Source organism: Schistocerca americana, chromosome 1 (genome assembly GCF_021461395.2).
Source record: "Schistocerca americana isolate TAMUIC-IGC-003095 chromosome 1, iqSchAmer2.1, whole genome shotgun sequence".
Taxonomy (NCBI): domain Eukaryota; kingdom Metazoa; phylum Arthropoda; class Insecta; order Orthoptera; family Acrididae; genus Schistocerca; species Schistocerca americana.
In genome coordinates, this window is record NC_060119.1 from 87,854,081 (window position 1) to 87,986,792 (window position 132,712).

A 132,712-nucleotide genomic window follows, 5' to 3' on the forward strand; every position below is an offset into this window, starting at 1 on the left:
GCACTGCTTTGAAGGTGTGTTTGAAGCAGCTGCTGTAATACTGCACACACACAAAATCATAATTGCTTCTGTGTACTATACACCAACTTCTTATAAGGAATTTCATATAGATCAACTGAATGCGCTAATCAAAAGTTCACTAAACACCAAAAGTTATTGCAGGAAACTTCAGCACATTAGAAGAAGCATAAAAATGTAAATAACATGATTAACTGTGTAAAATCACTAAACTGCTACTGTGTGAATAAAAAAGCCTTAGAGGGTAATTCATAATGAAAATAGGGGTTAAGTAAAGTATGGCATGATAAAGCTGGAATTATCTGATCATTATGGGATATGGATCAGAATAGGCAGTATGAACGCTGAGATTACAGTTAGTCACATACAGAGTAATAAATGAGAGCAATACTGAGCAATTGAAACATGAACCGAAGGTAGTAGATTGGCCGAATATACTGTGTAATATAAAAAATTTTGGTTAATGTTTCTCTGTGTTTTGATCTATAATTAAGAATGCAGTAGATAGGCACTACCTGCTTCTCACAAAAAAATCCCCGCCCCCCCCCCTTCCATCTCACAGCAACAAACAGAAAACTTAGCACTCTAATAAGTAGCACACTCCAAAGCTTGAGCAAATAGGGATACTGCTGCTTATTCACAAAAATAAGAGTGGCAAAAGTGAGGAAGCCAAGCAGCACTAAATGTCCCTTAAGAGTTGTCAAGCAGCTTGGAAAATTATAAAAAGTGAGATCAATATAGGCAATGGGCAAACCACATACCCAGTAGATTGCAATATCCTTAATGAGAACTTTATAAACTGTGAGAGCTCCCATACTTCATTTAATACAAGCAGTCCTATTGATTGTTCAGTTGCTTAAGTGACAAATCCCAGCAACTAAAAAATTCTCTTAGTTAAAATCACCTCAAGTAATATCACCAAATCTGTAAACAAACTTAAAAACTCAAAAACAGAGGATTGCTAAGGGATTAGTAACAGTGTTATTAAATATACAGCTTCTTCCACCATGATACCACTAACATATCTTGCAAATTGTATTCTTGATAAGGTGTATTCCCCGGATGTCTCAAAATGACAGTTACACTCCCACTCTATAAGAAAGGTGAAAGACAGAAAAGTTCTGAACAATCATAGACCCATATCAATAGTTCCCATTATATCAAAAGTCATAGAAAACAGTGCATATACGCAAATTTATAATTTAGAAAGTAATAAATTACTGAGTAATAGACAGTTTCGCTTTCGATCTCAGCTATCAACAACAAAAGCAGTAGATTCTCTCCTTGGTAACATTTATGAAGGATTTGAGAACAAGAAACTCACTTGTGCCACACTTTTAGATTTAAGAAAATCCTTTGACTCTATTAGATATGAGATAACGATAAAAAAAGCTAGTGCTGCAACATACAAACAGGCTACTTAAGTAGAACCAGGACAAAGCTGCCAAAACGCTTTAAAGAACAAAAGATAATGACACTGTCTAGTATATATATCTACAAATGTTTAATTTATGCTAAAGGAAACAAACAATTTTAACTTGAGATCCCAAGATCATGTCCATAATACTATAAATATTAGGAACTTATATCTTCTGTACTCAAGACTGACATTAACACGTAAGAGCCATAAGTACCTAAGTTGGGCAATCTATATCAAACTCCCAAAGACAGTGAGCGATCTGTCAATGAATATTTGTACACATACGATACAAGTGTGCTTCAAATGTATGCCATACTACTCAACTGATGAGTTTCTAAATAGTGACACAAAAGAGATATGCAGTAAGCAGCCAATAACTACGTATGAAATATGCCTATATCTATGAGATTGTAATGTACAAGCACTTACACTTTTTTCTATATAGAACTATGGTACTTAAGGTAAAAAATAATTATTAATGACACTGTTGTATAACATGTGATTAATGTAACATATTATTACTATTATTGTTCCCATTATCATTATTATTATTATATTACCACTGTATAGTACCACTATGTGTATGAATATCTTATTATCACCATTATTTTAGCATATGTATCTACTTGTCTTGCATATTCATATTTATGTAATTATATTCGTTTTATGTATTGACTGAATTGATGAAGCCAATTGTATGGCAAACGTGCCAAAAGGCAAATACAGATTGTGTACTATTCCATTCTATTCTTTAGATTCTCCAGTTTTTGGGTTTTCGTTTTCTAGTTAAATGGTTTTTGTTTGGGACAAGAAGAGCATTTATGATACTAATTACGTAATTGGTGAAAATTTCATAAACAAGATGGGCACTGGAGACATGCCTTAGAAATAATGTGCCCCACCCTGCTATGCTGAGAAGATGCACTAGTTTCTTCAGGTTGTATTTTCTTAGTATTAAAATATTTTTAGATTTATTTACGTTTGTTCCTGTCTACTTTTATAAAATTTGTTAACTCTATTGTTAACATGGTGATCCGAGAAAATAAATTCTTTCACATTGGTGAAATATATACCATGAGGACAGTCAATAAAGACATTATCTAAGCATTGTTTTAGCTTAGTAGGTTTTGAATTAACATAATGAAAATTGTGCTTGCGTTAGGATATTCAGTAACTTTTTTTACATTAGATTTGTTACAAGCTGTGTCAAAGCATGAATTTATACAGGGTGAATCACTAACTATTGCCACTTAGAATAACTCAGAAAGTATGATGGTAGGTGAAAAGTTTATGCGACAAATATTGCATGGGACAATGGGGGCCATAATATGTTGTTACTAGGTAGGGTCGCTTCAGACATATGAACTCAACTTTGCTTTTTTTTAAAATGGGATGCTGTAATTTGGTACTTATTTTCTGATAGCTGCTATCGAGATGAATCCAATGGTAACAGTAAGGTCTTTGCAGATCAATGAAGGTAAAAAAAGGTGGCATGAACGTCCATTTACAGAAGGTGTTCGAAGTGATGACCATTGGTATCAATGCAGTGCTGCAATCTTCCTATCATGGATTGAGTGGTATTCCGTATCACTTCGGCACTTATCAAAACACATGCTCTGACAATTCTCTCTCACATATCTTAAGGAGTAGTTGGAATGTCTTTATAAACAATGTCTTTTACGAATCACCAGAGGCATAAAGTCTGGTGAACCAGCTGGCCACGACCATAGACTTACTAAATAAAAACGCCACGACACATCTCCGCTTCCAATCCAACAATTTGGGAATTGTCTCTGCAACTCATTTCTAGCCATCAGCGAAAAATGTGCCAGACACCCATTGTGTCGATACCACATTCTATTTAAGAGACCGCATATTGTCAATAACGCTTACAGAAATTATTAGCGTTGATGCAAGATAAAATACGGAACCAAAATACGTTAATGTGAAAGGCAATCGTATTTGACAAGATATTAGGAATAACTTTGAATTTCTGGTGACTGGAAGGTCATAGTAATGCTTGAAGTTTATTTCTGTAATATCATCTAGCACAATCAGTAAAATTCTGTAGATACCTGTGAAGCCGTTGTATCGACCTGGCAAGGATCTGTTCATGCAATTAATGTAAAATAGTTTTTTTACGCTTTGTGATAATTTGTAAAACTGACATGTATTTTTAGACCTCTCATTATTCATTACACATACATGACATATTTTTTTGAAATGGTAGCGTTGCTCCAAACTGCTATGTAATGGACCAATATATACTATATTTTCAAATTAATGAAGTAAGCAGTGTCGTAGGGAATCCTCTGCTAACCATCCTAAAGTGGTACAGCCTATACAATGATTCTTTCGTGTTAAAAGACTCCTTAAAAACTGATCCTGAGGTATGTTATACACACCTGCGTATTGAAAAATAAGCAGTGCACACTAACGCATTGTGGCTGGCTCCTGAAGCTCTGTCAACATTTGAATGGAGAATATTGTCCGACTGGCAATACTTGACATCAAACGTTCAGCAGCTATTGACAAACTGAGGTCCATCAATACTCCTTGTCATTATCCTTAGTATAGACGACACGTCAATAAGCGCCATCAGGCCGTCAATAATTGGCAATTTAACAATATTATTGAACATATGAGTGGCACCCTTAGGCCTACACGAAATTTAATTCCACAACACAGCAAAGAAGCTAATCTCAATTCTGCTCTGTGTTGGCACAAATCACGAACGTCGACAGTACAAATGAAAAATCAACAATGACACTACATTTGACAATGTCAACGATGAGACTTCCATAAAACCAAACAAAAAAATCAGTACATCTCAGAAATCCACACCTTGCAGGATTTCTCTCCTGTCCGTGATTTGATGAACTCGACACTTTTCCCCAGTGTTCACCATATTTTTATCTGGCTATAACTTTGAGACTAAACCTATAACATTTAGCTAACATGAAGCAACGGAAAGTATGTCTGATGAAGTACGTAATGACGCCAATAACTTAGTTTCGTCAAATTTGGTCTTAACCCGATCTTTCCATGTAGTCTTAAAATGCAGTTCATTGCAAATTGGTCAAGCTGTTGCTACAAATACATTCTCATATACTCATTTACGTAAAATCTATGGAGTTGCACATGTTTTCTCAAACCCACCAAAATTGTGAAATGCTTGATTGATGTGATAGTCTCTTTAACACAAATGCTTTGACTGCGCGGGAAGTCGTACAGTATTGTGAAAAAGAGTTGTTTATGTGTTGGCAGTATATATGTAAATATTTTCGCATACGAGTGTGAAAAGTAACAATGCCGGAGGTACAATTAGTGAAAGTGATCAGCTGTAATTTTCAGGTACTTACATGTATTATAATATTCCAAAACTGTTCATATTAATGTTTTCACTCCTACACAGCTGTTTAGTCAGTGCTATCACAGACTTATTTCCCGAAGGATTTGAACTTACTTTACATGACAAGATTCAGTTACTGTGAATGTGCCTTGGCAAAGTAGTTTTACACGTACGTAGTGCACATTTATTTTTATCCGATCTGCTATGTGTATATATTCAAGCTTGATGCCTCAAATTTCTTCGTTTAAATGTCATTCAGGAACTAGGAGTTTTTATACACCATTCATTGATGTTTGCCCCCCACCCCATCCTTTTCAGTTAATATTTTAATCAAATAATATTTACCTATTTGTGCATTTTACACGCTCTTGATGCAATGCAATAGATTATAGCTTACATGATAATTTATATATGTATGGAAATTTCAATTATTATTTACAAATTGATGGTGTGCCATTGTGAAAGCAACTTTTCCCTACCTAGACATTTCGTAATTTTTGGCATTTCCGTGAACACACATTACAGTTTGCCACTGGCTAACGCATTATGTTTTATAATTCCTTGTGTTTTATCTGCACTTTTCTCGTGAATAAAAGTTTTACGCCATTGTTCCAAATAGCAGGCATTATCTTGATTCTTTAACTCTCACCAAGTTCATTTCTTACTTTTGATGTTCTTACTATTGGTCTTATTATTCCTTAATGCGTGAATGGTTTTTTCGTCATATACACATATGTTGTTGATTTATCTACTCCTTCTGTCATTAATTCTTGAAGTGTCTATTTGATCTGAAGGTGGTTATTGTTTGGATTGGATTGGGTTGGACATGGTCCATAACGTCCGTTACATGGATGAACATTTCAGTGTTAAAGAAGTCTTGAAGTACCCGTACTTTGCCCTCTCCCCTTGCCAATCTGTGCAAAAAAGAAAATAACGTGATTTTCTGGAGACCTTGTGTTCACTTACAAAAGATACAATTTTACTTTGCATTTCCTTATGGCTTTGTTTGAAAATCATATTGTGATGACGGTAATAGGCTACAGAAATACAGCTGAAATTATGTATGTCATCACCAAGTATTTGTTATTCATGTAAACTTGATACAGTCAGATCAAAAAATCAGTAGGCTCTACAACTAAAGAGCATTTATTTTTAAAGTAGGCTAGTTGTGTTTCAGTAAGTTGACGTATTCATGTACGGTTAATTTTGACCATAAGTAGGATTTAGTTAATGTGAAAACATATGCTGGCTACCATTAATAATGATTGATTGGCTCTAATGAACAATATGATCCATCATTGTTTTCTTTAAAGTGGATGATTATGTGTTGTGTAATTGGCCTTGAAGATGTATTTGTATGGTTGTAGTTGTCATGTCGTTCGTATTATTTAACAATACGTTGACAATATTAAGTAAAGGATAGATTGCTACTCACTGTAAAGATGACTCGTTGAGCTGCAGACAGGTACAATGAAAAGACATTATAAGTTTTGGCCAAAGCCTTCTTCAACAAAGAAAACACACACATTCACACAAGCAAGCACACTTCATGCAGACATGATCACTACCACTGGTAGCTCTGACTGGAATGTGTCTATCACCTGAATAGCTATCTAGAGTGGTGCAGGGAAATGGGGAGGTATGCAGGGTATGGGTCGGGGGAGAGAAAATGGTGCTGTCTGGTGGGATGCCAGAGTCTAAATTGCGACCTGATGAGACTTCCAGGCGCAGCGTCAGGAGGTGGGGTGTGAGGGGAAAACAGGAACTGGAAAGGAGAGGAGCAGGGAAGGGGAAAGGACAGGTGGATGCATTGCCAGAGGATGACGCACAAGGGTGGGGGAACAACAGAGGGAGTGGAAACTGTTCAGTGGAGGGTGTGGGGACAGTAGGCTACTGTAGGTTGAGGCCAGGATAATTTTTGGAGTGGAGAACATGTTGTAAGGGTAATGCTCATCTGCACAATTCAGAAAAGCTGTTGAGGCACAGATCAGAAAAACTGGTGGCGGAGGGGAGGATCTAAGTGGACTGGACTGTGAAGCAGCTGTTGGTTTCAAGCATCCATCCTCTAGGTGGCCCATGGCATTAGATTGTGCCATGCAGATGCCGATTGCTTTATCCCAGATTTGTTTGTAGGTGATGCCTTCAAAGGAGAAGTAATTTGCTCCACTATCTCTCTGCAGTTCCTGTTCTTGTACCACACAGTGCCATGCTCGCACTATTGATGCTAACTTCCTTTACACTAACATCCCTAATGCTAATGGCCTTGCCACTATTGAACACTATATTTCTTAACGCCTGACTGATTACCAAACCTACAACCTGCTTCCTGCTCACTGGGGCCAACTCTATCCACACCCACAATACTTTTCCTTTGGAGGCATTGCATACAAACAAATCTGGAGTATGGCAGTGGGCACACACATGTAGTATTCTATGTCAACCTATTTGTAGGCCATCTGAAGGAATCCTTCTAACCATCCAGAAATCCCCTCACCTGGTTCAGGTTCGTTGATGACATCTTTGTGATCTGGATCGAGGGAATGTACCTCCTATCTACATTCCTCCTCAACATTTTCTCCCCCATTCACTTCACCTAGTCCTCCTCAATCTGACAAGCCACCTTGAAGATGTCTACATTTGTACCTCCATCCTTGTCAAACCAACTAACCACCAGCAATACCTCCACTTCGACTGCTACCACCCATTCCGTACCAAGAAGTTACTTCCAAACAGCCTAGCCACCTGTGGCCGTCGCATCTTCTGTGAGAAGCATTCCCTCTCAAAATATACCAAGTGCCTCGCTGAGGCCTTCACAGACCATAATTACCATCCCAAAATGGTACAGAAACAGATGTCACATGCCTTTTGTCTCCAGTCACCTCCCACAGTCCCACTTCACAGCCTGTGCTGTCTTGATCTTTCCCACCAACACCAGCTTTTCTGAACTGTGCAGGTAGGAACTCTCCCTGCAATATATCCTATTTCCAATAAACCTTCTTCACTCAACCTTTGTTAATCACCATCCTTCACCCACCTGTCACTTTCCCTGTTCCCATTGCAGCACTACGTAGCTTTCTATTCCACCGGTGTACCCACTGTCACTTCTCTTCCGCCCCGCTCTTGACCTAAACTTCCGACTGCACCTAGCTGCCATACCCTCTCCCTACCTCGTGTTTGTATGCTCCCACAATTAGCTGTTTACTGTCTCCTGTCCTACTATCCCTCTCCCTCCCCATCTCAGCCTTCTCTTTATCCCCACCATCCAGACTGCTCCTCCAATCGCGCATTGTTGCTTGCAGTATGGCCTTAGCAGCCAGAGACAGTGTGTGTGTGTGTGTGTGTGTGTGTGTGTGTGTGTGTGTGTGTGTGTGTGTGGTGTAACCCAGAAAAAGGCCTTTTGGCCGAGAGCTTACTTGGTTAGCAACCTTGTTGTTGTGTCTGTAAGCGACCAGCATCTCCAGTGTATGTTGAGTAGCTATCTATCCTTTTCACAATGTTGTAGTTAGTTTTATGTTCCATGATAAATTGTAATGTTGTGGAGTGAGTCATTTTACATTCATATAACAAATTAATTTGTAAATATGGCTACATGCTGACTTTTACAAGGTGGTGGTGTTCTTTCTTTCTCTCTGTTTTTCTTCTTGTTCTTGTAACTATACAGGAATGAGTTAGTAATTTCTACCCACTAACTTTCACACATTACAACAATAGAAATTCTTCTGTGGAATAGAAAGAGTTGTCAAGGAGAAACTTTTTCAGTTTATTTTCAGATTGTATGTTGCTGTCTGTCACACATTTTATGTCAGTGTGTAAGTGAGCAAAGATTTTATGTGCAACGTTATGCACCCCTTTCTCCCCTCAAGACAAAAATACTGCGGAATAATGAATGTCATTTTTCCTTCTGGCATTGTAATGCATCATTGTTCCATTTGAGATGTAGTGGATTATTTGCAACAAACTTCATAAGGGAATAAATATGCTGTGAAGCAGTAGTCAGAATGCCCAGCTCCGTGAACAGATGTCTACAAGATGATCATGGATGAGCACCACATATTATTCATGCAGCACATTTTTGAGCAATGAAGAATTTCTTTCTTAAGGATGAGTGGGAATACAGAAGTGTTGGATTCCAACTGCTTTGACCCATGACGTCACCAGAATGGTGGAAACGACCATTCTCAACGTCTCCAATATGGCGCCCATGATGTCATTACATAAACGACAGCAAACACGAAAATACATATAAAACCCACACACCCATCTTGGGATTACGGAAGTGTCCGATTCCACCTGTCTGCTTTGACCCATGATGTCATCAGTATGGCGGAAATGGATATTCTACGCGTCTCCAGTGTGGTGCCTATGATGTCACAACATACACACGGCAAAAAACATGAAAATACGTATAAATAAGACAATAACATCTCCCTCCAAAAATACAATCAAACTAATGGGACAACCACAGGAAACTGGGGGTTTTAGGGAGGGGATAAGCTAAACATAGCATCAGACACTTCCCTTGACCTATATAGGTCAAAAGCAGCTGACGATGCCAAAACCAACGCATACTGCAAAAACTACGGAAATTGGAATCGGACATTTCCCTTGACCACAGCTGACAATACCAAAACACCAATACCTACATACAAAACTTCAAAAATTGTAATCGGTCATTTCCCTTGACCTAATATAGGTCAACCATAACTATTGATACAAAACAACAAGCACCTACAACTACGAAAAACAGAACCAAAAGCACAACGCCTCAAAAATTCAGAAGTCAAACATCCCTACGTAAATGAAAACACATTCGATACACAAGAAGTACATGAAACATTACGACTCGAGAAAAAGAGAACCAAATAAACAATTACTGCCCACCAACAACTTTCAGCGCTGCAGAGTAGCTCGTCCATCACACACACACACACACACACACACACACACACACACACACACAGGGTGCCATCAAACACAAGATGACATGTACAAACACAACCAACTCAAACTCTTAAGCTCCGCACCGTAATGGCATCACACACCACAACACTCTTTCGTCATGGGTCAAAGCAGACGGGTGGAATCGGATGCTAGAACGTTATTCTGTATATTATTATTTAACGAAAATATGCAAAGTATGTCATCATACGGATTTGTCTTTCTCCAAGATTTGCAATGATTCTAAGTGGAAATGTAGCTGAGCTAAGTTGGCTTATGAGTTCCAAAATGTGCTTTTTCCAGTTTAAATGCTCTTCAATATGGACACCTAATAATTCACCTTCTCAAGAATGTTGGAAAATGATGTCAACAGTGTATCAGGTCAGCAGTTATTGGCATCTCTCCTATCATCTTTCTTAATTAGGGATTTGACAGTGATATATTTCAGTCATTCTGGAAAAATGCCTTGAGTTAGCGATGCAGTACGTATTTCAAATAAGACCAGCCAAATTGTATGGGAACAAATCTTTAGCACTCCATTGGAAACTCCATCAGTTAAGGCCTTTGTCAGCAGTACACACACACACACACACACACACACACACACACACACGTCTGCAGTCTCAGAGAGTTGAAACTACGCTGCAAGCAGCAGCACCAGTGCATGATGGAAGTGGCGACTGGGTGGGGGTAAGGAGGAGGCTGGGGCGGGGAGGGGGAGGGATAGTGTGGTGGGAGTGGCGGACAGTGAAGTGTTGCAGTTTAGACGGAGGGCAGGAGAGAAGGTGGGGAGGGAGTAAGTAGCAGAAAGGAGAGAAATTAAAAGACTGGGTGTGGCGGTGAAATGACGGCTCTGTAGTGCTTGAATGGGAACAGGGAGGGGGCTGGATGGGTGAGGACAGTGACTTACAAAGTTTGAGGCCAGGAGGGTTACGGCAACATAGGATGCATTGCAGGGAAAGTTCCACCTGCGCAATTCAGAATAGCTGGTGTTGGTGGGAAGGGTCCATATGCCACAGGCTGTGAAGCAGTTATTGAGATGAGGGATATCATGTTTGGCAGCGTGTTCAGCAACAGGGTGGTCCACTTGTTTTTTGGCCACAATTTTTCGGTGGCCGTTCATGCGGACAGACAGCTTGTTGGTTTTCGTGCCTACATAGAATGCAGCACAATGATTGCAGCTTAGCTTGTAAATCACATGACTGGTTTCACAGGTAGCCCTGCCTGTAATGGGATAGGTGATGTTAGTGACCGGACTGGAGTAGGTGGTGGTAGGAGGATGTATGGTACAGGTCTTGCATCTAGGTCTATTACAGGGGTATGAAGTAAGGGATTGGGAGCAGGGGTTGTGTAAGGATGGACGAGTATATTGTGTAGCTTCGGTGGATGGCGGAATACCACGATAGGAGGGATGGGAAGGATAGTGGTAGGACATTCCTCATTTCAGGGCACGGCAAGAGGTATTCGAAACCCTGGCGGAGAATGTAATTCAGTTGCTCCAGTCCCGGATGGTACTGAGTTACGAGGAGAATGCTCCTCTGTGGCCAGACTGTGGGACTTTGGGAGGTGGTGGGAGACTGGAAAGATAAGGCATGGGAGATATGTTTTAATACAAGGCTGGGAGGATAATTACGGTCAGTGAAGGCTTCAGTGAGACCCTCGGTATATTTTGAGAGGGAGTGCTCGTCACTGCAGATGCGACGGCCACGGGTGGCTTGGCTGTACGGAAGGGTCTTCTTGGAATGGAATGGGTGGCAGGTGTCGAAGTGGAGGTATTGCTGGTGGGGTTAGTTGGTTTGATATGGACGGAGGTACTGATGTAGCCATCTTTGAGGTGAAGGTCAACATCTAGGGAGGTGGCTTGTTGGGTTGAGTAAGACCAGGTGAAGCAAACAGGGGAAAAGTGAATAAGGTGTCCTCACCTTTAATCCAGATAGCAAAGATGTCATCAGTGAATCTGAACCAGGTGAGGGGTTTAGGATTCTGGGTTTTTAGGAAGGATTCCTCTAGATGCCCCATAAATCGGCTAGCATATGATGGTGCCATGTAGGTGCTCATAGCTGTACCGCGGATTTGTTTGTAGGTAATGCCTTCAAAGGAGAAGTAATTGTGGGTAAGGATGTAGTTGGTCATGGAGACTAGGAAGGAGGTTGTTGGTTTGGAATCCATAGGGCATCTGGAAAGGTAGTGTTCGATAGCAGTAAGGTCATGGGCATTAGGAATGTTAGTGTACAGGGAGGACAAAGTTGATGCAAGGAACGCACTACCACAACAGCTTCCGATTCCTCGGGTGTCGAATGCTTTCCTACATCCACCGTTGTTCCCCCCATTTAATGACGCTAAAGAAGACTGGGAAACATACTTACATCGACTGAAACAACATTTCACGCCTTTTCATGTCACGGATGACTTGTTTTTTGTCTTTCGTCTCCCCAGACACTTTCTTTCTTCTCCACAAATTGGCACCGTTGTCCGATCCTGTGACTCACTCTTTCCAGGATATATGCCTTTTGCTGACAAACTATTATTCACAATGCTACCATGTGGTTGCCTTTTGGCTGGAGTTCCTCCAGTACCATAAACAGCCTGATCAATCGTATCATTCCTGTGTCACGGACTTGGAGGGTCTCAGCCGTCGATGTGGTTTTATGTGCACCAGTCAGCAGTGTAAGGCTTCGTATGTGGACTCCCTGATCTGCGATGTGGTGGTTTAGCTAGCTCCCGATCCTGAGGTCTGCACTGCGGTGTTGAGACTTGATAACCCATCCTTGGAAGAGATTCTCGGCATTGCCCACTCATTTGAAATTGCTCAGGCGGCTAACAAGCATCTCATGGTGCGGCCGCAAGTGGCAGCGATCAATGCGTCTCGGTGGGTTCTGCCCTTGCGACGTCGACGTGGCCCAGCCATCAGAGGCCAGCCCGTCAGGACACCTCTTTGTCTGACGTCTCTATGGCATCGGCGCTTCTGCTCGCTGGTTGCGCGTCCCACTTCCATCTTGCCCACAGTGCTTTACCGTATATTCTCGAGTTGATTGTCCCCACCGCTGGAAAACGTGCACGCTCTTTGACAAGGAGGGCCACATGCGAATGGTTTGCCGTAGTCACTCGACACGCTCTAGTCCTTCCCCTCCTGCGCCTCAAGATACCGTACATGCTCTACAATCGGTCATCCCACTGGATGACCCATCAGTGCGGAAGCTTTTCTTCACACTCCGCCTTTTCACTGAGGATGTCAATTTCCAGGTCGACGCTGGGGCCACCGTCTCCCTGATTCGAGTATTTTTGGTCTGGATGCATTTCAACTGTTTGGCTTTTCAATTTCCAATGAAGTTAAGGTCGTTTCCATGGCTGTTCCTTTTCAGGACTTGGACGATCTGTGCTCAGCTTTAGTGTCATTGCTTGGAACGGATCTCGGATGTGCTTCAGATTTTCAGGCACACATCACACTTCAGCTGGATGCGCACCCTCGCTTTTTCCGGGCCTGACCCCTTCCGGTGGCCTTACGGCCAACAGTAAAGCAGGAACTTGATCAGCTCCAGGCTGCTGGCTTTCTGGAGCCTGTGACATACAGTGCCTGGGCGACACCATTGGTGGTCATACGGAAACCCAGTGGGTCCCTTCTGCTGTGTGGGGACTTCGGCGCTACTGTCAATGCTCAGTAGACACCTACCCCATTCCTCGACAGGAAGACCTTCTCGCCAAGCTTGCCGGGGGAGAGTACTTTTCAAAGATCAACCTGGCTGAGGCACAACACAAGCTACCCGTGGATGCCAATTCCCAGAATACCTTGGATATCAACACACCTTTCAGATTATACATGTACAAGCGCCTTGCATTTGGTGTCTCTTCAGCGCCAGCTATTTTCCAACAGTTCCTGGAGCAGCTTACACATCCTATCCTTGCCTGCGTGAATTATCTGGATGACATCTTGGTCACCGGGTGTTCCCGCCAGGAACATTAGCAAAACCTTAGCGCCTTATTTCACACTCTACAGTCTGCAGGTTTACACTGTCAGCTGGACAAGTGTTGATTTTTTCGACCGGAAGTGGAATACTTAGGCCACTGGCTTAGCAAAGATGGCATTCCCCCTTCGGGCTGTAATGTTGCGGCCATTGAGGCCCTTCCTCGTCCTGAGGACTTATCTGAACTCCAGGTATTTTTGGGCAAGGTTACTTATTACTTGTAGTTCTTACCCCAGGCTGCCTCTGTAGCCCAACCCCTCAATCACTTGCGTCGCAAAGGGGTACCTTTTGATTGGACTCCTGCCTTTGACCAGGCTTTTCTCCATTTAAAGGCGATGCTAAAGTCTGCCCCTTGCCTTACCCCCTTCTCTCCAGACCGCCCCTTGGTTGTGGCGTCTGATGCGTCAGCTCACTGCATTGGAGCCGTCCTCGCGCATCGGAATGCCGATGGCTCAGAACAGCCCATTACTTATGCATTTAAGACATTGACCCCAGCACTACAGAACTACTCCCAGATTGAAAAGGAAGCCCTGGCGATAGTGTTAGCCATCCAAAAATTTCATACCTATCTCTTTGGGGCAAAGTTCACCCTCCTGATGGACCATAAACCCTTAGTTATGCTTTTCGGACCCCACTCTCACCTTTCAGAGCGGATGGCTCAACATCTCCAGCACTGGGGGTTATTTTTACAGAATTACGCTTACACCATCCGGTATAAACCCACCACCCGCACTGCTAATGTGGACGTCTTATGGCTCCTCACATTTCCACGGCTACACGCCGAGACCCTATCTTGCCATAGGTTCTCTGCTACGTGGTCCATGGGTGGCCTTCCTATGTTACTCGTTGGATGCAGACCGACTTCAGCCCGTGGCATCACCTGTCCCACAGGCTCTCCATGGTCGATGATGTCTATCTGTTGGCCACAGAGTCAGATGCACATCGGGTGGTCATTCCTCCATATTTGCGGCATCAAGTGCTCAGTTTGTTACACCTTCCAGAGCGGACGGCTCAACGTCTCCAGTGCTGGGAGTTATTTTTACAGAATTACGCTTGCCGCTGGGATGTGCTGAATGGTCTGCCTCTTATGGCTTCTCACATTGCCACAACTACACGCCGACACCCTATCTTGCCACAGGTTCTCCACTACATCGTCCATGGGTGGCCTTGCTATATTACTCATTGGATGCGGACAGACTTCAGTCCGTGGTGCCACCTGTCCCACAGGCCCTCTGTGGTCGATGATGTCCTTCTGTTGGCCACAGAGTCGGATGCCCATCGGGTGGTCATTCCTCCGGATTTGCGGCATCAAGTGCTCAGTTTGTTACACCGTGGGCACTGAGGTATGTCCCGCATGAAAGTTTTGGCTGTCCGGCACTTGTATTGCCACAGCATTGATGGTGGTATTGACCGCCTGGTTCACAGGTGCACTGTGTGTGCACATCACCAGGCAAGCCCCCTCAGTCATTTGCATCCTGGCCTGTGCTTCGCCATCCCTGGGATCACATCCGTCTCGATTTTGCGGGCCCATTTTTTGGGTCCATGTGGTTACTTATCATTGATGCCTACTCCAAATACCCATATGGCGTCCGCCATGGAGGCCACATTCATGGCCCTGGCTCAGGTTCTCGCCATTGAGGGCCTGCCTCACACATTGGTCTCTGATAATGGCCCCCAATTCACGGCATCCTCCTTCTACAACTTCTTTCAGGCCAACGGTATCAAACATATCCATAGCCCGCCTTTCCATCCTTTCTCCAAAGGCGCGGCAGAGAGGCTTGCGCGCACATTTAAACAGCAGTTGATGAAGGTGGTTGAAACATCTCCAACCATGTTGGCCCACACCCTGTTCTTGAGCACCTATTGCACCATGCCAATTAACGGACGTAGTCTGGCGGATCTCCTCCATGGGCGACAGCTGCAGACCCTGCCCCATTTGCTGATGCTGTCCCCATCCCGCCCCCACTCCCGGCCCTCTCAGCGTTATGCCCCCAGTGCGGCCGTGTGGGCCTGCATGTCTGTGAGCAATGCATGTTGGACGCTTGCCATGGTTGTCGCAGCCCATGGGCGGCTTGTGACGTCAGTGCAGACGGTGAAAGGGTTGGAGCGCCACTATCATAACCTAACCAGATCTGCCCGCGTACACACACCCCCCCCCCCCCCCTCCCGACACTTCCGCTGATGCCTCTTCCTCTGCTACCTCCTTCGGGTACAGACGTGGTCCTCAAGTCGCCGTCACTGCCCCCAGTTGACGCCTCCCTGCTGGGTTGGCGGCTCCCTCTGCCGCCATGGCCTCTGTGTTGGTCGTCATGGACACCTCAGACGTCTCTTCCTCCCTGCTAATGGCGGTTGACGAGCCCGGGTCTTCTCCCATCTGCCAACCGCCGTGGCTTCGTCTGGGGCGTTTCCGCCCCTACATGCAAGTTTCAGGGGGGAGGGATCTGGTACCGGGTGCCACGGGTTTCGAATCCACGCCAGACTGCTTGGACCTCGATTACCACTAGAGTTCTCTGCAGCCATCATGCCGTAAGCCGTGGCTGCACACGCTCCTGGTCCACATATAATGTGAGGGTGCCACTGTGGAGAAAATGCTCCCAGCAGCCAATAGCGATGTACCCTATCATGTATTTAAGCGCCTGCCTCTCACTCAGCGAGGCAGTCTGATATTCGCGTGAGTCTCTCGATATCTTGCTTACAGACATCACGTTTACTTTGTTTATTATAATGGAAGGAAACATTCCACGTGGGAAAAATTATATATAAAAAACAAAGATGAGGTGACTTACCGAACAAAAGCGCTGGCAGGTCGATAGACACGCAAACAAACACAAACATACACACAAAATTCAAGCTTTCGCAACAAACTGTTGCCTCATCAGGAAAGAGGGAAGGAGAGGGGAAGACGAAAGGAAGTGGGTTTTAAGGGAGAGGGTAAGGAGTCATTCCAATCCCGGGAGCGGAAAGACTTACCTTAGGGGGAAAAAAGGACAGGTATACACTCGCACACACGCACATATCCATCCACACATAGACACAAGCAGACATATTTAAAGACAAAGAGTTTCAGGATTCAAATTAATCAATTAATGATATCAATATAATGGAAGGAAACATTCCACGTGGGAAAAATTATATATAAAAAACAAAGATGAGGTGACTTACCGAACAAAAGCGCTGGCAGGTCGATAGACACACAAACAAACACAAACATACACACAAAATTCAAGCTTTCGCAACAAACTGTTGCCTCATCAGGAAAGAGGGAAGGAGAGGGGAAGACGAAAGGAAGTGGGTTTTAAGGGAGAGGGTAAGGAGTCATTCCAATCCCGGGAGCGGAAAGACTTACCTTAGGGGGAAAAAAGGACAGGTATACACTCGCACACACGCACATATCCATCCACACATACAGACACAAGCAGACATATTTAAAGACAAAGAGTTTCTTTGTCTTTAAATATGTCTGCTTGTGTCTGTATGAGTGGATGGATATGTGCGTGTGTGCGAGTGTATACCTGTCCTTTTTTCCCCCTAAGGTAAGTCTTTCCGCTCCCGGGATTGGAATGACTCCTTACCCTCTCCCTTAAAACCCACTTCCTTTCATCTTCCCCTCTCCTTCCCTCTTTCCTGATGAGGCAACAGTTTGTTGCGAAAGCTTGAATTTTGTGTGTATGTTTGTGTTTGTTTGTGTGTCTATCGACCTGCCAGCGCTTTTGTTCGGTAAGTCACCATTACTTTGTTTATTTCCGTGTATGAGTGGACAGTGTTGATTTCGTGAGGTTTTCGCGTGTGATCTCATTGCTTCTTGGGTGTTGTTGTTCTTGGTGTCTTACTCGGTCATCTGTCGTTATGTGTGTTCATCCTTTCCCATTCGGTCGTTTTGTTTATTCGCGGGCCACTCCCGTTTGATCCCGCCATGCTTTTGTTCATAGCATGCCCGTGACTGTTCTGGTCGCGGTTACAACAATGTGGACTGTCAGTTCATTGAATTTTATTTTGCTACTTTTTGTTGTTTGTGATGTATTCTGTTGATTGTTACTTGAGGTGTGTGTCTCTGCTATGTTTATGATGCCATTGCTCTTTCAGCACAGTATCACATTATTTACAAATCCCAATTGTTTATATTGTTTATAGACCTGTTCGAAATAGCTGCTTCTCTCTGCTTCTTTTTGCATCTCAGTAATCTGAAAAATGATGTTAAACCCAGGTACTGTGCCAGCCAAACTTATAAAAGACGAATTGAAAATCTCGTTATTTTCATTTGTAACACCCATACAAACAGTGATTTTATAATTGTGAACGGTTTCATAAAACAGTTTGTAATGTATAGCATAATTAATTTTCTGTATTTGAGTTTTTATAAATTCTTCCATTACTAATATTTAAAATTCAATTGTTACGCTGCAATTGAAACCTTTTAATGCAATCAAAAGAATGTTTTGTTGTCCCTTTCTTTGGTGTTGTGCGGTGAGTAGTTGGTACTTTCTCTAGAGTGTCTTGCTTCTCTCCTTCCCATTTAGCATTTTTCATAGTGTCTTTGAAAGTTACTGAAATATGTTCATCATCACTTTTAGGATCCAAAGCATCAAGTAACAAATTTGCTCCGTGGGAATTTTGGAAAATGGCTGTGTCCTCTTCCAAGAAAAAATATGTCAATGGAGGCAGTGTTTATGATGGAAAGAGCTTGTGTTATAAGTGGAATAAACATAGGTAAGGTGTACAAAAGTTTTGTTGAATGTCTAAATGATAAGCATCAACAAAAGGTAAGTGAGACTTATGCTTCTGTACTAGCCATTCCTCGTGGCAAATATTATGAAAAGGGATGTGTGCGCATATTTTTGTAAGTGATTACTTCACAAATTAAAATATATGGTAATTCTTTTTTCATGATCTTGTAATTTATTTTTCCCGTAAGAAATTTATAGCGTTTTCGCAAAAAAATCAGTTGATAGTCAGTGTTGTCAATTTCATTTATGTTATTATTATTCCCATTCACTCAGAAAGAAAGTATTGAAAAGCAATACAGTGTTTAGATGACATTCTTGGTGCTACTGAGGTGTTTTCTCATTCTTAGAGTTCATGCGATGATTCAGAAACACAGCTAGATTAAATCATAAAACATTGCAGATTTCAGCATATCTGAGCAGTTAGTGGTTTCTATTTGTGGAGTGAGCTATCCCTGTTGAAGATTGTTGATGTATGCATATATAACAGAACTTTTTGTTATTTGATATATTTCAAAATTGTGGTAGAAGTCAAAGTGCAGTTATGGTGTTTTGCATGCTGCAGTTGTGGACTGCACAAAGAATGATGATGAGAAGTGAACACAATGAATGCTGGGTGCAGTTGTCACATTCCAACCTAACCTCGGCTTTGCTGTAGGTCAGCCTGTCCGCTCATCTAGTTTTCTTCCATTCACATTCGTTGGCTTTGCCAACTTGCAACCAAATTGTCACATTCCAACCCAACCTTGGCCTCGGGCTTCACCCTGGGGCAGTCTGTCATCAAAGCAGTTTTCATCTTGCTCCCCATATCGAAAACAAGTGCAGTCACTCACTCCCATCACCCAATTACCAATTGCAGCTTGAAACGGAAGAGACATGTACATCGTAACTGCATTTTAGCCATGCTGATGGCCTATCACGCGCGCACACACACACACACACACACACACACACGACTGCAGTCGTGTATGTTAGTTATGTTTGAGTGTGTGTGTGTGTGCGTGCGTGCGTGCGTGTAGGTGTGTGCACTCCCATGCCCACGTGCGTGTCTGTGTCTGGTGTCTATTTCTGACGAAGGCCTTACTGGCTGAAAGCTTTATTTGTGACAGTCTTTTTGTTGTGTCTATCTGTGACTCAGTGTCCCCACTATATGAACAACTTGTCTGTTGCATGGATTGATCACCATGGTCTCATTTCATCAACATGCTATCTGTGCCTCGTGAATAGCTGGCCACATGGTTGGATTTCCGTGATGGGCCAAAACCACAGGCAGTTTCTGAGGGTATCTGTAATGGATTGGGTTTGCCGATCTGAAGCCATTTGGTTCCCACTAATGTGAAGGCCCTGTCCGTCGAATCTAGTCTCACTGATCTGTCCGTAGGCCGGGTCTGTTTGTGTGTGGTATAATGCAGCGGATTTTCAAGATTTATCCATGGACTCAGGTCTGTGGTGCTCCTCAGCAGGCCATGGGTGATGGATCTCAGGAATTGAGACTGTCTTACTGCAAGAACATTGTACAGTGTGGCATTTTATAGACATTTTATTTGTTCTAATACATTTTGGCACTTTAAAAGTAGTGTATACATAAGTATGGACAATAAGGAGAAAAAGAATGTGTCAGTCACTGGTGATTTGCACACTATGTACTCATATGTTTCTTGAAAGAAAAATCACACAATATATATAAAATAATAGATATAACACAATGAGTAATAGCCGAAAATAATGAACATAGTAGAACCAACATTTTATAGGTGGTCACCTACAGTGTTGGTTTACACAATTCTTGCCGCCTTATACACTTCTTTCAGGAGGCCTACTTTTTTCTGAGTTTGTTTCTGAAATCAGTGAAGGTATTTTAAATCTGTTTTGTGACTCCAAGGCAATGAGTGTTTTTGTCACCAAATGTGTTTCGTTTTATTGAAATAAAATAACATCATTGGTCTTAATGAAACACGTATACCATTTGGTTTGCTTTCTCCATCTAAAAGCAGTTCAATACAAAAGACGTGTTGATGTTAGCACTTAATATGGTGTTTCCTCACATGAGGAAACACCATATGCTTGCAAGTTTTTTTTAGATATTTCTTTTTTTGCACTATTGTTTCTGGTGCTGTAGCTGCAAAGACAGCTTGTTAATTTACCCTTGAGATTTCAAAATTTGTCAGGGAAAAATGCTAAAACTTTCTAAAATCAGGGATTTTCACTTGGGGAAACGTGTTGCAACACTGTCAAATCTCCACCAATTCTCGTTGATCCATTTGGCTTTATGTACAGTCACAGTTGATGTGCCCATTGACTGGTCTTCACTCACTTCCAATTTCGTTCTTTGATCAGTCTCTAAATTTCATCTTGGACTTTATCTATCGTCGCAAATGATACTGGTCTGGGCTTGAAAAAATTGAGTGTGGCCCTTGCCTTCAATTGCAGGACTGCTTTGTAAGTTTTGCAAGTGCTTAAGCCAGGCTGGAAAAGAGCTTCATGATCATGGCAAATTTCTTCTTGGCTCCTTTAAAGCTATTTTTTGCTAATATTTAAACTGGAAACATTTAACCAATTCATGTGTAACAGATTGGCTGTCCTTTGTGATTTGACAATTGTTAATATAACTTTTTGGAGTTCCATAGTATTTGACCACTATCATCATTTTTGTCTATATATTAATCTGGCCTCCATTGAATGTTTTCAGTGTTGAATTTGAATTGAAGTATTCTGGAGATCCAAGAAATTCACAAGCATCCAGGTTTATTAGTGAGCATGTTGCATCAGTATCCAGCAGGAATTTCAGTGTGCAGCCTTTGCTTTACAGTGGTTTGTAGATTTTACGTGCATCTTCACTGCTACCGATTTCGCTATTGCAGGTTTCTTCAGCCAGTGCAACTTCATTTGCTTCATTGTGTGGGTTTTTGGTCCATGAGTTTGAATGCCTTCTTGGCAGTGAATCTCCACAGACAGATGGTGGATATGTGGCTGGTATTCTTGCAGATATTGCAAACTGCATTTCTGAATTTGCAAGACGCGATGTTTTACCAAAGCTCAAATTTAGTGTGGACTTCAATGCGAACGTTGTTTCGCAATCTGGCAGAATATCTAAAGAGATTCCGGTAGTATGGAAAGTACAGCAGTGGAAAGACACAAACAATACCTTCACTGTGTGATAGCAATGATAATGTTAGCAGTGATAGTGCCATTAAAGCAGAGTTACTGAACAGTGCCACAAAAGCGGAGTTACTAAACATGGTTTTGTGAAAGTCCTTCACCATAGAACACGAAGTAAATGTTCCAGAATTTGAATCAAGAACAGTGTCAAGACGAGTAACTTAGAAGTATACAGCCGCAGATAGCAAAGAAGTGTAAATCAGTTAATAAAGACAAGTACTCCAGTCTAGATTGTATACCATTTAGGTTCCTTTCAGAGTATGTTGATACAATAGCTCCTTACTTAGCAGTCATATGCAACTGCTCTACATAGGTGTTTCTCTTGTAGATTTATGCTTACCAATTAGTAATACTATGTCCAGTTGCCGTATCCACCTACAAAATCTTGACCGTTGTCCATGATATTGTAGTTGGATCTTCGTAATAACTCCGAAGTAACAGAGAGCAAGTCCTTCCTCTTACCAAGGAACAGGAAAAACATCTTATTTTACATTTGAAAATCAAAAATACATGATGGTAGGAACAGGCTCTATGCTTGGCTACTGCTTCACCTTTCCTCTTTGCCTTTGAAGAAAATGAAAACACCGAGCGAGGTGGCGGAGTGGTTAGCACACTGGACTCACATTCGGAAGGATGACGGTTCAATCCCACGTCTGGCCATCCTGATTTAGGTTTTCCCTGATTTCCCTAAATCGCTCCAGGCAAATGCCGGGATAGTTCCTTTGAAAGGGCACGGCCGATTTCCTTTCCCATCCTTCCCTAATCCGATGAGACCGAAGACCTCGCTGTTTGGTCTCTTCCCCCCAAACAACCAACCACCAAAATGAAAACATAAAAGCAAGAAATGCAGAAGGTACATCACTGTATGCTGTTGGAAATAAATCTCTTTATTTAGGGAGACAGTATACAGTAGCCTTATTTACATTGAGGCTCATAGTTCAGTCACTTGGTGCTAGTCAATCGAGTTTTAATACCCTTATGTTACTACAATTATATTAACAAAGCTTCATTTCTTTGTCCATTGGAAATTCATACACATAAATACGCTCATACGTGTACATAAAGTCCGGGAACACTTTCAATTATTTATTGCATAAGAACTAAACATTGTACAGATGTCATACATATTGCATTTTGAAGAGAAACTCGGAAAGTTTTTTTTACAAATATTCTATAGGCAAACCATGAGTGACCCAGCAGACATCAATATGGTAATTGAGTTCTTGGGATACCCGTCCCAGCATCGCATTGTCGACTGTGGCAGTCGCTTCCCATATTCTCTCCCGGAGCTCTGCTACATCATGTGGTGGAGGCAGTACGTACACCAGATCTTTAATGTGTCCCCACAGAAAAAGTCACATGGAGTGAGATCTGGTGATCGGGATAGGCCATTTCGTGAAACAGCTGTGCCCTTCCGTAGCACGGCCGATCCATCGATGCGGCAGCTCCATGTTCAGGTACCCACGAACTTCCCGATGAAAATGGGGTGAAGCCCCATCCTGCTGAAAGATGAACAGAGAGTCTGATTGCTTTTGAGGCATCAGCCATTGCTGCAACATGTCCAAGTAGGAACTCAAACTCAAGTCAAGGAAGTCAAACTCCAACATACAGAAAGGTCGCTCCACACCTGAACTCGCCACATTTGCGACTAGCGCTGACTGTCAGCAAATCACCAAACTACACTGTGGCAGTATACATAAAAAAAAGAAACTTTCAGGGTTTCTCTTCAAAATGTCATATATGTGATATCTGTACAATGTTTGGTTCTTGCACAATTAATAATTGAAAGTATTCCCAGACTTTATGTACACCCTGTATTTATATTACATAATTGCACATCCATACCATCTTAGTTTGTTATTTATCTTTACATTTGTTAAGCTGTATGGTGTGAACAGGGGGAAGATTTAAATTTCTTAAATTGCTCTTCCACCCTGTTTTAAAAATTGTTTTTTCTCATTTGCTTTGGGTTCATTGGCAATTCTGAGAAGGTGTCCTATTGGCACACGCTATCTCATTGTTTGCTGTATTATCGCCACCAGCAGCTCATTATTTAACGCGCCCGTCACAGTAACGCAAGTGCCACCTGAGTAGTAGCTCTGCCCGCAAATCCATTGTAATGTCGTTCCAGGCTTATGAAGTCGTTGTTTATGCCTTCCGGTCTGGAGACTGAATACAACGGATTCAGCTCCAGTGCTCAACTTGCAATACACCAGTACCTCCTCTCGCACCTGGACGAAGTTTTCTGCCAGTGAAATTGAAGGTAAGGGCCACACTGCAGGATTTGGCATTGTCTTCCGTTGTGCATTGTAGCTCTGTGGTACTCACACATCGGTTAGTGGTTATACGGATTTCCTTTGCTTTCTCCATCGCATACGCATTGCACTCACTGTATTCACTTTGCTACGCTGTGGCGTTTGCTCTTATCACGGCTCAGCCATTATTTTCACTATTAGCAGGACTTACTATTTTTATATCACTATACACATGTGAATGTTTTACTCACCCGTTGCGTTTCGCTTCACATACATACGTTAATGATTTCGCTTCAAGAAAAAAATTTCGCATAAAATTGACAGCAATACATACATTTTACATAGACATAGACAGTAATAAAGTTGACAAATAAATGTACAATTCACTTTCAAATTTCATATATGGACTTTATGGCAGGCACAATCTTATACACTAATATTTAAATTAGAAGGTATCTTTCATTTATTCTGAATATTTGCATTTTCTTTTCTCGTCTTGCAGAACCAACCTCCTGCTCATTTTTATCTTCACAACTACACATAGAAGCTAAGACTCGAAATAAGGCTTGCATATCTTCCCTTGTCACTTCTGGCCTATGCCTGTCAGCATCTGCATCTGTACTATGCATACTTACTTTCATTTAAAATATTCCTTTGCCTCGAGGTGTCATTAATTTCGTCTACTGTAATCAACGTATTACTTGTAATGAAATGTACTGTATTCACAGGCGTCCAATGCAACAATGGCACGTCATGCCCAGCATCCAAATAATCACCGCTTGATGGTTCCAAAACACTCCTTGTTACATTTTGCAAATTCAAGTCTACTACATTGGCATCTTGGTTTTGAAATGACATATCCTTATTGTTTTGTCCATCCATTATAGAAATCTTTACACCTCAGCAGTTTACTTCCGTGCTATTTCACGCACGACAGAATGCATATACAGCTATATGTAATTGTAATCTCAGTTGTTGTTCACTCAATATGCTTTTCGTACTGATAAAGAAATGTCATTCTCTCTACTTGATTGCAGTTGTGTTAACCTATGAAGCTTTAGGTTCTGGATTTTAGGAAATAGGGTCTTGGATTTTCTAATAGGTCAACTAGGAACACAGTTTCTACATGCATTGCACGGTCCTACCTTATTGTTGTTGTGTAACTGATACTTCCCTCTATTGTACTTTTAGTTGTCCACTCTTGGTATTGTTGTCTTCTTCCTTCTAATTTATTTATTATTTCTTTTCCTTTCAGTTAGTATTTTTCCAGTATTACATCATCGTCTCCATCATGTCATCAGAGTACATGGAACATAAAGAAATTATTAACATACATGTATATTCATTGTCTTAACAATACTAGTACCCACAGTTTTGCCCACTACATACCGTACCTGTCACTTGTCACCACTTTATAATATAATAAGTAATAATAATAATAATAATAATAATAAATGTTTAGATACATGGAAATAATGAGATTAATTTTTCGGCATTTCATACAAGCACAATAAGCTGGGCTATGCCTGTAAATGTGTAAAGAACCTTTTCATATTAGTTCTACTTAGGCGAAATAGTCTTGCCCTTGTTGTAGATTTATGCTTACTAGTTAATAATACTACGTCCAGTCATCGTGTACCCTACAAAATCTTGACCGTGTCCATGATATTGTAATCAGATCATCGTGATAACACCAAAGTACACAGGTGGGCTTCATGGATTTTTATATATTACAGTACTACTTGGGATAATGAGTCATGCAACTCCACTGGTGAAATAATGCTATATTATTTTAAAAAAATAAACTTTTCACTCATCCTCTCAACCAAAATGGCTACCGCCAATTACGCTCTAAAATAACGTGTGTCTGCCTTCATTCATTGACAGAGAGCAAGTCCTTCCTCTTACCGAGGAACAGGAAAAACTTCTTTTTTTTTAACATTTGAAAATAAAAAATACATGATGGTAGGCGCAGGCTCTACGCTGGGCTACTGCTTCACCTTTTCTCTTTGCCTTTGAGAAAAAAGAAAAAATAAAAGCAAGAAATGCAAAAGATACATCACAGCTTGCTTCTGAGAAGAAAGGTTCTCAAGATGTGGAGTAATAGCAGAAACAGCCACCCAAATTTCGTTGCTTTCAATCAGCTGTGAATGGTAGATTGATTTCATAACTGCTGAAACTGAAAAGCCAATCTTGCACAGGTACATTGTTGCATTTTGGTTCAGCATTAGGAATTCCTTGCTAATATATATCTGAAACTCCAACAAAGACACCTGATTAAATTTACTCTCCTGTGAAGTATCTCAAGTGAGATCAGTAAGTTGTTCTTGGCCCTCTGTGTTTTGACAGGATGGTCCAGGAGCATTTTTGAATGAATTTTTAATCCAGTTAAATTTATCAAAGTCATTGCAGAAATATTTTCCAAAGTGAACTTAAAATGTTGCAAGATGATGCAGGAGGCAGGTTTTTATCTCCATTCTTCCTCTCTGGTGCACACCTGATGGCCGGCCCAGGCGTTTGACACATAGCAGATGACTGGATAATGCATAATTCCCAGCACCAGGTTGACAGGGTTTGCACGTACCCCCTGATACAGGCCACGCCCTGGAAGGGGTGACTGCCTGAGCTGTTACATACCCAAATGCCAATTGGTCCCACTTTTCTGAGTTCGGGAGGTGCAGACGGGGCCCACATTTGGAAGGAGTGCGTATTCGGAGACACTTGAAATTGTGGGGGATTTTTTCACAATGAGCCAGTCATCATCTCAGTCTACCTCTACTAAACATAAATGGAATGTGGCTAAAGATTCAAAGACTCTCTGGTGCACCTCCGTTCCTTATGGTATCAGTTACCAAAGAAGGTCAGTTCTGTGCTACAGTTAATTTGTTTATTATTCAGAACGGTGTTGATGCGGTTGCATGCCCTGTTAAATCCTGCTCTTGCTTACATAATGGGAGTTAGCTTCTGGATACAAATTGTGATTTTAAAGCCCAACAACTGCTTACAACTTTGCTCTTCCATGGCTGTTCTGTTCGTGTCGAGGCCCATCATACGCTGAATTCTTCGTGTAGTGTTATATACATTTGGATGCCTGATGGTCTGACCGAGGGAGAAATCTGAAATTATTTCTCTGAACAGGGCATCACTGCAGTCCATTGGGTAATGAAAAAGGTTTATGCGAATTTAGTGTTTACACACACACTTTTTCTCACATTTGCGAAGATTAAGGCAGTCTGTGAACCCATCACTGTTTGACCATACATTTCAAACCCGATGCATTGCTACCGGTGTCAACATTATAACACACTCACGTGTCCTGTCGAAACACAGCCAGGTGTTTTACTTCTGGTAGAGATCCTCGTGAGGGTTGTATCAATTGCAATGGCATCCATGCCACCTCCTCCCGCGAGTGTCCTGTGTATCTTGATGATCAGGCCATTCAGGAGATCCGGGTGAAGGGAAAAGTACCCTATCCAGTCGCTTGCAAGTTTTAGGCTAGTTGGCGGCCCTCCATCTTGCCGTCCGGCACTTACAATAACGTTCTTGCTCCTCTATGAAGGACATGGCCATGCAGGCTTGCGACCTCCAATCCAGTATTGCAGTTTTGAAATCGCTCAGTATCACGGTAGCATCTCTATCTCTATCTCCTTCTCCCACAGCTGCACATCAAGACATCAAATCTTCACCCCCAGTGGTGAAATCATATGCTACACTACGGACAGGCTGGAAAGGACAAAAGAAATACCCCTGCAAAGGTATTTTAGATTCCTCCAGACAACAAAATTGTTGGTCTGTGTAAGCCAACTGTAAAGGCCCTAAGGAATCGAACAAAGATGATTGGTCTTCTCCTTACCCAAGTCAAATATCATCTTCAATGGTGCGCCACATGAAAACCTCACCTGGCCGACCGACTGAAAACCTCACCCAACCAACCGATGTCCATTTTGCTGGTGCACACCACCTACTTGTCTGCCCTTGAATCCATGGGCTGGCTCAGGGAGAATGCCGCTGCCTCTGTAGACTTCATGGAACAGGATCCTCCAGCCACTGCACCCTGTAGTAGTGAGTCTTTGAAGGGCGGCACTCAGCGCCCACTGAGGATCCTGGTTCCCTCCTCCACATTCTCCCTTATGACTCCGATGGAACATTTGTGGCATTACATACAACATGGAGGAATTACGGATGCTCTTGGAATCACAATGTCCAGTTGTTTTCTGCCTCCAAGAAACAAAATTGTGTTCTCTTGTGATCACTTTGATCTCTCGCATTCCCTTCCAATCTGTTTTGACCTTCCTCTGTAGGATGGCATTCTATCTCACTGGGGGGTAATGCGACTCATCCAGGATGAAGTCCATAGCTACATCATCATCATCAAAACCCGGCTTCGAGTTGTTCCAGTCTGCATTTTCCTTCCTCACATCGCCTTTTCACTTTGTAACATCTACATCCCTCCGTCGTTCGCTTTCACCCCTTTTTGCAGCCTTTTGGCCGACCTTTTCAGTCAACTCAATCTCATCTCTGTCAATGCTGGATCACCTGTGTTCCTTTCAGACTCCACACACACACACCTATTCCCATTTTGGACGTCTCATTGTGCACTGCCCAGCGTGCCTGCCATTTCAAGTGGTCCGTTCTCTCTGACACATACTCGAGCAACCATTTCCCATGCGCTGTCCATTTGCTGGCTCCTACCACACTTGCGTGTAAACCCAATTGGCAGCTAAGACTGACTGGCAACTTTTGACGAAAAACGTTTCCCCAGTTGTAATGACCAGGTAGGGTACCTTATGAATGTTGTCCTCACTGCTGCAGAATGTTCCATACGTCACACTTCTTGTTTACCATGCTGTGTCCTGTTCCCCTGGTGGACTGAAGCATGCTGCAGCGTGATTCAGGTGGGGAGACATACTCTCCACATTTTTAATCGTTATCCTACGATGGCGAACTGTATTCATTACAAACAGTTGCAAGCACGGTGTCATCGCATTCCTCAGGATAGCAAAAAAGCTAGCTGGATTTCATTTACTAGTTCTTTTAACTCTTTCCCTCCTTGTTCCGTCATGTGGGACAATCTCCGTCAGCTCTCTGGGACAAATGTCCATTCTCCGATTTCCAGCGTAACTGTAGCAGATGATGTCACAGTTGACCCTGTTCTTATCTCCAACATGTAGGACTGTTATTTTGTGGAGATTTCAAGCTCCACCCACCTTCCCTCCTCAGACACAAGTGGAGGAGGTTTGGGTGATGTCCTTCTCCTCTGAAAATCGTGAATGCTACAGTGCTGTTTTTACTGTGAGGAAGATAGACCATACCCTCACTTCATACCAAACCCAATCTTCCACAAACAACTGGACGATGTTCACATTCAGATATACCTTTCTCTTGTGGGCAAGTGTTTTCTAATTTGTACATACAATCGCATTTGGGGATCAGACCAACTTCCTCTGTTTATACTGATCCCTTGTCTGTTCGAAACTAGACTGTGGGTGTTTAGTTTATTCCTCTGCCCGTCCATCCATTTTATGCCGTCTTAACACAATCCACCATTGTGGAGAACATTTGATCACTGGCACCTTATACACTAGCGTGGTTGAGTGTCTCTGTGCAGAAGCTACTGAGCTACCACTTGTCATACCAGCATGATGTCCTCCTCAGCAGAAACTCATGCCGTGTGTCTGCCATGCCCAGCCACCCATCCTATGCCCTCTTTATATATGACTCCCATGACCGCCAGTTTGGAGTGCGCCCTTCTTCTCTGTCACCTCTTGGAGTTCACTTTCGGCTACTGCTCCAGCAGCTTAACTTCATGCTACCTGTCATATTCCCAGTGGGTGTGAACCTTTCACCAGTTTGGCTTCGTATGGCGGCCCGTGTTCATCTTGGACTTAATTCACTTCCCAAGGACACTACTCCAGATTTGATCTATTGCTGTAGGTTTTTTGACCTTCGCCCGCAACTGAGTGATGGCACCTTCATGATTGGCTATGGTGTCTGGTGTTCGCTCGTTATTGGCACCAACTATTTTTAGTACTGGCCTCTAGAACACTGCTCGATTTTTACAGCAAAACTCTTCACCCTCTATCAGGTCCCCCAGTACCTCTGATGACACATGCTTCTTAATTGTGTCATATGCTCTGATTCTCTCTGTGCTCTTCAGAGCCTCTGTGTGCTTTACACAGTAAATCCTGTAGTGCAATGGGTCCAGGAAAGCTTCCTCTTGCTCACTGCTGAGGGAGCCTGCGTGATGTTCATGTGACTTCCTCCTCACTTCGGTCTGACAGGAAATGAGGCTGCTGATGCTGCTGCCAGGGCTGTAGTCATCCTATCTCGGCCTACTTGTTCTCCCATTCTTTTGGTTGATCTCCGTGTTGCTGTCTGTTGGCGGATGGTGTCGCTTTGGCATCACCACTGGTCTTCTCTTCACAGGAACAAGCTCCAGGGAGTTAAACCTCTCACCCAACGGCATGGCCAACCTCCCTTGGCCCTCTCATAGCAAGGTTATAGTTTGGATATTGGCCACTATTAGCCTCGCCATTTGGCACATAGCTATCCCCCACCCCCTTCTGCTCATTGTTATCCACCTTTGATGGATTGCCATTTCCTGACCCAATATCCTTTTTTTTTAACTACTTACTTTCCAGTGTATGTTTGCCATCCGAGTTATTGGCCGTTTCAGCAAATGACGCATGAGCTGTTTATCCATCATAGCAGTATGGCGAAGGACATTTAATCTTTGGTTTGGGAACTCTGCTGCCTCTATGGTGTTTTTTGTGGACCTTTCTCTAAGGCTAAGCCTTTGTTTTTAGCTATCTTTCCTTCCATCGATTGGGCTTAACATATAGTTGCTTTTGACTTTTTTTTACTTCTTGATGTTCTAATGTTATGACATGGGCAGATATGACCTCAGTTGTCAAAATCTGTCTCGCACAGACTCTGGAGGCATAAAATTGGTGCATGATTGAAATACTGGATTTTCAGTCTGTCACACACTTTTCTTTAAAAAAGTGGGAAAATTAAAGTGAAATGAGAGTATTGGTGTATGCCTATAGTCCGATATTGTCATTTATTTCTTTGTCTATTGTTTCTTTTTCAGAAAAGTGTTTACACACACACACACACACTCACTCACACACACATATGTATATTTGTGGGAAGGAGCCACATGCAAACTGCGTACCAATCAGTCAGATGATGTATTTTGTAAATTATTCCAGGGCAATGCTATAATGTTGAGTCATTATCAGAACAGTTGGTGCTGACTTCTATGTCACATAAGCTGAATAACTGTCACCTTGACCTTAAGCAAAGAAATTTGTTATATTTCTTCATATAACATTTTTATGGTTATAAACGAATTTTTTAAAATTTTTATGTTGTAGGAAATTGTGGTTCAGCGTTTGTGACAGTTTCTGTATCACATTATGGATCATCAGAATTTGAAACACTTCTGCCATCATCAGTTTTAATGGATCGACAACAGACTAAAAGTGGGTCAGGAAAAACATCTGTGCTGATGTTTTCAAGAGGTTTGTGAATTGATAAACTTTAATTATCTAAATTCTCTGTTTGTCAAGAAAATATACTACTGTGAATTTGTAATAATAGCACCTTTAGGTTTGTGTGACAATATTTGTGTACATTTATACTTCAAAACAGCTGCAAGATGTATGACAGAATGTATACTATCACGTAGTACGATATTTGTCTATGTGCTCTCCAGATGATGAAGAGATTGAAACAGCATATTAGGAAATAAAATAAATTGTTCAGATTGTTAAGGGGGCAAAAACATAATTGTGGGTGGGGGCTTAAATTCATTTGTAGGAAAAGCAAGAGAAGGAAAAATAGTGGGAGAACATGGAGTGTGGGAAAGCAATGGAAGGGGAAACCACATGGTAGAATTTGGCACATAGCATAATTCAGTCCTTGCTGATACATAATTTAAAAATCGTGAAAGAAGGTTGAATATGTGGAAGATACCCAGAGACACGGGAATTTTAAGACAGGGATTTCAAAACTAGATTTTAATTTGCAAATCTTTTCCATGGGCAGAAAGGGACCATGACCATAGTTTATTTTTTATTAACTATAGATTAAAATTGAGTAATTGCAGGAAGGGAAGAAATTAAGGAGATGTGACCTCTATAAATTGAAAGAATCAGGTTAGGTAACGTCTGACTGAAACAGGCTTTTGAGAATGTTAACTAGATTACACTCTTTGAAATTCTTGAGGTAGCAGGGACAAAACACAGAATGCAAAATGTTATCAGTGGATTTGAAAGGGAAGCAGTAGTTGAGAAGGGAATGGGACAGGGTTGTAGCCTATCTGCAGTGTTGTCAGCATGTACATTGAGCAAGCAGTAAAACAAGTGAAAGAGAAATTTGGAATTGGAATTAAAATTCAGGGAGAAGCAATGGAGACTTTGAGGTTTGCCAATGACATTGTAATTCTCCCTGTGATGGGAAAGGACTTGGAAGATCAGTCGAATGAAATGAAAAACCTTTTGAAAAGTGGTTGTAACATGAATATTAACAAAATTGAAATATTGAAATGAGGGTAATGAAATTTTGTGAAATTAAATGAGATTATGCTGAGGGAGTTAGATTAAAAAATGAGATACTGAAAGTGGTAGATAAGTTATTTGGGCAGCACAGTGACTGATTGATGTTGCTCAAAGTAGAGATAATATAAAATGTGAGCTGACTATAGCAATAAAAATATTTCTGAAAGAGAGATATTTGTTGACATTGAATAAGTATTTATTTTCTGAAGGTACATGAATGGAGTATAGCATTGTATTGAAGCAAAGTGTGGATGACAATACATACCCACAAGAAGAGATTAGACGCTTTTGAAATGTAGCACTGCAGAAGAAAGCTGAAGCTTAGGTGGGTGGATTGAGTAGAAGATTAGATGGGTGGTACTGAATTGCTTTGAGGCGGAAACAAATCTATGGTACCACTTGACTAAAAGAAGAGGTTGGTTAACAGGAAACATCCTGAGGTGTCAAGTAATGGTCAGTTTATTAGTGGAAGGAAGCGATAGAGGGTGGAGGGAGATATTGTAGGAAGAGACTAAGGCTTCAACACAGTAAGCAGGTTCAAATGGATGTAGTTTGTGGTTATATAGAGATGAAGAAGCTTGCACAGCATAGACTAGCATAGAGAGCTGCATCAAACCAGTCTTTTGACAAAAGGCCCAACAGTGACATATAATAAATACTTGTTAACTATGTATACATATTTTTTTTAACATGATAACAACACGTGTCTTAATCTGGCTCACTTCAAAGTTTTTAATTTAATATTGTGTCTTAAAATCTGTTGTAAAGTCATTATATTCCACAGACAATCCATCAGGCCTTTTATTTAAATTATGTGGAGTACATAAATAATTTTTTTCTCTTTTCAAATTGGTTTAGGGTAAAGAAGTGATTATTTCCCATATAATTTGTTTGTTTGAAAACTTGAGTAAAAACTACAAATAATACTTGCTTTCAAATTAAGTTGTTTCTGTATCTAATTTTCTGCAATTTGATTATTGATTTCGCTTTAATGGGTCTCCTGTTTTTGGCTACCATTTTTGCTTAAGGCTGTTTACTCCAAACTTTTCATGTCTCTCTTCCTGATAAAGGAACATAAAATTCAAAATACAAATATTTTTGTGATCTTTTGTTGATGTGTAGACCTAAATTTGCAGCTTGATGATAAGTAGAAGTTTTTCTATGACTGCAACATACACATACAGATTCGTTGTCTTGCTACCAAACATTAAAGAAAAAAGTCAACACATTTTATGCCTGTTGGAAACCCTTTGGGTCACATCATTTAAAACTACCTTCTCTTAACCAATTTTCTAGGTTTACTATTTATGTGCCTGTTGATTGATCAATGCCTCAAAGATACAGTATTATTTATCTTTATTCCTTTGGTTATTGGTATTCGATCCAGAACTTTTCACTGTCAATTTAAAAAGGAAGAAAAGACATGCATAATGTTAGCAAGAAATCTTGATTTAGACAGAGAAATGGGCATGAGTTTCCACAAGTATTGAAAGTAAATTTCTCATCTTAGATCAACAGCAATGCATTTGGGATAGCTTTTTAGCCGGATGGAAGAAACAAATAAAACAACAAATTTACATTCATTATCTTTGATATACACAATCTTGTTTATAACTTAATTTGAAAAAGTCAGTTTGTAAAAGTCTGTTACGTCTTTTGAAGTTGATGTTAATCACAATGCAATACCTTGTATTCCCATTAGCAAGACAGTTTTATTTATTTAAAAATTTCATATAGTTTTAGCATCAGGGTATTCATTACTATCCAATGTGTGTTTTATTTTACAGATAAGTTCTGTGAAAATGTGAGAGAAAAGAAATGGGGTATCATAAAAATTACTTGTACACAACCATTTGATACTCATGTTCCATTTGGTTTGAGTTTTATCCACATAATAACATTTGAAAAAGATACTGTCTTTGCTGATACGAGTGGAAAAGAAAACAGGATTATGGCAAAAAGGAACATATACAATAAAGCAAGCATTTCCAGGTATTTTTTTTGTCATGTATATTATTTTAGTTTGCAAATTCAGTTGCTTCAAACTTTCTCAACTTGTCTGTTTAACACAAAAGGGATCTTTGTTTTATTGCACCTTTTCTTATTTGTTGCAGTTTAATGTGTGTTGTGGGGCAGTATAATTAAAATGACGTGTCTCGTTGACTTTTGTAATAGTTATTCATATTTTGCAATAAATGCTCTTTAATGTTTTGGTGTACTGCACTTGATAACTTGGAGTACAAATCAAGTCACTTGCATTGATTGCCAGTGAATTTTATCGTACTGTTTATCTTTCTCTGAAGATTGCAACGGTCTATTTGGAATTCTCCTTTTGTTATGTTGGCTGATAATTATAACGTGGACTTGTATGTAATGTCAATGTGCAAAATATGTGTCAGGGTGGCTGTTCAGACGTTGAGGGGGGGGGGGGGGGGAGAGAAAGAAAAACGTCCCTGAGAATTCCAGGTATGGGGAGGAAGATGGTGTCAAGAAGCTCCTTATAAATTAATGGTGATGGTGGAGGGGATCCTCATCCATGAAGTGGAGGGGGGCGGGGGGGGGGGGGGGAGGCATACCATGGTAATGACTCTTTTTCCTCTCAATTGACCTACACACCAGCCGTAAGCAGTAGTTTAACCACAGTTTTTAAATATTGATAATTTGTTTGGATTAATATTCATATAATTAACACACTTTGAGACATTAAGGATTTTAAAATTTGTTACTTACAAAACTCAGTAAAATTCAGTTTCAATGTTTGCTTAAAAATGCAGAATTTTGTGAGATGTTATGAAATTCCTTGAGATTTCCCCAATTTTGTCAGGTAAAATGTTAGTCACTGAGAATTCTAGCTTTTGCCGAATAATCGTCGTCCTTTGTTAGTATTTATGTGATGAAAGTATCAACAAAAATAATTGATTTTTGAAAACACAGTGTAATTGGATAGTTTAAAAAAAATCTGCACACCGAGCAGCAGGGGGAGAACACAAGTATAAAAGACATTATTCTTATGCAAGCTTTCGGAGCTAGCGGCTCCTTCTTCTGGCAGAAAGGTTGAAGGGGAAAGAAGACAGGTGAAGGAAAAGGGCTGGTGAGGTTTAGAAAAAGGGGTAGAGCTCAGAGAAGTCACCCGGAACCTTGGGTTAGGGGAGACTTACCAGACACCAGCACTCTATTGGAGCACAAGTGTGTGTGTGTGTGTGTGTGTGTGTGTGTGTGTGTGTGTGAGTGAGAGAGAGAGAGAGAGAGAGAGAGAGAGAGAGAGAGAGAGAGAGATTGTACAATTCAACGAGTCATTTTCCATTATTTGTTGGTCTTTTTATGTGCTGATTTAGTGTCCTACAATATTCCTATACTTTGTTTTCCATCCAACTTGTACATTGTAATCATGCAGTAAGATCCCTATGTAGTATTTCAGGATTTCCACCATTCTGGTACCCACTATTTTCCAGAAATTGTCTGTCTTTTCAGAATTCTTGTCAATTTTTTTTTTTTTTTTTGTATGTGTCAGTGGAATAAGATGAGGGAGTGAGCAACCATATAGGTTATAACAGGAGGATTTGTTAGGTAAAACACTTGATATAATTCATGATACAGGATGGATGAGGTGCACCTAGGAAAGTTGACCAGGCCATTAATGGCTAGGAAGAGCCATCACATCAGGTTGGAAGCTGCAGGCAGAGAGTGAGTGCCTTCTGAACCAACTTCGTGCTCATACCCCCAGGAATTCACATGTCTGTCTTTCCATACTCCTCATTGGTTGCTATAGATGATACTTGTAGAGTGGTAGTTTCTAGCTTGTGTGAACTATTTTAGGCCTGCAATATTCATCAATTCCAAGTCGTGGGAATGGTCCTGCAAGCATAAGCAAACACCGATCTTGAGCGAAGGGAAAGTTAATAATTTAAATCTCACTAAAAGGCACTCGAACTCTCCAAATAAAGTGATCGCCTGTTTGGCATGTACATTAATAAAAGTATTAATTTTGTTTCCACAGCACACACAGTCTGTCATCTATTGGTTCGAAATTTGAGATTTTGATATTGGCAGCAGAGGATGTGTCAAGAAATGGAATGCTCTGCATTGCTCTCTTTTTTGATTTGTTCTGAAAGAAGCAATATCCATCTGATTCAGAAATGTCATTTGAAGCAGGTTTCTTGCAATGGTTTTACTAGAATTTTATATTCTTCTGAGCATTAATCAATTGTTTCATCTTGTCAGATTGTATTAATGAGTTTAAGAGTACAGTTCCTAAGAAAGTCCTTGAATTGGGTTTAAGTTTGTGAGACCTTTTGGGATTTCCAAGATGTTCTGACTCACCATTAACATGGTGTCACATCTTCCCCAGAATCCAAATTGAATGCTTGCTTGGATCTTTGGTGACAGTGGTGTCTTTGGAAGAGTTGCTACTTAGGTTATTAATTAGATTTCATTGTGTTATCATGCTTGTATAGCTTTAGTGTGTACTCCCATTACAACTAGGATTGTCAGTTCTGGTAGGCCTTAACTTTGGTCTTGATAATGGCAACCTTACTTTATCTGGGCTTTGGGATAGTGCGCACACACACACACACACACACACACACACACACACACACACAAGCAAATAATCCTAATAAACATCTGATATGACTTATTAGATTGAATACAAGAATACCTTATTACAGAGTTCCCAGGTATTCAGACTGCAGACATGCAACTGAGGTTATACACATTACAGTGTGCCACATGGCCACCATTCATATGAAGGCAGGCTTCAGCTCACCTGTGTCCATTTATGTTCAAAACTGCCAGATGTGTTCCAAATGCACAGAAAAACTGACAGTTTCAGGTTGGGGGATCTAGGTGGCTATGGTATTGGCGACCCCAGACTGATGCTCTTTTTGTCGAAGATTCATGCTACATTTTCCCAAACAGCAACATGAAAGTGTGCTGGTGCATCACATGCATGTACCACACATGCATTCTTTCATCCTAAGGAACATAATCCAAATAGTCTGTTAGCTTTTGCATAACTACACTTGTGCGGTCTCCAAAACTGTGTTTATTGGGATTATTTACTTGTTTCATTACACCTGTGACGGAGTGGCTGGGGAGAGGGAATGCACCGAGAACACATGCAAAAGAAATGTCAGTATATGAGCCTGGAGTCACTGCTTGCTAGTTAATACATTATGTTTAAAGACTAGCGGCTGAAACATTAAAAGCCTGATGCTTCTTTTGCTTATACTCTCATTAGTAAGGTGCAGCCCCACCATCATATGTTGTTGGAGTGTTGTTACCTTGTCAAATACATATTTTGGATTACAAAAAGCTCTGATATGAAATGACATCATTTATTATACACTGAGGTGACAAAAGTCATGGGATAGTGACATGCATATATACATCAGAGGATAGTGATATGCACATACACAGATTGTAGTAGTAACACGTACACAAGGTATAAAAGGACAGTGCATTTGCAGACTGTCATTCATACTCAGGGGATCCATTTGAAAAGGTGTGCGATATGATTATGGCTGCGCGATGGGAATTAACAGACTTTGAATGTGAAATGGTAGTTGGAGCTAGACACATAGGACATTCCATGTATCTTTCAAGACCTATAGTGTCAAGAATGTGCCAAGAATACCAAATTTCAGGCATTACCTCTCACCATGGGCAACACAATTTCCAACAGCCTTCACTTAACAACCAAGAGCAGCAGTGTTTGCATAGAGTTGTCAAAGTGCTAACAGACGTGCAATGCAGAAATCAGAGTGTGACATATGATGAACGTATCTGTTAGAACAGTGCGGCGCAATTTGGCGTTAATAGGTCATAGCAGCAGACAATCAACATGAGTGCAGAGGGCATTTTATTATGGCACCATCTATCTGCAAATCATTGCGCGTGCATGATTTCCACGCCTGTGCATTCTTCATGTGCGTGTTCTTTATACAGGCGTCAATGTGCGGATATCATTATTTACACCTAGACACTAGTAAGGTTGAAACACCTGAAGATGTTGGACAGTTGCTCAGAGGAAATGTTGTGTAAATTGCACGTCATCTGGTGGCAAGCCCGTGAAGACCATTTACAACGTATCTGCTGGGAAAGCTTGAAGAGTCACAAATAATGCGAATCATTTAAGATGAAATAAAAATGGTCTGGAATGGAATTGATCCTTTATTGCCAGTGTCATTGTTGGACCATTAGCTCCTTCAGGAGGTGAATCATTAAAAGCAATCCTGCTTACAACAGAGTGCCTGAAAAATATTAACAAGAGAACTATCGCACAGTTATTCACCTATTCATCACAGAAATTCAATATGGCAGTGTATTATCTTTCATCTCAGATGCTGTACTAAACATGAAAAAGCCTGAGCCAACTGTAAAAGTGCTTTGTCTAAATATGCTTGTTGTGTCTTGTTTAGCACATGGGTGTCACAGGGTGGCAGAAGAGATACGTAGCTTGTTTCAGAATGTCGACTAATTGATTTCCAGTATTAAGATCTTTGTGAAAACTCCATACAGGATTCAGATATTGAAAGACATTGCGCCAAATGTGTCTGTGTCCCCTGAACCTTTCATAACAAAATTGGGGACATGGATTTCAGCAGCAGTTTACTACCCTTTAAATTTTCAGAGTATAACTAAGTTGTTCATTGCTCTGTAGGATGAAGCGTCTTCAACTTTAGCAGTGAAGAAACTTCGCAAATGACTTGACTTCCATAGCAGCCAAATTTGGTTTCCTATCACAAATGAACTGTCAGCTTCAAGAAACATAACAGTCTTACGAAATCAGTGAAAATTGTGGATGATTGTGTGCAAGGATTGGAGAATGTGCCAAGGAAACGGGGTTTGTTAGTTATGGAAAAGTGAAAATATTTTTTTCGAAAAATTCTGATCTTGACAAACTTGGAAATATTTCAAAAGTTCTGCTAGGTGACAGTTCTTTGCAGTAGAAGTAAACCCGGCAATAGTTTAATGTTTTAGATTTGCTCCAGTTACCTCTGTATATGTGGAGAAGTCTTTTTCTCAAATGAAAAATGTATTATCTGACAGGAGACTCAACTTTACTCCAGAAAATTTTTCTGTATTGCCTTCTATTCTCTATTGTAACTATTTGTAATGCCTTTTTTCATGCATATTTTAATGGTTTATAATGCCTAAACTTCCAGACCCATGTTTTGAGGGGTTAGAAAAGGTGTAGTTTAAGGAGGGACCAGGATGACACAGATTGGATGGGTAGTGTAACACTTCTGAAAATGTTGTAAGTACACACGATGTAGCCATACGTGTGTGTGCTCGCGTCCTTTGTGTGTGTGTGTGTGTGTGTGTGTGTGTGTGTGTGTGTGTGTGTGTGTGCATGCCTTTACACAGTAGAAAAACAGTGCGCAAAAATTTTGCAATACTCTTAATCTACCGTAGATGCAACCACAACGGAGGGGTATCTGTTGAGAGGCCAGACAAACGTGTGGTTCCTGAAGAGGGGCAGCAGCCTTTTCAGTAGTTGCAGGGGCAACAGTCTGGATGATTGACTGATCTGGCCTTGTAACATTAACCAAAACGGCCTTGCTGTTGTGGTACTGCGAACGGCTGAAAGCAAGGGGAAACTACGGCCGTAATTTTTCCCGAGGGCATGCAGCTTTACTGTATGGTTAAATGATGATGGCGTCCTCTTGGATAAAATATTCCGGAGGTAAAATAGTCCCCCATTCGGATCTCCAGGCGGTGACTACTCAAGAGGGCGTCGTTATCCGGAGAAAGAAAACTGGCATTCTACAGATCTGAGCGTGGAATGTCAGATCCCTTAATCGGGCAGGTACGTTAGAAAATTTAAAAAGGGAAATGGATAGGTTAAAGTTAGATATAGTGGAAATTAGTGAAGTTCAGTGGCAGGAGGAACAAGATTTCTGGTCAGGTGAATACAGGGTTATAAATACAAAATCAAATAGGGGTAATGCAGGAGTAGGTTTAATAATGAATAAGAAAATAGGAGTGCGGGTAAGCTACTACAAACAGCTTAGTGAACGTATTATAGTGGCCAAGATAGACACGAAGCCCATGCCTACTACATTAGTACAAGTTTATATGCCAACTAGCTCTGCAGATGACGAAGAAATTGAAGAAATGTATGGTGAGATAAAAGAAATTATTCAGGCAGTGAAGGGAGATGAAAATTTAATAGTGATGGGTGACTGGAATTCGACAGTAGGAAAAGGGAGAGAAGGAAACATAGTAGGTGAATATGGATTGGGGCTAAGAAATGAAAGAGGAAGCTGTCCGTTAGAATTTTGCACAGAGCATAACTTAATCATAGCTAACACTTGGTTTAAGAATCATAAAAGAAGGTTGTATACATGGAAGAATCCCGGAGATACTAAAAGGTGTCAGATAGATTATATAATGGTAAGACAGAGATTTAGGAACCAGGTTTTAAATTGTAGGACATTTCCAGGGGCAGATGTGGACTCTGACCACAATCTATTGGTTATGAACTGTAGATTAAAACTGAAGAAATTGCAAAAAGGTGGGAATTTAAGGAGATGGGCCCTGGATAAACTGATGAAACCAGAGGTTGTACAGAGTTTAAAGGACAGCATAAGGGAACTATTGACAGGAATGGGGGAAAGAAATACAGTAGAAGACGAATGGGTAGCTCTGAGGGATGAAGTAGTGAAGGCAGCAGAGGATCAAGTAGGCAGAAAGACAAGGGCTAGTAGAAATCCTTGGGTAACAGAAGAAATATTGAATTAAATTGATGAAAGGAGAAAATACAAAAATGCAATAGATGAAGCAGGCAAGAAGGAATACAAACGTCTCAAAAATGAGATCAACAGGAAGTGCAAAATGGCTAAGCACGCATGGCTGGAGGACATATGTACGGATGTAGAGGCTTATCTCACTAGGGGTAAGATAGATATAGCCTAGAGGAGAATTAAAGAGACCTTTGGAGAAAAGAGAGCCACTTGTATGAATATCAAGAGCTCAGATGGAAACCCAGTTCTAAGCAAAGAGGGGAAAGCAGAAAGGTGGAAGGAGTATATAGAGGGTCTATACAAGGGCGATGTACTTGAGGACAATATTATAGAAATGGAAGAGGATGTAGATGAAGATGAAATGGGAGATGCGATACTGCGTAAAGAGTTTGACAGAGCACTGAAAGACCTGAGTCGAAACAAGGCCCCGGGAGTAGACAACATTCCATTAGAACTGCTGACGGCCTTGGGAGTGCCAGTCCTGACAAAACTTTACCATCTGGTGAGCAAGATGTATGAGACAGGTGAAATACTCTCAGACCTCAAGAAGAATATAATAATTCCAATCCTAAAGAAAGCAGGTGTTGACAGATGTGAAAATTACCAAACTATCAGTTTAATAAGTCACAGCTGCAAAATACTAACGCGAATTATTCACAGACGAATGGAAAAACTGGTAGAAGCCGACCTCGGGGAAGATCAGTTCGGATCCCGTAGAAATGTTGGAACACGTGAGGCAATACTGACCTTACGACTTATCTTAGAAGAAAGATTAAGGAAAGGCAAACCTACGTTTCTAGCATTTGTAGACTGAGAGAAAGCTTTTGACAATGTTGACTGGAATACTCTCTTTCAAATTCTAAAGGTGGCAGGGGTAAAATACAGGGAGCGAAAGGCTATTTACAATTTGTACAGAAACCAGATGGCAGTTATAAGAGTCGGGGGGCATGAAAGGGAAGCAGTGGTGAGGAAGGGAGTGAGACAGGGTTGTAGCCTATCCCCGATGTTATTCAATCTGTATATTGAGCAAGCGGTAAAGGAAACAAAAGAAAAATTTGGAGTAGGTATTAAAATCCAGGGCGAAGAAATAAAAACTTTGAGGTTCGCCGATGACATTGTAATTCTGTCAGAGACAGCAAAGGACTTGGAAGAGCAGTTGAACGGAATGGACAGTGTCTTGAAAGGAGGATATAAGATGAACATCAACAAAAGCAAAACGAGGATAATGGAATGTAGTCGAACTAAGTCGGGAGATGCTCAGGGTAATAGATTAGGAAGTGAGACACTTAAAGTAATAAATGAGTTTTGCTATTTGGAGAGCAAAATAACTGATGATGGTCGAAGTAGAGAGGATATAAAATGTAGACTGGCAATGGCAAGGAAAGCGTTTCTGAAGAAGAGAAATTTGTTAACATCGAGTATAGATTTAAGTGTCAGGAAATCGTTTCTGAAAGTATTTGTGTGGAGCGTAGCCATGTATGGAAGTGAAACATGGACGATAACTAGTTTGGACAAGAAGCAAATAGAAGCTTTCGAAATGTGGTGCTACAGAAGAATGCTGAAGATTAGATGGGTAGATCATGTAACTAATGAGGAGGTATTGAATAGGATTGGGGAGAAGAGAAGTTTGTGGCACAACTTGACTAGAAGAAGGGATTGGTTGGTAGGACATGTCCTGAGGCATCAATGGATCACAAATTTAGCATTGGAGGGCAGCGTGGAGGGTAAAAATCGTAGAGAGAGGCCAAGAGATGAATACACTAAGCAGATTCAGAAGGATGTAGGTTGCAGTAGGTACTGGGAGATGAAGAAGCTTGCACAGGATAGAGTAGCGTGGAGAGCTGCATCAAACCAGTCTCAGGACTGAAGACCACGACGGCAACAACAACAACATTAAAAGTTGATCTGAAAGTATTAAATGTTGATCTGTACTTACATTTTTATAATATAAAAATCTTTTTCTTTGTGTTATTATGAATTGCCAGGTATGTAACAATTTCTCATGCACACATTAAACTCCATTAGACTCTCAATCACACAATGGGCAATGGATCTGGAGCTAGAGAACACATGCACAGTAATAAATATTTCTGATGTTGGTGAACATGCCAGAGGTAGTAGAAATAATTCATCAATTATTATATAAATCCACAACTGTTTCCATAGCAGTCTCTGGGTGAATTGTAGCAAAATGACTACATTTCTTTCTATCATCAAACAGTTCAACTTCCCAACAGAGTCCTTTCCATCATCAAACCGCTCGATTCTCCATCAGAGCCTCTCAGAATTTCACGTGATGTACCTGACTTTTTCAGTAAAATAAATTTTCTGAGAATTTATTATTTTTCCAGCTTTTCGAGACAAATCGCCACCTTGTTTACATTAGTTGACTTTTGTTGCTTGGCAATGTAGTCATTAAAACTTGTGCAATAGTACCCAGTACTGCTTAAAGTTTGCGTCAGCCGTTCTGGGCATCCCCCACCACTAACTGCTAGCAACCAATAAGATTCATTCTCTCTCTCTGAGCGGCTAGCTGCGAGTTACAAATTAGACTGCGAGAATCTCTCTCCTGCATGCTGTGCTGTTGTATTTTTCAGCAGTGCAGTTTCTGTCACAGAGTGACCAAATTATTCATTTTTTCCACTTACAGATTTGTGGCTGAACATGCAGCTGTAAGTGCTGTAAAATCAGAAGTGTCTAATAATAAAAGGATATTACAGCTGAAGTGGTTTTATTCCTCAACATCATTATATTTAATGTGCATATGGAAGAATGTTATGTTTATAACTCTGAGAGTTTAGGGATAATGTTAATTTCTCACAGAACTTTAAGATATGTTTGACATTGGTAGTGCTATCACCTAAAACAAGTCTAAATCATGCAACATCTTCAGCTCAGAGTACCAACCACAATCTGTCAAAATGTGGCAGCACAAGTATGGAACTCTAGTGGCTCTTCTTCTCCAAGGAGGAAGTTGTGGTACAAAGGGCAAACTGCATACAGGGCTGAGCTAGAATTACCTCATTTCGCCTGAGTGTCTGGAAAGGGGTACTTAACAGTCAAATGGTTGATTTGGCCAACAACAATGTAGAGTGTCAGAGACTATGGGGTCAACTTAAAAAAAAACCTCGATTAGTGATGAGGAGTTAGTGTTGAATTGATCCTACAGTGCAATCTTTTGTGCCTGGTAGTGGCACCCTTAATGAGTCTTTTATGCATTAGATCATGGTCCAAGGCATATTTTTGTGTTTAATGTTTCATCTCATAATACTGGAGACCTCATCAAGGCTATAAAGACTCAGATATAAGTTTCAAACTTAAAAAGGCTCAGCAAGCTGAACTGTTTGTACGTATTCACACAGTTGGGAGATTGTGACATCATCAGATCACAGCTTGAAATTACGGAGTTGGGCTGTCGTGTTGTGTTATGAAGTTTGTAGTGGAGCTTTATTTTTCATTAGCTTTATTTTGCACTAAGGCCTGCAACTTGTCCAACTTCAATCCATATTCTTTTATATTAAAGTTGTTTTTCTGCTTTTTGAATTTCTACGGCTTCTCTGTACACCCTAGCTTAATAATCATGAGATCTTGATAAGATCGTAGTATTGGAGAAACGAATTTGGTGGTTCCCTGGTCCCCTATGCACGATCTGCTACTACTGATCTATCTGTGTTTTCCAGATGACATTTGCTCTTGTGTTCCATGAGCTGGCTGTTAATGCTTTTCTTTTACACTAGATCTCATTTGCAAGGGTTTTTATGTATTTCAGCTGTGGCAGCCAGTGGGTGTGGATCTTTTGCTGTGTTCAAATATTCACGCACCTTTCTTGTTGGTTTAAGTACTGTGTTAATACTGTTCCTTCTTAGTACTCAGCTGATGTGATCTGTGACTGCTTCTAGAAATCAAAGCTAAAGTTTCCTAGTTGTTGGTTCTGTATCACCAGAAATTCTAGATCTTTTAGGATGTAGTTTCCTATTTATCTCCTTGTCAGAGTACTTTTTTTTCTGAAAGTAGTTTTTAAATGATTCAGCTATTCCTCAAAATATTGTCATTCACATATGCTTTTAGCCTGGTCCACCAATTGATTTGATCACTACTCTCTCCACTTGGGATGGTGATGTCACAGCCAGCCGCTGTGGCCGAGCGGTTCTAGGCACTTCAGTCTGGAACCGCGTGACTGCTATGATCACAGGTTCGAATTCTGCCTCGGGCATGGATGTGTGTTATGTCTTTAGGTTAGTTAGATTTAAGTAGTTCTAAGTTCTAGGGGACTAATGATCTCAGATGTTAAGTCCCATAGTGCTCAGAGCCATTTGAACCATTTGTGATGTCACAGTTGGAAGGTATTCTAGCAAATGATATGGTAAATCTTTTTGAACATTATCTGACATCAGTTTACTTTCAGTGGGACAGCAGATTGTATGATCAAGCTGATGACATGGCTATGTGGAGCCTAGTCAGTGCAGTCGTACAGAAAAATTTGGAGAAACAGTCCTTCAGATGGTCAGGAAGAAACCCTCTTGCTGGAGTCAGTGTATTGACGATTCTTTCATTATATGACCTCTTGGAGAAAAAGAACACTCTGAAATTCTAAATTTTCTGAGTGAAGTTAATTCCAGTGTAGAGTTTACTATGGAAAAAGAGAAGGGAAGTCATATTTACTTTTTATGTGTACAGGTACTTACAAAAACACATGGATCTGAAGGGCACAAAGTCTAAAGAAAGCTCACTGACTTTGACAGACATGTTCACAAAAATGCGTCACCATCCTAAACAGACAAAAGGAGTGACAAAAATGTTGATGGAATGGCTAAAAGAATTTTTGAATGACAGTGGTGGAGGAAGAGCTTAATTATTTAAGAACTAATGGGTACTCTGACAAAGATATAAATAGGGCACTACACCCTTTTAGGGTGCTTCTAGTGGAAAAGAATCAATTACAGTGAAAAAGGACATACACGTCCTTAGGCAGTATACAGTCCCTTGCTGTATTCATGTTTACATATAAGAACTAAAAAGCAGCATAAACACCCAGTTTAAGGAGCACAATAGCAGTTGTTATCTGGGAATCACAAACAAATTGACAGTAGTAGATTGTGCACTAGAACTAAGTTTCTTTGATACTGTGGTTTTATCAGGGTCCTAACGTTTGTATTCTAGGATGTTCAGAGAGGCCACAGAAGTTCAAAAGCACAGAAACAACACAAGAAACAATTTTCGTCTGGGAAACACAGATAAACCAGCAGTAGTAGATCTTGCTCATGTACCAGCGAGTCACAAATCAATCGACAGTAGCAAATTTGTTTTTCCGATACTATGTTTTTCTTAAGATACAGTGCTACTATGCTAAAATGTACAGAGAGGCCATATAAATTTGTAGCAGATCTTGCTCATGTACCAGCGACTCACAAATCAATCGACATTAGCAAATTTGTTTTTCCGATACGTTTTTCTCAAGATACAGTGCTACTATGCTAAAATGTACAGAGAGGCCATATAAATTTGAAAACACAGCTTTTAACAGAAAAGAAGAATTGAAATTAGACAAGTTAGGATCATATTGCTAAATAAAGCAAAAAGCACTAACTCTTCCGCGCTGACTATAACACGTCGGTGTGACTCAACAGGTCTTGTGCAGCCATCTGAATGATGTCACAACACGATGGTTGCCTGGACATGCACTAAAGATCTTGCTATCGTTTGCCTACACCACCATCATATCATTGATTGCATGCATTCGTATAACCAGTTTGTCATGTTGGGCTTGTTTGAGTTTATAACTGCTGTCTGTGTCTTAATAGCCTCTGAAGATGATAGCCGTTATCAGGAGAGAAAATGTTAGGTACAAAAATGAGCCTTAGATCACACCCTAATCTCCATAAAACAAAAATTGTAAAGGAACATTGTTGGATTGTTGAAGGGTGTGCACCAGCTTTTGCCCTGGCTTCAGGAGTAGGGCTTGTTCTGTAAGCATCAGTCGCAAATGTTACTGCATTGTGATGCAGGGCTTTCCAAATTTCCAACTAATGTACAGTTCAGGCTAATTCATACTACACTCATAATAAGTTGCAACCAAATTCTAGCTCCCTAGTTTCTCCTGTTGAGGTGCTTGAAAACGTTCATGACCATGATTGCTTTTAGACAAGGTATTTCAGGCGTGGCAGCCAGATGAACTTTGCATTGATTGTGATACCCAGAAACTGTACAGAGTTGTCAAAATGGAGAATAGACATTAAGGTCAACTGTGTTGTGCTGGTTATGCTAACAAAGAAGGTGACACTTAACATGATTCTTTGCGGGACACTGTTCTCTGGTTCAGATATATCTGAGGCAGTGTTCCAAACTCTAGTAACTGAAGGACTGCTCAGTAAAACAGCTCTGCCGTAAGGTGGTAGGCTGGCATAGAAATTCGCACTGTGAAGCTGATTCAGACTGTTTTACCATCACCTCGCCATACTAGTTTCACCTCACGCAAGATGTGTCATTGTGTGCTCATTGTACCAGCTTAAAATAGGCACTGTTTTAGCATAATGTATGTTTACAGAACTTTTACCAAGGTCAGCTATAATTAAGAAAGACTTAAGAAGTCTTTTCCTGAAAAACATATTTTTGCTTACATTTGTTTCTTCCTATCAGGCTATGCTTGTAGCAGTCAGCTACTGGTCAAAACGCAAAGTATGTCATATTGAACCATAATTCATTAGACAGCTCATTGCAAGTTTTTTTTTCAACCTGCTCTGTGGGTAAATTGTAACTTCCTGTTACCCTCTTTGCAATTCTTTTAACACCTTCCCATATGCTCCTGTCTTCCTCTCTCTTCTTATCTCTTAATGAAAGGTTACCTCTAATATAGTTACTCTTTCTTCTGATCTCAAAGTGAAGAGTCTCACTGTAAGTGTTTTAGTAGTGCTGTCAGTTTTGTTAGAACTTGTTTCTGGAAAGTGCAGTTGTTCATCCACAATTATTAGTTGATATTTAATTTTTAACTTCGCCCCCCCCCCCCCCCCCCCCTTCAGCAGTTTTTATATGAGCTTTATTTTCAAGTATTTTTGTCTTTGAACTTACATTGTAGTCTGTCACTCAAAAGCCTCATTACATGTGCTTATTGTAGCACCTGAATTTTTAAAAGTTTTTAAGTTAATTTCTCTCCTTTCAGGCCACAGTCAGATGTTATTCAAAAAGTAGCTGCAGCTTCACCACGTTCGCTGGAGCTCATGAAAGCTTGTATGAACCTTCATAATTCCGACAACAGAGAGAAGATATCAGAAACAGTCGATTGTGCTAAAGAAATGCCATTAAGAGAAAATGTTTCCAGAACTGAAAAGCTATCAAATGGTCTGTCTGGTACAGATTCAAGGCGCAGCAAATGCCCAATTTGTTGTGGTGAGTTATTTCCAATCATGTCTCGTTACTTAAGAATAATGGTATATAAGAATATTCTGCTGAAGCTGTTGAAATGATCAATAAATTTCGTTATACCGAGATTTTCTCCCCCACTTTTGATGTCTTCCTTCAATAAAGTCTCACATTATATTCTTGTGTTACTTTTTGAACCATATAAATCAGACAACTTGATGCTGTAAAGGGCACTTCTTATCTTAAAACAGAGTTTTGAATTTTGTCTTTATACTTGGTGCAAGGCCAATAAAATTCTCATTCACATATTGCTAGCTATTGATTTGCTATAGAGTAGTTATTTTGACATGGTTTGCTTTTATTTCTTTCAAGTATTACCCATAATGCATCTAGTTCACTTTGTTGAACACCGTCTTAGTGAACCACTTTCAAGAAGTAATAGATGATGATCTATTATGACTTATTTAGCAGAATTCGTGATCTTTGCACAAAGAAATAATTATTGCACTGTTTGCAAAATAAAAAGCTATGAAAACTATAGCTTATTATGCTCGAGAAACCATGAGAACAGGCTTGGAAAAAAGGATATGAAATGAAAGCTTATGTGATGTAATGAAAGTGAATGAAGTTATCATTCTGTTTATCTCAGCAGCTTGTAATTCAGTTAAATCTTGTTGTTTGTAGCTCTTCCATAATATAGGCTATAAAATGTATCCTTACTTTTGATATGTGTTCATTAATTTCTTTTGATTTGTAGGTTCATATGAGGTAACAGAAATTGAAGCCCATGCAGCACAGTGCACTGGTGTGTCAAACAGCAATTCAGCTATTGAAGAGAATGATGAAGTGGTAGGTTTTCATATGATTAATAATTTTATTAATCAAGTGATTGTAACATACAAATGAATGGTTCCTCTTTTAATCATAAAAGAAAAGATTCAAAGCATTAGGAAATGCAAATGAAGAAAATGTTGACTGTTATATAACAACGGGTAATGCATAGTATAAAGCTCAGTTTGTATGCTACCATGAACCATGGACCTTGGTGAAATGGGTGGCTTCCGTGTGTCAGTGAAACATGTAGTCATTGTGTAGGTACAATCCCACTGAAGGATTATCTGTGGAGAGGCCAGGCTAATATATGGTTCCTGAAGAGGGGCAGCAGTTGTTTCAGTAGTTACAGTTTAATAAGTTGTGGTAGCAGTACACTAATCTAAGTTATTTACAAACAAATGAGAATACTGGCAGAAGACAACTTGAGGGACGATCAGTTTAGATTCAGAAGTAATACTGACTTTACAGGTAGTCACAGGAGAAAAAAGCCAAACCTACATTTATAGCATTTGCAGATTAAGAAAAAGTTTCTGACAGTGTTGACTGAATACTCTTTTTCAAATTCTGAAGGCGGCAGGGGTAAAATACTGGGGGGGGGGGGGGGGGGGGTGCTATGTACCACACTTGACAGAAACCAGGCTGCAGTTGAAAAGCACAAAGGGGGGCAAGTAGTTAAAACAGGGTTTTATAGCCTGTCCCCATGTTATTCAGTCTACATTGTGCAAGCAGCAAAGGAAACAGTGAGGGAATCTGGTACACAGTTATTTGCCTGGACCATGCTGAAAAGGTTTTCCAGGGCCGCTAGTAAAACCTGCACAAGAAAACACAGTGGCGACATTTCATTCAGAAGATAATTCTGATTGTTAATTACTGCGATTGTTGCCATAACTACTACTGTTTCCCAGATACCTATTTTCTCAATTTGCAGACTGTGTAATAACACTCATGGTGTAGAGCATCACTGTTTTTGCATTCAACAGCTTTACCCTTTCTAGGTTTTTTTTTCCTGCAGGTCATCAGTTTAAACCATCAGAAAATTATGTCTGTAAAATATGCAATTGATGCAGGAGAATGTTGTTCTGCTGGATACTTAACTGCTGCTGAAACACAATGTATAGTAATTGCTCAACCAGGACACACTTTCATTTTATCGAAATGCCCTGGGCCTATAACATTTCCTCATAAGTTCCAAGCAATTTTCAATTTTTTTCATTGTCAAAATCTCACAGCTTAACAACAGGCTTAGTGAAGACAGTTCAAGATGGCAAATTACTGTCTACAGCGACTTGTGTGGGAAGAATATTGTACTCGGAAATTGTTAAGTGGTTTCTAACATTCTTCAGAATAACAGTTATATCAGGCATGAAATACAGTTACTTAATGCCATCCTTGTGATTATCTCAAATTTATCAGGTGTGAAATTGAGCTAATAAATTAAAATAGGGAAATAGCTATTAAAATGTAATATGATACAGAATTTAAAGCTTTTACGTAACTGTGTTACAAATCAAGTAAACTTAAGCAGTGATCAGGAACTTTCCTCTGAATGAGGATCAATCTTGTGAATGTTGCATTACATGTCCACCCCGCTACCTAATACACTACAAGCGACAAAGTGTTGACTTGAGATGTTCACTTACATCAAAATGATCCTTACAGAAGTAAACATATATACTGATCACTATCTCATTTAGATCTCTATGGGCAAGTTATGACGACATTTTACACATCTTCCCATTTTTTGAACTACTCATACACAATTTTTCAGGAGTTTTTATAGCTGTATTTGTACAGTGTGGTGCTACATTATTTGTAACTGTTTTCCAGAATGTAAATTCCAAAACAAGGTATCACTTTAAATGAGCTTTACAGCAGTAGGAGCAGCATACTAGTCAGTAATGTGACAGGCATCACAGGACTCAAACGGCAGTCTTAGCAGGCTTTCAGATTGTTTGAATATCGTCTTTTTATTTATATTTTTAATACTTAAATTAATGAGGGGGGAAAAGGATGTTATGAGCTTAAAATGACATAGTTAATTATTTAAGATGGTTTCCAGAATACAGTCAAATACCCTATTGAACAATCGGGATTTCAACATTATTGAAGCCGCTTGGATCAAGTTCTCTCTCATTGTCAACGCTCATAAAAGCAGGCTACTGATAACAGTTGAAAGCTTCAGCTGTGTTTATTGACCTTACAACAGCATATGACAGTTAGGAGACAGCATGATATTAAAACTCCTGACAGTGATTCTCTACAAAATTACCAGCAACATGGTAAATGCCATGCTTTCTAATAGATGCTTCCAAGTGATCTTGGATGATAGGTTGAGCACTCAAATGAAGCTGAAGAATGGCTGCCCACAGGGATCTGTTCTGGCTCCACTAGTATTCAGCCTTTATATGGTTGGTATGCCTGATAACCATTTCATGAAAATTTGGATATGCTGATGCTTGGGCTCTGGTAATAAGTTGTAAATATATCTTAATGTAGGACCCAAAAATTGTTGGGAACTGTCTTTGCCATTGGGGATTATAACCCAGTGTCACAAAGACCGAAGTCTCTACATTTCACCTCAACGGCAAGTTAGCCAACAGAGAACTCAGTATTTACTTTGAAAACAAACTACTGGCCCACAATTGACACCAAAAATATCTAGGTTTCATAATAGATCACTGAAGCTTCAAGACTCATTTGTCAAACACAGCTGCCAAAATTAGAACTCGGAACAGTCCCTTGCAGAAACTTGCCATAACTTCATGGGCGTCTTCAAGTGACACATTACGGACTTTAGCCTTAGGTCTAATCTATATGGTAGCAGAATTTTGTGCACCAGTGTGGCTCAACAGTACTTGCACTACTCACATCAGTGTTCAACTCAGTCAGACTGTGCACCTTACTTATAACAGGCAGAATAAAAGTATCCCCAAACTCTTGACTACCTGCACTAAGCATTGTAACTCCTCCTCCTCATCAGTGGCTATAGAAATTACTCATAAGAGAACTCCAAAAACTTAAGTTAAAGAAAGACGTAAAAAAACCTCTAAAAAGTAAAAACAAAGTATTTCTCCTTGAAGTTTAATATAAGTATTAATATTTTGATCCAAGTGTTGTCAAGTTGGGTGACCGCTAAGTAAATAAAAATAAATAAATAAATAAGAAGTTAACAGCAGTTGTCCTTTCTAGCATATTTTCATAATTGCTGGGTATAAGCCTCTTCTTTTAGGCATCATCTCTTCCAGTCCTGCGCTTCCCGCATCCGCACCTCAAAATAGCTAGTGAAGTTATAATTACTTATTGTATAAAATATAAAAACCAATCTGTCATTAATTAGCCTAACATTGAGAGTTACCTTTTTATTTTACATCATATTTTTACATAACTATGTACGAGCTTAGTTTAATGCATTAATCTATCTTATGAGGCCGATGTCCTGCAATGGTTTGATGACGGTGTGCTATCTCATGCTTCATTAAACCACAAGCACGAGTTGCGCAATACATGCTATGTGGTGCACAGTGCATGATCAAGTGTGGAAACCTGAATGGGCAGTCGTGTGAGGACAAGTGTCTTCCAACGGTTGTGTGTATTTTGGTGTAAGTTGATAAGACATAGACTCAACAATTTGATATTATTGTTTTGATATTTGCCTGTGTTGACTACGTAGCTTACCTGTATTTAAATTTCGTACTTCATTATCTTTAGATGTATTCTGTATTTTATTTGTTGATTTATTTAGCAGTCCCATCTTTTTCGCTAAAGCAGTTGAGGTGTTTCTTCTTTTTAATTCACACATCTATTCGTTGATTACATTTTAGTATATATTCAGCCAATTTAGTTAACATAAGCAATAAGCAGTGGCAGTAATTCTACTTCAAATCAGAAGAAAGTGGGCTGCCATTGCGTTCTCGTGCCTTAGGCTCCATAAACTATCAGGCCAAAATCAAAGTTGAATCACACTCACCCTTTTTCTGCTTCGTAGATGCTGAAATGGGTGACTCCAAAAGACAAAAATCTTCATTGTTGGTTAACCACAAAAGATAAACATATGTTCTCATGGGATTTTATTTACATCATTTTGAGCTCTACAATTTGGTAATATGCAGGAACATAGCTAAGAACTGACCCGATTAAACCAGCTTCCAAATTAAAACAACTGCATTAAAATTGGATCTTTCATTTGGAAGCCACAATGCCACAGACAGATACACATGTTAAACTTACAATTCTCCTCTGTTTGCATCAGGGTTTCAAAAGATTGAGAACAACCCTCTTCTACAAATCTATCAAGACAATCTCAATAGTAGAGAACAAGACCACACTCTAAACATTCACCATCAAAGAGTCCAATAATTTGGATGAAAATAGACTCAGCCTAGTTGATCACCAAAAGAGGACTGGACTGGACCGGACCAAACAGCCACCCACCTGCCTCTCATTATATAAGCCTTACCACACCACCTGGATTTGACAAGCCTTGCAATATCTGGTCTACCCTAAATGGAATACAGACAGACTGTGGTATAGGTGCTGACTTGTTGTACAGAGGGGGAAAATAGCTTCTCCCAAGTTTGATTATGGAGCTGCATTACGTGCATTAAAACATATAGTTGAAGATTGTTCATTGATAGCCTTCACTGGTGACTGCTCTGAATTCTGCATGCTACCAAAAAGGCAGTGAAATCAACAACATGGATGTCTGGCTGTCATCACATTCCCATATATTTTGTGGTTTTGTTGTTTTATATTTGTATTTGATGTATGTATTGTAGACTGTTTACGAAGTAGGTTCCAAAAGTTTCCGGACTGAATGCTTTTAAAGTTGCAAAAATAAAACAATGATGCTATTTTTTAACATAATCACCCTTTATTTCAATACACTTTTCTCATCTGTGAATTAACAACCCTGTGCCTTTCAAAAAGGAATCTGATTGTTTATCATTGAAATGTCCCATTACATCAGCTTTAATTTCATCATCAGCATCAAAGTTTCTTCCTCAGAGATCTTTCTTCGGCTTGGAGAGATACTAGTCACTTGGGGCTAGACCTGGACTATAGGGTGGGTGGTCAATCTCTTGGAAGCCACATTCCTTTACTGCAGCCTTTGCAATTGCCACCACGTGCACTGGCGCATTGCCGTGGAAATAAACACCATGCGACAACCTTTCTCACCTCTTTAGTTTGATGGCGTCACGTAATTTGTGCAGAAGCGAAGCATAGTATTGTGCGTTCACAATGGTATTCCTTTATTTGAAATTAATTAAGACATTTCCTCTGAAATCCAGAAGATTGTTACCTTGACCTCCTTTGTGGTTTGACTGACCTCCGCCTTTCTTGGTGGAGCTTCGCTGGTTCACACCATTCGAGAGATTCTTTTTTGGACAGAGTACTATAATAAAAGCCATAATTTCATCCCCTGTAACAATCGATCCCAATACTTCTGACTGGTTGCTGCGGCAGAGTTCCGAAAGCCCGGAGCAAGAAGTCAGACACTACTTCTTCTGCCCTGCGGAGTGAAGTCGTGCACCCATCTTGCACTGATCTTTTTCATGTGCAAATGATCATGCATGATCCGGAAAACATTTGTTTTAGATAACCCTAACATTGCTGCAATTTCCTGAGTTTCAACTGCCTGTCACTTAGAATTTCACTTTCAGCTATAGCAGTGGTTTCCTCAGTCACCGCCTCTACAGGTCGACCAACTTGTGGATCTTCAGCAATGCTTTATGTGCCTAACCGAAACCTTTTAGACCATTCCTTCACTGTGGAGTCTGAAGTGGAAGCATAATCATAATCATAAATGCCTTACAAGCGAACATTGATTTCAGCTGGTGCAATTCCTTCTTTTGTCAAGGACTTTTATCACTACACTGTGTAGACTTTATTGATTGCAGCACGCAATGCCTTACTCAGACGAATGTCATCATTTGACTGAGGCTAGCAGCGAGCCGCAGTTTATGTGCACATCTACTGACAGGTGTAACTACATCCCTTCCAAATCATTTTAGACTTCACACTTGTATTCAAGGTCAGGCCAGAAACTTATGGGATATACCTGGTATATGTAATTCTTGTGTGATGCTACACCATATGCTAACTAAATAAATTACAAAGAGCTAAATTATTGTCTGAGCTCTGCTTGCCACCTAACACATTCAAGTTCTGGAATTTAGAGAAAGAAGTGGCTGCAGAAATTGACTTGCAGGGAGAGATAAGAAAGATTTTGTGCATATAAAAATAAAATGGGATTATAGCTGTCAAGGGAGTTGTGCAACCCATTTACAAATCTTGTTCAGGAAGCTTGCCCAAAGACATAAAAAATAACTTTTTTTCCTTAAATCGGTCAGAAATTTTAATTAGTATGAGAGCAATAAAGTTGAACTATAAAATTACAGAATGAATATCTCAATGAGAACAGTAATAATGAAGATATATTTTTATAAATATTAACAATGAACAAGGCACAGATATGGTTTTGTTCAGAGCCTATTAATAGCTACCACATTGACATGCCGGAGACATCAGTGTAATAATAAAGATGTCATATTATTTTGTGAAATAAATTGAATTCAAAGTTTATGAGGTGTCTCAAGATGTCAGTGAGCTATTTTCTGTATCATGTCAATAATACTTACGATTGCCAAGTTAGGATCCTTCACTCACATTTTGTTGAACTTGTAAAAAAATAATAGTAAAAAGATAAGTTTATTTAAATTACTCTCTGTAATTTTCACTTTCAGATGTGTCCAGTATGCAAGTGTAAATTTAGTTCGGAATATATTGCATCACATGCTGATGCTTGTGCAGAGAAGCGACTTGACAGGTAGGTCGAGTGATCATATCTTAGTGTCCCCTAATGTGTAGTGATTGACAGTTTCCATTGATCAACAAATGTACTCATTTTTCACAAACCTTAAGAACAAACTTGTATCAGAGTGGTTGGTTCATCTTTTACTAGTTGTAGATCAGCCAGCCACAGCCATCTGATGTCTGTTGTTCTCATCGTCCATTGATTTGTACATTGTGATTTGTAAATCCCATCATGCATGATAGCTCTCAGGGATCTGGAATGAGTCAAGTTATACTTTAACAAGCAGAAACAGCCACTGAGGAGTAGTTCTGTGAAGTATACTAACAAATGACTCTGACTAGTGCTAAGCTTCTCACACTGTTAATTATGGAAATCATTTTTAATTTACTTTATATTTTAAAAAAATAATTTTTTGAGTACATAATGTAATTGAGAGAAAAAAACTGCTCAGAAGCAGTGACTGGAGAACACACGTATAAAAGGTATTACATATGAAGCTTTTGGAGTCAGTGGCTCCTTTTTCTGGGAGAAAGGTTGAAGGGGAAGGAAAAAGACTGGTGAGCTGAAGGAAAAGGGGTAGAACTTGGAAAAATCACCCATAGGCCCAGGTCAGGTGAGATTTACCCAACTGGATGAGAAGGAAAGACTTTACATTTACATATATGTACAGTTATATTAAGAGAAAAACATCTACTTGGAAAGAAAGCACTGCCCCACCCCCTTACACTCCGCAGCTGCTATTTCTTTTATCCAGTTTTTCAAACAAAGCATTTATGGAACCTTACACAGACAGCTATCAGGTGTCTATGTACTAACAAAAAAATTTGTGTGATATAAACACTACAAATACCATTAGGGGAGTATGCATTGGCCCATGTCCATGAAAAGGCTTTTTGCAAGATATTTCATTATCAACTTTACGTACTATTCTTTCTGCAACCTTGTGTAGAATAAATACTTTTTTAATCATAGCTGCAGTGTCCCTACAGATACTGCAATAGTATTGATTGCACACTTTTGTTTGGCCTCTTAGCAGATAATGATTTGAGTGGAAGCTTGCGATCGGCTCGTAGCTCATTGGTTGCTGGGACACACACCGCTTCCTCCCAGAGCTGTCAGCTTGTAGCTTATAAAAGGAACAAATGTATAATGGATTAATGTGTCGCAGAAGTGACATGAAAGTTGATGGCAAGTCGCTAGAAGGACAATCAACACCCTCTCAGCTCATCTTTATAAGTATCGTAATACTAACAATCACTCGGCACACCATCACTCGTGGATCGACACTATATTCACAACGGTTACTTATTGTTCCAGCACACAATACCGCTACATAGCTAATACTGGCAATGAGGGTAAACATTCTGGAGCAGCACAAAGTCACCTGAGTTACACCGATCACAGACGGCAGAATAAAGCATGCAAATAATAGTGCAGTACATTGTAAAAATATACCAGCAACTACTTGTGCTGGTCAAAATAATTTTAAATGTTGGACCTCTTCTCCTTTAATATAAGTTTTAACAAAATCCCAAGATTCTGTATAGGTCTACACTTTTTCAAGTTCTACATGTGGACTGGTATAAGTTTATATCTTAACTGATGTGAAAAAAATTACAGACAGTAACAAACAAGTTGCTGTGCACCCTAAACACAAAATCATGACCACAATTTATCTTAAACACACACACACACACACACACACACACACACCTACCTACCTCTGAACTGATCATAACATCCTTCTTCAGTCTAGGGCCACAGCTAGGAATACAGTACATTAAATGACTGGCACATTTTTCCACTTTGACTGTTATTTATTCAAACTTTTTCTTTGTTTCATACTAGGTTTGGCCTTTTTAGGTCATTAACCAGTGTTTACAGTATGTGAGAGCCTTTACCTGTGGCAGAATTTGTGTAGTGCTATCTAATTACAGGGTGTATATGACCCGGGAATTTTTTCATCTGGGAGGAAACCGGGAAAAACCTGAGAATTTTTCGGAATTTTGGGAATTTTTCATTGTTTTAGTTTTCAGTTAAATTTTTGTAATTTTTACTGGTAAGAATTGATTCTGTAGCAAAGAGTGCTACTGTATCCTGCTACTGGAGAATGATACTGCAGCAATGAAACATAAATGAGAGGACAAAAATCTTTAGTTGCGAAGGAAATGCGTCATTTACAACAAGAAAACACCGTGCACACACAAGCATCTGCAAACAGCAAAAATATGTCAAAGGCGTTAGGGTGAAGACTCTGCAATACTTTATAACAGTAAACTCCTTTCTATGAACGGGATGTCACAACTGCTTACGTTAGGTTCATTTGAGCAGTTGCCAGTGGCCTCATGTGCATGTGCAGTTGACTTGCATATGAGCAATACCTTGAAGTGTGGCTGTTAGCTGTATTGGCAGTAGCAGCAAGCAGCCAAATGCTAATAAGAAAAATTTTTCTCGCACTAATATCTGCCAGATTCGCGCAAGTGCCGATTAAAATACATTCACATAATTACAGAAGGCAAAAATATATTATTAGTTTCAGTTTTTGGGATTTTAATTCATTTACAAGTTTTTAGCAGTCAAGCATTGCAGAACAATGAAGTTATTGTTGTCAGTTTGCTAAAGAAAATTGGCTTTATTAATCTTTCTCGCCGAGACAATCAATTTATTTGAAATGAAGTTTTTTATTTCACAGCGCATGTTTTCATCTTCTGCCATGTATGGTATTATGCCATAATAAAGAACCAAACATGAGATAGTACAGTACTGCTACTCCAAGAAAATTTACATCCCAAAAACCACACTGAAAAGCATGTGTATATTAATTCATTGTGAATCTGGACAAACCAATATGCACTTCAGGCCGAATTCTGAATTTTAGTATAGTTTACAAAATTTCGATGCTCTTGGAGTATCCTCTGATGTCCTGTTTCTTTTATGGCGTAATGTAAGATCTCTTTATGCTTTGTACATACAAACATGCAGACTTCCTACATCACTACAGCTGCGTACGCGCAATAATGCCTGTTTTCTGGCGCTCTCTGGCAACTGCTAAATCGAACCTATTTTTAACAGTCTTGGGATAGTATTGTGAATGATGGTTTGAAAAGCATTACTTTCAAAGTAAATTACCTTTTACGCAAGATGAATTATATTATGTGTGAGAAAGTGGGATGAATTTCTTAAATCACACAGTGTTTGACTCATGTTTTATACTGAACACTTTGAGGACGAACCACATTGAAGAATTTCGAGCTCGGAAGACCAGACATTTGTGTGGTTATTTGAAATTTATTGGCACATTTTTGTGATGTACCTTAAAGTATAACACACACAAAAAAGATCAATATTACATATGAAAGCTTAGCAACCATTAACTTTTCGTCTTTGTGTATTCGCGCTACGTAAGTGATCTTGCTGCTGGCTTACCACAGCACGTGTCCTATACTCTGAATATCTGCTGTCATTGACTGGCAAGATCACGTGCCATGAGATATGATTGGCTTACAAAAGGGTATCGCAATCTCAGATTTAAAAGCTCTGGAAACTAACGTGCTGTGTTCGGTGCAATTCGAATTTACACTTTTGTAATGCGAAAATATGCAGCGTATATGTTGCTGATATCAAAGATCTTTCCAAATCTCTCCTTTTTTTCATCAAAGGCCGTTCCAAAACTTCTCTCCTCATTCCCTCGTTAAGCATTCATAACCTTACTAAAACTGTTTCTAGCTGGTTTTTGAAGAATACTTCCTATTTGTGACCTGTAGGTCATCATGCCTTATTCACTGTTGTGGCACAGCATTCAGGAAGCTGTTCAACACAACATCCGCTAATATGAACAGCCTTGCACTTAACAGCACTCTTTACATAAACAGGCACTTTCCCTTTAATCCTGCTGGTTCTACTATGGTATCATATTAGCTTATATCTAAGTTTTTTTAACCCACAATAATTTTGTTTGCTAAATTAACCAATGTTCATTATTTAAGTTGATAATTATTCATTGTTCTTGTTGTTACATACATAGGGATCAATTCTTTCACACAACAAAGGGCTTTCTGTTTTGGGAAAAACACACACACACACACACACACACACACACACACACACACACACATATGTTACCAGAATTTTTGGTTTGAACAAGGTTTTTTGGGAACAAGACCACTTTGGTGTGGAGGTATGAAGAATGTCAAAAATGCGAGTACTACTGATGCATTGTGGGCTAGATACGAACAGAAGTATGGATGGAGTGATCAGAAGAGTGAAGGTCAACATCCACAAAGGTGGCACACTGGGCTGAGGAAGACCACATGAAACAAATTGGAGAGACTTAGATATAAGCTAATATGATACCATTGTAGAACCACCTTGGGTAACGAGAGGGTACTTGTGTAAGCGTTATTCTTAACACTGCCTCTTCCAACATCTTTATGGCTCCAAACCCAATACCTCTTTCTTTATGTGTCCAACCTATTACAGTGATACCTTCCTGTGCCAGTCTGTTTATGAGCCATCTAGAGGAAGCCTTTCTAGCTTCCCAGACACTTTGTCTTGTTCAAGTTTATTGATGACGTCTTCATGATTTGGACCCAGGCCCAAGATACTGTATCCTCAATCCTCCACTGTCTCAACACCGTCTCTCCAATTTGTTTCATGTGGTCTTCCTCAGCCCAGTTTGCCACCTTTGTGGATGTTGACCTTCACTCTTCTGATCACTCCATCCATACTTCTGTTCATATCTAGCCCACAATTCATCAGTAGTACTCGCATTTTTGACATTCTTCATACTTCCACACCAAAAGATCACACCCATATAGTATGATCACTCATGGACAGCACACATTCAGTGGTGAGAATTCCCTTGCCCAGTATGCTAAAGGTCTCACTAAGATCTTCACAGATAGGCACTATCCCCCCAAGCTTAAGCAGCACACAGATTTTCTGGGCCATATCCTCACAAACCCCATGTCCCCCCACGACTCCCGAGAACCAGATGCAAAGGAGAACCTCCCAGTATCATCCAAGACTGGGACTACGGAACCTTGATCATTTACCAGGGCTGCAGTTATGTATTGTCACGCTCAGAAATGTGAAACACTACCGACAGTCCTTCACATCTCTCCTGAAGTGGGATTTTGCCACCCAACAAACCTATGCAATATCTAGGTCCATCCCTACGCCACAAGCACTCCCAACCCGATGTCACATGGGTCATATCCCTGTGTAATGATGTTTTTAATTCACCCACCCAGTTCCATCACAGACTTACCATATTCCTACCTGTGAAAGTAGCCTGTCATAAACCTGTTCTGCTGCTATTTTGGCACAGCATTAATTGTGGTAATGACAACTGTCCACATGAATGAATGACGACCGCCAGCTGTGGCCAACATCAGAGTTGACCACCCAGTGATGGAAAACAGTGCTGACCACATTCTCGATTTCAATGACAGATGCACATCCTGTGCCATTTGGATTCTTTTCCCCAACTACTGCATATAGACTGAAGATAACCTTGCAATGCATTATTCATTCCTGTGATCCTCCTCCACTCGAGTAACCATTGCCCTACATCAACCTTTACCCTGCCCCAGGGCTGTAACTTTGGTCATCCTGTACCCACACCCTCTTCCCAACAATCTCCCCTTCCACTGTTCTTCCCCCGCCCCCCCCCCCCCTCCAATCCCTAATCTCTGTCCTGCTTCATCATGTGCTGCATGAACTCACTAGTAGTAACCCATGTGTATCACATTCTTATTCAGTGCACCTGTTGCTTCTCCCTTCTGCATTTCTATCCCATGCATCTTCTGTCTCCGCCGAGCTGTCAGCCACCCTTCCCTAACCCTCCTTCTGCTTCCTCACTTCCTTTCTCTCCTCACTCACTCCACCCTATACAACCACTTAGCCCAGTCCACCTGTAGAACTACCATCCCAGCAATGCCGTCCCAGTGCGCGCTCGCATCTGTGAGCAGTTGTGTGTGAGTCGTTACATGCACATGGATAGGTGTGCATGCGTGCAGTCTGTAGCTCAGAAAAGAATTCATCCGAAAGCTAGAAAAGTTTACAGTCTTGTCTGTCAATGACTCGATGTTTCTGTTATCAGTAAGCTAGTACTTTTACTCCTGAATTATTTACATTCTTTCCACCTTTTCCTTTCACTCTGTCTCATCTGTAATTTTTTAACTTAAGCTTACAACTTTTCCTCAATCTTTGTTTGCCCCCCTTCCTGGCCGTAACACATGATACATCTTAGCCTTGGTTTTGAAGACAAAGGCTGTAGAGTAGGAAGTGTTTAATCCTCAAGTAGGCACAACTGTGAATAAAGTGCATCAACAACAAATAACATTGTATTGTACTGCTCGATTGTTTTCGTACAACTGCAAGCCGATACTATTCCTTCATTAATGCCTCATCTAATGTAATGATAAGTTTTGTTGTCATAAGTTCAAGTGAGCAGTAGTAATATAAAATAACAGTGAACCAGGTGAGAAAATATTTATGGACCATCAAGAAAATGACCCAGCGTCCGAGCTAGCGGCACAATCCCACAGTGAGGCAGTTGTCTACAAGATAGTTAGTAATCAATCATTGTTGAATTAAACTTAGATTAAATTGTGCTGTTGCTCATATATGTTTACCTTCGTAACACAAAGACAACTATTCTTTACATGTGTATACAGTACGCCATGCTCCCATTTCTTTTACAAAAATCGGCGCACCCACTCCAGGGTTACTATGAAATTGATGGCAACAGTCAAAGACATAAATATGTCTCTTTGTTGGTTGGCTTGATGTGTACTGAGGTGTGGAGCAAGCCTAATGCTGAACCTTCAAAATTCTCCCTGCTGTTGTACTTTGAGCCATAACCAATCCCACAAAACATCCTTTTGCAAGATTGTCAAGACTGACATCCGGTACTGCTTCACCATCGTTTCTCAGATCCCTTAAATGTAAACCCCACCTGAGACCACTACTTAATCATAGACTCTTGCGTCTCTGAAATCTGATGACTCCATAATTATCACCCTGCCCTCAGGGGCTCAGCACTCATTTGCTGAGCAGAGGCTTGGCGACCCCAGAGTTCCTGACTGGGGACTGATAAGTGCTGCCGATCCTGTGTTACATAAGCTCTGGGCATGCCTCGGGGACCACCATGCGGCATGGCTCTAGAACATTGTGCGTCACAAGGATCATAGATCTTGGCTTGCCTGGCCAGGTCATAAGAAGGGTAAAAAACTCAATCCTTAGGTGTGCTGCACCCCTTTGAGATGCATGGCTGTTGAGGTGGAACAGTAGTTAGGGGGGCAACCTATGGGGACTGTGCCGCATCTCAGTAGTAGTATAAGGCTTACCTGGGCATGTGGGGCTCTGTCTAGGTGGACTTCTGTTTCCCTAGTTGCTCATTGGACTGAGATGGAACCTTGAAATATCCTCTTCTTCCTCCCAGTGAAATGGGTGGGCCATTCGTAGGTAGCAACACCTGTGACGAACCAAGCTGGGATAATTTTAATACCCCTCTTGTTTTGCCATCTACTTACTTAAATTCGTGTTTTCATTTTTGAACTAATTATCATTAACGTACATCAGTATAATCTGTATTTTCATAAAAGAGAAAGGTTGGCCCTCAGTTTTAAAGAATATAACACCAGATCTAATTTTGTTCAAGTGGCTCTGAGCACTATGGGACTTAACTTCTTAGGTCATCAGTCCCCTAGAACTTAGAACTACTTAAACCTAACTAACCTAAGGACATCACACAAATCCATGCCCAAGGCAGGATTCGAACCTGCGACCGTAGCGGTTGCGCGGTTCCAGGCTGTAGCCCCTAGAACTGCATGGCCACTCCGGCTGGCGATCTAATTTTGTGCTTAGTTTTATGTATGTAATTAATTTGCTAATTTATTTCAACTATTCGTAGTTAGTATCTTTCATTATAGGGTGAAATCAGTAATTGTTTCTTAACTTAAATTCTATTGTTGACGTATAAACAAATATAAATTCTGTAGTAATTATAAACATTTGGAAGACAAAATACTAGTAATCTTAAAGTATCTGTTTGGCTCTATCCGAAAACATGTTAGCAGAGCCAGCCCTTAATTAATTCCAGAGCAATTAACAGTTTTGTCAAAATTATTGTTTGCATAATGATATTTGTTAATTTCATGATTTAAACAAATAATTTGGCCTAACTCTAGCAGTAGAAGAAACTGTTAAAAAGAACCAATGTTTCGATGTATTCAGTTACCATATTTACTCGAATCTAAACCGCACTTTTTTTCTGGTTTTTGTAATCCAAAAAACTGCCCACGGCTTAGAATCGAGTGCAAAGTAAGCAGAAGTTCTGAAAAATTTTGGTAGGTGCCGCCACAACTAACTTCTGCTGTCGAATATATGTAGTGCTACACAGACATGCTTTGCAGGCACAAAGATAAATACTGGCGCAAAAACCTCTGCGTCAGTAAATAAATTATAAAAAAGGTGGAAGACGAACTTTTTTCTCCACCCCGAGTTTCGACCACTGCATTTTCATACATTATCCAACGAAGCAAATACAAATTCCGTATTGTTCATCTTCGAATGTAGCAGCATTTCAATGTACTATGAAAATCCAACTGGCAAGACTGTTTGGGATGTTTGTCAATATGGCCAACTCTACGTTTTGAATTTTTTCCTATCTGTGAGAAGAGATGGTTGCTAATAGGAACTCTTATGAATTGTGAATCACTTGCAGTATTCTCTTCACTATAAGAATAATACAAATTTAAACATTTTGTCATGTATTCTTTCATATTTGCTGCTGTCTCATTTAAATCTTGTCTGCCTAATAAACTACGAAACTACAGTGAGACAACAGCAAACGCTGTATTATGTCATGTTTATATTCGTATTATTCTTATGCCTAATAGTGATACAGTCAGAAGTGAAGCATGGCAGTTGACTAGATTTTTAAATCTAAGATGACTAATTTATGTGCAGAATGTAATGTACTAAAGAGGCATCTGCAAAGATTTTCAAACGGAGAAAATTTTTCGCTAAACTGTCGTTCAGAACATCTTCTATCATACTCAGTCTATTATTTGGTTCTTGTTGATCATTATCAAAGAAAGCAACAGTGTAACAACAAATAGCAGTCTCTTGCCATTGTTTCACTGCGAGCGGCGACATGTTGTTAACACTCATTATCAGAATGCAACAAACAATGCATGACACAGTACAGTAATGCATTTTCAGCTTAGAGTGACGTAAACACCTACAACAAAGAGAACGGCACTTACCAGATCAAAGAAAAATAAGCAATCGATTCAAACTAGACGAAACACGTGAAAAAGGAAGGGTACCTGAATAAATACAGACGGAGTGCCTGACGCATAGCAGTGGCTACCTGGTAACGCTTAACTGCTAAGCTTATGACTCAAACCAAACTACTGTAGCTGTATCGTCATTCATTCGATCTAAATTGTGTCTCATATTACAATATACCAACTTTGTTTCGATATGATTTCGAGTCTCATTTTTCAGGTGCCGCTTAGATTCGAGTAAATACGGTAATTTAATGAGTTAAGTTTCAATTGTAATTTCTGTAAATTAAACTAAGAACAATGTGTAGTTTCAGCACGTATTTTTGTGAGGATATATAAGAGCACGATTTTTAGTCACGAGACAGTCAGTCCATGGCCGAGTTTCAGACTAGGAACCGGTTTTGCTTAGAATGACAACAATGCATCAACTTAACAGTGAAATAAGTGTTACACCAATAGGCCATGTGCTAAACCAGTGACAGTGACTGTTCAGTTTATTTGAAGGACTGTGAACTATGTGGTTTTTTTTACGCTCGCAGTATTCAACAGTAAACTATTGTAGCAGCATGTGGAGATTCACCTGCAAACTATTAATGAGGCATATGGAAAGTTCAAACAATAGTGCACTGGCAATACCTGTATAACTGTGTTTTTTTGGGGGGGGTGGGTGGGGGGGCGTGGGGAGGAGGTTGTGCAAAGTGAAACTAAACTACGTAGAAATACAAATATGTAGCTGTCTTCTACATTGTTTACAGTTGTCAGTGTCCAAAATACAAACCTCATTTTTCAGCCAGTGTAGCAACACAGTTCGTCGACACCAAGGACAACAAATGAATAAATAAAGCAGGTGGAACCGCTACACACCGTATCTAACAAGAGGGCTTGTGTGCCAGTCCTCCTGGCTCAGTGATTTTTTTAGTATATTGTAACAGAATGCATGCTGCTGGCCAGTATATGTTTTCAATTGTGAAAGGAAAATAGGACAGCTTTGAGAAGGTTTCACCTTTTTATATTCAAAAAGGTTTAGATGATATCACAGGTACACTGAAATTAGTCAAGCATCTGCATAACAGAATGTTGTTGGTTGAAACTGTTAGTTCCCAATAAGCAGCCAACATCTGGAAAGCTAAATGCTTTGGGGAATATGCCATAGAAACAGAGCTAGAAAACTCCTTGAACTATAGCAAAGGTGTTGTATCATGTAGATATCTGGTTGACATTCTTGAGGGGGAATTGAAAGATAGTGGGCTGAAGAAGGGATCATTGATGTACAAAATATATTAAAAAGAGTGGATGGGGACCTTGTAAAATCTGACTCCTTTATCATTATTTTCAATAGCACGAAACTCAGGGAACACATTAAGGCAGGTTTCCTTCGTCTAAGCATACTGCATATGTCTCCACCCCATTGCACTGTTTTAAATGCCAGCGCTTTGAGTATGCCACTGTACGATGTAAGGGTGAAGCCACTTGTGGCAAGGGCGCCCCTGACAAAGTTGGTTGCTCCTCCTCCAAAGTGTGTAAATTGCTGTGGGGATCACCCTGTCTGAAGTAGGGGCTGCTGCAGTGTCTTCCTTGAAAGGATGATACAGGAGATTAAAACATTGAAACACATCACATATGGTGAGGCCAAGAAGATCTGTAAGACCATGCTGCCTCCCACTTGCACTACATCATTTGCTTTGACCCTTAAAGTCATTTTGATGGACAACTTCTACACAAATGGAGGTTGCTAGTGTCAGCACTAGTACCTGCATTTTTAAGTGCATTTGCCAAGATGCACTTGTTTCAGAGCTCATAACTTCCAGAGAACATCAAATGAAGTCACACTCACCACCACTGCGGAGCTCCCGGTACTTTCAAATGCAGAGCCGGGGGGGGGGGGGGGGGGGGATGGGAATGCCTCCACCACTGCTTCTGCAGCTCCTACAAAACCCTCCCAAATCAAAAAAGCAAATGGGTAACTTCCACAGCAGATGAAAACAGGTGTTAGACCATCAGACCATGTCGATGTCATTCAACTTGCTGTTCTACTGCTCCTTCTTTGGCGCCCATGGACTGCGAAGTATGGCTGTGGTAACCATCTTGCCCCAAGGCTGAAACTCCACCTGTCCCGAGCTCCCCACCCTGGCAGAAAGACAAGGTGGAAGTGCAACCCATGTGATAAATGACTCCCATACTACAGGGTTCGGGACTTGTGGAGCAACTGATACTACTGGCACAGGCACACCCCCTGTTCTTGTGTCTACAGGAAATACACATCGATGCCCCTGCGCTATGGAGTTAGACCTTCCACCAAAAGGATGACCTGACAGGGCACAAAGAGCCAAGTTTGGGGCTGCTGTGCTTGTCAGTAATACACACCACTCCTCTACCCTCTCCTTGATTACTGACCTACAAGCAGTAGCTGTTGCAGTTCATGTGGGTCAGAAGATCACTGTCTGCTCCTGCAGGCCTCATTGCACAACTTCCCCACCTATTTCTCCTACCGGATTTCAGTGCCCATAATGTATTTTGGGGCTCAAACTGTACTTGCCCCAGTGGTCTAGTCTTGGAGAATCATGATAACTCAAGAGCTGTGCATCCTCATAACAGGTAGTTTCACCCATTTCCCGGCTGCTACTGGGCCGTCCGCAATCATTAACCTCACTTTCTGCTCTCCAGCCCTTGCAGACTCAGCACAGTGGGAAGCAACTGACGACCTTCATTCCAGTGACGATTTCCCACTGTGGATTTACTACTGGATGGAGGATTGCTTAAACAGAAGCCACCGAAATTAATGGTCCACAGGGCTAACTGGACGCTGTTCATCCAGCTGGTTGTGGATGAACACTGCGACAGTGTCCAAGAACTGGTGAATCCCATCACAGGAGTGATCTATCATGCCACTGGCTTATCCATTCCAAAGTCTTCAGGTCATCTTTGGAGGCAGCCTTTATCTTGATGGACTGATGAGTGCCATTCTGTGATCCAGGACAGGTGTGTGGCTCTACAATGGTTTAAATGCTGCAGACGACCTCACAGCTTTTCCTGTCACAAGCTCCGTGGCTCAACACATAATTAAGGAGAGCAAGAAAAGGTCGTGACACGTGTTTCTGGACGATTATCAACCGGCCACTTGTTCCACAAAAGTAAAGGAAGCCATCTGGAGGATTTCCAGTAAACACAGCCACTTACCAATAGCAGGAGTGCCATGCAAAGCCCAGAGACATCACTCAGGTGATGACAGAGCAATTTGCAGCAACTATTGCCAATGCAGGGTTGCCACAGGTCTGGAAATCAGGGAATGTCAAACACATCAGGAAAATTTGGAAAGGAAAAAAAAAGCTGGAAAAATCTCATTTTTGTCTGATCAAATGAAATGGTTTGTTTACCAAGGTGTCATGCATTGTCGCTGGCTGAATGTAGCTGAGTACGTATGCCACTTCCCTACTCCCTCATTCCTACTGCTTCTCCCCTTCCTACCAATCCCCCCAGCGTGCAGTCAGTGCTGCCACCACTTCTTGCTGCTGGCCTATCAGCTGCTGGTGAGAGGCAGGGAGGCATGACAAGTTGTTTGCTTATATCTGATTCTCAGATACTGTAGACACAGTGGCCAAAGACAGCGGTCATGTGTGCATGAGTTGTATCTGAATGATTGTGAGTGTGCGTGTGCTCTCATTTTGTGACAAAAGCTATGGCTGAAAATTTAGTTGTGAGATTGCCTTTTCTACATGCCTGTCTGTGGCTCAGCAATCATCTTAACAGTGAGTTGCTACCTATCCTCATTATTATTGATTCTCAGAGTATTTGAAAAAGTTATCTGTTGCATGGATTGATCACCGTGGTATCATTTCATCAGCATGCTGTCTGTGGTTCATGTATAGCTGGCCACACAAGTAGATTTCTGCGACGGGCCAAAACTGCAGGCCCTTTCTGTGTGTATCTGTAATGGATTGGGCCTGCCAATCTGAAGCCATTCGGTTTCCACTAATATGCAGTCTCTGGCTGTTGGATCTAATCTCACCACTCAACCTACAGGCCGGGTCTGTTTGTGTGTGGCATAATGCAGCGGATTTTCATGGTTTATCCATGGACCCAGGATTGCGGTGCTCCTCAGCAGGCCAGAGGCCATGAGCGATGAATTTCAGGAATTGCAACTGTTTCCCCACAAGCACATGTACAGTGTGATGTTTTATAGATGTTTTATTTGTTCTAGTAGATTTTGACACTTCAAAAGTAGTTTATATGTTAGGAAGTATGGATGATAAGAAGATAAGTATGCTATGTACTCATATATTTCTTGAAAGAAAAATCACACAATACTTGTCAAATAATAGATATAATACAGTTGGTAATAACTGACAATAACAAACATAGTAAACAAACATTTTATTGGCAGGCACCTACAGTGTTGGTTTACACAATTCTTCCCCCACTTAATACACTTCTTTCAAGCGGTCTACTTTTTTCTGAGGTTATTTCTGAAATCAGTGAAGGTATTTTAAATCGGTCTTGCGACTCCAAGGAAATGCATATTTTCATCACCAAATATGTTTCGTTTTATTGAAATAAAATAACATCAGCGGTCTTAATGAAACACACATACCATTTGACTTGCTTTCTCCATCTAAAAACAGTTCATTACAAAACATGTTAATGTTAGTACTTAAGAGTTTTGCCGACGTCAGGAAACGCCATCTGCTTGCAAGCTTTTTTAGATATTTCCTCATTTTCACTATTGTTTCTTGTACCATAGCTACAGAGACAGAGTATCAACTTACGTAGTAACTTACCCTTGAGATCTCAAAATTTGTCAGAGAAAAATGCTAAAACTTGTGTGGAAATCAGGGAATGTCAATTGGGGAAACTTGTGGCAACCCTGCAATGTCATCCAGGATCCGGCATTTCTCCATTACCATGTGGCTGTGGAGATAGACAAGTTGGACTTAAGATCTCACAATTCTGAGTCTTGCAGCTGGCATTTCTCTCTGTGGGAGCTGGTATTGGTACTGTCCGAAACTCGTGATGCTACACCCGGTCACGACCACATAAGAGTACTGCATGCTTCAACATTTGCCACCAATATCAAAGGAAGTGCTCCTCAAATGTTTTAATTTGGTATTGCAGACAGGTCACTTTCCCAACTTGTGGAGAGAGGCAATTTTGATACCTCTTCTCGAACCAGGAAAGGATCTCATATGTCCCAGTAGTTACTGGAGTGTCACCTTAACTAGCTGTGTAGGAAAGACATTGGAGCAAAATGTTAACTGTCATCTGGTCCGGTTGTTAGAGATGAGGCAACTTCTTAGCCGCTCTCATTATGCATTCTGGAGATTTCGGTCAACTTTCGGCAACCAAACCCTGCTGGAGGCTGCTATTCAACAGGCTTTCCTACATCAACAACACCTCTCAGTGTCTTCTTTGACATCAGTAAGGTGTAAGACACTACTCGACGACACAGTGTTATAGAGCAACTTAATCAGTGTTGCTAACATGGCCACCTCTCCATCTTTATATCGTCTTTGTAAGCAGTTTTCAGGTTGTGTGTCGGTGACTCGTTGTCAGATCATTTTGTGCAGGAAAATGGTGTTCCTCAGGACAGTGTTATAAGTGTTACCCTCTTTGCCATAGCTGTGAACTGTATCACATCTACTGAATGGAGTCCTGCACAGTGCTCCTTATTTGTGGACAATTTTGTTGTTTTCTATTCCTCCTCCCATGGTGCAACAGTGACCGGTGAATTGCAATTTTAGGGTTGAAGAGTGGGCTGCAAAGACAGGTTTTCAATTTTAAGTGTGATGGTATTCTAAATATTTAGTATTTAGTTTTTTCGGCCTCTTTTTTTTTTTTTTTTTTTTTTACTCCAAACTGTTGTGGTTACCATACTTGCAAGGCCTGAAAACCAGAACCCAGGTGGCATTATCATAACTAGACTGTGTTTTATTTTTGGACCTAAGGATAGTAGCAGATTTGCCGTCAGAACTGCCCTCTCTTTTAAGTGACACTAAAAATTTTTAAGGTGATCAGTCCACATTGTTTCTGGAAATTGTAGGGAGATGTTCTTAATGTGTTAACAATGTGACTGGCTCACCCATGTTTTATGTAAGTGGTCAGCTATTCTTATTTCCCTGTGCCATTGTTTTACATCTTCTTTTACATGTGTTTTCATCCCTTTTGTAGCACCTTTCAATGTATCTCCTTTATTTTGAGGCATGTTATGTGGAGCGATTGTGTGGATCAATATGAGTGAGGTAGGAGTGAGTGGATGAGTGAGTGATTGTGCCAACAATTTTAGCTCTTTTTTTTTTCCTTTTTCATTTTGTTTAATATTTGTATGGGCACTGATAACCTTGCTGTTGAGGGGCCATACAGCCCAAAACAAGAACAAGAACAACAATCTACTGACTGGTTTGATGTGGCCCACCACAAATTCCTTTCCTGTGCTAACCTCTTCATCTCGGAGTAGCACTTGCAACCTACGTCCTCAATTATTTGCTTGACGTATTCCAATCTCTGTATTTCTCTACAGTTTTTGCCCTCTACAGCTCCCTCTAGTACCATGGAAGTCATTCCCTCATGTCTTAGCAGATGTCCTATCATCCTGTCCCTTCTCCTTATCAGTGTTCTCCACATATTCCTTTCCTCTCCGATTCTGCGTAGAACCTCCTCATTCCTTACCTTATCAGTCCACCTAATTTTCAACATTTGTAGTACCTGATTAATAAAAGTATGTAAGGGTATGGCTGCTTCAGCTCTGTGGTACCTTTCTTGAAGAATCTACCATCAAGGTTCGATTCCCCTGGTTCAAACCATCCAATAATTGTACTTTAAAAATGCATGCTCTTCCCAAAGACTCACCTGAATGCAGGGATCTCCTTATTTTACTGAAACCACTCATACCATATTCTACCATCTTCTGAAAATCATAAACCAAACCACCCTGACCATCCCATAATTACTTTATTCATTGCACCCTCTTAATATGTATCTGGTGGATCAGCATCTGTGAACTGTTGTACAGAAAGATGTCTAATAGATTCAGACACAAACATCTTTCTAGTCATCATAAATTTTTGCTTGTCCCACTTCCACTGTACACAATCCTAGTAAGCATTAATGCCACTCCATCTCTTATCAGTATTTCCCACATACTTTGTGTACTTGGCACTAAACACTGCCTTGACCAGTAATGACTGGGTATCAGATTGATGACTTCTATTCTGTGTACCATAATAAATGTCATATATTCCATCGATTACCTCACCACCCAATATACAAAGAGATACCGTGGATACCTCTGGTACGTTAGTATCATTCAACACAAGTAAGGAGTGAACTAATCAATGTCTTCAACGTCACTATGGTTTTCCAAAATCCTCATCCTCCCCTCCTTTGCATTGCTATTCCAACACCATATACGTAGAATAGCTTTTATCACTTCTTTACTACAATATTTGCAACAATTTGGTCATACTGTACACTCATTCCACCCTTTTTCTTCCCATATGGTTAGGGACAATAAAATTATGGGCCAAAATATAATGGAAAAAGAAATGAAATTGATGGTTTCCATGAAATGTTGCAGTTTCTCTGATCACATATAAAAATATCATTAAACTGAGGACAGCAGATAATAACTGGTAGGTATTGTATGTTGAAACGATTTTGGCTTTTTTTTCCAAGGCATATAATCTTAAAATGACAATTCTTTTCCCTTGTAAAGCACCATGGCTCTGTGTGTGACATCGAACAAAAACACAGTACAGTACATTCAATGAACTTTATTTATGGTAACAGTTTCAGTTGCCAACATCACATTTCCAGATTATTTCATACATTAAATCCTACTGTAGTCGGTGCCTATTGGAGAGATCTTTAATGCGGTGCATCACATAAACTCCATATTTTTGTAATGCTCAAATATAAGTATGGAAACCACCAAATATGATACTCATCTGTTCCATTTGTTGCTATCAGCTGATCACAGCATAGAATATGTGACAACAGCCAAACATCAGTATCATCATATATGATAAAATAAACTAAATCACGTTCCATGAGGGGTATGATTACTTTTTATGTAATCATCTTGATTGGTTTCACCAACTTGTAACTAAATTATCTCTTGTTAACCTAATGTAAACCTCGGACTATGCAACAGATCAGGCTGTCACTGCAAACTTCGATCACAAAAAAATAAAAATAAAAAGAATAAACACTGAAACAAGCATTGTCAATGTTCTGTTTTACTACCAAAACACATTTGCGTAACACCATGTCCAGTGTGTGATTGGCTGATAGAATCAACCAAGCATATGTCATTTTGATTTGTATGCATTTGAAAGTGAAGTGTTGTATTTGGTAGTTTTCATTTTTGTACTTTGTATACCATGAAAACCAGCAGTTTAATTTATGCACCACATTAAACATCTCACCAAAATGCATTTTTCTTCTTTTCAAAAAATACTGGCAAATGTGATGACACCGGTTAAAACTTTGCTTCATTATTGTGGGAAAGGAATTTTTGGTGTTGAAATTACTAACACTTTTTAGAAATTTGTAGGCTCCAGTGAAGGACACACTGAAAAACATGGTTGTCCTCTCAAACTGGGCTAACAAGAACACAGAGCTCTGCAAGACTGTGTTTACAGCTGTAGGTTCTTGTTTCAACCTTAGGATGACAATGATGACATGGCAGAGTCTGTTAAGTATACCTGGAATGGCAGGTCTCAACTGTGTAGATATTCTGAAGGGATACAAACCCCTTCACAGTTTAGTGAAAAAACAATTTTTCGTGCCAGCAGAAAATGCGAACATTGTCAAATGTCTGGTGTTGTGCTGGAGTCAGTTAACCTTCCATGTCCAAATTTAGACTCCCAAGACAGTGTATGAACACTATAGTGAAGTATTGACAGATTTGCGACATAAGAGCACTTTGAAGTTAGGACAATACTGTCTTTTGAAAAACTTTCGAGTTTGGAGAGTTATTTTTTCTTTAATTGAGTAGATTTAATTGGTTTAATTGTATGTTTTCTTCTCTTTTCCCTTCTGCCAATGCCAGAAATAAACTTGATTTTGATGTCAAAAAGCATAATGTATTTGATAGGTATATTTTAATTTTCAATGTAACACTGTAAAATAATGGAATAAGGAAAAAATAAACAACTTGCTGTGCCTCAGAAATAAGCTGTGAGAAACCAGTACCAAAATTAGCAAAAAGTAAGACCGAAATAGGAAAAACTGAAATTGGCCATAGAATTTTTTCTCCCCTACATGAGGCTCTTATCCTATTCTTGTCCATCTTTTTTTTTTAATATATCCTTCCTTTTTCACTTCTTTTGTACTTATGTTTTTATGCTGCTCCTCCAACATTTTTCCTGCAGTTAAGGACCTCTTTTTGTCTTGTGTGAAATATTTCCAGTGATCTCTGACTCACCTGCTACCCTATCCACCAATTCCAAGTTCTCAGGTTTCCAGACCTAGCCTGGAATAGTAAGATATTTTCTCCCTCACATTGTCATTTCAACAAGTCATCCTTGTCCCAAGATCTTGGCTGACTTTACTTACATGGTTGACTTTACTTATATCTCTAAGCCTTACCACATGGTTTCAGAAGGTGTCAGTTTTGCATCTTTCTACATGTTTTTTGCATGCACTTGATAAGTATATTGTTTCTTTATGTGCGATAAAATAATATTTTACTTGACTATACCATAGTTGCTTTTATTTGCACACTATTCCAGAAATCAATTTTCATCTTAATGGTGTGTTTGTTTTATCTTCATGTGTATACCTTTTATTTTATGTAATTGAATATACCTGTAAAAATGTGCTCTTTTTCATTTTAGTACCACAAAAAGTGCAATCTCAAGCCCTCAGGCAGGACGACACAAATCACTGAAATTTGTAAATGCATATGAAGAGCAAGGCCAGAAAACACCTCCGAATAAGGAAGAAAAAGACTGTGATATTAAATTTAGACATCGAGTTACAGCTTTCCTTGACACTGAGAATGTGTTGGCAAAGTACATGAAACATATAACAATTGGTGGTAAGTTATTCAGTTTTTGATATACCAAATTTACTCAGCAGCAACATGTTCTCTGGAGTGCTTTCTGTTATATCTTAAAATTAGTTCAGATATAGTGATGTGAAACACTCCATGCAAAATATTTACTTTACTTAGCTATAGCCAAAAGGTGAATACAAGTAGTTTCCATGTAACAACTAATAAATACTCTATGTGATCAAAAGTATCCAGACACCTGGCTGAAAATCACTTACAAGTTCGTGACGCCCTACACCGGTAATGCTGGAATTAAATATGGTGTTGGCCCACCCTCAGCCTCGACGACAGCTCCCACTCTCACAGGCATACGCTCAGTCAAGTGCTGGAAGGTTTCTTGGGGAATGGCAGCCCATTCTTCACGGAACGCTGCACTGAGGAGAGGTATCAATGTCGGTTGGTGAGGCCTGGCATGAAGTCGGCATTCCAAAACATCCCAAAGGGGTTCTATAGGATTCAGGTCAGGGCTCTGTGCAGGCCAGTCCATTACAGGGATGTTATTATCGTGTAACCACTCCAACACAGGCTGTGCATTATGTACAGGTGCTCAATCATGTTGAAAGATGTGATCGCCATCCCCAAATTGCTCTTCAACAATGGGAAGCAAGAAGATGCTTAAAACATCAATGTAAGCCTTTGCTGTGATAGTGCCATGCAAAACAATAAGGGGTGCAAGCACCCTCCATGAAAAACCTGACCACACCATAACACCACCACCTCCAAATTTACTGTTGGCACTACACATGCTGACAGATGACGTTTACTAGGCATTTGTCATACCCACACCCTGCCATTGGATCGACACATTGTGTACCATGATTCGTCACTCCACACAACTTTTTTCCACTGTTCAATCATGCAATGTCCACACTCCTTACACCAAGCGAGGCGTCGTCTGGCATTTACCGGTGCAATGTGTAGCTTATGAGCAGCCGCTCATCCATGAAATCCAAGTTTTCTCACCTCCCGTCTAACTGTCATTGTACTTGCAGTGAATCCTGATGCAGTTTGGAATTCCTGTGAGATGGTCTGGGATGATGTCTGCCTATTACACATTACAACCCTCTTCAACTGTTGGCGGTCTGTTAGTCATCAGGTGAGGTCAGCCTGTACGCTTTTGTGCTGTACATGTCCCTTCATGTTTCCTCTTCCGTATCACATCATAAATAACAGACCTAAGGATGTTTAGGAGTGTGGAAATCTCACGTACAGACATATGACACAAATGACATCCAATCACCTGACCACGTTTGAAGTCTGTGAGTTTTGCAGAGCGCCCCATCCTGCTCTCTCATGATGTCTAATAACTACTGAGGTTGCTGATATGGAGTACCTGGCAGTGGGTGGCAGCACAATGCATCTAATATGAAAAACGTATATTTTTTGGTTGTCTGGATTCTTTTGATCACATAGTGTAAATAATGTGAAATCAGTACAGATTAGCTGTTGTTTTCCTTTGGGACTAACTGAAAATTGTAAATATTAGTGGACTCTCAACCGGGGAGTCTCGCTTTTAAAATAAACCTTTTAGTCTTGCATCCATGTAGTAAGCATAAAACAGGCATTATCACTAATATCTGATTTCTTGAAGACAGTAATGGCAATTGTCGACATGGGCAATTTGACTGTTATTTACTTGGTCATAAATAGTTAACAGAATGTGTTGATTAGGAATTGTGGGCACTTTGGCTTTCATATGAAACAGCTACTGAGAGAAAGATGTGATTTCCACACAGTGGTATAAAAAAGAATAGGGTTATTTAACAGTTCTATTGTATAAGTACATTCTTCAAATTTTTCTCCAACTCTCTGATGTAAAGTGATCAGTCATCATATTTGCTTGTATAGTGATTCATTTACATTACATTATTTCCAGTATTTTATCTCTTTTCATAGTGTGTAATCATTTTTTCAACCCCATGCCTTCTCATTTACAGATGTTATCATGTCTCATTCCCATTCTGTTACAAACATAATCATGTACAGTATGGCAGTTATTGAACTATACAAAATGAAATCATCGTAACTTCTGAATGGTTTGCGTTATAACATTCAAACTGTATGGTTGGCAGCGGGGCATGATGGGAATTAGTGTGCGCAGTATGGTTTGGTTTAGTGATGAAGCTCACTTTGACTTGGATGGGTTCTTCAGTAAGCAAAATTGGCGCATTTTGTGGGACTGAGAATCCGCATTTCGCAATCAAGAAGTCACCCTCAACTGGTGACAGTGTGGTGTGCAATGTCCAGTCACGGAATAATCAGTGCAATATTCCTTGATGGCACGGTGACTACCGAACGGTATGTGAAGTTTTTGGAAGATGATTTCATCCCCCTTATCCAAAGTGGCCCTGATTTCGACAAGATGTGGTTCATGCAAGATGGAGCTCAACCCCACTCATTGATGTAGGAGAGTGTTTGATGTCCTGGAGGTGCTCCAGGGACCGCAATCTAGCTCTTGGAACCAAGAGGCCACTGGCTTGGGCCTCGATTGGCTGCCATATTCTCTGGATCTGAACACATAAGACTCCTTTTTGTGGGGCTATATTAAAGACAAGGTGTACAGCAATAACCCCAAAACCATTACTGACTAGAAAACAGCCATTCAGGTAATTCAGTATCGATGTTCCGACACTTCAACAGGTCATGCAGAAATTCAGTATTTGTCTGCGGCACATCATCGCCAAGGATGGCAGGCATATCAAACATGTCATAACCTACCTCTGAATATCTGTAGTAACGTTTACATGTTGAGTAAAGTGTGTGCACACTGTAGTTTGTAACAAATTTACGTTCAGTAATTGTCACTCTGTATTTTTCTTCTATCTTGTGGCAGCATAAAAACAGGCTTCCTGCAGAACAGTGTTAAATGTTGGTAGACAGATGAAGAAAGTCCTCCTTGCTTTAATCAATTCTGGCATTATAAAAGAGAATTAATGTACAGAATAACAAACTAAGCAATGGAAAAAACTATGCATTATGAAAAGATAGATTGCTATGCACCATATAGTGGAGATGATGAGTCGCAGGCAGGCACATCAAAAAGACCATTCAAAAAGTAAGTTTTTGGCCAAAAAACCTTCTTCTGAAATAGTTAAAACACAAACACATGAAGCGCGCGCTCCCACACACACACACACACACACACATGTTTTGTCTATTTCAGAAGAAGGCATGTAGGCCAAAAGTTACTTGTTTAGTAGACTTTTTGTGTCTGTCTGCAACTTAACATCTTCATTATGTGGTAAATAACAAACCAATATTGCTGATGTTTTTCTGATATAGCTTCTTAGAGAATACTCTTAACACAAACATTAGGCTGTAACTAGAAGAAAAGAAGCATCTCTCAAAGTATCAGCATAGACTTCAGAAGAACCCTCAAGTGAAATATAAATTGCTTTATTCATACATGATGTCTTGCAGACAGTAGATGTAGGTGAAAAGGTACAATCAGTCTTCGTAGACTTCCAAAGACTTTACAGACTATATCACATTGTCAACAGATACCCAAGATACAACATACACTATGTGATCAAAAGTATCAGGACACCCCCCAAAGACATATGTTTCTCATATTACATGCATTGTGCTCCCACTTAGTGCCAGGTACTCCATATTAGCAACCTCAGTAGTCATTAGACATCGTGAGAGAGCAGAATGGGGCACTCCGCAAAACTCACGGACTTCAAACGTGGTCAGGTGATTGGGTGTCATTTGTGTCATATGTCTGTACGTGAGATTTCCACACTCCTGAACATCTCTAGGTCCACTGTTTCTGATGTGATAGTGAAGTGGAAACGTGAAGGGAAGTGTACAGCACAAAAGCATACAGACTGACCTCATCTGTTTACTGACAGAGACCGCCAACAGTTGAAGAGGGTCGTAATGTGTAATAGGCAGACATCATTCCAGACCATCACACAGGAATTCCAAACTGCGTCAGGATCAACTGCAAGTACAATGACAGTTTGACAGGAGGTGAGAAAACTTAGATTTCATGATTGAGCAGCTGCTCATAAGCCACAACATCATGCCAGTAAATGCCAGATGACGCCTCGCTTGGTGTATGGAGTGTAAACATTGCATGATTGAACGGTGGAAAAGCGTTGTGTGGAGTGACAAATCATGGTACACAATGTGTCAATCCAACGGCAGGGTGTGGCTATGGCGAATGCCTGGTAAACATGATCTGCCAGCGTGTGTAGTGCCAAAAGTAAAATTCGAAGGTGGTGGTGTTATGGTGTGGTCATGTTTTTCATGGAGGGGCTTTGCAGCCCTTGTTGTTTTGCATGGCACTATCACAGCACAGGCCTACATTGACGTTTTAAGCACCTTCTTGCTTCCCACTGTTGAAGCGCAATTGGGGATGGCAATCACATCTTTCAACATGATCGAGCACCTGTTCATAATGCACGGCCTGTGGTGGAGTGGTTACACGACAATAACATCCCTGTAATGGAATGGCCTGCACAGAGTCCTGACCTGAATCTTATGGAACACCTTTGGAATGTTTTGGAACGCTGACTTCATGCCAGGCCTCACCGACCGACATCAATGCCTCTCCTCAGTGCCACACTCCATGAAGAACGGGGTTGCCATTCCCCAAGAAACTTTCCGCACCTGATTGAACATATGCCTGCGAGAGTGGAAGCTGTCATCGAGGCTAAGGGTGGGTCAACACCATATTGAATTCCAGCATTACCAATGGAGGGTGCCATGAACTTGTAAATGATTTTCAGCCATGTGTCCAGATACTTTTGATCACAAAGTGTGCAAAGTACCAAGTGTGCTCCAAGGAAGCATTATATTTTAGCCCATATCAAAGTGTAACAGAATTGTCTGGTAATGCAAAATGAGAATTTTTATAAGAAAAACAGTGATGTTTGCAAAACCCTGCTTGGTAAATTCAGAGAACCTGCATTCAAAAAACTCTGTGTGACCATTCTGCTGCCTGAGGTGACAAAAGTCATGGGATAGTGATATTCACATGTACAGAGGATGGTAGTACTGCATACACAAGGTGTAAAAGGAAAGTGAATTGGCAGATCTGTCATTTGTAAATGATTCATGTGAAGGAAGTTTTTTGACATGCTTATGGTCTCACGACCGGAGAACCCATCATTGACCAGAAATGGTTATGTTCATCTATCTGGAGACTATTTGCAGCCATATTGATAGACTCTGAAAGTGGAATTGGAACTAGAGACATGGGACATTCCATTTTGGAAATCATTAGGAAATTTAATATTCTGAGACTGATAGTGTCAAGAGTGCCCTGAGAAAACCAAATTTCAGGCATTACCTCTCACCCTCACGCCGTCAACAACACGGTGATAGACGATCTTCATTTAACTACTGAGAGCAGTGATGTTTGCATAGAGTTGTCAGTGCTAACAGACAAGCAACATGGAGTGAAATAGCTGCAGAAATCAATGTGGGATGTACGACAGTTCAGCGAAATTTGGCATTTATGGGCTGTGACAGCAGATGACCGACAGGAGTGCCTTTGTTAGCTGCACGACATCGCCTGCAATGCCTCTCCTGGGCTCGCGACCATATTGATTGGAGCCTAGATGGCTGGAGAACTGTGGCCCACTTAGATGAGTCCCGATTTCAGTTGGTAAGAGCTGATGGTAGGATTTAAGTGTGGTGCAGACCCCACAAAACCATGGACTCAAGTTGTCAACATGGCACTGTGCAATCTGGTAGTGGCTTCATAATAGTGTGGGCTGTGTTGACATGGAATGGACTGGGTTCTCTGGTCCAAGTGAACTAATCATTGACCAGAAATGATTATGTTCGTCTACCTGGAAACCATTTGCAGCCATTCATGGACTTTGCATTCCCAAACCGCAATGTCATATCACCGGGCCACAGTTGCTCATGATGTGTCTGAAGAATATTATGGACAGTTTGAGTGGATGAATTGGCCATCCAGATCACCCAGTGTTAATCACTTTGAACATTTATAGGACATAATGGAGAGGTCAGTTCATGCTCGTCATAATGCACCACCAACACTTTCAGAATTATTGACAGATATTGAGGTAGTATGGCTCAGTGTTTCTACAAGGAGCTTCCAGTGACTTGTTGAATCCATGCCATGTCGAGTTCCTCCATTACGCCAGGCAAAAGGAAGTCTGCACAATATTAGGAGGTATCCCGTGACTTTCGTCACCTTAATGTATTTAATCCGATTTACTCTCTTAGTCTTTTGTAATACCACATTTCAAAATTTTCTATTCTATTCTTGTCCAAACTCAGATAACACTTACTTGCACCTTCATTTACATTCGATGTTATGAAATATGTTTCCATCAGAAACACTTTTTTGCTATTGACAGTCTGCATTTTATATCTCGTCACTTATTTTGCTACCCAAATAGAGAAACTGTTCTCCTACATTCAGTGTCTCATTTCATAATCTAATTCCCTTAGCTTGCCTGATTTAATTTGACTACATTCCATCACTCTTGTTTTACTTTTGTTGATATTCATGTTATAACCTATTTTGAAGGCTCTGTCCATTTTATTCAACTGATATTCCAACTCATTTGCTGTCTCTGACAGACTTACAGTGTCATTGGCAAAACTAGAAGTTTTATTTCTTTCCCCCTGAACTTTAATTTTCTTTCCAAATTTCACCTTGGTTTCTGTTTTCTCGATGAACAAATTTAATCTATACTAATATTATAAATGCAGAAGTAAATGTCTATTACGTTTTCATGACCACACTGCTAAACTGATTCTGACGAAATTTTTTGTGGCCATAGGAAGTGGTTGTACTATCTTTTTGAGTATTACTACTATTTTTTAATATAGTATACATGATTGGGATGCAGACAATACTTGGATGGATGATGGCGTATTGTAATGTTCATAATGTATTCCTTAACCACACAAATCCTATGTTTGTTTGTGTGCATGGTTTCTGAAATTAAATTTTAAAAAGAATTGCTATAACACCTGTTGAAGCTGGACAGTTTTTATGGCGAAATATTGTGGAAATACAATAATAAACTTCAATTGTAAGTCCAAGAACCATATTTAAAATTATTACACCAGAAAAACCTTATTACATATATTATTATATACAATATATATTACATATATTATTTATTTTACAGTATACCTCATAAACATAAGTATGACTTAGTGCATAGTTCTAAGAGAGCTTGAGCTGTGAAAGTTACTAAAACCCAACATCCCTCAGGGCAGTTTCATTTAGATGCAGAATGCCACACAGTCTTAACAGCTGGAGAGACATTAGAACAGCCACGAGCTTGTCACATTTTAGATGTTGCTCATCACACGTCTCTTAGAGCTTCTGAGGTAGTTGAATACTCAAAACGATAGCATCATTTAAATGGTGTATGACAAACACAGGCTGGTTGTGCCTTTGCTTATAGAACATGGGAGGCTTTGAGTGAGGCTGCATTTGATTATGATCCATTATTTGACTATGTTAATCATCAGCTAGCCATCTTAACCTGTTAAGTGGGTAGTTTACACGCGTGCGCGTGCACCTCTTCCACAGTGGATAATATACGCCAGCGCACCTGTTCGCGGTGGTGCTGCACACTGTTCTGACGTTTCCATTGTTGAATTTAAATTGATATTGGGTGGAAATGAATAAAATATATTGCAGAAGTTAACAAAACTGTATTTTCACAATATTACATATCGTTTTCAGTGTGAAACATTTTAAAACAAGGTGCTGCCCACAAGGAAACTTCACATTCTGCGCACCAGTATGAAGTCTCTTTGCGAAGGCCTTTTCTCGTACACACCACACACCTCCTTGTTGGTCTTTTCTTCGTTGTGGGTGGCAGAAGGTCTGGAAAATGCCTGGCTGTGAGGGGTGTTGCTTTTGGTGTTCGAGGTGGGCGTCCTACTGATGTCCCTTGATGTGATGAAGATATGGTCAGCTGTTCACCAAGACTAATCAGGAAGCTCATTCTACTTTCTTCACCACCATGCTTCTTGTACAGAATGTATGCATTGTAGCATGCAATGTCCAACAAGTGGCGGAAAAGCTTCTGATAGTATTTTTTCAGCCTGCTTCTGGCCATCTGGTAGCTTTGTAACTGAGAATCGCACCTATCCACGCCCCCCCATATTCTTGTTGTAGTCAGCGACAACTTGTGGCTTTTGAACGACTCCCTTCTTCGATTTTACATTTACAGATGTATCGTCATGGAAGGTGCTGACCATAACAACGTCTCTTTTGTCTTTCCATTTCATTACCATCTGCTTGCCTTTGTACCCTGTTATGTACTCCCCTTTCTTCAGTTTTTCGTTTTTTACAAAGTCAGGGAACCCCTTCCTGTCTTGCTGCATTGTGCTGACAACATCGGTGTTATTGCTGGTTAATTTGTCCACCAAATCTGTACTGGTGTACCAGTTGTCAAGATAAATACAGTGGCCTTTCCCAAGTAGATCGTGTGTAAGCTCCAAAACAATTTGAGAGGTTATTTTTTCGTCTGGATAGTGGCTACCATAATTATTGTTCTTTCGAGTGTAAACAATAAAGTCCGATACATACCCGGAACTGCTTTCAGAGAGTTCGTACAATTTGATGCCAAATCTGCTACGCTTTGATGGAATATATTGCTTCCATCCAAGCCATCCTTTCCAGAGCAACAACGATTCATCAACGGTGATGTTCCTTTCTGGCATGTACACTGATCTGAATTTACGACACAGATGCTCCATAATGGGGTGAATTTTGAATAGTTTTCTGCTGATAGTGCCTAGTGGATCATATGAGGTATTGTCAGCAAAGTGGAGGAATTTCAATAGAAGATGAAACCACTTTTTACTCATCACTTTCCTGAAGAAAGGTGTGTCAACTGATTCCCTCTTTGAAAAGTACATTTTGTGGTCTGGTTTGTGAAGAATTCCTTGAAGTACAAGCATTCCAATAAGTGTTTTTACCTCGTCGCGTGTAGTATTCTGCCAACTGTGAACCCTGGAGCATGCTGCTAAATTGGGATGAGAAGCTATGAACTGTTCTGCATATAAGTTCGTCTGTTCAGCTATCATTGTGCACAAAGCATCATCCACAAAACACATAAAACAACTCATCACATCGTTTTGTTTTAGAGGCACAACTGTACCACTATTACCACTGAACAAATATTGAATACGATTTGAACTAGCACACACAAATTCACTAGGTACCGTCTGCTGCAGTAGTGTCTCGTAGTCAGATATTTCCGAATCGAAGTCACTTTCACTAGCCTCAACATCTGTATCTTGAAAACTTTCAGAACTGTCACTGAAATTATCGTCACTTTCTAAAAGCAGCTTCTCAATCTCCGAATCTGATAAACGACTTCTTTTCGCCATTGCAAAAGATCACTCACTAACGCTGCAGTAAACACAGACGACAAGGCGCGCTTTTGCGGCTGCTTCACAGGACGCATTTTCTCTACGCGTGCTCGGGTGGACAATGTCATAACTAGCCTAGAACATGCTGTGTTGCGTGACAAGAGCTGCCATCTAGAGGACGAAGCTCAACTAATACCACAATGTAAACGGCAGGCCGATAACTCGTCATTCCCACTAGCTACTAGCCACAGAACGCAGTGGACGGATATATCCGTCGAACCCACTGTGTAATAGCAGAGCATGGACGGATATATCCGTCATGCCCACTTAAAAGGTTAACCAGAATGGATCAAAATGTAGGCATTGAAATGTGTTGGAATGGAAGGAAGAAATGGTTGGCTGTAGTTGTCTGGTGGAAAAATCTCATTTCCATTACTAGTTGAGCCAGGGGAACCCCTAAAAATACTACTTCTGTACAAATTTAATGAATCAAGAGTTAGAAGAAAATATAATGCATGCTTTCAAGTGAATCATCATCATCATCTTTCATCGTAACAAAACTACTGATATGGGAGTGCAGCTGTGGATAACAGCTAGTAAATAATATGAAGATAGGCTACAGCCCTCTCTCACTCTCAACTCTATTGCTGCCTCGCTTTCATGTCCTTCAATTTATGCAACTGCAGTTTAGTTTTGGTCCAAATTGTAAATAATATTTCACTCTGTATTTTTATCCATGTGACCTTCAGAATTTCAAAGAGAGTATTCCAGTGAATGTTGCCAAAAACTTCCTGTAAATCTGCAGTTGCTGTAAATGTGTGTATCCCTTTCTTCAGTCCATATTCTGAGACAAGTCGTAAGGTCAGTTTTGTCTACATTTCCCCATTACCTAAGTTGATTTTTCCCAAGTTTTCCAGTTTTTCTGTGTATAATTTGTGTCAATATTTTGCAACTATGGCTTACTAAGCTAACAGTTCTGTAATAATCACAACTGCCTTGTTCTTAATTGGTTAATTATGGTGCGATTTCAGTACAGCAGCTGTGGCGATGAAAGTCGTGCACCTGCAGACACAGGATTGGAAAATGTTGCACTCAGTTAAATTAAAGGAGAGCTTTTGGACAAGTGCATGGCTATTGCCTTGCAGCTTGAAGTCTGAGAGTGTTTTGTCAGTTTCGTATACATGTATGCCAGGTGGAATAGTTTTGTGATGCTATGTTCTCTCAAGGATATCAATTATTCTGAGGGGCTGTCAGAGACATATAAAGTTATCTTCCCTCATTCAGTGCACGAATGGATTAGAATATAAGTTGCTGCTTTTGATAAAAAGTACCTTGTGCGAGGCACTGCACATTGGCTTGTGGCATATGTACAGAGTTAGTCATAAGTACCTCCAGGAGTTCAGAAGCAACTGTTCAGAAACTAGAAGACATTCAGAAAATAGATACATCTCAGTGAATGGAGTATCTCTCTAATTTCTTAACTCACATTACAGATGCTCAGTATTGGCACCATTTGTGATATGGCAAACATCAATACAATAATCAATCTCGGATGTGTGATTTGAATGAATTTTTCATTCTGCAGCAGTGTGTGCAATGTTTTGAAATTTCCCGGCGGATTAGAACACTGTGCTGGACCAAGGACTCACACCCAGAACCTCGCCTTTTGGTGGGAATGCTCACAACAACCAAGCTATCCATGCATAACTTGTGATCCACCCTTAGAGTGTGTGAATGCTGCCACATCACTGCTCACTGTCATGGCACGGTTATAATGAATCAGACCCACTGCATCTTACTGGTCCATTTAACCAGTGCCATCACTGCTTACTATGAACTTTTCCCAGTAGTGATATCGAGCTGATTTGTGTTTCACACTGCAACCATCGCCATGTCCTGAAATGTGAGGTGTGATTGGTTACTTTGTGGTCACTCCAGCAGTGCCACCTTTGATGCTGCTTGCACTGCACTTGATATGTGAACATCTGCAGGTAATTACTCCTGGCGGACAATGAACAGTGAGGCTGCTGTCTAAATGAACAAGGCACCCAATGAGCAGCAACATGTCATGTGCCAACAGCACCTGTCAGTGAACTTCCCATAATCCTCATAGCCTCACCTGGACTTGCATTTTGGGCAGAATGCATGTCATGAAGAAATGGGTTAGGCACCAACATAGAAAATTGTTTCCAGAATGAATCAGCCATTTTGATTATAAATCAGACATTCCCTTTAATTCCAGAAACAACATACTAGGATGTGGCTAAGCTGTATCTTTGTGGCATCCTTTCTTCCAGGAGGGCTAGTGCCACTAGCAATCTAACAGTGGTTCTGTGAAGTGTGGAATATACTCAAGTAGTACTGGCAGAATTGAGTGCGGATTATGAGGCACACATTGTCCACAGTGACAAGCTATCGGGTTTGAGTCCCAGTCTGGCACACACTGATGCAGAGTGTAAATTATTCTGTAAGGTATTTTCAAGGCTCTACATAAGTCCTCTGTGGTATCATTTCCTCCAGAAGTGCGAGTGCAGCAAGATATGCAGAAGAGGGTGTGTGAAGTTTGGAAAGGAGGAAAATGGTAGTAGTGGCATATATGAAGCTGTGAGGATGGGCTATAAGTTGTGTCTGCCCACTAAAGACAAGACCTTCTGTTAATGTTCTAATGTTATACATAAAATTTTATAGTTAGGAATGTTATCTTTGGTGACTTTTATATCTTCATCAGTACTGTGTGTGTCACCATACAGTGTTGGGCGGAGGGTACTCTTCATACCCCTATTATTTTCCACCTTCTGTATTCCATCCATGTGGACAGTGCATGGGGAAAAACTTCAGAAAACTCTTGTATAAGGCTGAATTTCTCTAATTTTGGTGTCGTGATCATTGTGCAGATGTATGTTCAGTTAAATGGTAACAGGCTTCTCGACTCATTTTGGTGCGTCAGTTCCTGGAACTTTGTGAATAAGGCTCTGTGCATGTCGCAACACCTTTCTTGCAGTGTCTGCTGCTGTAGTTCATTGAACATTTCTGTGGCACTCTTACACCGACCTACCAGTTATTGCAACTCTTCTTTGAATCTTATCTTTTTCACTGATCGAACTCGGTTAGGATCCCAGGCTGATGAATAGTACTCCAAAATTGGACAGACAGGAGTTTTGCCAGTGAGCTCTTTCATTCATGACTTACACTTATTTTCAAGGATTCTTCCAATAAATGAAAGTCTGCTACATACCTTTCGCACAGTTAAATTTTATGTGAACATTTCGCCTTAAACCACTCCACGCAGAAACTCCTAGGTTGTGTCTGATTCCTGTGATTGATTGTCACTTGTGTAGTTGAATGATATTGAATTCTTTTTTTCTGTTTACACTTATTACATACATTTTTTATCTTGAAAACCAGCATCCATTCTTTGCATCACATACTGATTACCTACAAGTTTCTGCATTTTGTAATAAGTTTATAAGGTATTACTTAACTATACCACATCTGTGTTGTCTGCAAACAGCCTCACAGGACTGTAGACTTTGTCCACCATATCATTTATTCATTATACATATGTCATGAATGGTTGTGGCCCTGTCACACTATGTTAAGGTATGTTGGATGCTACCTTCAGTTCTGACAAGACCTCCCCATTAAGAATGATACGCTGAGTTCTGGTGGCAAGGTAGTCTGAATTCGAGTTCCATATCTATTTGGAATTTCTGTATGCACGTATTTTGTTTACTTTGTGACTGGGGAACTGTATCGAAAGATATCTGGAAATCGGGCAATGTGGCATCATCCAGAATGAGGCCATCTTGAACCTTCTGGGTCCCAAGAATGAAATGAGCAAGCTGAGTTTCTCGTGATCAGTCCTTTCTGCAAACCATACTGATTTCGTATGTAGAAGGTGTCTGGTCTCCAGGAATTACATTATACAAGCACACAGTATATGTTCTATAATTCTGCAAGAAATTGATGCCAGACTTGAAATTTTTATAAATGTGCCTGTATTCTTTGTAGCTATTTACATTTTATGTGTTTCTGTTGTTATTCCATTCTTTTTAGCAGTATAGTTTCATTTTAATTAATCTTCTGTGGTTATAAGCTAGTTTTCTCAGGTGGAGTGGATACTTTTGACACAAAAAAGTTATGAAAGACAACTTCTCAATATGTATAAGGGAAGCATTGTACAGTGTACTGGAATATAAACAAAGTGCTTATGATTGTAGCTCATATTTGAATTTTTCTTCTAACATCTTTCATATGAGAACATGCAGACACTCAGCTACACATTGTCCTGATCTGCACTTTATTGAGATCTGTGATAGAACATGCGTAACAGATTATTTGGCACTAGAGGAATAGTACAGTCAACCTTTTAATTTTTGCACACACATTACACTCATGTCTACATTAATTTGTTACATAGTCCAATCTGTAATTAGTGCCTTTTTTGCCTTGTACTGCTGCTTCAATTCTTCGCTGATAATTAATTCTAATACTGTTATTGTCGAAGGAAACTTCCTTTGCTTGCACTACTCTGCTCCTTAATTTTGTCTTTTCTTTGGTGTGTTATGCAACCATGCTATTATTAGCAAACTTCTTATTCTTCAGCTGTGTCTTTCCCAATTTCAGTGTTTAACAAATATATATATCACTCATCACTTTCAGCTGCAAAGAAAGTACAAAGAAACTGGCGCATTACATTTAACGCTTGTCTTAAGTATTCGTTACTGCCAGATTTGCTATGTAATCTCTGTTCTCCTTTAACTTTTTTTAATTGTGCAGGTTTCTTTGATTCTATGATACATACATTAAAGTTGAGTGGCGATAGGCTGATCCCAAGCCCTAAATCATTTTTAGTGTCAGCTTTTGTTAGTTTAACTTTTACTGTTTTTTTATTTATTTGTTTTCATCTTTGAGCATTTTGCATGCTACTGATGTCAGTAGTTTATACAAACTGAATAATATATAATGGGACATGTAATAATAAAGAAAGCAGTTGAATCATGTAGATTTGCAATCAAACATATGATTAGTATAAGTTAAAATTTTGCTCTTTCTTGGCACAATTAGAAAATTCCTCTGTGCCGTAGAAAGTCTTCTTCGTAAGCCAGTTTTGTAGAATATTTCTACAGGTATTTAATGAGGTAGTATGTACTTCTGGCGGCAGTGCATTGAACAGTTTTACTCCAATGTATGTATAGCAGTTGTGAGTCTTGCTTAGACTTGTAAAAGGTTGGTCAATCTTTTCTTTGTGAAGTGTGTTGTGACAATGGAATGATTGCCTCAATCTGTAGTGCTCTTGGTTTTCTTTTGTGTAGGCTAGACAACTAAGTATAAATAATGATGATGAGAACATGGAGATAAAAGTCTACAGTTCATGATTCACCCAGTGTGGTTCACATAAAATACAGATTTATTAAAGTAAAAATTAAACTTCCATGGCATCTTGCAGTCAAATGATGAAGTAGTGGCTCAAATAAGAGTATTTGTCTAATCTATAACTTGGCTGAAAGGCACAGAGAGTACTGACATTCCTTTACTGTGGGCTAACACTTGCTGGACGCACAAGGAGATAACCAACGTATCATGTGTAAACAAATGTCATTTTCAGAGTGAAATTTTCACTCTGCAGCAGTGTGTGCACTGATATGAAACTTTCTAGCAGGTTAAAACTGTGTACTGGACCGAGACTTGAACTCGGGACCTTTGCCTTTCGCAGACAAGTGCTGTACCAGCTGAGCTACCCATGTGTGACTCATGACTCATCCTCACAGCTTTACTTCTGCCAGTACTTTGTCTCCTACCTTCCGGTAGAGAACTTGCCTATGAAAGGCAAGGGCCCAAGTTCGAGTCTCGGTCCAGCTCAGAGTTTTAATCTGCCAGGAAGTTTCAAATGTCGTTTTGTAGTTGTTAGTGAATCTTCTCTTGTAATTTTTTTAAGTCAGTGTCTTGTATGAAAAACATTACTACATGGTTTAGCACGGCATCGTTTCTTTATTGCCTAACCATAGCTTTGTCTTCCTTTATTTCCAACTTGAATCTTTTGCTTTTTGTTGATTTCATGTCCATTGTTATTCTTCATATCAGTTGTAGTCAAGAGAAGTTCATATAACATCAATTAAATTGTAATTTTAAATTATGTGAAGGCGGGGGTGGAAGTTCGTCCATAGTGAATATGGATATCTCATCCCATATCATTAAAAAACTCAACTTTCCCTGCTTATTGAGTTATTCACAGTCATTCCTCTGTCTTCATTTACATTGTTATTTATATGTAATTTTGTTTGTAGTATTTTCATGCTCTCAGGTTTTTAAATTTTATTTAAAAATGTTGACAATGATACCTGCACACACCTCTTGTGTTTTATTAGACCTTCACCAAAGCAACTGTGGCTTTTTCTCAATTGCAGTTGTTGGCAAAGTTACTTAATTTCCCATCCACTCATCAGCATTCTGATCTCTTAATTTGACTCAGTACACATTACTGAGCTCTTTATCCAATGCTGTTGTATAATGTGTTGTTGCTGACTTGGAAAGTTGCTTGGGTTTTAAATTGTGGTTGTTTTTCTGTTCAGCTCCCTTTTTTTCCCACATCTGCTTGACAATATAGAGTTTGTCATTCTTAATGAGAGACAAAAAGTTATGACTTTTCTAAAACACAAATTGATTTATAGTGTACTATTAATGAAAAAAGAGAATTATACTAAAGTAAAGTTAGTTGATTAATAAAAATAAAATAAAATTAAAGAAAATATTCATGGTAGACAGCAAGGTCGTATTAAGCACCTAATAAGTTCCAGATGAACCTAAAATTGTTGCACATAATTCAAGTTATCTTGGCAGGCAGGAAGTCAAAAACTAATTCTCTAGGATGTATCACCTATTTCTCTGAATTCAGACTAGGAGGCAGGCAAGGTAACTGTTCCTTCTAACACTTCTTGACAGTTTTCTCAGAAAGATCACACATGCCTGAATATTTAAGTCAACTGAAGCATGCTATTGTCCACTGATCACTTAAAGGGCTCACTGTAGACTTTCTACCTTTTATCAACATCACCTTCTTGTCAAATGATGTAAGAAGTGCCAACATCCAAATCAGATCTACTAAAAGATCACCTAACAGGCTTGTCTACTAACATTAAAAGTACAGCAGCAAAACTCCAAGCAAAATATGGGGGCATCAGTAATGTGAAGGGAAAAAAGGCACTTTGGGAATGAAAACAAAAACGTCAAATAAATTACCAAATATAATGAGTTATCTATAATTAAAATACACATTATGTACAAAAGATAAATGGTAATGAACAATTTACAAAAGAAACACAAAATTTAAAACCACAACATTGGCAACAACTGCAAGCAGGACTTTTAAAGCAGCTGAAACTGTAGCACCGCAAACAAGAACACGTAAACACCCTTGGTGGACAGATGAGTGTGACCAACTGATAAATCTCAGACAACAGGCATGGCAATATTGGTTGTGCAACAAAAATCAAAAGACCCTGGAAGATCTCAAAGATACCAGGAAAACAGTCACAAAAGCAATACGAACAGTCCGTAAACAACACGAAGACAAAAAATTGCAAGACATAGAAAATGATTTCAAGAAAAACAATTCCCGAAATTTCTACAGAGTATTCAAACAAAAATGAACAAAGTACTCTCCTCCATCACTCCAATTCAAAAATGAACATGGGGAAATTGCCCATACCAACACCGAAAACTGTGAAATTCTTGCAAAATACTTTTCTAAATTACTGAATTGTGAAAAGCCTGCAGAAAAATTTGAGTTCCATCACACATAACGAAACGCAGACTCAAAGCCACCAAGTTTACAGGAGATTAAAGAGATAATTCAGTCACTGAAAAATAACAAAGCATCAGTAGAAGACCAAATCATCGCAGAATTATGGAAAAATGCAGGAGTAAATCTTATTGCAAAACTCAAGGAAATTATACATGAAATCTTGAAAACTGAAAAAATCCCCACAGATTGGAAGACAGCAATCATACATCCTCTGTACAAAAAAGGAAGTAAAACAGACCCCAACAACTATCGTGGAATCTCTTTATGGTCAATAACATACAAAATTCTGTCTAAAGCCCTACTAAACCAATCAGAACCTCAGCTGGATTCAGAAAAGGTTGATCATGCGAAGAGCAAACCCTTAACTTAAAAAACTCAATGAAATATTTGCGTAGTACTTCAAACAAAAGTTATATCATCACGTTTGTCGACTTTAAAAAAGCATATGACAGTATAGACTGAGAATCCCTTTTTGAAGTATTAGCAGAATTTGGACTAGATCAAAAGACAACAAACATCATAAAAGAAACACTCACAGAGACCAAATCCAAAGTAAAATTTATGGGAGAATTGAGCACAGAATTTGAAATAGACGCAGGAGTACGACAAGGGGATGTACTGTCCCCAGTGCTCTTCAGTTGTGCTCTTGAAAAAGTTGTTAGCGAATGGAGAAAAGCAGGTGCACCAGCACACACACTGGGACCAAGACATAAGGGCATAGAATTAGACTGTTTAGCATTTGCTGATGACATGGCACTGATCACACAAGACATTACTGATGCACAGAAACAGCTAGAATTATTACAAGAGCAGGCAGAAAAAATAGGATTACAAATTTCATTTGAAAAAACAAAATTTATGGCTGACATCAAAGATGCACCTTCTGATCGCAAAATTGGTAATAACTACATTTCTCGAGTTAAAGAATTTAAATATTTAGGTGAATGGATTGCAGAAAATTGTAATGAAAAGAAATTTGTCAGATCAAGAGTCCAGAAAATGGAGACGGCGTTTCAAGTAACAAAAAACATTTACAACAAAAAGAGTCTCTCGTGGAACTGCAAAATACGACACTACACAACAGTAATTAAACCCGAAGCTCTCTACGCATCTGAGACACTAAACCTTCAACACAGAACACTAAAAGAGGAATTAGAAGTGAAGGAATGTAAAATAATGAGTAAATTCCTAGGACCAAGAACTAAAGATGGTGTGCATTACTCGAAACCCAATGCACAAATGTATAAAAATATCTCCAAAATAACAGACACAATGCGCATGAGAAGAATCCAATTCATGGGGAATTTAGAAAGAATGGACTCAAACATGTTAACGGACAAAATCCATACATTTTTAAAGAACAAAACTACAAGACCGAACTGGTACAAACAGACGGAAAAAGACCTGAGAGAATTAGGGTCTTCAAATCTACATGATAGAAATGAAATCAGAAAAATCACGAACACACGGGGTTTTGAGGAAGAAGAGAGAAAAACGAACTGACATACATGGTCTACGCAACAAAAGCTAGTCCATTCGTTGTTTATGAAGGAATACTGGGTGAAAAGGAAGGCCAACAAATGTTGATGCCAACAAATGTTGATTATGTGTGGTCCTAAGTGATCCATCTGCGAAGAAGAAAGAAGAAGAAAATACATGTCCCAAAACAGTGTCCAGTGGCTGCATATGTAATTTAAAACCTGATGATCCAAGGTGGCCTGATAAATAGGATTTCTTTAGGCAGTTGAGGAAAACTGTTGCAAATCAGTACACTTACGTTAAAATCTGGTTACAAGAATATGTTGCCAAGACATAAATCCACAGAAACACAGAGGAAACAACGGAACCGAGCTGCAAAAAAAGGCAGAACGTTTTGATCACTTCAAACAAATTGATGGCAGAAGCTGTGGATGATATTTTTTTTCCCAATGTAAAGCACAAAACCATAATGACTTAGCATATAAACATGAAACAAGACCTCTAAACAGTTTTTTCCCAATGTAAAGCACAAAACCATAATGACTTAGCATATAAACATGAAACAAGACCTCTAAACAGTAGAAATCAAACCTGAAGAAGTTGACTTCAGCAGAGATTTCTTGGTAGGATGATAGTAGCCAATGGAATGAAGGATTACAAACAGCCAACAAGAAGGCCTAGCTGGCTGTACAGCCTTTTGTAAATAAGAGATGAGTGTAGCCTGCTAAGGGAATTTCTACTGCATAATTACAGTCTTTTCGCAGCAGTTTATTTTAGAAAAGGTCTAAAAATCATGAAAAGCTACAAATGTATGGGATTGTTGAACAGCCATAAAAAAGTTATGCTCTATTTTTAGAGTCAAAACTTAAGTCAGAAATACTTTCTCCGTTTTTAAGGTATTAAAAAAAAAAGCTATACTACAGTATCAAAAGACACACATGTTCCACAGAGTTTTATCCCTGATTAATAAGTTTAACATTGTAGCTGAGCTTTCAAACTTTGTTTTTCTGTTTGAAGTTACTCCTAGTATCACATGAGTGAAGTAGTCATCAGCAATAATGTTATTTGACTGTTTTTCATGTAGTCATGTTCAAGATGTACTTGTTTTCACCCATCGTAAGAAGAGGCTTACCCATTCAAAACTAACAGGTTAACATGGAATCCAAACCATCACACAGTGATATTTGTGTACATAATATATTGGTCAAAGCAAAAAACTTAGCAAAAAATTTTCTTGGTAGTCTCTACTTTTCTAACTTTATTTATTTGTTCTTAAGTGAATTTTTACTGTCAAGTGAGTGTCTAGTGACTAAAATGCAATTTTAATTCCACTTATTTCATTCTTTTGCAGAACTACGAAGATTGTATGAACAAACAACAAAAGAGTCCCTTCAGAGTCACGAAATCAAAAAGTTTGCTGCAGTTGTAAGAAGTTATCTTAGAGCGTACACGGATTCAGAGGGAAAAAGCAGCAGCAGTAAGGTTTCAGATAATCAGGATGTTATAGGAAGGCATCCTGTATGTAGGAGAAATCTTCTAAGTTTAGAAGATTCCGCAAATGCACAAAACAGGGATGATTGTCAAGAAGATGATTTCATCAGCAGAAATGTTATAATCCATGCATCACCCACAACACCGACCAAAAGAATTGACTCTCTTCACACACCTAAAAGAAAGAATTTGGAGAGTGGACCTTTTAGGAGGAAACGATTGGCTAATGGTATGCACAGTTCAGATGCCACTTACGATGGTAGTAACTCTGAACCTAATACAGTGCACACTATATTGGAGGACGTCGCACACATGGTCCAGTGCCATCTGTGTGAAGGTAAAACAATTTTATTGCATTATCACAGTAGTAGTTACAATGTTGACATGTCTTTGGTTTTTCTTTTGCTTACTGAAGAAAGTTACAAAGCTGGGGAAAGAAAATTTCTTCAAGGGTTCGCAGACGTTGATCTTCCATAGTCCTCACGTACTCAGGACAGCTCTGGTACCTTCCCAAAAAAATATATTAATTTGTCAATCTTCAAGTGAAAGAAATAATTGAATTTAAAAGAAACTGATAAGGCAAGAAGGTCACAGTGATAAATTAATGGATCGAATGAAACTTGAACACACTTCGTTGGATTTGTAAATGGTTTATTTAGTCATGGCGTAGTGGTTCAACGAGTTTAGTGTATGTGAAGCATTGGGATTGAAATAGTGCTCATCTTGCAAGAGATTAGTGTCTTAATTTCATAATTCTGTTGCTGAAGTCATAATTTTCGCATTAGACAGTCAGAAGAAGATAATGGAATTAAGGATGCATATAAAGATGTGTCTCATTTTTCTTAGGCTATGTGCAAATAGGACCGATTATGACAGAACTTGGCTGCTTGTTTTATTTAAATGTTTTGCATAGTTGTGTCTACTTCACAGTGGATACAGTAGCTGCTCTTTTGTTAAAAATATGTGTAATTGAATGTTAATGTCTCTCATCAGTCATTTCATGCTGTGAACATCAATATCATTAGTGACATCACCACAACTTATGGCATAACAGAAATCATTGCCCTGTCATTATTGGTACCAATTGCTGCACTCCAGACTGAAAAGGGGGAGGGGGGAGTACATTCTGATTCTGGAGCCCCAGTTTACTGTAGCACTTACATTGTGGTAAATATTGCATATCAAAAAATTAATGCCCCAGAAGTGTACAGTACATTGGGATATCAGTCTTAATAGTAATCTGAAACACCATGTATATGCATAAAGAAAGTGGTGTTGAGTACAGCTTAAATTTAAATATACTGAAAATGCAATTTTTTGAGTTTGTATTTCTCAGTCGTAAACAATAAACAGTTATTCGTATTTATTATTTTCATCTCATATTTATGAATTTTGTCTGACAGCCTAATAGTGCAGTGGAACAGATATGCTGCTTGTTACTTCAAATGAGATTACTGTTGGTTTCATTGATCGTGTAGGGGCCCTTCCATATATAGAAGGTATCTTTGTGAAGAGTCATCAGATGCATTGTCTCTGGTATTTTAACAGCTATTTGCAATTTTGTTTTTGCACTGTGAAGCTGGAGTCAGCCCAAACAAATTTTGACCATTAAGTAGTCGTGAAGCCCATTGTTGACAGAAAGCATCAGTTTGTTTCCCGTTACAAACAAAATTATTTTTACATCAGAATTTTACATGCCCATTCAATTGAGCTGTCCCACATTAGTCTAGCGTGATATTTGGTTTAGTGTTACGTATTAACTGAGACAGTAAAACATGAAGAATACCCGCCATGATACCACAAGGCAGTAGCAGTCAGTGTAGGCGAGGACAGTGCTGTTGCTGGTGGAGTACCTTCTTGATATCCATGTGTTGTAAAATCTTAGGACATGTTCTGAGTGCAAACCTGATCAAGTATATTGAACAGAATTATGTCCACCATTCCAACCGGCATGGATTCTGAAAACATCTACATCTACATCTATACTCTGCAAATTACTTCAAAGTGCATGGCTGTACCAATAATTAGGGTTTTTCCTGTACCATTCAGTTATGGAATGTGAGAGGAATGATTGTTTGAATGCCTCCATGCATGCTGTAATAAATCTAATCTTATCCTCACTATCCCTCAATTGCCTCAGCATCTCTGTGGCTCTCTCCCACATATCAAACAAACCTGTTTCCATTCATGCTGCCCTTCTCCATATACATTCAGTATGACCTGTTAGTATTATTTGGTGTGGGTCCCACATATTTGGGCAATATTGTGGGATGTGTTGCACAAGTGATTTGTAAGTAATCACTTTTGTAGAACAGTTGCATTTCCCCAGTATTCTATCAATAAATCAAAAAGTCTGTCACCTTCTTTACCCACGACTCAGCCTGTGCGACCATTGCTTTTCATATCGCTGCAAAATGTTGTGGACTGGTATTTGTATGAGCTGACAAATTAAGACCGTGACTCACTAATACTATAGGCATAGGATCCTGCACTTTTTTGTTTTGTAAGGTGCACAATTTTATGTTTCTTTACATTTAAAGCAACTCACCAATCTTTGCACCACTTTGAAATCTTATCAAGATCTGACTGAATAGCTTCTTTCAGGCAAGCATTTCATTATAGATAACTGCATCATCAGCAAAAAGTCGGCAGTTGCTGGTAATATTGTCCATAAGGTTATTAATATTTAACATGAACAGCATGGGTCCCAATACATTTTAATGGGGCACACCTAAAGTTACTTCCACATCTGTCAATGACTCTCCATCCAAGAAATTCTCAATCTGGTCACAAATTTCCCTTGATACCCCACATAATTCTGCTTTGATAATAAGCATAGATGTGGTACTGAATCAAATGCTTTTCAGAAATCAAGAAATACTGCATCTACCAGATTGTCTTGATCCAAAGCCTTGGGATGTTTTGCGAGAAAAGTGTGAATTGGGTTTCACATGATCAATGTGGAGGAGCTCATTTTGGTCGAGATATCTCATTATGTTTGAGCTAGAATATATTCCAAGATTCGACGACAAATCGATGCCAAAGATACCAGAAAATAGTTTTGTGGATAACTCCTACTACCCTTGTTGTAGACAGGTGTTCCCTGTGCTTTCTTACAATTAGTGGGCACAGTTTGTTGGTCAAGACATCTACAATAGATTATAGCTTAGAAAGGTGCTAACTTGGCCGCAAATTCAATATAGAGTCCGATATGGATTGCATCGGGGCCTGATGCTTTATAAATTTTAACCAGTTCAGCTGTTTCTCAATGCCACTAATACTTATTTCATTCATCTTTTCAGCAGTGTAAGGACTGAATTAGGGCAGTTCTCCCGGGGTTTTCCTTTGGGAAGGAGCGTTTCAAAACAGAGTTAAGCATTTCAGCTTTTGCTTTGCTGTACCCAATTGCATTTCCATCTCGTCCACCAGTGTCTGGACACAAACCATAGTGTAACTAACAGCCTCTACATGCGACCAGAATGTCTTCTGATTTTGTGAAAGATCATGTGACACAATTCTGCTACGTTAGTCATTGAAGACTTCATGCATTACTCTCTTGATGGCCAAAAGCATTTCATTCCGCATCTCTGTAGCTCCTGTCTTGTATATTTTAATTAAAGTTCAGTCTTGATCCCAACGCTTATGTCTCAATAACATAGGTGACCGGTTTCGGTTATATTTATATAACCATCTTCAGACCCATGGCTTCCTTGGAGGATGGTAGAGGGAGGTCTCCTCAGCTACTACGAAGTCAACTGATCAGTTGATCCATGACAGGCAATCCAGAGTCCAGGGCGGGGGAGGGAGGCACGGATCCACCCAGAGGCAGAGAGGGCCGGCAGCAGGCCCTCGGGGAGACGGCAATTGGGGGCAGGGATGGTGACTCGAGGACCACGTCCTTACCTGAAGGAGGTAGGGACAGAGGCGGCGGCACGAGTCCTGTGGCGGCACGCAGGAGGAGCTGATTATGATGGCGGCGCTCCAAGCCTTTCGATGTCTGCACCGACGTCACATGCCGCCCATGGGCCATGACGACCGTGGCAGGTGTCCAACCTGCCTTGGGTATTTGGAGTAGGCATCAACAATGAGTAACCACATGGACCCCAAAAAATGGTCCGCAAAATCGATATGGATGCGATCCCAGGGCTGGCGAGGCACAGGCCAGGGTGCAAATGACTGAGGGGGACTCGCCTGGTGATGCGCACAGACAGTGCACCCATGGACTAGGTGCTCAATATCGCCATCGATGCCGGGCCAATACACATGCCGCGAGCCAAAACCTTAATACAGGACATACCCCAGTGCCCACGGTGTAACAAACTGAGCACCCGAAGCCGCAATGCCAGAGGGTTGACCACCCCATGGGCATCTGACTTCGTGGCCAACAGAAGGACATCATCGACCATGGAGAGCCTGTGGGACAGGTGGCACCAGGGGCTGAAATCAAACTGCATCCGACGAGTGATGTAGGACGGCCACCCGTGGACCACATAGTTGAGAACCTGCCGCAAGACAGGACTGCGGCGGGTAGCCACAGCAATGTAAGCAGCCATAAGAGGCAGACCATCCAGCACATCCCGGTGGGCAGAATCAATGTGAAAGCAGAGGACCTCCTGTTAGTCAAAGGCAGGGCCCGCTGGGACAAAGCGTCCGTGTTAGCATATTGGGCAGTGGGCTTATACCGGATGGTGTAAGCTTAATTACGTAAAAACAATGCCCAGCACTGGAGACGTTGAGCCATCCACTCTGGAAGGTGAGAGTGGGGTCCGAAAAGTGTAACCAAGCGTTTATGGTCCGTCAGGAGGGGAACTTTGCCCCAAAGAGATAGGTGTGAAATTTTTGGACAGCGAACACGAGATCGCCAGAGCCTCCTTTTCAATCTGGGAGGAGTTGCGTTGTGCTGGGATCAACGTCTTAGAGGCATAAGCGATGGGCTGTGGAGCCATCGGCATCCCGGTGCACAAGGACGGCCCCAATGCCGTATGCCGACGCATCTGCCGCCACAACCAAGGGGCGGTCCAGAGAAAAGGGAGTAAGACAAGGGGCAGACTAGAGCATTGCCTTTAAGTGGAGAAAATCGTGGTCACAGGCAGGGGTCCAATCAAAAGGTACCCCATTGTGACGCAAGTGATTGAAGGGTTGAGCAACGGAGGCAGCATGGGGCAAGAACTTTAAGTAATAAGTAACCTTGCCCAAAAACACCTGGAGTTCAGATAAGTCTTTGGGACGAGGAAGGGCCTCAATGGCCACGACATTACGACCCAAAGGGTGAATGCCATCTTTGCTAAGCCAGTCGCCTAAGTATTCCAATTCCAGTTGGAAAACAACACTTGTCCAGCCAACAGCGTAAACCAGCAGGCTGCAGAGCGTGAAATAAGGTGTTGAGGTTTTGCAAATGTTCCTGGCGGGAATACCCGGTTACCAAGATGTCATCCAGATAATTCACACAGGCAGGGATAGGTTGTGTAAGCTGCTCCAGGAATCGCTGGAAAATGGCGGGCACCGAAGACACACCAAAGGGAAGGCGCTTGTACTTATAAAATCCGAAAGGCGTGTTGCTAACCATGAGGTTCTGAGATTCGGCAACTGGTGGTATGCCTCAGCCAGGTCGATCTTGGAAAAATACTCTCCTCCGGCAAGCTGGACAAGAAGGTCTTCCTGTCGGGGAATGGGGTGTCAACGAGGGACTGAGCATTGACTGTAGTGCCGAAGTCCCACACAGCTGAAGGGACCCATTGGGTTTCCGTATGACCACCAGTGGTGTCGCCCATGCACTGTAAGTGACAGGCTCCAGCACGCCAGTGGCCTGGAGCCGATCAAATTCCTGCTTGACCGCTGGCCATAAGGCCACCGGAAGGGGCTGGGCCTGGAAAAAGCGAGGCTGTGCATCCGGCCGTAGGGTGATGTGCGCCTGAAAGCCGGAAGCATATCCGAGATCCGGTGAAAACGACGACGCAAAAGCGGAGCACAGATCGTCCAAGTCCTGAAAGGGAACAGCCTTGGAAACGACCTTAACTTCATTGATAATTGAAAAGCCAAACAGTTGAAACGCATCCAGGCCAAATATATTTGAAGCCGACAGATGGTCGGCGACAAGGAGCCGGGGAACATGCTTGTATGTCGCCTGGACAACAAACTGCCCACGAAGGGGAGTAGAACCGTCTCCGTAGGCGACCAAATGGCGAGAGGGAGGCGACAACGCAGGAGAGCCCAGCCGGGTATATGTTGCCATATTAATCAGGGAGACTGGCCCCAGTGTCGACCTGAAAACTGACATCCTCAGTGAAAACGGAGTGTGAGGAAAAGCTCCCGTGCTGACGGGTCGTCCTGTGGGACAACCGATTGCAGAGCATGGACTGTATCTTGAGGCCCAGGAGGGGCAGGACTGGAGCGAGTCGAGCGACTACGACAAACCAATCGTATGTGGCCCTCCTTGTTACACAGCGTGCACGTTTTCCAGCGGTGGGGACAATCAGCCCGCGAATGCGCAGTAAAGCACTGTGGGCAAGATGGAAGTGGGCCGTGCGACCAGCAACGAGGGGCAACCGAAGGCGCCGATGCCATAGAGACGTCGGACAACGAGGAATCCCGATGGCGCTGGCCTCTGTCGGCCGGGCCACATCAACATCGCGAGAGTGGAACCTGCTGTGATGCCGCGTTCGCCGCCACCTGCGGTCACGCCATAAGACACTTGTTAGCCGTTTGAGCAATTTCAAAGGAGTGGGCAATGCGGAGAATCTCTTCCAAGGAGGGGTTGTCGAGTTTCAACGCCACAGTACGGACCTCAGGATCGGGAGCCAGCTGAATCACCACATCTCAGTTCAGTGAGTCTGCATAGAAAGCCTTACACTGCTGATTGGTGCACGTAAAATCGCATCAATGGCTGAGACTCTGCAAGTCTGTGACTCAGGAACGATACGATTGACCAGGCTGTTTATGGTACTAGTGGAACTCCAGCCGAGAGGTGACCACATGGTAGCGTTGGGAATAATAGTTTGTCAGCAAAAGGCAGATCTCCTGGAAAGAGAGAGCCACAGGATCGGACAACGGTACCAACTTGTGAAAAAGAAAGAACGTGTGCGGGGAGGCCCTAGACAAAAACAACGACTGCTGCAAGATGTCGTCCGTGACTTGAAAAGCCGTGAAATGTTGTTTCAGCCGATGTAAGTAGGTTTCATAGTCACGTTAGTGTCATTAAAGGTTGGAAACGACAGCAGATGTGGGAAAGCATAGGACACCCGAGGACTCTGAAGCTGTTGTGGTAACGTGTCCCGGGCATCGACTTCGTCTGTTAGCAACTGCAGCGACTTTTGCAAGATGTCTAACTGGAGCTGCTGCTGCTGCTGCATGAGCTGCTGCTGCTGCTGCATGAGCTGCTGCTGTTGCTCCAGCAGACAGACCAACTTCGCCTCCATACCAACAGTGACCACCGTTTACTTTGTCGCCAAAATGTTGTAACTGCGGCCGGGATGCTCGCGAGGTAGCAATGACAGAAAGCGCGGCAGGACCCGCGGAGAGGCCCGCGAACAACAACACAACAGGAGAGGACGGACACGACCAACGAAGGACAGAACAAACAACAACTAGATCGAACAACGGAGTCACAAGGAAACCTAACAAACATGTCCACTCACACAGAACAAGAAAGTAAGCTGTCGTAACGCGAGGTGAGGTGTCAACAGACGTACGCAAGATTAGACTGGCAGGCTGAGTGACAGGCAGGCGCTTAAGTACTCTATCGGGGACGCCGATATTGGCCGCTGCAACCACGTGTTCCACTTTTTTTAATAAGAGGTGGAGCCCCTCCACGCTCACACCGGCATGATGGCCAACACAGAAGGTGTACTGCCATCTCTGCATAAGGGTTAGTATTCACTAAAGTGAGGTGTCGCAGGATGTGGGTACTGTGATGTTTGTGTACGTCTGGTTAGGATTAACCATTAATACGCGCTCATCTGGAGATAGATTGGTCGAAATCTGACGAAGGGTAGCGGTTTGAAGGGCAGAGGAAAAAAAGTGCCAAAGCAAGAGCCAAGGGAAAAAAACCTCTGCGAAAGTTAGGTCGGGCAGCAAGAGCAGTAGCGGTTGTCTTGCTGCCTGCGATAGGTTGTGCAAGGATAGGCTTTGTTAGTAGTGGGTATCATGCATGTCGATACCTTGACGTTGTGCGTTTGTGCTGCTCGGCGGCTGGCGCTGGGTGCTGGGTGCTGGTACAGAGTCCTCATTCAGCGTCCTGCAACCTGCAACAGTTAGGTTTGTTATCGGTCTTGTGTCCGATAGGTCATATACCGGAGGCACAGTGTGAGGGAGTGTTGGCAGATTGTTCGTGCGTCTGTGGGTGAGCTTGTCGGTGTCCCTGCTGTGGCCTGTTGGTCGGCTCTAATAGCAGCTGGTAGTTGCCAGTCAGTGTTGCTGATATGCAGGGGCTTACCGACGTTTGTCGCTGTTTGCGTATGTTAGTTTACCATAGGTGGTTATGCCCTAGCTAACGTGTTCCACTGTGGCGCCCTCACTCTAAATGCGGGCCAGGAGGCGCGCACCGCCACAGCTTACGGCGCGATGGTGCAGAGACCTCTATGGGTCTTCGACGTCCATGATGTCTGGCAGGGATTCAAATTCCGCGGCTCGCGGTACCAGAACCTTCATCGTTACTATTGAGTCACTTGCAAACACTGCTGCCATACATTTTTTACAGGTCTAATGATGTCATTGTTGTTGCAGTTGTCCTCAGTACCATAAAACCATTATATCACACAATCCTCCCAATCTTTATTCTCACTAGGAACATGCCATTGTCAAAAACCTCTGAAAGGATTTCAGATTTGTCCATTTTTCTGAACAGGACCATCTCTGAAAGCAAGAGGAACTTCCAGACAAAAAGATAACTATTTGAAATATCAGAATACAGTCAGAATGCTAAATAAGCAAAAAGTACATGAAAGCGATCAAGTTTGATACATTGACCACTCGTGTATGCACCTAAATACACTGCTGGCCACCAAATATGCAACACCCTGAAGGGAGCATCTAAATCAGGTGAAATTTGCAGCATGCATTTGTGGCGATGAGAGGTGCACATGAATAGCACTCCAGTGCAGGCGCACGTCACGGAAGCCACTAGCGCCACCTGCAAACGCTGTACGCTTCATAGAAGAGAGTGAGCATCTTTTGAGCATGTTTCGGTATGCGACCGAGAAAGAACAGTTGCCTATAGGGATTGCAGATTATCCTTCAGAGAAATCAGTGATCGAAGGGACCGATTGCGCCCACCTCATAGCACCGCTACATGTGATGACAAGACATATTCTGCGTGTGGCAGTGATGGATCACGCTGCCACATCACAACAAATTTGGTCTCTTGCCGCAACAAGCATTGTCTGTACATACCATTCGCCATTGTTTGCAGCAGAATGGACTGTCTGCAAGGTGTCCATTACTGTGTTTACCACTGAGTCAATGCCACAGGCATTTTGCACCAGCAATGGTGCGATGAACGATGGGCATGGACAACCGAACGGTACCAACAGATCCCAATTCTGCCTGCACTACCACAATGGTTGAGTTAGCGTATGGAGACGTCATGGTGAGAGACTTCTGAACTGCTGCCTTATGCACCACCATACCGGTCCTGCACCCAATATTATGGTTTGGGTGGTATTGGATACCACTTTGGGATCCCCTTAGTACGCACTGCCTGTACACTAAACTGAAGTGTTGGAGCCTGTCGTCATCCTGTACCTTCAGAGCTTTCTGATGGCCCCACATTGGAACAAGATAGATCTGGTCAATGATTGCATTACGACTGGCCCAGGATACACCAGATCAACTTTGGCAATATGTGGAAACAGACTGCTATATCCCAACGACACATCCAGAGCCTCTTTGATTCAATGCCAAGGTGGGTAGCAGCAGTTATAGCCAGCAAATACTGACTACATCATCTTCCTCACTTCACGTGGTGCTATATTTTCAGTCATATGTGATCTTTGCTCGGGTCCTTCTTGGTGTTACATTTTGAATGGCCACCAGTGTAGTAGAAGTAGTTAAAATACATCACAGCAGATGACATCCACAGACAGATTGTAGAAAATGATTTATCTTGAGATCCGTCCGTAACAGATGGCATGCGAAACATGAGTAAACTCGGGGAGCCATCTGCAGTGTGTTAATTAATTCCATATGGTTCTTTGTAGTTTTTGTTTCCAGCATCACACGTTATTGTTAACATGAGTGTAACTCTATACAAAGCATATATTTTTATATTGTATTTGTGAAAAATATTAGTGAGTGACGTATGACACATGTTTAGATAACAGCAATTATAATCGTGTTATATTCTCAGCATTGGATTCGGGGAAGTATGGTCAGAAAAATGAATGTATGTAATTATTCTTTCATTTATGCTTCCTGTTTAAAGCACTGACAAGTTGTAGTATTAAAGAACATGCATTTCTGCTTTTTCACAGAGTTCTTCAGTATAGCAGACATAGGAAATCATTCTTCAACCTGCATTGTTCCTGCTGATATTCATCAGCTGAATTCAGAAAGAGAGGTAAGACATCAGCCAATTGTTGATAACAACAAATTACAGAAACTCAAGCATCCATTTATTTTACTAGTAGGTAAAAAGCGAGTACACGCGACAATTGAACTAAATACAGAAATGCTGTTACCTCCAACAAGTATCACATGAATTAATGGAATAGTTTAGTAAGATGTTTAACTGTGATGCACTCATACATTGTACCAGCCCTCTGACTCATAGACACACACTGGATGAGCAGTGCACAAGGTTTCATTGCATTTGATCAGAGTATATCTTCAAAAAGACGTAGAAGCACAATACTTTTACAGATCACCGAGGAAAGGTCTATTAAGAAGTGTTGATTTGTTTTCACTGCCCCAGGCTTAATTGGTGTGGTTATCTACACATGTTTGACATGGCTGTCAGAGTGCAGTAGCAGATAGGCCACAGTACAGTAGTCCACTTAGCAGTCTAATGCTACAAGTGCCATGCAGAACCTGGTCCTCCTATGGAGTAAAGATGCCACATTGAGAAACTCTGCTAACTGAATGTTGCAGGTCATGGAAATTAATAGTGCAGACACACCACTGTTGGTTGCCTAAAGCATGGAAAAATTCAGTTTGTCAGATTATTCATGGCAGAATATTGTATGTAAAGGCTGTTAGTGGCTTCAAAGTTAGTGCTCAGGCACTCATGGACAAGACAAACTAAAATTCAGGGTAGCAAAACAAAAGCAGAAGTGCTGAGCTTCATTCAAATTATCCTTTGCAAAGGTAAATCCCATTCAAGTCTCATGCCACTGGAAAGGTGAGTAATATAGATAACACCAGTGACGTTGAGAAACTGCTAAAATTAAAAAGGCTCAGTGGCCTGACGGAGACACTATCATTCTCTACAGAATGTGCAATTGCATCAACCCCTCTGTTAACCATAATCTATCATAGGTCCCTTGAAAAGAGAACTGTGCCCAATAATGGAAGAAAGTACAGGTCATGGCTGACTACATGAAGGGGAGCACAAGTGATCCTCAATATCCTTGACATACATTTGTTCTAGAATCCTAGAACATGTTCTGAGCTCAGATGTAATGTTAGAGTTGGACAAAATTCATTCAGATGACGGATAACCAGTGTAGGTAAAATTATTATTCATTTACACCAATAAAAATATTTGTTTTTTGTGAATAAAAGGATGCACAAATAAAATATAACAACATCAAATCCAGAAACATTTATTGCTCCATTTCTTTGTCACTTATTGGACAGATGTGCTTTTTATTGAATTTAGATTACTTTTTGGAACCTGTTTTCTTCTACCATTTCACCAGACAGTTTATTGGAATTTGGAAGATTTCCCATTGTGGCATTGAAAACAATCAATTAAAAATATCCACAGATGCCGAAGAGAATCTTTTGAAAATTGCCTTTATTTCAGAACACACACACACACACACACACACACACACACACACACAAAGAACTACCTACTGGTTACCTTCCAAGAATTTATTACCTCCAACTTGACTTAATTATGTTTCCACAGGTCCGTTCCCAATAAACCTGTCAGTAGAAGAAAGAACGGCCATCCACAACCTCAAGACAGATCCTGGTATAATCATCTTCCCTGCACAGAAACCCTTCCCCATTGTCACGATGAATTACAGTGATTACGTGACAGAAGATATCCACCATCTGACTCCCCCACTTACTAACCCCCCTCCCCCCTCCTCCCAAACAAACTGTGATTCCATCCAAGAAATCTAGCATAACCCCTAGTCAAATCCTTTGGCTAATCCTAGAATCTCTCCCTCCCCCAAAATCAATCTCCCTCCTCCTGCTAATGGTAACCTCCCAAAACTGGTAAACCTAACAATCATGAACACCCAATTGTAGCTAGTTGCAGTGATCCCACTGAAAGAATTACTGCCCTTTTCGACCAATACCTCCATCCAATTTGGAGTAGCCTAACGTCTCATATTAGAAATACAAACATTTTCGTCATTGACTTTCAAACCATGCCCACCCTAGTACCACCTAGGCCCCTACTCATCATTGTTGATGCTACATTCCTGTGCAACATCTCCCTCCTCCAAATTCCAAAACTACCACTTCATTCCGTATACATCCAGCTAATTACATACTCATATAATAGAGGGAAACATTCCACGTGGGAAAAATATATCTAAAAACACAGATGATGTGACTTACCGAACGAAAGTGCTGGCAGGTCGATAGACACACAAACAAACACATACACACACATGAAATTCAAGCTTTCGCAACAAACTGTTGCCTCATCAGGAAAGAGGGAAGGAGAGGGAAAGACGAAAGGATGTGGGTTTTAAGGGAGAGGGTAAGGAGTCATTCCAATCCCGGGAGCGGAAAGACTTACCTCAGGGGGAAAAAAGGGGTATACACTCGCGCGCACACACACACACATCCATCCGCACGTACACAGACACAAGCAGACATTTGTAAAGGCAAAGAGTTTGGGCAGAGATGTCAGTCGAGGCGGAAGTACAGAGGCAAAGATGTTGTTGAAAGACAGGTGAGGTATGAGCGGCAGCAAATTGAAATTAGCGGAGATTGAGGCCTGGCGGGTAACGAGAAGAGAGGATATACTGAAGGGCAAGTTCCCATCTCCGGAGTTCTGACAGGTTGGTGTTAGTGGGAAGTATCCAGATAACCCGGACGGTGTAACACTGTGCCAAGATGTGCTGGCCATGCACCAAGGCATGTTTAGCCACAGGGTGATCCTCATTACCAACAAACACTGTCTGCCTGTGTCCATTCATGCGAATGGACAGTTTGTTGCTGGTCATTCCCACATAGAAAGCTTCACAGTGTAGGCAGGTCAGTTGGTAAATCACGTGGGTGCTTTCACACGTGGCTCTGCCTTTGATCGTGTACACCTTCCGGGTTACAGGACTGGAGTAGGTGGTGGTGGGAGGGTACATGGGACAGGTTTTACACCGGGGGCGGTTAGAACTCCAGAATTTCCTCTCCAACCTCAGCTCCTTTGGTTCCATCAGATTCAACTGGTCCTACTCCAAATCCCAGGCCACTTTCCTTGACATTGACCTCCACTTGTCCAATGGCCAGCTTCACACGTCCGTCCACATCAAACCCACCAACAAGCAACAGTACCTCCATTATGACAGCTGCCACCCATTCCACATCAAACGGTCCCTTCCCTACAGCCTAGGTCTTTGTGGCAAACGAATCTGCTCCAGTCCGGAATCCCTGAACCATTACACCAACAACCTGAAAACAGCTTTCGCATCCCGCAACTACCCTCCCGACCTGGTACAGAAGCAAATAACCAGAGCCACTTCCTCATCTCCTCAAACCCAGAACCTCCCACAGAACCACCCCAAAAGTGCCCCACGTGTGACAGGATACTTTCCGGGACTGGATCAGACTCTGAATGTGGCTCTCCAGCAGGGATACGACTTCCTCAAATCCTGCCCTGAAATGAGATCCATCCTTCATGAAATCCTCCCCACTCCACCAAGAGTGTCTTTCCGCCGTCCACCTAACCTTCGTAACCTCTTAGTTCATCCCTATGAAATCCCCAAACCACCTTCCCTACCCTCTGGCTCCTACCCTTGTAACCGCCCCCGGTGTAAAACCTGTCCCATACACCCTCCCACCACCACCTACTCCAGTCCTGTAACCCGGAAGGTGTACACGATCAAAGGCGGAGCTACGTGTGAAAGCACCCACTTGATTTACCAACTGACCTGCCTACACTGTGAAGCTTTCTATGTGGGAATGACCAGCAACAAACAGTCCATTTGCATGAATGGACACAGGCAGACAGTGTTTGTTGGTAATGAGGATCACCCTGTGGCTAAACATGCCTTGGTGCACGGCCAGCACATCTTGGCACAGTGTTACACCGTCCGGGTTATCTGGATACTTCCCACTAACACCAACCTGTTAGAACTCCGGATATGGGAACTTGTCCTTCAGTATATCCTCTCTTCTCATTACCCGCCAGGCCTCAATCTCCGCTAATTTCAATTTGCCGCCGCTCATATCTCACCTGTCTTTCAACAACATCTTTGCCTCTGTACTTCCGCCTCGACTGTCATCTCTGCCCAAACTCTTTGCCTTTACAAATGTCTGCTTGTGTCTGTGTATGTGCGGATGGATGTGTGTGTGTGTGTGTGTGTGTGTGTGTGTGTGTGTGCGTGCGCCCGCGCGCGAGTGTATACCCCTTTTTTACCCCTGAGATAAGTCTTTCCGCTCTCAGGATTGGAATGACTCCTTACCCTCTCCCTTAAAACCCACATCCCTTCGTCTTTCCCTCTCCTTCCCTCTTTCCTGATGAGGCAACAGTTTGTTGCGAAAGCTTGAATTTCATGTGTATGTTTGTGTGTCTATCGACCTGCCAGCACTTTCGTTCGGTAAGTCACATCATCTGTGTTTTTAGATATAATTACATACTCACAAATAACTACTTTTCTTTTGAGGGGAAAATATACATAAAAACCCGCAACACAGCCATGGGCACCTGCATGGCTCCCTCGTATGCACTATCTTCTTAGGATCTAAAAACCCCAAACACCAAGTTTGTTTCACTTTCACTGAAGATACTTCCCTGATATGGACCCCAGTGCAATCACACAATGTCCTCATTCCTCCACAACTTTAACACCTTCTCTCTCATTTCATCAGCCCAGTGTGCCATCTTCCTTGATGTTGATCTCCAGCTCATGATGGCACCATCCATACTTCTATCTATATCAGGTCCACTAAACATTAACAGTACCTGCATTTTGGCAGCTGTCATCCCTTCCAGACCAAAAAATCAATCCCATATAGTCTGGAAACTGGTGGCTAGGACTTCTTCAGTGATGATATTTCCTTTGCCCAGTATGCTGCAGGTCTCACTATGGCCTTCACAAACAGGCACTATCCACCAAATCTAAGTTGCATAGTTCTCCCACCCTATCCTCATATATCCCCCCCCCCCTTTTTTCATTCTTCCACCATCAAGAACCTGGTGAAACGAGGCGACCCCTCCTCCATCACCTAGTATCATTCCGGAGTGGAACAACTTAATCATGTCCTTCACCAGGACTTTTACTATCTATCATTGTGCCCAGAAATGAGAAATTTCTCACTCACAATTCTCTTCTAAAGTGTTCTGCCGCCCGCCCAACCTACACAATATTCCGTCCCATTCCTATGCCGCACTCATCCCCAACATCTTGCCACACGCATCATATCCCTGTGGAAGAACAACCTGAGTGCAAGATATGTCTGATTTACCCACCCATCACATCCTGCTTCAATCCTGTCACAGGCTTACCCTATCCCTTCAGAGGCAGGCCCGCATGTGAATGCAGCCATGTCACATACTAGCTCTGCTGCAATTTCTGCTCAGTAATTTATGTAGGTGTGGTCGTCAACCAACTGTTAGCCTGAATCAATGGCCACAGCCAACTTGGCCAAGAGCAGAGTTGACCACCCATTGAGAGAATACGCTGCTGAGCACAATGTGCTTGATTAAAATGGCTGCTTTGCAGGCTGTGCCATAGAAATCCTTCTCCCCAGCACCAGATTTTCTGTACTACCTAGAGGGGAGCTGTCCCTGAAATGCATCCGTTGTTTCTGTAATCCATCTGACCTTAGTCTCCAATAAACAACTGTCTCAGAACCCCAACTTCACCCAGACTGCACCTCATCCTCCAGATCCACTCTTCCACCTCAGGTCACTGTTCATTGCTCAAACTGATCGATGGCTGTACCCGTGTGTTGCATTCCTATCCTTTGCATCTGTTGCGTCTCCCTCCCACATTTCTGTCCCATACACATGCTGTGTCTCCTTCCTGAATTTCTACATAGTGCATCTGCTGCTGCTCCACATGCATATCCTGTCCACCTGCTGTCCTCCCTCTCGTATTAATATTATTCTGTGTACTTGCTTCCTCTCCTTCTGAGCTGCCAATTACCCTCCCCCAAACTTCCCTCCTGCTGACCACCACCCTTCTCTCCTCACCCAGTCCACCTGGCACAACCCCTCTACCCCCAGTCTATATTCAGAACTGCAGTCCCAGCATTGTGTATTCACTTGGCTCAATATAGATGCGTGTGTGTGTGTGTGTGTGTGTGTGTGTGTGTATGTGTGTGTGTGTGTGGACTGTAGCTTGAAAGGGGATTTGTCTGATAGTGAATTTTCAATCTTTTTTGTGTACATGTTGATGACTCAGTGCCCCTACTATTCAGTGAGTTGTTGCATTTACTGCTAAATTTTTTAGCTTCAAATCATTATCTTCTTCGGCAAAAAATTGAGAAATCTTCAATTCTTCTCTAATGTTTGGTAAGTTCACTGCAGTTTCTTGTCAGTTCCACCTTCCAAATCTGATTCAGAATCAATAAGTGAATTTTCTCGTCCTATCACAACTTCATTTTCAGTCAGTTTCATTTTAAGTCGTTCTGGGTGGACACTTCCAGATGGTAGCCATTTCTTTGGCTACTATGTATCAGACATTTATTATGGATCATGGACGGCAATCCAAATGTACCATTTATTTTTAAATTGAAGATAAGCTACAGTAGCTGCTTGCTCTCCATTTGGTGCAGAAAAGTTAAAAACAGTCTTCAAGTTCTGTCACAGCCTTTATCCATAGGATGCTACCAGTGTTCTGCAATATTTGACGGGACTATCCTCCTGTTGTACAGTCCAAAATTCGTATACCAGTCAGGCAAAATCAGTGTGATTATTGAAGCAATCATCTCACCAACTCAACAAGCTGAAGATACCCATTTGGCAAAACATCATGTTCAGCTGCGCAAAGAAGTCTGTAACTTCCTGCTGAAAATCCTCATCCAACAAGAATCATCAACCCTTCAAGGCCTTTTTTAAGGGACAGAAGGCTTGATAACCACAAGGTCAGGACCATACAGCAGGTGCTACAGTATCTCCAACTTGACATTTTCCATATGGGGGGCTTGACTGGCAGATTGATTGACATCTCGTGTCAAATCATGACCAACATGGAGCTTGGCACACCATTCTACAGCACTGGTTTTCAGTAGACATTCTGCCCTCTACACATTCTTCATTCTTTGATGGGTGACTACCGGTGTTTGGTCTTCAGCAGACAAGAAAAGAATAACAGCACATTAGTCCTGTTTGGACACATTTGGTGATAATATTACTATAATTAACGTTTCCACATTCACCGCATGTACATCGGAAAGACACAAATGCCACTCAAATCCCTTGCCTACAAGTCGGTGTGTATATAACCACATTGGGGTCTTGGTATGTTGCATATATGCTGCAGCAGTGCCCTCAGATCGAAACTTTCCGATTGCCCCTTAAATATTAACAGCATTGCAGGTAATGTTTGAAGTACTGTTTGAAAAATGCTGCACAGGTATTCAGTCAGATACCAATAAGTTTTGAAAGTGGTGCAAAGATTGGCGGCTTGCTTCAAATGTACAGAAATGTAAAATTTTGCATTTTATAAAAGAAAAAAGTTTAGTACGGTGCAGCTACCAATCAGTGAGTTGCAGTTAGAACGATCAGCTTATACATATATCTTGGAGTAAAAATTTTTAGAGGTATGAAACTGAATAGTTACATAGACTCTGTCATGGATAAAGCAGGTGGCAGACTTCAGTTTATTAGGAGAATACTTGGAAAAAACAATAAGTCTATGAATTAGATTCCTTATGAATACCTGTGCAACCCAAGCTAGAATATTGCTCAAATGTTTGGGGCCTGTACCACATAAAACTAAAAGCAGATAAAGAATGGCACTTGAATAGTCACTGATTCTTTTGACTCTTGGGAGAGCATCATGGAGATGTAAAAACTTCGTTGGTAGGCACAAACTATCTTGTAAAAGCCTATTTACAATGTTTCAAGAATTGACTGTAGGTGATTATTAATACACTAAAACCTGCTACATATTGCACCCATAGAGCTCATGAAGATAAAATTAGACTAACCACTGTGTACACAAGTGCACGTAAGTGATCATTCCCCTAGTATGTGGTACAATGGGAAGTACCCTATGAAATACACTTGACAATGGTTTTTAGAGTATGGGTGTAAGTGTAGGAGGTACATGCCAGTTGGAGGGCAAAGTTCAGACTGTCGGTGCTCTCATATTCAAATTTAATATGGGACAAAAATCACCTTCCTGGTATGTCTGACATTAATTCTTAGAGGTCAGCGATAGCTGCTATAAATTCAGCAAGGCACTGTCGCTCCCCACTGCTCCATTATGGTGCCAACACTTTGATAGCCTATTTAGGGACATGAATGTGCTGGACTGATCACCAGTCCTCTGAACTCATTTTCTGTTGAGAATATCTAGGATGTCAAAAGAAATGTGCATGTTTCAAACTCACTCTTTTCTTAATTACTAACTATTATTTACCCAACAGAATGTCCTGTGTGTTCTTCATATTTTCATTGTTTTCAGTTATTCCTTTTATCAGATTTTCATTGGACCACCACACACGTTGTCCTAAACAGATAGTTTTGTTTAGTGCAGTATATTTTATCAAATTCCCAGTAAAATTTCCTTGAAACTTTTGCCTTTTCTGCACTTGTTGCTTGATTTCATTTGACAACTCTTTTCTTTCGGGAATGTTGAGTATGAATATTTTTTTATGAATCAAGATGAGCATACCAGATTAAAGTAAACAGCAAGTTTGTTATAACATGACAGTTATACAGACAGGGACAGCAGTAATTTAGCAATGAACTTAGACAAACAGCAGGAGACGTTATGTATTGCTGATCATATACAAGTATGTTATTTGCTCAGGTATTGATATGCACAAAGAAATGTCTACTGCTCTTCTTATCAGTAGACAAAATTTGAAGAGGAATTGAATTAATAAACACAAAAGTAATTTGGTGGTGTCTGAGGCAGTGCTATTCTGTCATCAGAGGGTTTTATATACATGTCACATCACTTCCATCTGGCGTTCTACGGATCAGAGCATGGGATGTCAGATCCCTTAATCGGGCAGGTAGGTTAGAAAATTTAAAAAGGGAAATGGATAGGTTAAAGTTAGACGTAGTGGGAATTAGTGAAGTTCGGTGGCAGGAGGAACAAGACTTCTGGTCAGGTGAATACAGGGTTATAAATACAAAATCAAATAGGGATAATGTAGGAGTAGGTTTAATAATGAATAAAAAAAATAGGAGTGCAGGTAAGCTACTACAAACAGCATAGTGAACGTATTATTGTGGCCAAGATAGACACGAAGCCCACGCCTAATACAGTAGTACAAGTTTATATGCCAACTAGCTATGCAGGTGATGAAGAAATTGATGAAATGTATGATGAGATAAAAGAAATTATTCAGGTAGTGAAGGGAGACGAAAATTTAATAGTCATGGGTGACTGGAATTCGAGAGTAGGAAAAGGGAGAGAAGGAAACATAGTAGGTGAATATGGATTGGGGGTAAGAAATGAAAGAGGAAGCCATCTGGTAGAATTTTGCACAGAGCATAAATTAATCATGAAAGGAGGTTGTATACATGGAAGAACCCTGGAGATACTAAAAGGTATCAGACAGATTATATAATGGTAAGACAGAGATTTAGGAACCAGGTTTTAAATTGTAAGACATTTCCAGGGGCAGATGTGGACTCTGACCACAATCTATTGGTTATGAACTGTAGATTAAAACTGAAGAAACTGCAAAAAGGTGGGAATTTAAGGAGATGGGACCTAGATAAACTGACTAAACCAGAGGTTGCAGAGAGTTTCAGGGAGAGCATAAGGGAACAATTGACAGGAATGGGAGAAAGAAATACAGTAGAAGAAGAATGGGTAGCTCTGAGGGATGAAGTAGTGAAGGCAGCAGACGATCAAGTAGGTAAAAAGACGAGGGCTAGTAGAAATCCTTGAGTAACAGAACAAATATTGAATTTAACTGATGAAAGGGGAAAATATAAAAATGCAGTAAATGAAGCGGGCAAAAAGGAATGCAAACGTCTCAAAAATGAGATCGACAGGAAGTGCAAAACTGCTAAGCAGGAATGGCTAGAGGACAAATGTAAGGATGTAGAGGCTTATCTCACAAGGGGTAAGATAGATACTGCCTACAGGAAAATTAAAGAGACCTTTGGAGAAAAGAGAATCACTTGTATGAATATCAAGACCTCAGATGGAAACCCAGTTTTAAGCAAAGAAGGCAAAGCAGAAAGGTGGAAGGAGTATATAGAGGGTCTATACAGGGCGATGTACTTGAGGACAATATTATGGAAATGGAAGAGGATGTAGATGAAGATGAAATGGGAGATACGATACTGCGTGAAGAGTTTGACAGAGCACTGAAAGACCTGAGTCGAAATAAGGCCCCGGGAGTAGACAACATTCCATTAGAACTACTGACGGCCTTGGGAGAGCCAGTCATGACAAAACTCTACCATCTGGTGAGCAAGATGTATGAGACAGGCGAAATACCCTCAGACTTCAAGAAGAATATAATAATACCAATCCCAAAGAAATAAGGTGTTGACAGATGTGAAAATTACCGAACCATCAGTTTAATAAATCACAGCTGCAAAATACTAACGCGAATTCTTTATAGACGAATGGAAAAACTGGTAGAAGTCGACCTTGGGGATGAAATCAGTAGAAATGTTGGAACACATGAGGCAATACTGACCGTATGCCTTATCTTAGAAGAAAGATTAAGGAAAGGCAAACCTAAGTTTTTAGCATTTGTAGTAAAGAAAGCTTTTGTCAATGTTGACTGGAATACTCTCTTTCAAATTCTAAAGGTGGCAGGGGTAAAATACAGGGAGCAAAGGGCTATTTACAATTTGTACAGAAACCAGATGGCAGTTATAAGAGTGGAGGGGCATGAAAGGGAAGCAGTGGTTGGGAAGGGAGTGAGACAGGGTTGTAGCCTCTCCCCGATGTTATTCAATCTGTATATTGAGCAAGCAGTAAAGGAAGCAAAAGAAAAATTCGGAGTAGGCGTTAAAATCCATGGAGAAGATATAAAAGCTTTGAGGTTCGCCAATGACATTGTAATTCTGTCAGAGACAGCAAAGGACTTGGAAGTGCAGTTGAACGGAATGGACAGTGTCTTGAAAGGAGGATATAAGATGAACATCAACAAAAGCAAAACGAGGATCATGGAATGTCGTTGAATTAAGTCGGGTGATGCTGAGGGAATTAGATTAGGAAATGAGACGCTTAAAGTAGTAAATGTGTTTTGCTATTTGGGGAGCAAAATAACTGATGATGGTCAAAGTAGAGAGGATATAAAATGTAGACTGGCAATGGCAAGGAAAGCGTTTCTGAAGAAGAGGAATTTGTTAACATCGAGTATTGACAAGAAGAAGGGACCAGTTGGTAGTGCATGTTTTGAGGCATCAAGGGATCACAAATTTAGCATTGGAGGGCAGTGTGGAGGGTAAAAATCGTATAGGGAGACAAAGAGATGAATACATTAAGCAGATTCAGAAGGATGTAGGTTGCAGTAAGTACTGGGAGATGAAGAAGCTTGCACAGGATAGAGTAGCATGGAGAGCTGCATCAGACCAGTCTCAGGACTGAAGACCACAACAACAAGAACAACAACTTACTTCGGTCATCACCCATGTCTTGCTTGGACTCAGAGCTGCCTCTAGAGTTCATCATTTTGCAAAATATGTTGTATTTCTCTCAGTTTGGTCATTGCAATAGGCCACACATTAGCAAACATAATACCAGAAGCTCATATTTTCTGTCGTTTTTTGTATACTGATAAAGTGTGCTAATGAGAGAAATTTTATAGTCAGCCAAGGATTACAGTCAAGTGGAATGAGCTTTAACTAACAGTATTGTAATGTCAGCAAGTCTGTAATTCATCATTCTCATTGCCTCAAGTTATAAAATGCTGCAGATAGATAAATTCATTAAGGGGGAACATACATGAAAGCAATAAATCTTGTGAAAAAATTTTGTTGGTTCGTCATTTACTACATAGTATTAAAATTTCAATTCCTGAATATTATGATACAGCGCCGCTCCTCCCTTTCTAGTTCTGTATTTCTTCATATTATTTATTCCTGCTTGTTTAGAAGTGGTTGCAAAGGAGTAAAGTTTACAAAAGCTGTGTATAGATCTGTTATTACAATCTGCAACATGCCTCATTCCAGCAAAGTGTAATCGCTACATTTTAGTAATTTTGGTAGACTGCGAACTCTACAGAGGCTAGGATTTGATCAAGGAGCTTTCATACTGTTGACATTGAAGGATATTGATAGAAGGAGAATTGCTGCAGCTGATATTATTGCTACTCTGTTTTAAAATCAGATTAACCAAAGAAGACAAGCAAAGAAAAGAACGCTTGAGGAGAGGAGGAATATGCGTATGGTTTTCACTAGTTCACCAACTTAATGTAAAGCCTGATTACAAACACTATCCAACCTTTAATTCACGTTTCCCTTAACTCACATTTTGTAAACTTTATGTACCTTTTCCTTACAAATCACTGATTATTTAATACAATAGTGAGGTATTTATGTAAGAGATAACCGTTAAAATTTGTGCTTCCCCCTCCCCCCCCCCCCCCCCTCCCGCGCTCTCTCTCTCTCTCTCTCTCTCTCTCTCTCTCTCTCACACACACACACACACACACACACACACACACACACACACACACACACACACACACAGTGCGTGTGCATACGTATTTGGAGAGCTGTAAAAATTCAGCAAAAGAAGGTATCAAAATTCTGTTCCACAGATATTTGTAAAAATGGTGTATCAAATATTGTACAAAAAATGCTTTAATTTCTTTCTGATAGATTTTTCAAAAAAGGGACATTCGTACTCACTTTGTTAAAATAATTTAGTTGTTTATAATTAAAACTAAAATGCCAGTAAGCATCAGAAAACGTGTGTATGCATATAACATTTCTCAACAACTGTGCCAAATGTAGTTACATTGCCGGCTGCGGTGGTCTCGCGGTTCTAGGCGCGCAGTCCGGAACCATGCGACTGCTACGGTCGCAGGTTCGAATCCTGCCTCGGGCATGGATGTGTGTGATGTCCTTAGGTTAGTTAGGTTTAAGTAGCTCTAAGTTCTAGGGGACTGATGACCACAGCTGTTAAGTCCCATAGTGCTCAGAGCCATTTTTTTTTTTTTTTTTTGTAGTTACATTGCCCTGAGAACTTTGGGCTATAAGGGTTTTTTCCCCCCCTCAGTACTGCAGTTCTGCATATGTCCCCTCTTAAACACTATAAGCAGGCCAAATAAATGAGTTAGACCAATTGAGACCAAGTCTAACTGTCCTCAGTTTTTGTATTTAGAAATTAGGACAACGATATTGTATTGCAGACCCTCTCAGTGTTTTAAGTGTATGTCTCTTAATATTAATATGAATTTGTTTTATTTTTTCAAAAGCAATATTTATTCTTTCTTTCTATCTATCTTTTTTTTAGATCTGTCCAATATGTGATGAACTGATTGCGAAGGATTGTATTGAGCAACATGCTGCTCTCTGTGCGGAAAATAAATTTGGGTAGTGCCTGATTATTAATTGTAATTGTTTCCCGAATTACTATCATGTGAACGTCTTCCGGAGAAATTACCTGAACCTTGTGGCCTTGTGGTGCTCTACATACAACATGTTTAATGGAATTGTAATGATTTTTTTTGTGATAGTCTTAAATATTTTATGTACGTGTCTGTGTGTGAGTTACTGTGCTCGCTGTCAGCATATTCACTAAACTTTTATGTATTTGTAATTATTTAGCACAAATAGTTGGGAATATATGATGTTGGAGTTCAGTCACGTAAAATTTTCTAAATGATATTATAGTCGTCTTTTGACAGTAAAATTATTTATTTGTACAATCCACTATTGCATTCAGTTCATGGGGCCACCATTATCAAGTGAAAACACTTTCCAAATTCTGAACAGTTTCCAAATTCTGTGTCTGTTAAAAAAAAAAAAAAAAAAAAAAAAAAAAAAAAAATATGGAGACCTTGGTATTAAGCACTGAGTTGAGCTCTGTAAGGTCATTATCTCACAAGAGCTTTGTTGCCAGATTTTGTTATTCTTTTACTATCCATTTAGTAACATGTACAATTGGTTGTGGATGCTTCTGAATGGATAGTTTGGCACCAACTGTGGGCTAGGGATATGCTTTGTGCATGAAAGCCCACGAAGATGGTGAGAAGAGAAAAAATCAGCGAAGTAGATGTGATGGCAATAGAAGTAGTACACCATAGACCAGCTGTAGTAGAGGACCAGTAACTCATAGCCAGTCGCAGAGCTGTCCTGAAACTGTAACAGAACCACCTGAACAAAGGTTCTCCAGAAGCAGCCACTCGCTGCAGTGTAGAAAAAGCTCAATCTTTGGGATGAGCAGGAAGAGAACGAAAAAACACTGCGACAAAGCTTGTAGAGAGCTAAAGGCCCTATAGAGCTCAGCTTCACTCATAATACCCAGGGCTCTGTTTGTCCGTGCGGTTCGAGAGAGTCTGTCATCTTTTTCAGGATATACAGAAGCTGAAAGTATTTCCATTTGATAATTACCACACAGCCAAAATTGCAGTAGTGGGTGTACAGATAACAATTCTACAATCAAAACAGGACCATGATGTCATTTACAAAATGTCTCAATATAGCTTATCATAGTGTTTATAATCATGTGGAAAGTTTTACTTTGTTACAATACTATGACAACCAAAGAATTTATGTAGAGTATATATTGCACACTTTATAAAAGAAATGATGTAATATTTTGTAGTTTTCTTGTAAATAGCAAGGTATGAACCATAGTAAAATGCTTTATGACATATATATTCATTTGACCCCATTCGTGCTCACTTTTGTCATTACATTTTTCAAAGTGTATGAAAGTTCAAAAGAACAGAAAAATAAAGCACATTTTTTCAGATTTAAAACTTTCTGATTTCAGTTACTAGATAGCAGCCTGTATATTAATGTTATGACCATGATGCATGTAAGAATTCAGTATAGTAAGATATTGGCTTTGTTTGACCCGTGATCATTGTTTGACCCATGATCAGAAGCATTCGGCAATGTTTGCAAACTGGTTTTACTGTGCATGTGCAGCAGTGAAGAGTTTCCAACTACTATTGGTTTTTACACTGCTTGTGTGCATATTCTGTATGTTTTGTTGTTTGATCCTGTGCAAAACTTCCTTTAACTCTGCATTAGATTTCATTATTCTGGAGCTAAAGTGCCATATTTGGTAAGTAACATATTTTAATTTGTGTGCTAAGAAAATCTCGTGTTTAGATGCTCTGATACATAAAAGGTCCATCAAAATCATGTCATTGTTGGTGCAACATGGTGGAGTACAACTCAGGAAATGTGACATCATTGTAGAATCCTGTTATCTTCCAACTATCAATGTTAACAATTCCAAATTAAGCTACTTTTTAAAGTTTTAAGGCACAAATTCCATGCTTGCACATGTATAATGCTCATAAACAGTATAAGGAAAAGATATATTGCTACTCACAGTAAAGATGACCCTTTGAGTTGCAGACAGGCACAATGAATCTCATTCTGGTCCGAGCGGCTGGAGATGGCAGTTTTGTGTGTGTGTGTGTGTGTGTGTGTGTGTGTGTGTGTGTGTGTGTGTAAGAAGTGTGCTTGCTTGTGTCAATGAATGTGTGTGTGTGTTTCCTTTTCTGAAGGAGGCTTTGGTCAGAAGCTAATGTGTAAGTGTCTTCTCATTGTGCCTGTCCCCAGCTCAACATATCATCTTTATGGTGAGTAGCAACCTATCTTTTCCTTATATTGTTGACATTGCAGGGTGGAGTTTCCATTGCATAATGATCAAAAAATAGCTACAGAAAGCACGTAGAACTAGAGTACAGTTTTAACTGGGCGGAACAGTGCCCAAAACTGTGTGCACATCTTGACGTATATAATAGGTGCATTATGGGGTAACATATGTCATGATTGACAATGATTTGGTGTGATTAAAATCCTCCACCCACTCCACACACACACACACACACACACACACACACACACACACACACACACACACCAGATTAAAACATTGGCATAGTTAGAAAAGCTATGTATAAAAAACATTCATTCAAATAGATTCTGCATGATGGGGTACCTCTTTTATTCTTGCATGTGGTTACGTTACATTTCTTTGAGACAGTATGTGAAAAAGATGACATTTTAAGAAGAGTTGTCAAGCAGCAAATCATTAGGATTCTTGTGAAACAATAAGAAGACAATGCATTTATTTTTGTTAACAAGTTGTACCTTGTTGAAAAGTTTTTTTTTTTTTAAAGGTACATGGAGATTCGTAGATTCATTTTTATGTTTTTTGCTTTACTATAAGCATTCTCTTTATTACTATTATTTCTAACAGACTTTGATGTTCTCTGTATGTATGCACTGTCATGATGTGAATATTGGAAGATCTTTCACATATGTCTATTGTATTGATCAATGCCTTCATGGTTCCTTTATAAGTGGGAACAGAGCCTGAGCTAGACAGAGAGTGAGTAACCAGAACATGAACTATTCTATTAAAACAGACATAGCACAGTGAACAGTCTCTGAGCTTGTGCTAAGTTGTGGATGAGTGTAGCATACTTTGTTCAAGTTGTAATTTAATCATGTGTGTTTGTAGTTTTTTATTAATCTGGATCCACAAGTCTAAACATGTAATTTCTAACATTGAGTACATATCAGGAGTTTCAGTTTCCACATCATTCTCATATATGGTTTTTAGATATTAAAAGTTTAGGGATGTTATTCTCCATAATTTCAAGATGAGCTTAATCAGCATTTGTGTATGATGCCAGTCAGTTTTATAGAGGAACTGTAGCAAAATAACACTTACAATTTGTCATATAAACTTATCTGTTCTTTTTTAGTGTGTTTTAATGAAAACAAGATATCAGTGGTGTGGATAATTATATTAAAAAAACTGTTTTTAAAATATACTCACACTTCACACTTGAAAAATGTAGTATGATAAAACACTGTATGCTGCCAATCTATAATTTACCAAAGAATGACATTTTGTAAATTTAAGACATAAAGGGTTGTAATTGTGAAATAATGTGAGACCTAGAGAAGCTAACACACAGAAGTCGAAATATTTCTTGTGAATGAAATGTTTTAGTCCATATTAGTGTAAAGAACAACCCAATTTATATGATGAATGAACCCAAACTTGGGAAGGAATCAGATTTGGAAAAGCAAAATTTGTTTAGCAAACCAGCAAAAATAACTTAAATGTTCTGCAAGACAATTAATACTTGCATCACTAATAACGTTGAAATCAGATCCGAAAATTAAAACAGGTACATAACAAATTACTAACAGAGTGTGAATATATTTAAATTCTCTTGGCATATCCCAGTTACAAAAAGTTCATTTGTTTCCATTAGATGGGAAAATTGCCTGCCTATATACATTTAACTTTGCAGCTTTTGCTCATTTTGATGTTGGAAGAATTTCCTGTGACAGGGTTCTGACATTTGGAAACCACAATTGGCCATTTCTCATACAGCTTTCAGCAACTGATCACCGTTGGCCATTACTCACTCAGCTTTCAGCAACTCAGAAATGACTGGAATTGGGAGAATCCTCTGCCTGAACACAACTTCTGCTCTGTGCATTATCATGCCTGGTCCCAACATTTCCTCGAATGAACCAATTACTGTACCGCAGTTTCCAGTTGCAACAAAAAGCTTAAATAAGAGAAGTAAAATCTCAGACATTCAGGCATGGGTGTGTGTGTTGTCCTTAGCATAAGTTACTTTAAGTTAGATTAAGTAGTGTGTAAGCCTATGGACCAATGAACTCAGCAGTTTGGTCCCATAGGAACTTCACACAAATTTCCCAGACAATTAAGCAATTCGCTCAGTAGAATATACTCCAAGCTCCTTACCTTACATCCATCCACATGTCTTTTGGTTTCATTTCCTGTTTCTCCTGACAACGAATGCATATTAGTAACAAACAGTAGAGTTTGCCCTATGTTACATTCTGTTCTGTTTTAAATACTTTATATATTGCATCTTTGGTTTAATGTGGAATATGAGCCAAAAGATTGCACTTCTTTCAAGTGGCATTTTTAAGTTCAATGCAGTTCTCTTTCTCTGTGTTTAGTGAAAGATGCAAAATAAAAGCTCTCGACCAACGCCCCCCCTCCCCCTCCACCTATTTTTTACTTTGACTTAAAATCCTGAGTTCTCGGCAGACATTATGAATATTCCTAAAAATCTGAAACTTCATTTATGTCTTAAGTAACTCCATACCACCTGCAACTGTTAACTTTTTGGTTTATTTGTATGCTGCTGCATAATTTCAGTCTTACGTTAGGTTATTTTCAAGTACCATTTGTTGACTATTTGGTCATCAAAAGTCTGCAATGGCAAATGTTGCCACACTGGTCTGTTGTATGTGTTGCATAGAAAGCACGCCACTTAGGCTAGTACTTCAGTGCCGATATCATATGTGTAAATAAAACATTCCAGGTAACACAGTTGGTATCACATACAATAGTACAAGACATAATCACACTTGAGGTACAGACATAATCACAATCGACTGAATAGCAGTTTATATGAACAGTCAATTCCTGCACCGTCAGTGTGACTGCGTTTTACTGTTATATGGGATTTTAACATTGTGACACAGTACCATGCCAGTAGTGTGAGTTGAAATGTTTTAATTACACATTTAAAAAAATGAAATGATTGTGTGGCATTGTTGGACAGGAGGTTCCATCCGAGGAAGTTCGGCCACTGGGTTGCAAGTCTTACTACAGGTGACACCACATTGGCCGAGTTGCATGTTGGTAATGATGAAATGATGATGAGGACAACACAACACCCAGTCCACAAGCTGAGAAAATCTCCACTCTGGCTGGGAACTGATCCTGGGACTGCTGCATTGTAGGCAAACACATTACCACTTAGCTAAGCAGGTGGACAGTTATATGTATAACAATATGAATTAGAATAGACAGTCTTATCTGAGTGAAATGTACCAATTGCAGTTATCATCACAGACTCAGTACTTGTCATTTAAGTTTTCAGTTTGTCAAGGGGGTGCGCCATTTCTGTAAAATAATAACCTATATTTTTATCTCTCTACTATTCATTTTAGGCACTCTCTGAACAATTTTATAATTAACTACTAAATTATCAAGTCCACACCTTAAATGTAACTGTTTATTATGACAAAGACATGCACAGATTTTGTTCCAGCATTCCCATCACAAAGACTGACCTTCACATGTTTTCAGCCAAGCCCATTATATAAAATCAGAATAATGAAAGTTGTAAAAGTACATTGTTGATTCTCTGCATTTCGTAGTTTAGAATCAATGTTTTACATATCTGGATTCTTCGGTCATGGTTTAAACATGGTCTTGACAGATATTTCAACATAAAATAAATATATTGATGCTTTAGAGCCTGTAACTTTAGGTAAGTATGTGGTTTCAGTTGGGTTAATAGTTAATTATAAAAATTATTTAATAACTTTTGAATTCAGCGGATTCTAATGTTCTTAACAAGCTCTCAGTATTAAGAAGTTGTGTGCTTCATAATTCTGGGTGGTTACAATTAAACTTTCTCTACCTGAGAAGACACCATGAAAAACAAGTGATCATAGGACAGTGAAACTTTAGGGAAATCTTTGTAAGCACATGCGGGAAAGAAATAATGAAGAAACCACTGAAAGGAACATATGGTAATTACCACATGAGAGGGCAACATTTGTTAATTGCATACCATATTTACATTCCAGGTTACAAATGTTGCTCAATATGATAACCTTCTGCATCCATAACAGCCTGGAACCACACTACAGACTGCTTTACTGCTGCCTGAAACATCTCAGTTGGGATGTTGGCCACCTCACTCGCTATGCTTGTATTCAGCCTCCAACATGTATTAGTGTCCTATTGATAAACCCTGTCCTTCAGGTAATCCCTCAGCCAGAAATCACACGATTTCAAATCTGGTGATCTTGGTGACCACACAGTTTTGAATGATTGGCCAGTGGTTCGGTTTTCTCCGAATATGTTACGGAGTAATCAAACAACCTCACAAGGAATTTGGGGTACAGCTCCGTTGTGCATCAAAACAGTTGAGTCCAAAGCGTCTCTTTCCAATAGAGTTGGAATCACATGTTGGTGAATCAGATCACAGTAACATATGCCATTCATATTCCATACCCTTCGTCCATGGTGTCAGAGTTCCTTCAAGAAGAATGGACCAATCATGAACTGGGCTGTGAAGTCACACCACATAATGATGTGTTCACTGTTCAGGGGAACTTCATGAATGTTCATTGGCAGTGACAATCCCCAAATGTGACAATTGTCATGCACTGGTTGACGATCACACATTGAGTCCAGCATTCCCAGTCATGGTAACAGTAACTTCTGCAACAGTTTGTGGTACAGTTGGTTGTTGACCTCGCCCAAGAGCAGTTCCCAAATTGGAGGTTAATTTGAATTTCTGAAGCACATTCTTCAACCTCAGTGTGGAAAAAGGGCCTCTCCGTATTCCTTTGATGTGTCAGTACTCACAAACAGAAACAGCACTATTGCTGTTTTGATAAAACAGCTTTACAAGTGTAGCACTGCTCACCCTGTCCGGACCCAAGTTGACTGTCTGCAACTGTGATGTACATAGATGGACATGTTTCAAGCCTACATCGCCGTACCGGTACCAGCACCTAACAGCAAGTCATGACACTAACCCTACTAACAATGCAAATCCATCAGTGCACAGTTTGCAAGTCATTTCTATTAAGTCTGGTACCCATATAGTAAATAGCTTCGCATCTACACTGCCTCTAGTAGCAAAAGATTAATTATAACCACCCTGTACTTGTGTTTGTGTACGTTCTGAATTGGGCTACATGGGTAATGAATAATACATATTGAGTTTATAATGAAAAATAACCAATTATGTGCCAGAGTTATTGTTTTGTACATCGAGATTCATGTATAAACCAGGTAATCAGCAGTAATGTAGCTTTAGTGTACTTTTACAATGGCCATTTTGTGATACAATAGTCTGCAGTTGACATGTTATTGAAGTATTCTAAATATATTGTCCCATTCCAGCAGATTGACAAAGGCCTTGCCACATTGGTAACACCAGTTCCCATCGGATCACTGAAGTTAAGCACTGTTGGGATGGGCAACCATTCTGTCTGCCGGCTGCTTTTGGCAAGTGGGTGCCTTATATACAAACTAAGGAGCTACTTGATTGAGAAATAGCAGCTCTGATCTCGTAAACTGACATGTGGCCGGCAGACCGATGTGCTGACCACATGCCGCTCCATATCCGCATCTAGTGACGCCTGTGGACTGCGGATGACACAGTGGGCGGTCGATACCGTTTGGGCCTTCATGGGCTATTTGAGCAGAGTTTAGTTTAGTTTATTGCAACAGATTACAACATCCCCCACACCCCCTCCCCCAAGTATTGCACATAACACTTACGGGCAAGACTCTGCCAGGCCATGCATGGAATAGAAATGGGAAATACAACTTAGGGTTTCTCTCAATGAAATGCAAAGCAAATTTAGTAATATACAGTTATTGTGTGTTTACATCACAGAAAAAATTTTTAATTGGTAAACGATAATGATGAATTTATACAATCTGTCTTAACTGGTGTACAAGTGTTCTAGTCCACATGATTTAATATAATTTGGTATTAGTCATAAAAACTAGTGCCTGGTTATAGTTTTACTATTGAAATCTCTGTAAACATTTCACAGATGTCCCTCTTTCTTTACATAGCTTGCAAGCAGCTCGGGAACTTAAGTACACGAAGCTTCACCACCTTGAGTCCCACTTCTCACAACTTTTGGTTAGGCACTTCACACCTCAACTCAGTCTCTGAAACTTTGCATTATCCTCATTAGTAAGTGTCTGGCTAGAGAACAATTAACCTTTTTATATGAACACTAACAAACAAACAAAGTGTAATGATAGGCTTACTACTTCTCTTTATAGGACAAAATTCAATATAATGAACTCCTGACAGCACGTAGTCACAAGAATTCAAATCAGTTGCTTTCCAGTTCACCTTTCTCTCTCCCCATATATTTTTATTTTCATTTTCATTTCAGCCTCATGTCACACTTTCCACCTTCTAATACCATGTCACCCTCACAACATCCTCACAACGACCCCATTAAGTTTTATTTACATTCCCTCCGCAAACATGCCTTCGCCCTAGCCAGATTACGCTCCCATATTTTATTTTCCCAGGCCTGTCTGACATTTGGCATTACCCCCAAAGGCCTCACACTTAAAGTTCCCATCTCTGGCTGTAACCCTTCTTTCCATCAGTCCCTATACCAGTTCCAAACTGAACAATCCATTGCCCTCACCCACCTAATCCTTCACATCAACTCAGCCAATGAACACACCCGTCAACTCCTATCCTTAATAAAAGTCCTCAATCTTTCCTCTCCCACATCAACACCGGCTGTTCAGAGCATCCTCCTACAGGCCAACTGCAAATTAGAACAGCATGCCACCCTCCACCTCAAAAAACTATCCAATCTCCTGGTTTCCCATCTCCGGAAAGGCAACTCACTCACCCTTCACAACCTTTCCAGCAAACCTCAACCTCCTCTAATTGCACACAAACCCAGTCTCTCCCATCTACTCAATCTCCCACTTCCAGCTCCACTCCCCCCAAAACCTCAAAATTCAAATCAACACAATTTGGAACCACAACACCCTAATTCAGTAGTTAACCTTTCCTCCAAACCTCTCTCCAATCCGAAACCTCTGTCCTATCCAAAGGCCTCACCTTCAGCCCCACTCCCAGATTCAACCAAACAGCCCTCGTCAAAGATTTACTGTCCTACACTCATACTCTCTGCTGGAAATATCACTTTGCCATGAAGAAAAATGATCCTAATCCTACTCCTAATGATCCAACTCCCCAAGACACTATCCAAATTGAACCCTGCCTGGAACAGTTCCGTCCTCCGTCACAGCGTGACCCACCTCCTCTTCCTCAAAGTCACCCTCTCCAAACCTTCCAGGAATTTCTGACTTCCAGCCTTGCCTCTCAATCCTTCTTAAAAAACCTTAATCCTACTCCCAACATCACCACTGCTGAAGCCCAGGCTATCCGTGATCTGAAGGCTGACCGATCCATCGTCATTCTTCCGGCGGACAAGGGTTCCACGACTGTGGTACTTGATCGTTGGGAGTATGTGGCTGAGGGACTGCGTCAGCTTTCGGACAACACTACTTACAAAGTTTGCCAAGGTAATCCCATTCCTGATGTCCAGGCAGAGCTTCAAAACCTTTCACCTGACTCCATCAACCTCCTGACCCCACCGACACCCTGCACCCCTACCTTCTTCCTAAAATTCACAAACCCAATCATCCCGGCCGCCCCATTGTAGCTGGTTACCAAGCCCCCACAGAACGTATCTCTGCCTACGTAGATCAACACCTTCAATCCATTACATGCAGTCTCCCATCCTTCATCAAAGACACCAACCACTTTCTCGAACACCTGGAATCCTTACCCAATCTGTTATCCCCAGAAACCATCCTTGTAACCATTGATGCCACTTCCCTATACACAAATATTCCGCACGTCCAGGGCCTCGCTGTGATGGAGCACTTTTACGCCGATCACCTGCCACCCTACCTAAAACCTCTTTCCTCATTACCGTAGCCAGCTTCATCCTGACCCACAACTTCTTCACTTTCGAAGGCCAGGCATACCAACAACTAAAGGGAACAGCCATGGGTACCAGGATGGCCCCCTCGTACACCAACCTATTTATGGGTCGCTTAGAGGAAGCCTTCTTGGTTACCCAAGCCTGCCAACCCAAAGTTTGGTACAGATTTATTGATGACATCTTCATGATCTGGACCCACAGTGAAGAAGAACTCCAGAATTTCCTCTCCAACCTCAACTCCTTTGGTTCCATCAGATTCACCTGGTCCTACTCCAAATCCCATGCCACTTTCCTTGACGTTGACCTCCACCTGTCCAATGGCCAGCTTCACACGTCCGTCCACACCAAACCCACCAACAAACAACAGTACCTCCATTATGACAACCGCCACCCATTCCACATCAAACGGTCCCTTCCCTACAGCCTAGGTCTTTGTGGCAAACGAATCTGCTCCAGTCCGGAAGCCCTGAACCATTACACCAACAACCTGAAAACAGCTTTCGCATCCCGCAACTACCCTCCCAACCTGGTACAGAAGCAAATAACCAGAGCCATTTCCTCATCCCCTCAAACCCAGAACCTCCCACAGAAGAACCCCAAAAGTGCCACACTTGTGACAGGATACTTTCCGGGACTGGATCAGACTCTGAATGTGGCTCTCCAGCAGGGATACGACTTCCTCAAATCCTGCCCTGAAATGAGATCCATCCTTCATGAAATCCTCCCCACTCCACCAAGAGTGTCTTTCCGCCGTCCACCTAACCTTCGTAACCTGTTAGTTCATCCCTATGAAATCCCCAAACCACCTTCCCTACCCTCTGGCTCCTACCCTTGTAACTGCCCCCGGTGTAAAAGCTGTCCCATGCACCCTCCCACCACCACCTACTCCAGTCCTGTAACCTGGAAGGTGTATACGATCAAAGGCAGAGCCACGAGTGAAAGCACCCACTTGATTTACCAACTGACCTGCCTACACTCTAATGCTTTCTATGTGGGAATGACCAGCAACAAACTGTCCATTTGCATGAATGGACACAGGCAGACAGTGTTTGTTGGTAATGAGGATCACCCTGTGGCTAAACATGCCTTGGTGCACGGCTATCACATCTTGGCACAGTGTTACACCGTCCGGGTTATCTGGATACTTCCCACTAACACCAACCTGTCAGAACTCCGGAGATGGGAACTTGCCCTTCAGTATATCCTCTCGTCTCGTTACCCGCCAGGCCTCAACGTCTGCTAATTTCAAGTTGCCGTCGCTCATACCTCACCTGTCATTCAACGACATCTTTGCCTATGTACTTCCGCCTCGACTGACATCTCTGCCCAAACTCTTTGCCTTTACAAATGTCTGCTTGTGTCTGTGTATGTGCGGATGGATATGTGTGTGTATGCGAGTGTATACCTGTCCTTTTTCCCCCCTAAGGTAAGTCTTTCCGCTCCCGGGATTGGAATGACTCCTTACCCTCTCCCTTAAAACCCACATCCTTTCGTCTTTCCCTCTTTCCTGATGAAGCAGCCGTTGGTTGCGAAAGCTAGAATTTTGTGTGTATGTTTGTGTGTCTATCAACTTGCCAGCGCTTTCATTTGGTAAGTCACATCTTCTTTGGTTTATATATATATATATATATGTATATATACACACACAAAGAAATTAGAAATGAGAACAATTGTATTCTATCAGATTTTGTGTCAGCAAATTTGTAAGCATTGTCATATGCAACTTTGTCAGTTTTGAATGGACCATGGTATACATGCAAAAATTTCTTTATTTCATCGTTAACTTTACTAGACTTCTCATTTGTTTTCACCAAAACTAAGTCTCCAATCTTGAAATTGGATGGTTCTAAATTTCGGTTATGTGGCTCATTCTTCTTCATTTGTTTTGCTTGTTAAACCTTCACTTTCTGAACTAGTTCACTAACCACTGGAAACAGCTTCTTCTCTAACAATATTGGTGGGTTTTCCTTGAAATATAAGTCCATTGTCTCTATGTGTGCTGTGCACCTGAGTTCAAATAGCGACTTGCACTTTTCAGTTTGTGACATTGATTATTAGTATCTCGTGCAGTGCCATCTAAAACATACTAGAGCTACTTTTTGTTTTCTTATTTATTGGTTTAAGATGGACAGGGGCTATGCCTGTTGTATACAGATGCATGGGGACTTAGCCAGTGTCTGTAAAGAGCTGGATGCTGTGTTGGCCACTGTCGACAGGCTTCAGGCTGCTGCCCTGGGATGTGGTGGCACACTGGGGCATCTGAGGCGATTGCTTTGGCAACTCTGGAGCCTGTAGCATAGTCTGGGATGCCTGATGCCACTGCGCATCCCAATTTGCATGACTCGGCCAGTTGTCAGTTACACGACTGGCGAACAGTGGCAGGATCACAAAACTCTCTGGGCAGAAGGCAACAGTGAGTAACAGCCATAAATTTGCCCTTTCTGAAAGTATATCTGAGTTAGCGCAAGATATCATGCATGTTGGGACTGTGGCCGACCTTCCTGACATGTCCAGACAAGTATAGTGGGTGGAACTTCTTGTCTTTAAGAGTGCCAATGTTAGGTGGGGGACAGCGCCGTCATGGAAATAGAGGGTAGATCTGCAAAGAAGGCCAGTGATCACCCTGTTTGCTTGCTGCTGCTGCTGCTGGTGGTGGTGGTGGTAGTGTGGGGGTGGGGGAAGGTGTGTCATCTGAGATAGGGAGTAGACACTGCTGGCAGTGACTGATATGATGGGGTGCCCACAGCTGCAGGTTGTGGCTCATGTTGGCATGAATGGTGCCTGCCACATGGGTTCTGAGACCGTCCTCAGTTCCTACACATGGTTGGCTAACTTCGTGAGGTCATTTAGCCTCGGTTGCAGGGTTGAAGTAGAGCTATTGTTTTGTCATCATTCACGGAACAGTAAT

General features: G+C 40.7%; 1 protein-coding gene across 1 annotated transcript; it reads left to right on the forward strand.

Annotated features, from left to right (window-relative positions):
- Window positions 1-4,648: 4,648 nt before the first annotated feature.
- On the forward strand, window positions 4,649-120,053 carry LOC124620418. Its single transcript, XM_047147067.1, has 11 exons — window positions 4,649-4,792; window positions 18,262-18,397; window positions 31,205-31,351; window positions 34,177-34,381; window positions 48,293-48,519; window positions 49,250-49,341; window positions 56,070-56,152; window positions 75,270-75,472; window positions 95,452-95,928; window positions 106,058-106,143; window positions 119,543-120,053. Exons 1-11 carry the CDS (start codon window positions 4,748-4,750, stop codon window positions 119,624-119,626), a joined length of 1,785 nt encoding a protein of 594 aa, XP_047003023.1. The 5' UTR covers window positions 4,649-4,747; the 3' UTR covers window positions 119,627-120,053.
- Window positions 120,054-132,712: the final 12,659 nt, after the last annotated feature.

Excerpts from the sequence above, each read along its gene's own strand:
- LOC124620418 (XM_047147067.1), top strand. The coding sequence starts at position 4,748 with ATGCCGGAGGTACAATTAGTGAAAGTGATCAGCTGTAATTTTCAG. Across the intron at positions 49,342-56,069 it reads TTGAAGAGAATGATGAAGTG|ATGTGTCCAGTATGCAAGTG; the intron begins GTAGGTTTTCAT and ends TTTCACTTTCAG. Across the intron at positions 75,473-95,451 it reads GAAACATATAACAATTGGTG|AACTACGAAGATTGTATGAA; the intron begins GTAAGTTATTCA and ends ATTCTTTTGCAG.